The sequence below is a fragment of the Culex quinquefasciatus genome, chromosome 3 (assembly GCF_015732765.1).
Source record: "Culex quinquefasciatus strain JHB chromosome 3, VPISU_Cqui_1.0_pri_paternal, whole genome shotgun sequence".
In the NCBI taxonomy this organism is placed as follows: Eukaryota; Metazoa; Arthropoda; class Insecta; order Diptera; family Culicidae; genus Culex; species Culex quinquefasciatus.
Window position 1 is genome coordinate 63,850,108 of NC_051863.1, and position 144,179 is coordinate 63,994,286.

At 40.3% G+C, this 144,179-nt stretch overlaps 1 protein-coding gene across 2 annotated transcripts; it reads right to left on the reverse strand.

Annotated features, from left to right (window-relative positions):
• Positions 1-1,219: 1,219 nt before the first annotated feature.
• LOC6047147 (nuclear receptor subfamily 2 group F member 1-B) lies at positions 1,220-78,838 on the reverse strand. Of its 2 annotated transcripts, none has more exons than XM_038261596.1 (5): positions 77,427-78,838; positions 60,542-60,691; positions 40,352-40,894; positions 1,446-1,615; positions 1,220-1,362 (listed from the first exon to the last, which is right to left on the reverse strand). In XM_038261596.1, exons 1-5 carry the CDS (start codon positions 77,953-77,955, stop codon positions 1,246-1,248), a joined length of 1,509 nt encoding a protein of 502 aa, XP_038117524.1. In that variant the 5' UTR covers positions 77,956-78,838; the 3' UTR covers positions 1,220-1,245. The 2 variants fall into 2 exon arrangements, with proteins under 2 accessions (XP_038117524.1, XP_038117525.1); XM_038261597.1 differs by having other exon boundaries at positions 1,458-1,615; positions 77,427-78,835.
• Between the last annotated feature and the right edge of the window lie 65,341 nt (positions 78,839-144,179).

The window sequence follows — 144,179 nt, forward strand, 5'->3', positions numbered from 1 at the left end:
GTCTCAAGGAGTCCCGGTTGCGACTCTGCAACGGAAAGCACAGATAAACAGATATTAATTATTCGTAAAAGAGCCCTCAAGACGCGACCACGTGCATCGCACTAAATTTTTGATAGTGTTCGTGCATACAGTTGCAGGCAACTGTCAAACGTATGTAAATGAGCTGTGGTGAATACTAATTTACCTTGGTGAGTTTCGGATTGTTCAATGTGATCGTAGATTGATGGATTTTGAATAGATTTAAATCTGCTTGTCTAAGCGCGCAAGATGTTTCAAATCGTCAAACGTACATCATGACTGCGGTTTGTTGTTGACAAGTCAGTGTTGCCAGCAAGTTCCAAAAGCGAGGGGTGGTTCAAAGGTGGCGGGAAAACAAAAGCATCGAAGAGAAAGTGTTTGAAACTTAACGAAATTGAGCATTTTTGGACGACATAGAAAAAGGGGTGAACTGTTGTAAACAAACAGAACAATAGACGTTCAGGGTATGTCGTCGTCGACGACCGAAACGTTCGCCTCGACATCGAGCCGATTGCTGTGGTTGTGGTGGTGGTTGTGTTGATGCTGGTGCCGCCGAGCGCCGTCGTGATTGCTGTCGGAGTCGTTATTTCTATCATTATCAATAAGGTTAATGTTTGTTATGTTACTATTCTCTAGAATATTAGCACCCATCAAAATAGCTGGTAGTTGTTCTTGTTGCTGCTGCTGCCGCTGCCGCTGCTCGGCGTCCAGCTCGTCCTGCGCCTGCTGCGACGTTGCCGTGTTGGACGAGCCCTCCAGTGTTGCCAGCGGGTCCAGGCTATTTACATTGTTGTTGTTGTTGTTATTGTTTGTGCTACTGCTGCAGTTGCTATTGCTGTTGTGGTTGTGGCTGCTGGCGGCGGCAAAGTTGAGCGAGCTCTGAAACTGTGTAAACTGGTTCGTGGACGCCATCAGGGAGGATAGGGCGGCTGCCGCAACGTCCGAGCAACAGCTGTTGTAGTACGAGCTCGGCGAAGGTGACAGCCCCGACGAGGAGGACGCGGCGGCGACCTGCGCCGCTTGCGTCTGTGACAGTTGCTGTTGTTGGTGAAGTGACAGCTGTTGCTGCTGCTGCGACTGCTGACTCTGCTGGTCAAGTTGCTGCTGCTGATTTTGCTGATGCTGATTCTGCTGCTGGAGAGCGGCCGCGGCCACCACCGTGGTCGACGTACCGCCCATCATCAGTGAAGATCATGTTGTTGTCAACTGACGCCACACGGCCGTGTGTCACATCGTAGGCAGGTACGGCCAGGAAAAACTACTTCCCGACAGCAGCATGTCCCGGATAAGCGTCTCGATCGGCGTCTTGCCCACTAACCGAACGAAGAACAGCTGTTCTATCACCTGGTAGAGTAGAACAAGAAAAAGAGAAAACCAAACGTTAGCTTGTCACAGTTCACCAGCGTCAAACAGACCAGCGTTGGCACCTTGGAACCCACCTGCGATGAGACCGTCCGCAGCGAGGGTAACCGGAGCAGCAGCTTGCCGAAGCGGGTCGGCTGGTTCGGGTACTGGGACCGGCAGTACTCCTCCAGCGCGCACTGGGACTTTTCCTGCAGCGACTCGATGTGGGCGACGTCCGACAGACCGCAGGCATCTGTGCGCGGAGAAGAGAACAATAGGGAAGCGTTAGTTGGCGTTAGCAATGCGCTAAAGTTGGCGGATTGAAGCGTTTCGGGAAACGGGACCGGAATTGGTGAGGGGGAATAGTGAGATAGAGTAAGTACCATTACCAATGATCGCCTTCTAGAGGGCTTTGCTCATTTCTGTTAGGAAGTGAAACAGCTGTTAGTGTGTTTGTGGTGCGAGCGTTTGTGATGTGCTGGAGAACTCAAGCGGGATGGATTTGATAAGAACAGAAAGTGATTAATAAAGAAAGGTTGAAAACATAACTGAACTGAGCGCTGTAAATAAAAAGAAAAGTGTGTTAGCAACAGAAGAAAAAAGAAATCATAAACAGGCGTCGTTTCGTAATCGTCTAGCATGCGACAAGAATTTTGTTACTCGTGCAATCAATGACTACTGGCAGCACTGCACTGGTGTTGTTTTGACAGCTCAAAGTATCCAAGGAACAAGGTAAGTAAACGTCAAGCTGCGAAGTCGTACGTCACCAACGGGGACGTGACGCGTCCAGAAAACGAAATGTCGCAGATTCCGAACGTCAATGCGCGCGTTATTCAATTACCGTCAATTCATCTGCCCAATAAAAATCAATTAAACCTGCGAAGGGGCAGTAAAACGAATTACCGGGGAAAAGTTAGCGCCATCTTGAATGTTGTTGGCTATGATTTGGTGCGCAGAGTTCAGACTCGAGCGCAATGCGATATATCGATAGAGGTGTGGTGCCTTCCGATGGAGAGATTCATCTAGTCTAAGCTAACGTTGTCTAACGTTGCCGGGTCTCCTTCGCGTTTATCGACCTACATATGGGTGTTTATAATCAGAGACAATTTTCTTTAATTGATCTGAATGAAACGAGGAATGTTTGTTTTTAACGTCGTTTGTTGCTCAACTCAACTCGGCAACTCCGCGTTGGGAGACGTAATTGTCAGCGCTGTTTCGATTAAAAGACGCGGCAACGATTAGACTTAAATTCTCGCTAGACTAGTGGACTCTAGGAAGATGCCGGGCTAAATTGGAAACAATTTAATTGAATTTTATCACCCCGATCATGGTTTGACATCGTTTAGGCGCCCGCATAGCCGGCAGTTCGTTGAGCAACAGTGAAAAAGTTACGTAATCCGTTCTGGAAATGGCTTTTAGAGGTTAGAAAATGCTCATGTTTTCCCGGCCTTGATTCATCGATGACGGCAGTAGGCGCTGTCATAACTTTCCCCCTTCCACGATCAATTCGAGCGCGTAGCAAGGCAATTAACGCAAACAGGTGACGACATTCCGTTTTTGGAGCACTTGACGTCCAACGACTGTCAGAACGCGCGCGCGTTCCGATTCTGGAACAGATGTTATCTCGCCTACTTTATGGGTTAACCCATCCAAAGTGCTCGCTCGGAGTCAAGTGTCTCTCCCCGAGCGCATTCCGGGATTTGGAGGAACTTTCCCCGGGCCAAAGATAGGCTTAAGTGGACCCCTCGACGCTGACAGCGTGCATACTTGGAATAAATTTTAATTACTTGAAAACGCGAAGCCTGCTTGATTATATTTTCGTTCGGGTTTCTTTCCGAAAATCATGACCATCTTGGGTCCGCTCAAGATGTTGCGGCACGCGACAATTTGTTGTGGCATTTTTTTTGTGGAATTTGCCTACCCCTCGTCGCGGATCTGTCAACCGATTAGTGCGCGCGCCCATCGCAGCGGCAGCAGTTGGCGTGCATTAATTATTATTTATATTTATTTTCGCGTTTATTTAGTCTTATCACCATCTCCTTCAATTGAGCGCAATTAAGTCGAAGTCTTGTTTTTTTGTGTGTTGCCGGGTTCTTGGAGTGACTTCTTTGTCCGACTGGGGCACCCCTCGAAGATGTGACAGTCGCGCACTAAAAAATGTAAACAATGCGCCGCAGGCACTAATGTTTATCTGATTGAAGTCGGTGAATTAGAAGCTGGGTTTGAATCTCCTTGTGCTAAAAATAAGTTTCTTGCCGCCAGAGACAAACAGACTCTCACAGTTGCCCACCTTTGGCGTTGCACGCCTTGCCAAGCGTCGCAACGCTAAAGGTAGCGAACTGTCAAATTGAAGTTTTTGGACCGTTTGTCTCTGTGCCCCGACCAAGGGTCCCCAAAAATTGCCGCTCATGATGACGCTCGTGTCGCACTGTTGTCGTGATTTATGGACTCTTTTGTGGTAGTGCCGGATTAAAAGATTCGGCAGCAGCCGTCGCGCGTTGTCTCAAGTGGAAGTCGTTTGTGTCGTACAAGCCGCCGAAATGCCGAATCTTCTCTAATGGAAAGTGAGTGATTTGTTGTCCGCGTGTATTGCGTCTGCGAGTTCGCCGCTGGGATATTATCGCCGTTGTTATCTGTTTTGAAGTTTACAATTTTAATGATTTGTTATGCAGGAGGGGCTTCCAGATTTGAATGGTGCGCTTTCCTGATCCGTTGTGACAGGCACGCGACGTTCCTCTTCGTTACAAAATTAGCACTTTGTAACGAGCGGTGGGGTCACCCTTTTCTTTCCGAAATGTTCGCACATAATGAGCTCATCAACACTATGTTACTAATTTACCCCTCGCGGTAAATTTATTGGTTCCGGTTGGGTTGCGATTTATGGTACTGCCAAAAGGTGCGTAAGTTGGTAGCCTTAACCCCTCCGTTCTAGAGGAGCGTATCGTTGATCCCCCCTGACCGCAACGCTAACGCTCCCCAAACTGACAGTTGAAGATCACAATCGCTTCGCGGCTCAGCTATCGTGCGAGCCTTGCGTGCATAGACTGGTTTACGTTGAATCACCCCCCTCGGTTTTGACAGATCAACATGTTTTTAAAAAATACTTAGTCTGCGTTGAACGTGCACGATTGATAGTTACTGAACTGCTTTATGTTTTCATTTGAGCGTGTACAAATGACAGTTATCGACCCAACCAACCAAACAACTGGCTTGCTGAGATTCCACCAGTCTACAACCCGAGTCCCGCGGTGGGACTCCTGAACGGATCAGTGACAACTTGTTCTCATCGCCCCACCAAGTCTTCATTCGAGGCGCTAAGAATGTTGAGAAAACATTCCCAAGCGATTATAAATAGATTAATGAGTTATTTAAGATAAAGACGTCTTGGTCGTCGCTCGGGTTGGTGCCGTTCTTCGCTGTGGAACGACGGCGTTCAAGCAGGCCATGACAAGTGAGTTCGAGCGGGCGATCTATAGTAGGCGACGACGACGACTCGGGGGTTTTATGAATGCGGCGTGTCGCTTAATTTATCTTCGGTAAGTAGTAGCTCCGGCAGCAGTTGGAAAAGAATGACGGGAATTAAAACAAGCTAAATTTGATCTATTAGTACGATGGTGTTGGGAGATAGCGCGCGCGAGATGAATGGGTTCGGAGCTGGAGCCGACGAGGGGCTAATAAAACTGTAATAAATACGGTCTGCGCGTCGGCAGCGTTTTGGTCAGCGCAGGGGGTCCATCAAAGCAACCCTTGAAATCGGGTGAAAACTCATCACCGGAAGATTACCCTGATAATCCTGCTGATGTACCTGCTTTGATGTGCGCTTTTTGTCACCAGATGCAAAATGACGAGCACAGTTTAGCACGGTGGGAGGAGAACTGTCAAATGGTTGGGGTTTTCGGAATATATCTGGCAGAGGGAAGGTAATTGAAATTTAATAAAGTCAGCATTTATTAAATTTAATACTTTTTGCAAGCACCAGGAGTTGGTCTTGCGGTCGATGATGACGCCGTTGTCGTCGTAGCCCCCTGAATGATGAAGAGTAATGAGACGGAACGTCTTGGGACGAAGAGGGTTGATGGTTGGGGACGGCCTTTGTAGTTTTCCTGAGGACTCGCAAGAAGATTCTGCAGCGCAAGCATGTGAGACCGGTACGGTGCACCGGGGGTCTTGTGTAAATCTTATAAAATATCAATTACATCATTATTAAGAAATGAAATATGACTTGTGCACGGTGCGCACGGAACGTGCCGAAGAAGCGAGAATAGTTTGGATCATCGCCATCGTTATAGCCGATGAATAACAAGATTTTGCGACGTTTGAAGACGCTGTCGAAAAGGAGTGGCATTGCACAGCCAGAGACAATAAAATTATTGATCAAATATCAGCTGTCAGCGGTGAAGCGCGTGCCAAAACAATTGGCAACACTGGCACTGTTTATCGCAGTCAAAACCGCTCGGCTCTAGGGGGTAGTCACTTATCGTTTTTGATCAAGCTAAAAAAACAGTGACGCACCCCTCGTTTTGACAGCTCAGTGCCAAGGGGTTTCAATCGCAAGGTGTTGCAAGAAAAACCCAATAAACATCTCGTTTTCAACGATTTGCCACCAAACGGCGCGCTCGCATGCTACTGGCGGCAATTCGTGATACTACAATAAATGTTTGTTTTTCAAAGAAGAAGAAAAAAAGAGGCGACGAAGAAAATCCAAATGTTGCTGAACATTGTGATTGTAAACCAACCGTCCCCTAACATGACAGTTTTCGTGAGTTGCGCGTATCCACCGACAGATGGCAAGTGGGCCTCGTCGGAGTACGCCCATCAAATACGCAACTCAAAATTTGCATTGGAAACTTTTTTTTCGTGACGGCTTTTGTGGCACGCTCACTTCAACAGTTCTAGACTAATCTTTGAACGTGGCGTATTTCTAAACTAGTTTTTAAAGAAAATGATTCCATAATGCTTATTTTGTCGTTTTAAACCAAAACAAGGCAAAAACTATATTTAATTAAACTATTCGCCATTTTCAAAAATTTGGCTAGATAATATCGAAGGCCGCCATCTTAGGCCCACTGGGCCCACAAAACGGGGTACGCTCAGTTTGTATGGGAGCTGTCAACATGCTCCCGGGCTGTTGTAAACGCCCTCTTTCTGTTTATTTCTCCGCTGTTAACCTCCCTGATCTTGAAGTAGAGGAGCGCGCGGGCGCTCGGAATCGTTTGCGGCACAACCCATCTGGCGGCCGGATTCCGGAAGAATACGGCTTGGACCGGCGATTGGTGATTTCGAGAGAGAGAGGTGATATATTGCCTGGGATTCGGGATACAACTTACGGTTGGGGATTTCTCCGCACATTCCCGGTACAGACGGTGACAGACTACGGGAGATAGCTTCGAGGTTAGGAACGGGACTTGTGTCACGAGGAAATAAAGGGGTTCGTCGGACAAGATTTGGGCGGGATCGCGCTGGCAATGGACCGTTTTGGGGAATGTGTAAATGACTGTCTACTTCTGGGATCAATATTTAGCGTGGTGCAATGAGAACCAGCGCTTCGCTGACAGCTAGCTGTCAGATGAAATATTTCAATAACAATCTTGCGAATAAGGTCATCATAGTGTTGCCACCGATCGGTACTGATATCACAGAGTAATCCAGAGGGAGCACTGGCATTTGATTTATGGTTGCGTTACGCGGTACATCGTGGTACATCCCCCCTTCAGCAAAACTTTCGGTTGTCGTAACGCACGAGGCAAACTGACATTTGAGCGTTACTTTTTTCAAGCGTTCATATCTAAGAGCTCTTAGGTTCTGATGACTTTTCTATAAGCTGTCAATTTTTTTCACAATTCCAAAATCAACAATGTGAATTTTCTAATGGCTCTAAAATGAATCAAAAAGAATGCATGCGGAAATTTCAGGGCGTTGGCAGTGTTTTAAGAAGATTTCTGGAGCTGTTGCGGTTCTCCAGTGCGTTGAAGTCGAAACATACAGTTTACCGTTGTGACCGAACTCTTTGTCGTGGTCAAAAAGAGCAGATTGTCGAATTTACCTATTGAATATTTCTAATTAATTTCTTTGAGGAGTAACGGGCCATACAAGAAATATAGGTGTCGATGGAAGCTTTTTGCTTTTAATATACTTTAGTTTATAATCCTCATACTGGGCTGAATTGAAGCATTGACCCAGTGCCTGCAGATTCCACCGTTGGCGTTCATGTTGATTCATTGTAAACTTCAGCGTAATGAGGAGGATTAAATGACCCCTTGGGCGTACGGCTCTGATTAAAAGCACGGGTATGAATCTTCAAGCAATTTCAATATGGCGACTTGTATCAGAATAGAATTATCTACGTGCGCATGTATTGCGTGTACGTACACGAAAAAGATTGAGGTTAAATTTTGTACCCGCTAGCAAAACAAATGGGGTGCTAGTGTGCGTGAGCTCGGGCTTAGATAACTCTATAATGTGAGGCATTTTCGCTAGTTCTCACTGTTCTTGTGTCGTCCGCAAACATCGACCACACACATACTAACACAACCAAGAGGCAAAAGGTGATTACGAATATGTTTGGCACTTTCATTAAAAATATGCAGTTTTGCAAAAACAAATAACAAAACCCACTTTTAACAATAGTTGGACTGTCTAACTTGTAATTCGTTTCTGTTTTGGTCAAAAATTTGTTAAAATAATAAGTTTTTTTGCAGCACCCCTTTTGGACGGACATTTCTGTTATCACCTTCTGGTTCCTTGGATTGACCATGGATAATTTCACAGCGTAATAAACAGGGCAGCTACCACCCCTTGGCGCCACTGTTTCGAATGAAAAAATGATACAGGTTTTTCAGACGAGTTTCAATCCCGTGTTAAAAGGTTCATCACGAAGATCCCAAAAACTTCACTTGAGGTGGTCGTCTTCTAACAGTTGCTAGAAGTTTACAGCTCTCCAAGTTCTTTTAAATGTTCTAAAGAAACATTGACATTTTTAAAATCCACGTCATTCCATGCTCAGCACTTGTCAAAACATATTCATCAGGAAACGCATAACGCAGCTACGATACCAAAGGGTAAGCTCGTAACGCCGCCACAAAATTCGATGACTTTTGTTCGGACTGCGTCCTCTGGATTACTCTGTGCTGATATCGCACAGTAAGTCCAGTGAGCTTTCAAATGGTTTTTAGAAAAATGTATCAGTGCGGCTGGCAACACTGATTCTAATTTGTTTGTAAACAAAAATCAGCTGATTCATTCATAAAAGACGAATTGTTTGCCAACAATGCTACAAGTAGTTTTATGAAAAACATTTTTATCGTCAAGGGGTGATTCAAAATAAGTAACTTGGGTGAATCGTAACAGGGGTCGGATACTTGTGAAGGCCTGAAGTCGCAGTTGAAGTCGGAAAATTCTGAGAAGCTGGAGTCAGAGTGGCTAAATCTTCTGAAGTCGGAGTCGGAGTCGGCTAATTTCCAACAACTTTGTATGGAAGTTTATGTGGAAGTCAGTGATGTCGGGCCAGGAATCGCAGTCGAAGTCAGACTTTCTAAATCTGACAAACTTCCCTAACAAGTCAAAAATGACTAAGGAGAAAAAAATCGAAATTTGTCCTACTCGAATTTCTTGGGGAGCCATGCAATTGCGGTGAAATGATACAGAAAAAAGCGATTGCCCCATAAAGTTTTCCGGAAGCTTGCTTTCTTATGCCCAAAATTTATACATCTTCCCTGTTGCTGTAGAGTTGTTCTCTCGAGGGGTGCCCTCGCCATGCATGGATTAAATATTTGACTTTTTTTCTCTCCCTTTGATATCTTTATTACGAGCGCCTTTTTAATAAACTCTTCCGATCCGCAACAAAACCAGACCAGATCCCGAGCAGTTTGGGAAAAGGGGTTAAAATAGAAGTTTGTTCGATGGCTAAATGGAAAAATCCTTTTTTCCACGATAAATTATGTATGTGGAACGTTTTCCGGGTGCCGCCAACGCGTCCGCCCTGGAAATTTTTTGACTTTTTAATCTTTTACCTCCAGCGGCGTCCGGACGCGGTTCATTTAACTTTTCCCCGATTTTACCCCTACCCCTTCCGGAAGGTAGCTTATCCGCTTTAATCTTCAGCCATTAGCGAAACAGCGCAGTAGGCCCTTTTGTGTTTTGACGGACGCTTTGATGTTATTGTTCTCCGTGCGCATCCAAGCACGGTTTGACAGTTGTACAACAAAGCTAACCTCAATTTCTCACATCAAAATGAAAAGAAACGGATCCACTTGCTGAAACAATAATAAATTGCGGTTTGTTTTTTATCACTCCCTCCCCTCGCTTCGGAAAATTCAATCAACTGTGATTACACTTGATGTGATAGCTTCCTTCCATTAGTTATTGTGTCGATTTACTGACACGTTCTCGATTCCTGAAGAGCGGCGCGCCGAAACATATCACACACTTAATTTAAAGGTTATGTTTACGGGCTAGATTTGCTGTCAGCCGCCCCAGCCCTGGTTCGGAAACCGCAAGCCCGCGATCGAAACTTCGTGCTCGCAGGGGTGCATTTTTTATGAGTCTTCCGAGCTCGTTTGACGTTTGGCATTTTCACCACCCTCACCACCCGCACCAGGCTGGTAATCTAACCTCAAATATTTATTAACATAATAAAACAGTTGCTTTCCCAAACGGATCCTTGCCAAAGAGGGGGCCAAGTGGGACTTCGGGATTCCGGACTTTGATTTCAAGTGTTCACCTTTTTATCATCCCGGAAGAAGAAAAACGCAGAAATCTGACAAATTGTCTTACGTTTAGAAGATTTATTGCGAAATGCTTTCCCGGGTATTATTCCGTCCCATGGGGGACGCCGGTGGATTGGCCGGGAGTTGCCATGAGAACTACTTCCGGAAAAAGACTGCGCGTAATGTAACTTTTATTGATTTACGATGTGGCGCGTCACTGAAGCGTTACTCACCACAAATGTGTGGTGAACGTGTGTCCAACTGGATGGCGAGCAGAAGTCGGGTAGACTTCGGTGTGTGACCATCAAATTAGTGTCAAGGTTGCGCTGGCAGATGAAACCTGCTAGTTTCAGCAAGTCCTTGAACGGAGGAGGAGGCTTCAAGTGATGAAGCTAGATGAAAATTTAATTATCGTAATAATCTATTATCCCATCTTGGGCAGACACACACATTCTCTCGAAAAGTCACGTTGCCACTTCTGTGTTGCTTCCGAGGGCGTTTTACGAGCGCTTGTACTACAACGTAGATATCGCCTGGTAGTTGTATGGGCAGACAAGAGGGCAATAATAGTAATTAAACATAATAATCATATCGCAGCATCATCATCGCCAGTGGTGAGTTGAGTGAGAGCAGAAGGCGCCCCTCGTCTTCTTCTATGCTGAGATATCACTCATCTTTTTTTTATGAGTCACTGTGCGATCCCACATGATGCAGATGCCATTTCGTGCAGGCACGTGTGGAGTACGGGTAATTGTGCCACCCGACGAAACTCGGTCATCAATCTCGATGGGACCCGGCCTGGGATGTGGCCACAATGAGTCGTTTCGGGCTTGGAGCGGTATCCAAGAGCACTTGTAAATATTAGCTTTGAGTTACCCCTCGTCAGGTTGATAATCTGTCAAAATGGCTAAACAAATCTCAGTGTGTACACTTTTGACGTTTACGACGTGTGTTTCGTCTTGAATAGTACTCTATGCTTTTCCTAAAACCCAGCTGAGCAAGAACTTCAGGGAAGGGAAAGTGGCCGAGCAAATTTGAACTACTGTTTTGGGACTAGATACTCGCACAAGCAGCACTCACTCATTACGTTGATGACACTTGAAAAACAGCTACTTCTGGCGTTTTTAAAACGGGCAAAAAAGGCATTGTAGTGTGGTGCGTTGAAGCACCCTTGAAAAACTATCCCTTCGTAGAGGAAAGTGTTGTAGGATGCCGTCATTGACGCGTTGATCGGGCTTGTTTTCGGGTGAAATTGACCCGGAATCGCTCTGAATAATGTTTAAGAGTTTAGTTGAATCACTCCTTGTACGTAAAATGGGAACACTGGTCTTGTTTTGAAAAAATAAAAAACGATTGACATAACGTCACCTTCATTGTTTTTCACATTGATTCAAACCAGAGCTGTGGAGTCCAAGTTGAAGTCGGATGTGATGGAGTCGGCTACTTTGTAGGACCTGAAGTCGAGGTCGAAGTCGGAATCGGAATATTCTGAGAAGCCGCAATCGCTAAATTTTTAAAACAGGAGTCGGAGTTGATTTTTTGAAAGCTTTAAATGGGAGTTGTTGTTGAACCATGAATTGTTAGAGTCGGGTATTTTAGTAAAGCTAACCCGATTCAGCAGCTCCGAATCAAACAATGTCAACACTGGCAGTGTTGCTATCATAACAGTTATTTTGAAGTCAACCTTGCGTCAAAATCATGTAAACAATGTAGCGTTCCTTAACTTGGATTATCGCGCTACTGTCAACGTGTACAACGGCTTATGTCAACAAATTAGCCTCCCAAGGAAAGGGGAAAGAAACTATTAAAACCTTTGCACCCTCCAAAGTCACACACGTTGCGTGCCTCATGCTGACATGTGCCCACCTCCTTTCAACCCACTCCTTGCGCCTTTTAACGACAGAGATCAACACGACCGAAGGAATGTGTCAAGAAGGGATATCATGAAGGAATGTTGGATCCAACCTCCACCTACCCCTTCAGAAACTTGAGGCCGGCAGTTAAACAATAATTTTAATGACGGTGAAATTGCTAATCATAATGAAGATGATCGTAATCGGGTGGGTAAAACATGTGTCAAGGCGGTTCGGGTCGGAAGGTGGAGGTGGAAACGTACAATGTATTTAGCATAAAAAGCAAGGAGACTCATAAAACGTGCCCAAGTCGGTGTTTTTCTAAAATGGCACGTCACATGCGAGGGGCTTGACACGTATCCTCCTTTTTTTGGGGAAAAGTTTGCCGATAGCTGGAGTGGAACCTCCTCGGAGATAAAGAAAGGGGTGCTGTGTGGTAACAATTAAAAGCACATTAAAATATTTAATTAGTTTCGTCTCGGTTCGAGGCTTCTTGTGTGTGTTAAGTGATGGTGTCGATTTTCCGCCAAATTGATTCCTTTTTTGAAGGGAGCACGTGCGCCAAACTTTAAGCGCTTTGAAACAAAAGTAAACATGTTTGGTTAGCGATTCGTGAGACGCGAGATGCAAAAGGAGGAAGGCTCTTTAAAAGAACAGGTGACGCGATTGAAAACGTCACATATACATTCTCTTAGGTGAGCACGTGCGCTGAACTTTAAACACTTTAAAGCAAAAGGAATCATGTTTTGTAAGCGATTCGTAACGAAAGTGAAAAAGGCGCATGGCTTTCTATCAAAGCAGGTGACGCAATTGAGAAACGTCACATCGCAGTGTTGCCAACATTTTTGGACAAATCGTGTCCGCACGGCGCTCTTGGATTCCCGAACATCGTCTCGCCGTGTTCGTCCACGAATCATTCGCCCCTTATCGCGCTCGCACTCCAATGTGTGTACACTTGAATTGGGAATAACAAATGAAACATGGTGGTGTAAATGTTCTTTTGTTGAAATGTGGCAAGAGGACCTCCAAAAAAAGCGCGAGATTTGAGATTCTCCGAAAAAAGTAAGTCGTCTAGCAACGAGAGGTCGCGCTTCCCTTTTTCGGTTTCGGTACGACACGACAAAAAAAAATTCGAGTGTATGTGTAGTATTTATACCGCGAATGCATAAATTATAATTGACATTATCTTCGCGAGCGAGCGAGCGCTCGCGAGAGCTGTTGATTTGTTTATTTTGACTGTACCGTCTCCATTGTGGTCGTGTCAAGGGGGTGAGGGAATCGTCGTCGTCGCGTCGAGAAGGTTCAAATGGCACTCGGCTACCTTCAAATATTCCGCGCTCACCTCACCACCACCTTGCGCTCGCGAGGTGAGGTGAGAGGTGAGTTGAAAAATGTGTTATTTTGTTAGCTGTCACTTGCGTGCGCGATTTTTTTGTTTTGTTTTTTTTCGGGACTTGTTTGCTGCCAAACCAAGGGGGTGTTCTTGGTCGTTACACGTCATTAATCGAGTGTCATGGCTTACTTGGTCGCGGGGATGCTGTCGCATCATGATAAGGACCGCGGTCAGCGGAAAGGTGAGCTGTTCAGCGCCTGCTACGCCGTTCTTACACATGTTTCGTGACGTTTGCTTTCTGTTGTTGCGCCCTAATGAAATTATTTTTTTTAATTCGTTCTAGCTACGGGTGCAGATTTCTGGTTTCCGGTTTGTGCGGTCGGGAACGACCCAGGGGTCGCTTTTATTGGGGTGATTATCGCCTTTTTTACGGTGTGCCAGAGTGCCGGGAACGTCTGCTCTGGCAGCTTCCGCAAAACGTTGTTGCCAGAAATCGAGGGGGAAAACAACTTAGGGGTGCGAGGGCGAGATTACCAGACCATCCCCGATAGAGTTGTTTCGGGGTGGTTTAGGCAGTGGTTTTGTACTTTTCATCCAGTTCTTTGCTGGTCTTCGCTGACACCGCAAATTTTGATGGATTAAAATGTGGCGAGTTTTCGCTTTTGGCTTCTGTCAAGTTCAAGGTTGACGTTTGGTAGGATGACAGTTCGTGCGACGACGACTGCTTCTGCCATTTAGCGCCGTTAATGGCGGAAATCCAATTGACCCGAGGGGTTGCCCACACTCTCGGTTAAGTAACTTCGGCAGCCGACGGTGGTTAATCCCCTGCAGATTAGAGCTAAATTATTGGCAAATTTGCGGTAAGTAGACGATGCAGTGCGCGCGGCCGTAATGGCGTGGTCATAACGATAAATCACCGATGTTTATACATGTCTCAGACGGCGTCTTCGTTTCTGCAACCAAGACGTTGGGGTGGTCCGGCAAAGGTCTCGAGCAGAGTGCAGTCGTCGCGATGTTAGAGACCTGTACAAAACGCACAATTTCACCGCAAAGTTATGGCGATCCGTTAAGAGCTCTGCCGTCGTCATCGTCGTTGGAAAGGACGGCACTGGGACACGATTCTGCCAGTAATGACGACAATAATTGATCAGGTCCTACGCGAGGGTCAGCCCCGATTGAGGTCAGGTCGCGGACAGAAGGGTTTTTCAGCGTTGACCAACGCTGTGATGAGCCATTTGAAGAAGAGTCTCAATTTGCGTCTTTTTATGACTGGGTTGAACTAGTGAATCACCCCTCGAAAACGAGTTGGCAGCATTGCGACAAGAGTTGTCAAACAGTGAAGCCAGCGCGTTGTGGAGATATCGGTGAGCATCTCTCAGACTTCTCCAAATCTGTATTACCCAATCATAGAATAATATTGTAACAACGATCTGTGTTACCTAGGATTGAACGATCTGGAGGAGGAATTGACAGATGAAAACAAGTGTCTGACCCCTAGGACTGGACGGAGTGTAAAAGTGCCTGGAATGAGTGGATCTCTACAGGCCCGAACGGGACTACTGGAACTGGACCATGGTCAGAGGGCGGTCCCTGCACGCGTAGCTCAATCGTTGAAAAACGCAATTTCGTCCAAAACAAGCCCATAACTGTAAAAATTTGCCGAAGGGTCCGCTGCACAATTTCGGTACCATTATTGGACCGTTTTATACGGTACAATGTATTGCGGCCCAAAAACGGTCCATGGCTAACAACTTTCCGAAAGGGAACATTAGCCGTATGCTCTGGGACTCGGCGATGGCCATTCCGGGCAATAAACATAATTTGAGGCACCCCGTGTGTCCCTTTTTTGCCAGTTCGGTTGAAATTTAGCGTTTCTTTTTTCGTCCCCGTAAGGTTTTGTTCTGCCTAGGGACGGCCGAATCTATTATGCAAAAACGCATCAACTCGAGAAGAAGTCGGATGGACCGTTGGAAAGGGAGATTTTGCATCATATTTCGGTGAACAGGAGGGTGGAAGCGATGAATTATGGCCAGGGTTATCGCAAATGATGAAGATATTGTGCGATTATGAGGATATTTCAGGATTTTGGCTAGGAAAATGTTGCAGTTTAGAAGCCAGAAAGTCAAGCAGCTTTGTTTGTCTGATTTTGTTACGAAAGTTTCAGCGAAACATTTTTTTTTTTGAACAGGCCAAAATGTTCAGGATGTTTCAGTTTTTTTACATTTTCAATGTTATTGTTCAAGGTGGCTAATGTGGGGTTCTTTAGTTCGATTGGTTTCCCCCTTGGCGAAATGTCCAACAATTCTATTGTTCTTGTTCAATTTATCAAAACAAACATTGTTTCTTAACTAATAATAAACATGAGGGGTGATTCAAAATGCTTGAGCTCCTTCAGTTTGACAGCTCTCGACCAGTGTTGCCAAACAAACAGCGCATCTCTGAATGTAATCAATGAGTTCATCAAAATGTATCCATTTCTCATAAAAAGCAACTGATCACAGTCCCATCTCGCATGATCTTCCCCTCTTGCGTTACAATACCCCAGTGAAAAGAACATCCGCGCCGTAGTAGAAGTGATCAATTTGTTTAGCGCAGCTTTTATAATTTGTAGTGATTTATGAACTCTTAAATTTACTTCTTTGTAGTTTGTTATGTTTTGTTGTTATAAACAACATTAACAACAATCTTTATACTGCTCGTTCCCCTCTTCCCATAGCTGCTTGCGAAGACCCGGTGGTGCTTCTCTCCTCGTCCTCCTCCACCGCCTACTGCGAAGACCCGCTGACCAGCCAGGCAACAGCAGCCGATCTGTCTACACGGCTTCCTTGGATCCCCGCAGCAGCAAACGATAGGGAATCTCAAGAGGAGGAGGCCAAAGAAAGGTGCTGGTGCTGTCAGTTTGACGGAGCAGGCGAAGGAGAAGAGGAGGAGAAATCACCAATGATTAAAGCTATAAAAACGCGTTACTTTTCAAAGAGAGCGAACAGCTCAACTACAACAAACCACGGCGAACTCGAGGGAAAAAAGGAAAGAAAAGATTTCTGAAGAGCAAAGCGACGAAGTGAAGGAGGAGGAAGAAGGAGCAACAACTGGCCAGTCAGCCGTGGAGATTCGACAACAGAACACAAGGTAAACACCTAATTTATTATCCACTTCAGCGGCTCGAGAGTGGGCCCCTCGGACTTTGGCAAGTGGAGAGCGTAGAAGGAGGAATATTTTGAATATTTTCGATTATCGCGTGCCGTCATACCTCACGAGTACCGCACTCATCTAGTGGGCTATGGAACTCGCGCAGATCTAGTGATCTGTTTTGCGGGGTTGTCACCCCCCTTGCGCGCCTAAATGACAGGAGTGCGATTTCGAAAGGTTGTTGACGCGACTACCGTAGAGGGGCACTTCAGAACACGAAAAACGACAAAACGTGCCAGATAAACCTATTTACAATAGTTTACATCACAACAAATGTCAAAACAGAACAAAGGCCGTAAAGCTGCGCTTTTCAAAAAGGTAAACAAACACCGCGTGGAGACAAAAGATTCTAAACATTTCGGGGCATTAGCTTCGGCGGCGCTCACTCTCTCAAAATAACAATGACGGTTATTAGTTCAGAACTGCGTCTGTGAAGGAGGCAATATTTATGTCCGCCAGTTGCTCTGTCACGCTTTGTTGTTTGGAAATATCGGGTTTGTTGTTGTCAACGGGAGATCCGACAAAAAAAAGGTGCATCATGTATTGGTCAGTAATGATGGTCTTTTTGGCTCGCGCACTAACAAAACGCACTCCTTGGAGATTTATGGCCAAATCCCGGACAACAAAAAAACGGGCAGGGTTCGCTTGTGCCAGCAGCAGCTCAAGGTGTTAAATTTATAAATTGCTCACAAAAACGCAATTTTCAAAAACGTGTGACCCCGAACGGAGGAGGAGGTTATCCGAAGGCCCGAAACTTATTATGTCCACTTGAGCCGGCCCAGCGGGAGATTTTGTCATTTCCATTTATTCAATAATAAATATTTGTGTTACTCTTGTAACCTCTTCCACCCAGAGCAGTGCTGGCAGCATCGCTGAATCACCCCCCGGTTTGACATTTGGACCGTGGGAAGCCATCGACGCAAAAAATGGCGGCATTTTCAAACGACCTCCTCCGAGTCGTAAAGCTTTGCATATTACGCTCGCGGTGAGAATGTTGTCCGGGGGCTTCCGTTCCGTGCAAGAATCTTCCTATTTACACGTTTATTGCACGTCAATAACGGGCCGCATTAGCTCTGTGTTGATGTTGGCCATATTGCTCGAGCGCTCGGGTTGCGACCTCGCGCGGGAGCTTGTAAAACCAAGAGTCGCAGCGAGAGCTGGCAGTTCGCTAAACATAAAACTAAATCGATTTATGATTTTGTGAGGTGAAATTTATGGCTTTAGCACCTTCGGCGCAGAGGGCGCGCTTTCGGCACGCTCGGCCGTGTGACCTCACCCGGCCGTGTCATGATTCTCGACGGGTCCCCATCAAACAGCAGGTGAGATATGATTGATCCTCGATGGGGAGCCGCGCGGGTGTGGTGACCCTGAAATTTACACGCCGAAAACGGTGGTCATAGGACGATAATGAAGAACCAACAGAGGTTGGACACTTCAAATTACTTTGAACTACCCCCCGTTTGGGAGACTGGCAACTTTGTCAACGTTTGCAAACTGAAAATTTTCAAGATTTTTAGTGACGCGCCCCTAGGGCCTTAACTTTGTAAACAATGTTTGACAGCCGAGGGGTACGACAATGCTCGTGAGCCATCTTCCCCAGCCGTCTATGCGTCTAATGTGTTAATCACATTAACGGATCGTATCATGGTGTCGCACTTTCAAAAATAACGTTGATAGATTTCTTCTTCTCCATCAACCCTAACCTCAATTTTCGCAAATCATCGCCGTACGGCGACGGCCAGCGCTGTGAAGCTTTGATTTGACAACCACCGCGTGTCCGCCATCTTGCGTGACCCATTGTGTACGTGTCAAAATATTGTTTTCTATTTCTTCACAGCTGACGGGAGGCCTGATTGGGACACCCCCTTGCTGGGGTTATCTCGTGCTGCTAATCAGCCGGTGGAGAGTCACAGCAGGCGCGTAAAGATCTCCCCGCACCGCCCAGCCGATGATGACGGCGCACAAGTTTCGCTCTTAAAGCCTACTACTGCCCGTTCCGTCTGGGGCTTTTGGAGGTTAGGGAGAGAATTAGGGTTATCGCCGGGTTGCCATCGCGCGCCCAAGGTGTGAACGACGAGCCGGGGCTCACCGCTCCGCGGGTGAATAAATCATTAATAATTAACTAATCGGACGCAGTATTTACTCTTCATTCTTGCGGGGGCCAGCTGATTAATGGCACTCCCGCGCCCTCTAGATCGTATCGGGGCCCGTGTACTCAACAAATCAGGCCGCTTCGGGCTGCTCGATCTCGAGAAACGACTACCTGATTAATCGACTTTGCACGAGGAAGATGATTCGATATCGGAATCAGCAGTTCTTCAGGGAGATCGAATCCCACCCCTGCAGAGTTTGCTCTTTGTTATTGTTGGGGCTTTCTTCGCGCTATTGATTGCTGATCAAGGAGCAACTTCAACCCTGTGTTTGGCATTACTACGCTTCTTTGAGGTTAGGTAGACTTGGAACAGCTATCTGTCAAACGCAGGGCTGGATAACTCTTGATTAAAGCTCGATATTGTGCGATCAGTTCCTAGCTGGACTCGGTCACAGGAAACGACCGGCGACTCAGTGACCGACGAAATAGGCGGCGGGCCAGATGCGGGCATAAAAATGTCAAAATCTCTTCCCCCCTCACTTCGTCTCACCATCCAGCTGCAGCTTTGTTGACAAACAAACGGAGCACGCGGTCGCATGATGGCGGCATCGAGCCAGAATTGGGGGTGATCATGTGATTAAAAATGAAAGTTTTTTCAAGAAAATAATATTTTTCCGACCGAATAAAAAATTGCAAGCATGTTCAAACAATTATTCCTTATGTCGGAGAAGTGATGAAAAAGCAAAATTTTAATCCATAATTTTTCTATAAATTGAATTTTTTCACTCTAACTAGGAACCCCTAGGTCTATCCACGACCGTTTCCAATGACCGTGAGAAGATGCCAGAAAATCCAGCTACGAGCTAAATCCACAATAATACTTTTCCAAGGGGGAAGTCACTTATTGAAAAGTGTCAAATTGACGGTTTGTCTAAGAAAAAGAAACTGTCAAATATTTGTTTTTTTTTACAAACTTATTTTTTTCTACTACAACTTGAAGTTATGATATTTTGAACACCCCTCGTTCCGCGAGGAATCCGTCCGAAAATCACCTCATTAACTGCCCAATTCACCCGCCGATTCGGCATTCGCCCGCCGCTTTCTCGCTCTTTTCAGGCCCAATGACAATCAATTGATCGTAAACGAAAAATATCTCGGATCACCATCTTCCTACCCCCCACCTTCCCCCAACCTGTCGTAAACCGGCTAAAAAATTGCACTTTTCTCGGTGTGTGGTCCCGCAGCCGCGATGGTCGGATATTAACACCTTTTTTCGAAGTTTTTTTTGGGGCCTTCCACCCGCCACCTGGCTTGTTGGCAACATTATAAGAGCCCCTCGCGCGCTTTTTCGCTTGGAAGCACTTTTACGACCCCTCGGTTCTTTTTTTACGCGCGTTCCACTGAGTTGATCACCGACGTATCGATCGTAACCCGGGCGCGCGCGCGCGTCAAAGAAAGATTTTACGAGCCTCATTTGTTTATCATTTCCATCGAGTGGCCCCTCGGAGCGGGTGACATTGATTGGTTGACGCGATTGTCCGGCGTGAGGGGGTGACATCGGCAAAATATGTGCATTTATTTTTTTCGGGGTTTGTTATGGTTTGAGACGGGATGGATTATTAAATGGCGATTTGATGTTTTGCCGGTAAATTCCGGAGTTGATGGCGTGAGTCAGCTATGTTTAGTCTTGGAGGAAGCTATGGAAATGGTCAATAAAAATAAAAGCTTTGAATTCATGGGGTTCGTCACTTGATTCCAAAAAGTCTCCTAATGACAGCTTCTACAGAAATTCATTATCCCCTTGATTTGACAGTAGGTGAATGAGACATTCTGTTCAACTACATTTAATACCAATCGAATGTGAACTGCAGGACACATGAACACCGACAAGTTGAACGCATATTGCACATCGTACAACAGTACGATGTACACAATCGATCGAAACCTTGGATGTAACTAAGCAGCTCATCCCGCTCAGATCCAATGTAAACATTCAATACCCTACACTTTGGCAAAACTGAACCTGCTTTGTTTACAAACAATAATCAGCTGATTCACATGTTGCCGAATTTGTTTTGTTTGCCAACAATGCTTAGCAGTGTGCCGAGGGGTGAGTCAGTTCAGTGACATTGAACTACTAATTCAATCACAATGTTTCAAAAAGACGAAACCTTGGATGCAAACAAGTAGTTGATTCTTATACTCGATGAAAACATTCACTTTATTGCGATTTGGCAACAATCAATCTGCATTGTTTACAAACAATAATCAGCTGATTCACATGTGGACAAATTCGTTTTGTTTACCAACATTACAGAGCAGAGTGTCGAGGGGTCAGTCACTTGTTGTTACTGGGATGTTTTATGCATCTGAATTTCTTTTCAAGTCCCGGTTGGAAAGCCGCCAAGTCGTTCAAAGCGATTAAGTTCTGCTTACAAGCACAATGTCGACTCGACATTATCCGACTTAATTTTTATTGCAGATTACAAATTCCTAGGGAGCTTTCCAAGTCAATCCCAGTCCATAAATCAAGGCTCCCACTATCAGCACCGGGCTAAACCTTCCCGATAGTGGCGACATCTACCCGGCAAAACTCCCACGGCGGAGGATCCCTTCCGGAACCGACCGCACAAAACGCAGGTGTGATTTATAGCACCAATAAAACGCCTAGAGCGATACCGGGTGCCAACCCGTTAAACATTCTATACATCTCGATTCTCCGCTGCTCAGCACTAATGTGATTAACTTTAAGTATTTAACAAAACGGATTACGGCGCAGCGGTTGGCCACCATCATCATTATCATCGTCGTCGGTCCCTGGCGGTAACCTGGCGCGGCGGTAGCCGTGTTTAGCCGCAGCAAAACAAGCTTAAGCTCTTCTTCCTTCTTTTGTAACGCAAAACTGCTGCTGCTACTTCTTCTGGACGGCTTAAGCCCAGGTAGAGTGGTCGTCATTTTTCATCACCCAAACGAGCTCGGCGCACCTGGGAGGACTGGGAGGATGCTCGGAGAAGGCAGAAGAGGACGACAACAAAAACTGTTTTGTCATCAAACGAGCTGATCCTGGGGATGTTGGTTTTTCCTTCCTTTCTGTGCGATAAGTTAATCCGGAGGATCTTGGCCGGCCGGTCGGCCCGCATGCAAACCGCACCGGACCGAAGAAGTGGCCCAAGCGATCGGAAGATGCGATAATTGAATGTGCTTTGTCGCCGCACGTTACGTCAAGATTTTCCGAGTACGGTTCTTTGACCTCCCGGACAGATGTGCCGAGCAGTTCTTTGCGCAAGATGATCGATAAACAGGATTAGGATTAAGCTCACAATGTCACCGGATCATCTGCGCTGCAGCTGCCTGCGCTGACAGCTGGACTCCAGAATTTGACATTCTGGACACGAAATCGCATCTCGATGCGACTTCGCGCAAGTCGCTTGACAATTTTCTCACGCATAACTCGCGTGAGACGTGATACATCAGCGATGTATGAGCAGCGTGGATGCACTCTCGCAAGACTCTTCCGAAGAAGTTCGGGAAGCTGTGTGCAGTGTACCTTCCCGCGACGACGACGACCACATTATTACATTATGCAAATTAATCATATTTGCAAGATTTATTTGCTTCTTGCGCGCGGTTCGCGACTTCTTCGAAAAACAGGAGGGGGAAAATCAGCAAGGAAAACGAACCGGGGTTCGTTCTGCGAAAGAAACAATGAAATTCACATTATCGATATCGTTCGAGAGAGAGAGAAAGAAAAAGAGATTTGAGCGCGTGGAGAAGGTGGGAAACGTTTGCGATTACAAGAAAGTTGTGGTGAAGGTGGAAACGCAGAGTTCGAAAACAGTCGAAGTTAGAAAACAAAACATGTTTTTGCTTGTTAGAATTATTAATCTTAAATGAACTAGCGAATATGCGGTTCAGGTTTAAGTTCGTTCAATTACTGGCATTGGCACACCCCTCGAAAGTCTGCCTATGTTAGTGTTGAGGCGCAAAAGAGTCGCACCTTTACCATAGCACTTTGCAATTTGTCAGATAGACGTTTGTCAAGAATTGGAAGAAGCGAGAAGTTAAAAACAAATTAGCACGTGAAGAAGTGAACCCGTAAGATCTGCTTGCAACACAATTAAATTGATCGTATCGCAATTTGTATCGTAAGTTAAACTATAAACCAATTATGAGCAATTAAAAAGATTTAGTATCAATCAGGAACGCTCGCAGAGGAACCACAGGACTTGAATCCGATTCATGTGTTGAGGAGGAGGTTAAGAATGAAACTAATGATGTGAGTAAGAATGATAAGCAAATATTCAATGAACTAATAAATCATTTCTTTTAGTTTTAAGCCGCAAGAAAAAGCGCCGCTGTAAAACTCAGTTTACCATTCTCGTCCGAACACTTAAAAATCATTACACCCGGACGTAACCTCAAAATGACTGAATCAGGCTTTCATTGCGCCCAGTGCAACCTATCAGAAGAGGACGAGGCAAAGTTGATATTTTGTGACGGATGTCAACAATACTTCCACTGTGTCTGTCAAGATGTGACGGTGTCAACAAAGGCAGACGACTCGTGGATGTGCAATACGTGTACAAAATCTGCGACCGAAGTTAATATGGAAGCTGTAGCTAAATTGATGTCCCAGCAACTAGATCTTCATCGGAAGAATCTGGAGAAGAGATCGCGCCTTGTCGACATGAAGCTCAAACTAGAACAGGACAAACGAGAGTTGGAGCTGATCTACGAGAAGGAACAGATCGAGAAGAAGATACTGGCTGAAAAGGAGTTCAATCAAAAGTATAAAGCAGAAAGAGAGAATTGGATGAAAGAGTTGAACGAGTTAACTGCAGATCGAAAGAAGTGTTGTGCTGAGTTTGAAGAGTACTTGGAAAAGATCACAGCAGATAAAGGTGAACCTACAAAGAACAAGCGAAAAAAAAGGAAACACCGAGCAACTTCCACAAAGGTTGGGGGCGCCGCGTCAACTCCCAATACAGAGTTCGAAGAGAGTTTCAGCGGAAGTGATTCAAGCATCGAATCAGAGGAGCAACGTAAACAAACCAGCAGTCGGTCGACGGATAAACCGACTAAGGCCCAACTAACAGCTCGCCAGTATTTGTCGTGGAAATTGCCAACCTTTACTGGAAATCCAAACGAATGGCCCATATTCATAAGCAGTTTCAATTCTTCAACTGAAGCATGTGGGTTTTCGGATTTGGAAAATTTATCACGATTACAAGAAGCCATAAAATTTCCGGCCAGAGAGTTGGTCGGCGGATTATTGGTTCTTCCAAAGGCAGTACCAAAAGTGATCGAATCTCTGCGGCAACTGTACGGCAGGCCTGAACAGATGCTTGGCACACTGTTGGCCAAGATCAGAAAAACCGAAGCACCAAAAATTGATAAATTAGGAACTTTTATCAGATTTGGAACCGTTGTCGCTCAGCTCTGCGACCACCTAGAAGCCACGCGACTTCAAGATCATCTTGTCAATCCCTTATTGATAAGCGAAATTGTCGAAAAGTTACCAGCTGTAACGCAAATCGAATGGGTTCGATATAAACGTAAACAAAGAAAGATCACTTTACGCACTCTTACGGATTTTCTCGCCGATTTGGTTTCGGTAGCTAGTGAGGTGGTCCACTACGACGAGTTTACTGCATCCAACAACATGGCCGGAAAAGTTGCTAAGCCGAGGGAGCAACAAAGATCCTTTGCCGGCGTGCATGACGCTGCGGAGATCGAATCCAGTCATTCTGAATCGAGATGGCCATGCGTGGTTTGCGGGGAAACAAATCACAGAATAAGAAACTGTGAGGTGTTTAAAGAAATGGAGTTAGACGAACGAATGGAGGTAGTGAGTGATAACAATTTGTGTCAGATTTGCCTAAATGCTCATGGAAATGCTAGATATAAAATGAACATACGTTGTAATGTGGGAAATTGTCAAGAAAGACATAATTCTTTACTGCATCCTGGTACCTTAAGGTGATGAGGTGGGGCGATTTGAATTCATTCGTAGATAGTTAAGAAATTGAAATAGCAAAGTTTAGTTTAGGTAAATCTAGAAGTTCTAAGAAATATCCAGAATTACGTGGGGGAGTGTTGAGGCGCAAAAGAGTCGCACCTTTACCATAGCACTTTGCAATTTGTCAGATAGACGTTTGTCAAGAATTGGAAGAAGCGAGAAGTTAAAAACAAATTAGCACGTGAAGAAGTGAACCCGTAAGATCTGCTTGCAACACAATTAAATTGATCGTATCGCAATTTGTATCGTAAGTTAAACTATAAACCAATTATGAGCAATTAAAAGATTTAGTATCAATCAGGAACGCTCGCAGAGGAACCACAGGACTTGAATCCGATTCATGTGTTGAGGAGGAGGTTAAGAATGAAACTAATGATGTGAGTAAGAATGATAAGCAAATATTCAATGAACTAATAAATCATTTCTTTTAGTTTTAAGCCGCAAGAAAAAGCGCCGCTGTAAAACTCAGTTTACCATTCTCGTCCGAACAGTTAGTAAACAAACAAATTCACTGTTGTTGTCATAAGCATGTTTGACATGTGTCCCTGCGAGGTCCTTCAAAAATTGTCTAAGTTGTTGAACTCGCATTGACGCACCCCTCGGAAAACTGCTTTTCCATTGTTTGTAAACAAACCGTTTCAGTGTTGCCAATTTCAACAACCTGTTTGACACATCACTGGAGTACCTTAGAGTGGTCCTTCAAAGTTGCAATTCCTCTGCGTTTTCACCTTTATCAACTTAGAGGAGAGAAAAAATCGGATTTATTCTCGATAAAGTCGGCGACAGACTGCAAACTGTCACGCGCGTGGAGTTTCCTCCTCATCTCCTGGCACGGTTCAGTTGATCTTGGAGCGCGCGCGGAATGCTAACGAGGCTTCAATTTGTGCCCACGCAGCAAATGATGTGTTTTTTGCATTTCAAGGAGGGATGAAAAGAAGTGTGAAGGGTCGTGGAAAGTGGAATATTTTGTAAGGGAATTCGTTTCGAATAAAAGTTGAAGAGTTGGAGCAAGTGCGTGATTGTAATTTGATTCGTCAGGTATTGTAGGTTAATTTTAACTGTCAACTGTCAAAAACAGTGTTGTCAGTGCTTGTAGATACTTGCTGGATCCAGCCTAAAAATCAAATTTGAGAGTGGCAATCCCCTTGGTCGACACCTTAATTTGACAGCTAATGTGTGAAACTTAACATTACCTGATGATTAAATGACCTTGAACATCGCAAAGCTGCTCAAAGAATGAGGTAACGCAATGTCGTGCCCGCAAACTGTCAGTGAAAATTGCAGCTGTTAACTTTACCGAAGAGTTCAAAGCGATCCTGCAGCTAAAAACTCCAATTTCAAAGGCTACCTGCTACAAGGCGCCTACTTGAACTCTGGCACCGCCGAGTTCGGCCCACCCACGACGAAGTCGACCAACTTAATTGGTCGATATTTGTTAATCGCACAACCGCACACACGATTGGCACGTATAAATAATCGCAATAAATTTCCTCGCTGCTCATTCCAAACCGTTTCGCGCTCGTGACGATGTTCCATCGTCGATGATGATTATTTTGATGGGGATGCAAATTTCCCCCAAAAAAGAGTAAGCTTTTGGGGTGCCATGTTTGGAGCGGGGCGGCGAATGCTAATGAGACCGCGGGTCCCCGGGGCCAAACGGTTATGTATTTTTATTTTCAATTTTCTCCCCACCGAAAAGAAGAGTCAACCGCCGAGGAATCGATTTAGCATAAATCACGGTGCTCATGGGGTGGAAATCGGCCGGGGGATTCGGTTTTGTTTTGGGGTCCCCCCCTCGTGATCTGCTCTTTTCGCCTATTAAAAGACTTTTAATCGATTTAATCAGTCGTCTGGCAGGCAATTTGTACGGTCGTAAAACGCGATCGTTAAATCGGGTGACACCGCGTGCCGCCGCGAGTCGTTGTCGCCACGGTGATCGTCTAGTGACCTCCGCGATCAAATAGACCATAGCGTTGGCCGATCTTAGACGCCGCCGCCGTCGTTAGGGTCGTTATCTAGCATATGTCGTTTGCACCTTATATTTCTTGTCCATCGGTTGACAGTTAGATATGATTTTAAATGTCCTTCTTGGAATCAACAACGTCAGACGGATATTGGGCGATTTCGTCGAAATGAGTCAAAATTACTCAGATTTGGTCAAAATCGAACCTACTCACGAATGAGTAGTCAAAGCAAGTGTCAAATTTGGGTGAAACAACTCTGATCTAAACAAAAAATGAGTAAAATTCAATCAAAATTTGACATCCGCCTTATTCAACTTATTCATTTCTGAGTACCTTTTGACATTGTTGACAATGTTTTGACAGATGAGCTTATTTTTTGACAAAAATTCAAAGGTAATGAAAGAAACTCTGTAAAAAATTTCACTTTGACTCAAATATGACCACATCAGCAATCGCTGAGCTGGGCACAGGTCGCGACCGATTCGGTTTAATGGTCACTGATCACTTTGTTGGGTTTCACGAGGTTCAGACACGGGGATCGAGGCCACGCACCCATATGGTATCGGTCGGTGCCAAAACAAAGCCAACCCGATCGCATGCGGGGCGTTTTATGGGGGTCGACCGTCGTAAAAAAAGCGAATCGTCGTCGCCCTGGAATCCGGATGAATTGGCCAAGTGGAATCTGGCGTTAGGGATGCTCATTTGAATCAAAAAATTTGGGATGGAGGCGAATTTTTGCGTTTTTCGTTGAGACTGAAAATCTCTCGAATAGACCTTAGGCTTAAGGGCATCTCCATCGTGGTTTGAAACGACTTTGGTTGACTTCTCAAAGTGGAGATGCTCTTACTTTTTATTATGATTTTCGGAAAACGAATCAATATCACAATTCGCGTATTTTAACAAAAAACAATATAAATCGAATATTAAGGGCATCTCCGCCGTAGTATGCACATTGAACAACTTTGGTTTGTATGCTTTTGAGTTGGAGATGCCCTTACTTTAAATTATAATTATTAAAAAAAGTTCAATTACGTTGCGTTTACTGCAGGAAGAGCAGCCACAATAAAAAACAATTATTGAGGGCATCTTCATGGTTTGCAAATAAAACATCATGATTTTTACTCTTGAGGTAGAGATGCCCTAACTTTTGATTGCAAATATTGTCTAAAATAAAAATATTAGTTGCTTGCGTTTGATTCACATTTTATGAAAATTTAACCACTTTTGTTTTTGTCTCTTTAGGTGATGATGCCCTAATTTCAAATTACAATTATCTTAAAAATAATAATTGATATCGCGTGGCGATTACTGCAGGATGATAATCACAACAATACAATTTTCAAGTTCAAATATTATGGCATCTCCACTGAAAATAAATCCAATTATGTATATTAAGTTCTTAAGGTGGTGATGTCCCAACTTTTAAAAAATAAATTATAAAAAAATCTTTAGCATTGCGTTTACTGCAAGAAATTAACCACAATAAGATCAAATATTGAGGGCATCTCCACCGTGATGTGCCAATTTCAAAAATGGGATTCTATCTCTCGTAGTGGAGATGCTCATGCTCTTAATTCTGATTGTTTAAAATTAAAAATTAAAGTTTTAAAGACTGTAGAGTGATTTATCACAGTGATTAATTGTATAGATTAAGGACATTTTCACCGGTATGCAAAATACACTATTTTAAAATTTACTTTTTAGGTGGAGATGCCTTAACTGTTTTTGCAATATTTTTTCAGGATGACGAATCACAAAAAAACTAATATTAAGGGCATTTCCACCGTGGTATGCAAGTTTTGGCTGTTATCTCTTGAGAAGGAGATGCCGTTACATAAAATTTTGATTATTTTGATTAAAACGAATTTTAATTGCTTTGTTTTATTGCAGTTTGAATAATTAAAAACAACAAAATTGAAATATTACGGGCATCCCCACCGTGGTAAACTGTTGGAGTGGAGATGCCCTAACCTGTTTTTTTTTTTCTGAAAATATGAGCTCAAATCAAGATTTGAATTGTGTTTTTAATATTCTTCCTTTTCCAAAATTGCAAACCTTAACTAAAACTCATAAATCATAGCAAAATGGGGTCCACTTTTCAAGCCGATTTCGCACAAATTCCTAAGCCCTAACGAGTTCCAGATTTCCACAGGCCCAAACGACCCACATCCGGTACCGTTTCGGACCGTCTCCTCGGTGACCAATATTGACCACCATGTCGCCTCCCCGGGTACGCACACTCCGGCGGGGGGCAATAATTGTCAAACATTTATACATCGTTTTATTGCACTTAGCATAAATTATAATCTCATTAAACGCGGCCTGATCCGACGGTCGTAATTCCGCGCGCCAAGAACTGGCGACCGCCACCGCGCGACAATGGCCATTTCCTTAAACAACAAAAATCTGAGGCACTACTCAGCGCGCGGTCGTAAAAGCGCCGAACACAGTCGGCGTGATTTTAACGACCCTAAACAACCGCGGCCAAGATGGTCGTCGGTGGTTCCGGGGAGTTGAGCATCTCTCCCCGCGTCATCCGTAATAAAACTCGAAATAAAAGCAAAATTTAAATAATTTTCCAATAACATAAAATCGATTAAACGCTGAACCTGTTTGTTTTAATTGAAAATTAATATCGCTGGACGCGAGATCGCGTCCAGAACGGATTTCGGGCAACGGAGAACCTCTCTCGAAATGAAATGGTAAAACGCATTTCACCTTAAGCCGATATCTGATTTCCTTGGAGGTTGTCAACCGTGGGGCCTTTAAGTATCCATTAGGCACTTAATTTACAGCTTTTTATTCGTTATTTTTATAGTTTTATGATTGCATTATTGGGTGGATTATCTGCGGCGCGGAACCGAACTCCGCGCGCGGGGGATGAGCCCCGGAGTTATTATTATGGTTATTGTGCTCGGTCTAAGTGAGGGCTGGATTTTGGTCCGGATTTCGGGCCTTGAATCCGCGTATCGGACAAGTTCCGACGGAAAGTCAGTGAGTTTCGAGTAGATTCATCGATAGCATCCATCACTGATACCGGGACACATTTGTTTGGGGTTCAGAAAGTTGGAAGCGGCTTCTGCACTTATTTCGGAACGATACGCCTTTGAAGGTTTACCGCGTCACCGTTTTGGGCAACTCCATGTCGAGAGAAATTTGGACTCAAAGTTGGTTGATTTGCCACCTGCGGTGGAAATGCACTTAGCAATTTCAATTGCACCCAGAATCATCGCTGCGTTAAGCGCGACAAAGTGGGGCTGGTCTGACTGATCCACTATCAGTAGCGTAACAATATAGAAGTGCATAACAAATGTATTCAAAATATACTTCAAATTTGATTCACTTTAAATGTAAAGAAATAATAAATCAGTCCCAAGAATGATGGATACGCACGTTCAGGATCACTCAGTTATTGAATTTCACAAAGAATTGTACGAAAACTGAGTGATATTCACCCAGATCTTTTTGAAATTTACTCGAATCTGACAGATGCCCCCTATACTCATTTCTAAGTATGTTCGGTTTAGACAAAAAATGAGTGATTTTGAACGTGCGTGTACTGTTTGTTTACGTTTTTGTTTTATCAGATTTGACGTTTCTGCACAAAACCGCGCAGTGCTGCCAGTAGCATCGTTTCTTTCCCAAAACCAAAAAAAAAATCTACAAACTTAGGTAGACCTGCCAAAGTTACACGCGGTAATCTCGCACCATTCGTCTTCCATGACAAACGACCGTTTACATGAAATATTGCCCTGACGGCGGCGGCCAATTCTTCCCGAAATGACCGTAGCCAAGAGCGCGGAAGCATCCCACCAATCCGTTTCACTGTATCTTCTTCGGACCGACGACGACGGTGCCATTGTTGTGTGGTTTATGCAAAAATTTAAGCGTGAAATATTGGAAACAATAACACACACACCCCGGATGGGGAGTTCTTCCGCAAGGCCGTGTCGGAACCGGCCAGGTCCTCCAGGTCGTCATCATCGTCGTCGTCCGTTCCGCTCCATAAATATAATCGATATATTTATTATTTTTTCATTTCCCGGGAGCAAAAATAACACCTCGGCGTGAGTTCACGCCGCTCATCGCTTGTGGCCTAGTGGCCCGGCCCTGGAAGTCGTCCAAAAGAGTACAATAACCAAGTCGGGTTCGCAAAAAACCGAGCAGTCCTAACAGGCGTTGAAGTCACAGGACACTGCTGACACGACAAGCGGTTTTTGGCCAGTGCCAACTTCGATGAGGTGGAAAGCCACAAAACCGAAAATTGATAATGCCTTCATGCGTGTGCCGGTCACCAGAGTAATGGCCGCAGCAGTAGGCCTTGGTAACAAAAAACCGAGTCCCCGGGCAGGAGAGAAATTAATAAAATGGCTTACCGGGGGATTAGGCTTTTCTAGGGCCTGAACTTCGCGCGGGTAGCCGCCGCAATGGCCACCTGGTGGCGCTCCTGCGGGTAGCCAAGTGGAAAAGGATTTTGTTTGTTGTTGTTTCTGGCCCGGCGCACGCTCAACGGTGGCGATTTGTGCCTGCCGGAATTTTGAATAGTTAGGGGAGTGTGACTTCTAGTTGTGGTTCAAAGAATTAAATTGGCAGCACAGCCTGCAACAAACTGTCAAAGTTTGTTTACGTTTAGCGCTACACGCTGAAAAGAACCCAACCAACTGTTGAGTTTAAGACACTTTTGCTGCATGGGCCAACCAAGCAAGTCCCACAATTGCCCACTGTCCCCTGTTCCGGGAAGGCCTGTTTGGAGGGCCAATAGGCTGAACGGCCGGGCCTCCGGGATCAGCGAAAACAAAAACCGCCCTGGAATAACATGCCACTATCGGCTGGTGGGCTCGCACGATGACTTTTCTGGTCATCCACGGCGAGGATTGTTCCCGCCCTCCCCCTCAGGACTTCCCGGATGACCGAGCGCTGGCCAGCGCTAGGGATTATTTTATTTTATTATATTTAAGGTGATTAAGGTTAGGTTCAGAGGGTGCCTCGATGGCGTATCTGGCAGTACTCCAACATTGGTGTAATTGCATGTTATGATGTATGGCCGGCGGTGAACCGTTTCGAGGGTTGGAGGTGGTGGCGCCGCCGTAGGCCGCGGCAGATCCGATTTGTGACAATATTTGTCATCGCCGGTGCCTGCTTATCCTCGGGCCGCTGATGTGTGGGACTTTTTGACAGTTTGTAATCACATTACGAGATTAAACCGATGAAACTTTGCCTCCACGGGACGTAACCCAAGGTTCTGACAAAGTGATGATGGACTTAGCGACTTTGTCGGGGGCTGACCTCGCGCGCGGTGTCAGTAGGCTTCGCAAAAGTAGGCCACTTTGAGCGGCCTACTGTCAAAATTTGACGCGATTTTAAACCCCGCTGCACTTGACGTGTTTCCCGAAATCCCCAATGAAATGAAAATATTTTCATTAGCATTATTGGACGCACTCGGCAAACATCCCGCCCGAAAAACCCGTGTATGCATGGCGAACGCAAACATAACCCAACTTTTTACGGCGCCAAACAAATGTTCAATTTCGTGAATCCGTTGAGCATACATCGCGCGATGACTTTTCGATGGCCCTGCTCGGCTGGCAACACTGCCGACCACTTTTTTCCACACCACAATTTAATGATAAAATTGTTTGTGCTCGGTCGCACTCAAACAGGCGGAAGGAAAATAATGATAACAATATCGGTTGAAATTAAATAAAAATATCAAACGCGCTTAACCCTCGGATGCCGCACCGCGGAAACAACCCTCATTTCCGACCCAAGCTGACACCCTTGCTGCACTGACAGCTACAGCTCGAGCGAACGTCACAAAGGAAAGGGGTTAAATTTTGGGCGCACCCACTCAAGCTGAATGTTATTGTTTTGTTTATCTTCTTAATTTGATTTGGTTTGCGGCGCTCGGTGAAAAACGAGTAAAATATGATCTCCCGCTTTTTATTTACGCGTGCTCATCCAAGTAGGCGATTCGGCCGGAAAGAACCGCGGCGAGAAGCTACGCTAATGCGATTTTTGGTTACTGCTGAGGAAGTTGGTGTGTTTTTTTTTTTTAAATTAAGATAAAATGAATGGTCTTGAAGGAGTTTGTGGATTTTCCACGTGACTGAATTGGCACGGTGAATTGAGTTTCTTCAATTTCAATGATTATGTTGGATGGCAACACTGCTGTCAATTTTGCTGAACACGATCATTCAAATGTAAACAAGTCAAAATGTACTCGAATTAAAAAAAATTCATATGGATCGATTCACTTAAATTAAATTGTACTTATCTTTGGGCAGGTCTCAATTTTGTGGGAATTTATTACTACTTTTTCGATTACCCGAAATTTTTAAATTGTTACCATCAAAAACTGTCAAACTTTAAAAACTGTCATACTATAAAAACTGCCGACTATAAATAAAAAGAGAAACTTAATCCCCCTATTATTGGCTTACTTTCTGGCAAATAAACTTCATTAAATTTTAATAAATATAAAGGATGGCATCACTGCTCTCAATTTCAGTAAGCACGATCAACCAAAATGAACTGAATTTGGTCACAATCGGACTCAAAAGAAAAAAATTAAGATGTGTATTTTGAACCGATTTTAGTTAAAGTTAAACGTTGCTTAAAGTGGCGTAGATCATCATTAATTTTGTATGAATCTCACTCATTTGAATTCCATTTTATAAACATACTGAAATTCGCTTTTATCAGCTGTTTTTTTCAAGATAGAATTTTTTTTTTAATTTTAAATTTTCCCAAGTAACATTTTTAGCTGGGGGAGGGGGGGGGGGGGAGGGAGTGATGACGCAAAATTGTCATATTATCACTCATAAAAAATTGCGAAAGTACCTTCAGTTATGCGTTACAGGAGGGTAAGGGTGATACGCTCATCTGTTACGATGTGTTACGAAGGGGGTGAGAGGAGGGGGTTCAAAAATCCAAAATTTTACATAACGTAACAAAAGAACGCTCACTTAGATTTTTTCCAAAATCAAAATTAAGCAGAACTGTTTTAAGAGCACTAAACTATGTCATATGACAATTTAGAAACATTACAAAATGCAAGATTTGAATTTTTCATCTTTCTTTGAAAACTTGAGCTGAAGTCCTGGTTTGTCGTTTCTGAATTCGAATATGAATAATAAGGTGATTTTTACTGATTTTTATCATTGTTTTATAATTTATATCAAATTTGACTCAACTTGCTCGAAAATTATAAGAAGGTTATTTCGTGCTTGCCATTTCATTAGGGCACATAACTTTTTTAGACAAGAGTCTGTCCCTTTCACACCTTATGTAAACTGTCATTCGAGTGAAAGGGATACACTATTGTTTACAAAAGTTATGTGCCCTTTTGAAATGTTAGGCTCAATTTTTCTAAAAAATGTTTTGTTATTTTTTTATTTAGACGTATGGAATTGTTGTGACAGCAGTGCTGCCAGTAAGTCAATTAACATGGTAATTGTTTTTAAAAGCTCTTTGGTAATTTTTATGATATATTGCTCTCTAAAACACTGTTTCTGGTCACCAAAAATGAATTATTCAAAACAAAAATAAAACATAAAAACTCAAATTGAGAAATTAGAAATCAAATTTCAAATAAAAAAAATACTAAAAATATCAAAAACTAAATGAAAAAATAAAATATAACAACTTTTAAAGTTAAAAAAATTAAAATATTTAAAAATCGAAATTCTAAAATCATGAAAAAAATATGTATTTCTCCTATTTTGACGCCATCTTCGATAACAGAATTGCAGGTAACTTTGTAGCATTTTTGGAGCAACATTTGAGTACGAACTATATTAAGATTTTTAAAATTTTATTTTTATTTTTATTTAATAATATTATTTTGCTTAATTTTGCGTTTTATGTTAGTTTTTATATAGAATTTTAGAATTTCTGAATCTTTGAATTTTATTTTTAATGGCAACATTGCTGTCAATTGTGATAACAACACTCACCTAAAATAATATAGTTTTGTCATTATCAAATCTGGGTAAATATTACTCAATGTAGAGTTTATTTTACAATTTGTTTTGCTTTGGTCGAAAATTGTGAGTTTATGTTTCCTCCGTTTTATCAGTTGCATTGTTGAACAAATTTGAGCAATTTTGATTTTTTGAAAGTTTTGGCAGTGTTGCCAACAAATCATTTAAAAACATTAAATCGTCTCAAAACCAAAAGTTTATCATATATTTTTTTGCTTTCTTTTCAAACAACAAGAAGATACTTCAATTTTCTTGTTAAGTCTTTTTTTTCAAATTATATTTTTATATAAACACAGTTTTGTAATTTTGAATAGCATACTCGTTCCATTATCAGTTTTGAGAAACTTTAAATGAAACTGAATTCCTTTTTGGCTTGGTGCTGACAAAATTTATGCTATTTGAATAAGTGTGTGAAATTGTTGTGACAGCAGTGTTGCCAATGGGGTAATTTAAAAATTTCAAGGGATAATTTTAAAATCACACAAAATTATAGAGTCAATTGCTGTCTTCCTTTCAAACATTGAATCTTAAAGTCCCTTTTCATCGAGAGTAAAACCCCCAAAATTAGAATGCATCCCAGCGTCATAACAATAAATTGAATCCAAGTCTTATCTCCCAGCCCAGGTACTAATTTGTTGCGCTTCCCCAAAATCCCCACACAAAAGGACCTGGCCTCGCAAGAAGAAACGTTGCAAACGTGAAAGTTTTAAAATGTTATCCTTTCCCTTTCCCAACTGCCTGATCACAGGGTGACATCCCGATAGTTAAAACTAATAAATTAAACTGTTTGTATGCAAGCCGGGTGCCGTGAACACAAACATTTGCACACACCTCTCTCTCTCTCGTGTCCTAATCTGGTTCAAAAAGGACGCAACGGCTTTGTTTACAGCTTATCGTAAACTAATCTTTGGTTATGACCTTTCCGGGGGTGCCCCATAAAGAGGTGGGTGAAAGTGCCAAATTTAATTTCTCCGGAATGTCAAGGCAAGCTGTGATTATTAACAAGGGGGTGAGGGTGAAATTTACATACTAATGCCTTCACCCCGATTTGGCAGGATAGATATCCGGAGCAATAACCGTATCCTTTCGATTTAATAATAATTTAAACGTTTAAGGTTATGGACACATCAGAGGTGATAGTTTCATCATAACCTTTTCCGAGGAGCAAATTTGCTTGCCTAACCTTTAACAATACCCTGGAAGCCTTCAAAACTTGGTTGGAAAAACTTCGACCTTAATTTCCCGGTGGCGTGTAGGACGGCATTACTTATGTAAATGTTGATCTGACATTTGAGCACGTCTTCGTCGGCGTTTGACATTTGACATCGCACTCGAGCGTGAGGAATGTGTTTGCTATGCCATACCGCGCGCGGTTTGAAACGAAAATTTCAATCGTAAAAGGAATGCCACGGGAAGGGTTGCTAGGGAAACGGAGGGCGAGGGTGAAAAGTCGAAAAACAATAACCAAGATTAGCTGCGTGTATAATCTAGTTAGCCTTGGTAAACCCTTTTTGTGGAGATTACAATTTGAACGAGGTTAGGGATGTGGGAGATGTTTTCGGTTTGTTTATGGATTGAAAATGTCAAATATTTATGTATTTTTTATATTCAAAAAAATGTTTGCAGCACTGGCCACTGAACTAATTATTGTCTTGTAAAATTATTAAGATTGTTTATTATAAAATATTTAATTTGGCAGCACTGCCTTTTTTTAAATAGTGCGATGTTGCTACACTGTAATTTGAAGTTCCGGAACTTTTGTCGTTTTCGTGTGTAGACTCTACACTGTAATTTATGATTACTCAACTTCATTTTTTTGTCAACAATCGAGTCTATTCTGGATGTTTATACGTCCAAAAAAGGTCATTTTACATTCTTTTCGGCAAATAACCATATCAGAAAGAACACTTGCTCATTTGCGTCCGTGTCGCAGCCTGCTTTACAACCCTTCCAGAGTTGAAAACAGGAAGCCTGGCTTTGTTTATCCACCACCATCACCACCTTCACCGCAAAACCAAAAGGGGTTGCGCAAACAAAAAAGTGTGAGGTTATGAATATTATTTGCGTAACCCCGCAAGTGTGCGGCGGCTGGCACGTGCCGACCTTTCAACGGGGCCACTCCGTAAAAGAGTGTCCCATCCGCACCTCCTTAATTACACCACACGCGACTCACCACTGCCATTGTCGGCGGTGGTGAGTACAAGTGTCGAGCAAATGAAGCTACAAATGGACGGCACACGACCACGACGTGACCATTTAGCCGGAAACTCCCGGAAAAACTGCGAGAGCCACCTAACCCCATCAGGCCGAACGGAGTACCACTAATGATAAGCGTTAATCTCATTAGCTCTCTGGGTTGGTGTGTTGGTTATCTGCTGGTGGAATTCCGTGGGAGGTGACGCGCTTCATGGGTTATTATTTATGGCGCTTGCCACTTACCCTTTTGACCGAACGGGGTTGGGAATTTGCGCCGGGTTAGCCCCTCCCTTTGCAGGGAAATATTTATCGGGTCATTTTATTGGTTTTTGATCGCATCGCAACGCGGTGATTTAGCGACGAGTCGAGTGATGATTTATTCACCAGAAACCCTTGCAGCAAAAGCAATACCAACTCAAAGTTGAGTAAGTGTTTTCAGCGTGTGAGTTTGACAGTCTTCAAGTCTAAAAATCACTTAGTTTTCGTTAAAACCGATCTTACTCAGAATTGATAAATTAGGCATCTGTCAGATTCGAGTGAATTTTACTCAGAAATTAAATTTATAAAATTAAAAAATTTACAGATGCCTCGTTTAATCATTTCTGAGTAGGTTTCAATTTCTAACTAATGCAATTTTAACTCAAAATTTAGTAAATGTTGTCAACGTATAAGTTTGACAGCTAATGATTTCAGAAAGGCCAGTGTTGTCATTCTTCAACGGGGGGTGATTCAACGTCAAGTTTGACCATTTTCAAAAGATTCTCTTTTTGGGGTAAATTAATTTAGTCATAATACCAATTAGCTTAATTTTTCGTGACTTCCTGGACCCACTTTCGCGACAAGTCTGCTCCAGTAATCCGCACCCGTCCAGCGCAAAAATGTAAACAGACGCAGACCACCACAGTGAAGGGTGGACATTTTAATTATAATTTAATTCATTTGCCCAATGAAAAGGTTAATCATCACTTATTTGCCCACTCGCGTCGTCCCGACCAGCGAAACGAGTTCACCCGCGATGGTGATACACAACACGCGGCTACGCAATCTGTCACATTGACAGCCGGAGGAGGTGATGACGGGGGGTCCACCGTGGTTGTTTGTTGATGGACAAATTTCGCATTGTTTTGCGCGATACTCGACTGGGAAGAGAAACGCGCACTCCAACGTAAATTACGTATGAAATTGCATGCCTATAAAATTACGAAAAATAGGTGCGAAAGGTCGCCGCGGCATTAGAGGAGGCCATGGCGGGGCCTGCAGGCAGAGCCTACTGCCGCCGACGCCGCATTGGCAAGGCATCCGAGCGACGTGTGAGTATTATCGCAATAAAACATAATAATCACAATAATCGTAAACGCTGGAATTATTAATACAGTAAATTTTTCGCAGAACTATAAAATTTGCAGTTTTATTGCTCGCAAAAGGGTAGATGGTGGGAGACTTGCGCAACTTGGCCGTTTTGTTTTGTTGACGCGATGGGCTTTACGGTACGATGGTAGTCGTGACTGTCATATAAGCTGTCAAATTCAATTAGGGGTTTGCAAAGAGGTTTGCGCGGATTTACGGATTCTTTTGGAGGGGAGCTTTGAGCTACCCCTCGTCAGATCGGAGTTCTTTTTCTAACTGCGTTGCCAATTTGGCAACGAGGGGTGATGCAACGAATTTCCGAACAATGTCGATAATTGATATCGGATTTGCCACTTCTTCGCAAATGGAACGTCTTCTTCCGGGTTTCCCCGGACATCTTCCACGAGAGCGCACCACCTCCAGATCTCGATTGATACATCGCAAGTACTGCTGCTCGGAGGCAGCTCAACCTGTGTGTGCGAGACGACTACTTCAGAAGAGGGCCTGATGAAGACGGAATATTCGCGCGGCGCGCGAGACATGAATTCATGTTTCATGTCGGTTGTTGTTTTCTACTTGTTTTGATTTTTTGCTGTTGCTTCCTCCTCCACGGTTCTGTGTCTTTCTACCCGCGGGTATCATCATCACATCTTGAGGAGGTGCTACTGCCGCGTGACGTGGCCACAGCATGTTCCTTGGAATGACGACGACGACTACGGGTAGCGCGAGGCAACGGGTGTTTATTTGGAATTTTTCTTTTTTCGCAAACATTCCTGTTCGTTCTTTTTAAACTCCGGTGCGATATTTCGCAAGAATTAGGTTCTCTCAACTTTGGGAAAGCCAAAGCAGCGAGGGAAAAGTACAAGAAATGTACGTTTATTCAGTGGGGAGTAATCCGATTGAGCAATTTGAAGATACCTACGTGTCTAGAGGGAGAAAAAAAGGGGGAAGACTGGCCTGCCCGGAATCTGTACGGCGGAATCAACGCGCGACGGTCTGTCTAACTTCTTCGCCTATCTACTACGCTCTCGTACTATTGCTGCTGCGGGAAGTCGGAGGAAACGATGATCTACTTCTACACTGTATCGTTTCTACCCCAATCTACCGGGTTGCGCGCTAGCGGGAAGAGGAAGCTTCTAGGGCTGCCGAAATCAGGACCGAATCCATAAATGCTCTATAGTGAAACGCTGGGTTGTTTTCTAATTGAAATTTCTCGAAGCGAATTTGGTTTATTATTTGTCTTTTGTCGTCGTACAACCTAAACTACACTACGCTAAGCACTATGGTAACGAATAAGTTAAATAAATTAAATAAATACACCAATAAATAATACTTTTTACATACTTTGCACAACCTAAGGCTAACTAAATACAGGTGGGATTATAACGATTCAAGTTTTTAACGTAACACTTTTCGAAATCGCTTTGATTCACCCCTCGGAAAATCGCGCTTTGTTTGTAAACAACAACTCAGCGTGACGTCGAGCTAGCAGTGTTGCCAAACTCGGTGAGGGGTTATTCAAAGTCGAAACGTCATAACGCCTCCCACAATCTACCGTCTACTCCAGGACCCGTACGGAGAAAACTTGTACCCGGCGGACGTGGCCGCCGCCGCCGCTGCCACCCCCGAGAGATCTCGGTTGGCGTACGGACTAAAGATCCCACCGGTGCCGAACCCGGCAGCCGCAGCAAACGGCGACGAACCGTACGGACTGCTGCTGCTCAGGTTGACAAAGTCGTCGAGCGTGCCGTGGTAGGAGCGGGTCGGGGTCGCCTGGAAGTTGAACAGCGAGGTGGGCAGCGGCGGCGTGCGGGACGTTTGCGCCGAACTGCCAAAGAGGGCGCCCACGCCGGCCGCCATTAGCGAGCTGTTACCTGCGGCGTCCGCGCTGGGCAGATTTTGGTTGACGGCTTTGAGATCATTGTTGTTGGCGGACAACGGGGTTACGGTCGCCGAGCTGGAGCTGACGGTGGTGGTCGTTTCCGAGGGCGGCGCTCCCGTTGTGGAGGTGCTGATGGAGGGGGAGCGAAGGGAGGAGTCGGAAACGGCCACCGTCAGAGAGCCAGACGAGGACGAGCCGGACACGTTGGCCAGCGAGGAGTTCCCGCTGCTACTGTTGGTAGTGTTTAGTGTACTGTTTGGTGATAGGCTTGCAGGGTTAGTAGCGGTAAGGTTAGTCGAGGAAAGATGGTACAGCTGCATCTGTACCAGATGGATCAGGTCGGACTCGGACTGCAGGGACTGGATGGAGGAGGCGCATTTGGCGAGCAAAGCGTGGACATCCCCGAAGAGATAGTCCAGCATTTTACCTGTTGTGAATAGGACTATTGCTTTCAGACAGGAGTACTCGGCCGAATCCACGTGCAGAGCCTTCAGCTTCTCCACCTGCTCCTGGAATATCCGGATGTGGTCCATGAAGGCCACTACCCGGTCGGCGGCCATGGGGGACGCGTGCAGACCTGCCGCCGCTAGCAGTGGGGCCACGTGCAGTGGCATCGAGCACTGGGACGCGTTCAGCACAAACAGTTCGGACCAGACTAACCGCAGCAGGGCGACCTGGTCGGTCACCTGGAGATCCGGGAAGAAGGGGATGTTGCGGGCCCACTCGACCGCTGAGAACAGTAACCGGGCGGCGAGCTCGCAGATGTTGTCGATGCCCATGATGTTGTTCGTCTGCATGCACTGGCCGTACCGGGACGTCGGGTACGGTTCCGCCCGGAGCAGCAGCGAGATGTAGGAACTAAGGTACGAGTGCCCGTTGAAGCCGGTGACGGCGTCCCCGTTTGGTATCGTGTACTGGCCGTACGGCAGGCCCGGCGGTTGCGACGGCGGAACTCGACCGCGTTGCACAGCTGAAAGAAACGAAGAAAAACGAGGTTAGGAATGATTGTCTTGGACGCACAAGCACAACAAAAAACGTCGGAATTGATAATCGTCTCATTACGGATTCCGTCACGGCCACGCTGGCAATCGATTAACGCATGCAAAGTGGTTTGCTTCTTCTACGCGACGCTGAAGTGTCGCACGGTGATATTGTAATTCAATTTCATTTGTTTAGCCGCTGGTCTTAAATATTCATATTCCAAGGGCTCTCGTTTTTGCCGTGGACCCAAGCCGTTTACGGAGCAAAGTTGTAGAACTGGCAACACGGATGTTGATTTGACGTTTGCCAACGTTTGTTCAAACCGAGGGGTGATGCAACGAATCAGCTCGAAAACAAGCAGAGCGCGCCTTCAACGCTGATAATTCTACAAAGTTGTTTTATTATTACATTCTCCGCCTATAAAAAATAACGATTAGAGGAGAGTCGTACTTTGATACGGGTTATCAGCTCGTGACTGCCGCTTTTCAAGAGTAGATTACACGCGTTGAGCAGCCGCCTGAGGCCGGCCACGTTGATCCGCGGTGAACCTCGGTCAGATCTACGTGGCCCCTCCGTAGAGGCCAAATGGCGTGAGAACCTGGCATGCAACCAAGGGTCACCAAACATCGCCGCCGCCGACACTTGGATGAGTAATGATGTCAATAAAAATAAAACAAGACTCATTACACTTTTCTCGCGCCGATCGGAAGAGAGAAGGAGCGAAAAAATGACAAGACTTTGTAGTTTTTTCGCTGCGCGAAGATCGCCGCGGTGGTCACTCCGCGTACTTCCCTTTCGCATAGTCGTCGGGAAATTATGTAAATTGCGGCGCGCGGAAGAGAACATGAAATTAACAGAAGTTAACCGATTACCGGGCGAAAGATCGAATCCAAGCGGTTACCGCGGTTGTGCCGCGTTCCTGCTTTCTTGTTTAAAAAGATGTAAAGTGGTGATGTAATGATGATGAATATATTTAGCACAAATTGGCCGGCGGCGATATTCGGGAACCGGAGACTCGGTAATTGAATAAAAATTGAAAAAACCGCAAACCGCGCGATCTGATTCTGGAACCCTGGCGGTAAAGGATCGGCTGGTTGAGGTGTGCAACCGCGAAGAAAACATAAATCAGATAATTAAGCTTATTGCTTTTGTCTTCACGCGGGATTCGCTCGACGACGGCGGCGGCGAAACAGAGCCGAGTTAGCCCTCTGGCGGCTAATTCGTTATCTTCACCTTTTGGCGGCGCGCGAAGCCGGTTGTAACTTTTGTTTTGTGGTGAAAACTGCTCATGCACACATGATGCTGTTAACACACTTAGGGGCATCGATTATTAATGCTATTTAAAATGAAATAAAACAGTCGATAAATCAACGATTGCCATCTGAGTCGAGCGTGAAGACGGGGGTGGCCCCGGGTTCAAAGACAAATTTCCTGAAGAATTCTCAGTTTAGAAAACTTCTCGAAACGCCAGCACGGCTCAATCTGTCAAAAACGTCGAACCGAGGGGTGATTCAAAGCGCAACCCACATCGCGTCTTTCGTGGTTATCTATGCGAAAACACGCCTTTTCCCACAAATCACGATGACGGAGCTGCTGCCGCGGCGGCAGTGTTGCCTGCCGGGCATCCTGGAAAAACGATCATTATCGTCGTTTAGAAGATTTTTCACTTTGCTCCGTGGGGGCGCGTTCGGCCGAGAAGATCGCTTCGGCCTGAATTAAGTAGGTGAAAACAACGCTCGAGGGGGGTGGCCCAACGTTTATTGATTCGCTACGGCTGGGTGTGTGATTTTGCAACGCTATTTAGTCAAAAATCGCGAAATTGAAATCGATCGTGAGGTATTTTGACGAGAAATATTAAAAAAGTTTTTCTGGCAACACTGCCGTAATCTTGTGGAGCTGTCATAAAACTTGTTTACATCACGTTACACGCTGACAAAAATGTATTCAAATTTGAGTTTAAACTGCAATTTTGCTGCAGGATTAAAGAGTAACACGCTTAATTGAAAACACCCCAAAACGGATTCGCCAAACCCCAAAATTTATTGAATTTTCGCCACCAAATTGATCAGGAAGTGTGGGATGCTGCAGCACGATAAGTGCAACAACTGGCTTGTCCCTTTGTAGTGTTGCAGGTGCGTCAACAACAAAAAAAAACGGAGTCCAAACTTTTTGTCAGCTCGTTTGCATCGGTTCCGCGATAACACGATAGCGCGTTACACGGCGGGAACCCCGTCCCACCTTATCTGTCAGCAGTTTTTTTTAGCGAACGGTGAAAATTGAAAAAAGCTGAAAAACGGAGACAGGAGCGTCCGATAAAAAATTTAAATTGGTGAAAAAGTGCCATTTTATTACGCGGAAAAGTTTTCCCCACAAAAGCGCCATCTGTAATGGCCGCCGACCGGAAATTTGCAAACAGTTTGTAATAACCGGACGTGAATGAAAAAAAACTTGCTCAATTGAAAATGAATAAATTACAATTTCGCGCGACACTATCGAATTGCCGCGCTGATTTAGATAAGGGCGCTTTATAAAATATATTTCAATTGCCTCCGCAGGTTGACCCCGGTTCCGGATTGTGGGTGACCTTTGCGCGCAACAGGTGTTCGCCACGAGATGGCGCAGTTTTGACAGCCCGCCCGCGTGAGCGCTTCCGAGGGGTCCACGCGGTGTTTGTTTTAACATCTTTTTCTCGCGCGCACGCTGACCCCGCAGGGACCCCTCTTGGCACGACCCCGAACCAACAAAAAAAAATCCGGAACGTCCCGGCCAAATAATTAATTATTTCTGAGCCGAGCCGGGATAAACTCGAACCTCACGAAATTAGCTTCGAGCGGGCCTGAAGTCTGCGCTGAAATCTTCATCTTTGTGCCTTCTCCTCCGGAGAAGAAGAAGCTACGGCAGAGACCTCTCGAGGGAGTCGGGGCGCGGGATCAAGATTCATGTGTTTTATTTACTTTATTTGGCCTTCTTTTTCGCGTTGCGAGGGACCCCACGAGCGAAGGGGGCGGAACCGATGCGCCTTTCTTTTAATTTGTTCAAACAAGGGTCTGGAAACTGATTTCCGAACGACACGAACTTTGGCAGGACTCATGTCGGAACAAATCGGATAACGACGCCGCGAGGAGACCCACTCTCACAGGTGGCGCCCCCCTTGCGGAATATTCATTAGGGCTGACAGCTCTCGCGGCTGTCAGAGCGAGGGGTCGCCGGATCGTGAATGATTGCGCATCAAGATGTCGTCACGAGCGTAAGGGATTCCGGTAAGTCACCTGGAGATATTTCGGGAGCACGGAATTTCCACGGAAGAACGTGACCGAGGTGGTCAAATTCGGAGGAGTGTATCACCCCTCGGCTAGGGCTGTTTGACAACTCTGCGAAAACAATAACAAATGTTTCACCAAAACAATTGGATTGAAAGTGCACAATTTGACAGGTCATTGAACGGTGATGATGAATCACCCCTCACTTAAAAGCATTTGGCAACTCTTTCAAAACAATAAAATTAGCTTTGACCAAAACATGCTTTTTTGACTAAACCAAGTTAACAGTGCACCTGTTGACGGCTCATTATACACTGATGGAAATGTGTACCCATTTTTGAGTTAAAGTCACGCACTTCACTGCATGGACTCCGAATCGAACCACCTGGTCAATTCTTCCGACAAATTGACGAGATTTGCAATTGTAATTTTCCAATCAGATCTCCGGAACTCTTTCGCCCTGCGACTTTCTTCAATCAACCGTGTGCAACAATGTGTTTCCCGTAATTTTCTACACAGCTCTCTCGGAACATCCGACACGGACATCACTTTGCACCTTTCCATCGGCTTAATTCCAATTTGCATCGGAACGCGATTACCGTCCGATCAGGGCTGCAAATCAGAACCTCATTACGCGCTCGCCCGGTAATAACCTGTTGGGGTAATTCAAATTTTCCCTCCATAAACAGTAACAACAACTTTTCCCAGAGTGGCGGAGGAGGTCGGAAAAGTGAGGGCCCTCAATCAGAAATTCACACTTGCGCGCCGCACTGATTGTAATCTTGAGCGGCCTCGTAATGGACCCCAAGCTGGGGCTCGCGCAATGATGATTATGAAATTGATTTTATTTATGGCAATTTGGCGAGTCCACGAAGACGGGCTCGAACTGCTAACCGGGCTTGTTTGGGGTCAGGGACGTGATTTCAATCAATTCGATGCGGCTGCAGCCGCAGATTGGTTGAGGTTTTCTCGTTTTCCGGATTACTTTCGAAACGGGGCGCTTTGCGCCCCCTCCAAAAACAGATGCACCTCTCCCCTTAACATTGTATTGCGCCTTTGTCACCGCGGTTTAAAGTAGCGCCACAGATAAGCACGGCTCATTATGCTAAAAATAGCAACTAAACTGAACATATTATACGGATCCAGAAGCTCGGGCAGAGAGTACATTAGCGTTTTTGTGTGTCGCAGACATTATCTTAAAACGCCCTCGAAATGGTCCACCTGCTGTCGTCGCCGGAGTGGCTTTTCCGCGTGTTCTTGGAGAAGGCTAAAGAGGACGAAGGGGAAGAAAACATTTTCAAACGCAAATAAAAGGGAAAAGTTTTCCCAACCCGAAAGGCACCACAGATTCGGCCCGTTATCAGAAAGTGCGCGCTCTTTCTTGGATGGTGTGTACCGACTACTTTTACGACCATGTTTCAAAGATTGTCGTCGTTTGTGGAAGCCGGAGGGAGGACTTGGACTGTAAGTTGATTCAACTGCGGTTGTTTTCCAGCGCACTTTGTGTGCTGCAAAATGGGTGAAATTTAATGTAGAAAGAAGACAAAGCTGCGATTTAACTTTCGTTGTAATCGGATTCTTTTTAAAGCTTAATAAAGAATCTCGTGAAATCATCGTAACGATTTGTTTCAGTGCAACGTTAAGTGTCAAACTTGTGTACACGGTCATTCGATATCACTCAGATTTAACTCCCTTTGTAATCGGATTTCTTTGAAAGAAGTAGGAAGATCTCGTGAAAACATTCTTTCGATTTGTTTCAGTGTATCGTTAACTGTCAAACTTTTACAGACGCTCATTTGATTGTACTCTGAATTTGTTCAAAATTCAATGCTTCTCAATGACGTATTTTAGGCCAAATGTAAGATTTGGGTAAAAAATAAACTTATTATCCGCGCACCACCAAACCGAAGTGCGCATCTCTTCTGTTGCGCGAAAAATCTGTTGCGCCGTACAAAAATTGAATGGTTTGTCGTAAGCGTGTACATCAGCCTGTGGCGCAACAGGCTTTGACAGGTTGCGCTCGTATTTTGATTTTTGTCTGCCTTCACAATATCAAATTACTCGATATTTTGTTGAGTAAAATGGAAGACTATCATAGTAATTTTTAAAACATTGGAGAGCGTTCTTTTATTGCGTTACGCAAAAAAAATCTTTTCTTCTTTCTCTGTTAATCAAACTCGAAAAAGCGTAAGAACAAACGAGACAACGCGTAAAAATTATTCTCTGCGAGTGCTTGAAGAAACGTCATTCTACACACTGAACTGAGAATATTCATTTGTGTTTAAATGTTAGTCCTGTGCCAGGCGTCAGAAGAATGCCTTTCCAGCTGTAAATTTTCAAAGTCTACGTCGCCAACGGAAATATCTGCACTTTCTCCACATTTCGACACCGTTAACTGACCTTCCGAGGCCAACCCCTAGACAGTGTCAAGATTTTAACCTTTTATCAAACCTTTTACCCGGGCGCGCGGACGCGCACATTCGTTTCCATACGCAACAGGAGAGGCGCAAAAAAACGCATCATTAATCACTCAATAAATCAACAAACCGGGGGTCTCTCCGTTAAAGGGACCTCTCGCAGTATCTTTGCAGCAAAAGGTTGATATTTGCCCATCCTAGGGCTCGATTTCTCACACTTTGACTTTCTTTTCAAGGCAGAGCTCGTCTTGAACCTCTGTCTGCTGATCATTAGAGACAAGATGTACACAGTTTTACTCTGTCTACAGAGTGACTGGGACGAAGTCGGGGGCATTTAATTGATTCAATTACACGTTATGATTAATTATCATTTCTCGACGTTACTCCGTAGAACGAGTAGCGCACACCCGTTGAACAACAACAAAGTTGCTTTCGCTGACAGTTCCAGGGCGCTTTCATGGTTCCTTCAATTCCTAACCTCTCTCACTCTTCACAAACTGCCAAGAATGCAAAATTTACCCAATTGCTTCTTCGTACTCGACGTTCCAGCAACATAAAAGCCCTTACTCCGAAGAGGAGGGTGGGGCACCACCGAAGGTGGGAGGGTACCGTGAGAAAATTCCTCCACTTTTATGATGTACAATCTTTCGTGATGTACGCGAAATATCTGCGCTTCGCTCTGTCGTTTTACTTAGGGCCCCCTCTTCGCTTCAGATCTCGCGGAAGAAGCGCGCGCGCAAAACGGAACGATCCTCGGGCAAACTCCAGGGCTTGGAAGTCGTAAATGATTTGTAAGAATCGAGGCTGCCGCTGCTCCGACCTCGGATCCTTGTCCAGCTGTCTAGCCAATATCTGGACCGTGATAGAAGCAGCGAAATTCAATTTACGACCAGATCTACACGAACTACACGCGAGAGCTGCGCTCCTCGTCCCACCCCTCTGGTTCCGCTATCGACCACCAGGTGTCGGGTGATAAGGCTGCTCTTCCACCGCAAATAACTGGAGTAGGGCGGAAGATTCGCGGCCACTGATAAGGTGGCCATAAGGAATAAGGAGAATTGCAACAATATGTTGGTTGGTCGTAACTCGATGCTGCCACGGTTGGCAGGGTTGTGAAAATCTTATGTTATGATTTGTTTACAAAATTTGACATTCCCTCAGTAGAATTTCAATTCCTTCTCACTCACCAAAGAGTGCTCAACGAGGAATCGCTTGAGTGTGATTTTTCCACCACTGACGGGGCTACAGATTTAACCATCCGTGTGTGTGTGGAGTTGAAGCGCGAGCGCAAGCTCTCCAGAAGAGTATCAAATATCGTGTTGAGTTTATAAGATTAACATTATTATGTATCAGATTAAAAATAAATTATAATATTCCTCACTCAGTGCGGCTTGGGGCTTAAGCAGAGTGAGCGCGACGAATGGGTGCAGCATGGTTTGCTGGGAAGCTAGGGTGACTGAAATGTTGTAGGTAATTTTCCCAAAAAACTCTTATGCTGGAAACAAAATCAATCCGAGTAAAGTTCACCAAAATCTAACATTTGCCCAGCTACTCGATTTTAGGTTGGTTAAAAGAAATTTTCGTTATTTTGGTTATAAGTGTTGGCTAAATTTTACAGTTCATTCTAATTTTTTTGGATGCCGTGAGCTACTCAATTTTGAGTAGTTCAAAAAAATCTGTGGGATTTTGGTTGTACGTGTAGGCTAAATTTTGACAGTTCTTTCTACACTCAAAATTGCAAATGACTTATTTACAAGTGAGTTATGAATGCAGAAGAAAAATTTGTAAAAACCAACAAGATTTCAAGGTTACCCTAACCTCAATCATCGTCCCTGCATAAGCCACCCAAAATGACTCCATTGTGAAACTCTGCGCTTTTGTTTCGCATTTCTTCGAAATGTTCGGCAAATGCGAAAAATGCGAAATTGTTCCTGAATTATTCCGCGTTAAAAAGTATAAATAATTCATGTTCGCACTGCTTCCACCACGAGCTGTCAAAAAGAGTAACAACGCCCAATCCGACACTAACACGACAAGCGACAATGTAAACAAAAACAAATCTATTAGATTGACCCCGAAACCTCCACGCGAGGCCAGGTCAAACGCCATCTGTCAAACCGCTCGCGCGTGCGGTAATCCGGAAAATAATAATTATGATTAAGCCATTTTTCAACACACGCGACCATCGATTATATCGACTGTCAAAGTGGTCGATATCGACGACGGCGACAAAACGCACTCTGGTGGCGATTTATTCGATTGGACGCGGGCGCGCTCGAGCGCGTAAAGCGGCATAATATTTACAACCCAACAATAAATAAAACGAGTCGTAATAAAGAAAAATAACAATATCGTTTGTTTTCTTCGGGGCTCCGCTCGGGGTTCTTCAAGGAAGCGCTCTCGGAAAAGCGCGCTCACTCGGGGAACCCGTTTTGAATGATTTTATGCAAATTAAATTTAAATTTATAATATTTTCAGACCAGCACACGCTTCTTCGGTGGTGCTTTTTCCGAGAAAACGTTGGCTTTTCTTGCTCACACACTTGTGGTTTTGCGCGTATTTGCGAAACAAATAGTTGCATATTTTTCTTATCCGACCGCCTCGCACTTCTGACAGTTTATTATTTGTACAAAAGCGCAAACGGTACATTCGGCAAGGAGCCGCGTGAGCAGCAGTTCCAGTGATGAACCGTTCTATTTAATCAAACGAGTTGAGGAAAAAGTGCGTTGCTCAATCACTTTTAGAAAGGAAAGAGTGAAATTTGCATTAAAAAGTTAGGTTAGATTTGAAAGAGAGCTAAAAAGAGTAGAAAAAATCGATCTAACTCAATTTTGAGTAGAGTTAAAACCTAGTGTTTGAGTAAACATTTTTAATCGTGTATTGACAGTTCCCGCAGTTACTCAGTTTTCAAAATCTTAAGTTTACTCAAAAATGATGAGAATGACAAAAGTACGCTTGGATTTGGTTAAATTTCACTCATGACTGAGTTGATCGATTTTAATGTTTTTTGATTTGTTGTTTTTTTTTCTCATAAAGAATTTGTAAATTGTGAAATTCTACAATTCCAACTTCCCAAACAAATCATCTTTCGAAAAATCCTCACAACAGCTGCTCTTTTTCGCCCAAGAACGACCTAATTTCGGTCCCGTTCTCTTCCTCCTTATGCTGATTGGAATCCTTTATTATTATCTCGCAAGAAAACAACAACAACATCGGGGCAGCCAATATGTTCTCCGTTCGAGAAGAAGAGACAGTGGGAATTTCGCGAGCGAATTTGATTTCCAGGTTGCCTTTTTTCAAGACGATTCGTATTTTGGACTTTTCAGGAGGGAAGAACTCGAAACAGGCAAGATTACGCCACCTGGAAGCGTTCAACGCGTTGTAAGAGGTGTGCACTGTCAAAAAATGTGAATTCTGTCACTTTGTGCAAGCATAGTTGAGCGTGTACAAGTGACAGTTCTGACTTGTTTACGTTCTACACGCTCACAAAATTTAACCCAAATTTCAGATTTTTTCACCGTGCCCAAAACTGCGTTCGCATTTACTACACGTTTCCGCAGGTTCCCCCCTTCTGTTTTCAGTTCTTCCCAGATTTCGAGCGTTTCTTTTATTTTGCGAAACTTTGTGTGTTGTGCAACCTTTTACACCCGTGCGTGCACACACACCGTGGGTGGGGACGAGGTCGGGAGAGTTGCTTAAAATTGAATTTACACCACCATATGGTTGGCCGGGACGCCGCGGTCAAATTTTGAGGTTGGAATTGCTGGAAGGCCGGAGGTAAACACCAGTGCGGGTGGGTTTCCTTGTTCGCCGTTTTTATCTCTTGTTTTGCAGGGAAGGGTTTTGGAATCCTGAGTGAATGACCTGAACGTGTGAGGGGGGGGAGCGCTATAAATGTCTGATTTGACATTTCTCAATTTTGAACTAAGATTGTTGATGCTCGTGTTGTTCTAGCGATGCACATCGATCCAAACGTGCGTGAATCCTACAAATGCTCGAACCCGAATTTGAAAGGAGGTTGCTTATTACAAAACGTCAACAAAGTTACAAGATCCACAGATGCGATCAACGCGATCGTCAAGTGCTGCAACAAGTTGTTCTAGCGACGCGCGTTAATCGAACGTGATCAGTCTCGAGAGACAATCAGCTAAACCACCTACTCAGGTCAAGGAAGTCCGGTTTGGAGAGGCTCGAGCAGCAGGTACAAAAACCTTTCACCCGGCGCGAGCTCGCTCGCGGTTGTTGTTGTTGTCATATCCAATAAATCTCCACGGGGCCCGTAACCAACAACAAAAAACATCAATCAAAACACGCTGCTCAAGTCGCGTGTGCCTCTAAGACCCAGTGCGGGGCCATTTCTAGACCAAGGTTCGCCCGTGGTCATAAAAAAACGAGACTTCTCCGGCAGCAGCACAGCCAGTGTGTCTCTGCTGGCACTCAGATCTTCGCGCGATCGCGTCTCCACTTTGGATAATCGATTTCGAAGTTACACACAAACGACTTACTCCACGCACACACACACTCTGACACGGGCTTGATCGTAAAAAAGGTCCCCACTTGAGGCGGGGGCCCCACCACTTGACTGGAGTACCCTCGCGGAATATGGTCGCGAGCGCGAGTAACTCTTGAGAGTGTTGATCCCGGAGACCTCTGTGCGGGTCGCTCCACTTGAGGAGACTGCGATGCGGAGAGATACTCCAGCGGACCGCACCGCAAGACCCGCTCCCCTCATATAGGTTAAGCGCAGGCTTACGGCAAGGTGAATACCGACTAATTTAACCATAATTATATATCTGTTATGTTATGCATTTTACAGCATCGCCCAGGCTGCCGTTGCGTTGCCCGGGAACAACTGGGAACCTCCGGCAGTTGTGCGCCTGTAGACATAACCTCCGAAAGTTTCGTGCGGAAGGAAAGTGAAGGAGTACATGCTCACTGGCACTGCACCGGCAAGAATCCCTCTCGGAAAAGAAGAATACAAGATCGGTAACAGCATGTAGATGACGCACGGATTCTGGGCAATCCAAACTGTTGTTGCGGTTGAGGTTGCTGTTGTTATCTGACGCCGCGGAACTCCCGGAGAAGGGTCCGTGTCCGTGCAATGCTGGGATAATATCGGTCGAACCCGCAGATACCGCGCGCACTCAGGAGTAATAAATAAAATAACATCCCGAAACAACAACTAAAATGTGCCGGTGGAGGAAGATCGCGCGCAAATCTTCGGTTACCACCGAGATGAGAAATGCACGCGCTTGCAAGCGCGAGGGCACGGTACGAAAAATTGGAGGGGGCGTAACGCCCCCCAACTGTCACTTTAAAATTTGGCGTGAACAGCCTAGTTGGCAAGGTGGCGCCTATCAATCGGCACTTCGCGGTTTAAATCCCACTCTCAATCATTTTTTTTCTCAGTGCATCCGACCCGAATCCAGCAGGAGAGGATCCGCCAAGAAAAAAACGGTTTTTATGTATCGATAACGCGAGTGGAACGATACTGTTTTTTTTTTCGGAGCACGGCAGCGGGTGTAATTGTGCTCCAAACTTTGCTTCTTCTTCTGCAGTTTTCTCAGAGATTCGGAGGCTGCTGTTATCTGCCAGTCAGCGCTGGGAACGAGAACACGGTATCGAGGGGTGCCCCCTCCATTGCTCCTCGCAGAGGAATGAAGTAAGATTTATATCTGGTAATCTGGAGTGGTGATAAGCGGTGAGAGCAGTAATTTAATATTATGGCGTGAACTATGTGGAGCAGTGCAACAGAGGGGAGCGTGAAAACATTCGGTTTTATGACCCTCCACGACCAGATGGACCAGATTCAATAACGGCGATTCGATTATGTGCGAAGTTGTACAAGAGGCACGGATTTGCGCGCGATAAGGTTAATGATTTATCGGGTCTAGAGAGGGAGAGGTCACTGGCAGCTGAAGTCGTGGTGAAATGTTGGTAAAAATTGAGTTTGTTGAGCTAGTGCAGGAAGAAACTGTGAATCGAACTCTATGTTGGGTAGAGGTTAGTTTGCCATGTGGTATGACAGTTGTTGCCACTCATCGTTAGTTGACAACATCAAGATATAAACAAAAACTTGGTGAAAGTTATCTAAACTGATACGAGTGTGTACATTTGACAGTTGACTCTACTCAAAACTGAGTAGAATGCAGCCGAAAAATTCAATTTAAAAAAAAAACAGACTTTAACCTGTCAAAATTGTTAAGAAACTGTAATTTCGATAGTTTATTCAACTTAAAATTGGGTTCAATCCAGTTGTACGTGTGGTTTGGCAACAGTAGCCTATTCATAAAACTTAAAATTTGATGAAATATTCTCAACGTTTGGTATGTTACGAATTGCTACGAAGATTTACTTTTTCAGTTTACACAAACCACAATTGGGTTGGGAGGATCGAAGTAGCCATAGGCGAGTTTGGACGTAAAATTTTTTCGCTGCCGTAAATTTGACGTTTTCTTCGTTTTTTTTTCAAGTTATTTCTCGTTGGCATCTTTTGGCCAATTGTTACAAAATTCCACGACGGTTTCGGATTTGTTCTTCGGTTGACTTTATTCTGTAAGAGAATCTTTCTGTGGCTGAAGACAACAGTGAAGCTCTCCGTGAACCTTTTCGTATGGCGGAACGGTGAAGATTTCCTGATGGTTCCAGCCTTTCCGGCAAAGCCAGAAGCTGTTTGCAACCTGCGGAGCCTGTTCCTTCACTTAAACAGCCCCTAAATGGAAGCAGATTCTATTTGATTCGGTTCGTCGACCGAAAACTATCAAGATCCCAGAGGAGGTGACGTCAGGCTGTGTCAAATTCCGGTTGCAGGAAAATGAAGATTGAAGCTGCTTATTGAAGATATCCAGGTTTTGGTGAGATCTTTCCATAATTTTTTGCAAAGTTTTTTTTTCATACCATACCAATACAAATTATATTCTATTGATTAAATGAAATATCTTTCCTACCCCTTCTCCATTTCCATTTTCCCAATCCCCATTTGTCCATTTCCACGAATCCCATTATTTGCCAAATTTACACTTACACACCCAACCCCAACTGATTCGGAGCGTTTGGTACGGTATGTCCACGCATCCTTCCTCCCCTGTAGATTCTGTGAAATGTGATCCGTTCACAGAATCCTCTCTGCGGTTAACACAACGCAGTAGGGCTGGCCGCTTTAATTTTTGCAATTCATTTTCGGGTGTTCTCGGATGTACTGCAATTATCAATATTGACAAGAAAAGTGCTTGGGGCGTAATCTAATCACAAGACTTTCCAGCATGCTTTCATCGGACTGGCTGCGTTTGTGTTAGATTAGATTAGATTAGATTAGATTACACAAACCACAATTGGGTTGAATTTATTTAAATGAGTTGTTTGACAGCTGTTGTCATTTATCATCAGGCAAAAACATCAATAACATAGACTTAACAGACTAAAAGCTGTAAAAATTGATAAGAAGATGTGCTTTTGACAGTTAACTCCACTCAAAATTGGGTAGAAGATTTTTTAAGCAAACGCTCATTTTGATTACCTCAATTTTATTTAATTTTAACTCAGATTTCAAAATTCGAAATCGAACTTACTAAACAATGAGTTTTGTCAGTTTCGTTTCTACCCTGTTGGCATTGGCGATTTGCCGCTGAAATTTCAATTTCAATGAGTATTAATCAAAATTATATTGGTTTTCCTGATGGTTTTGACAGTACACTGACATTTCGGTTGATACACTCACGTTCAAAGTTGACATTTTTTTTTCGATGAAGAATATTAAAAAAATATAACTTAAAATTAGACGTGTACTTTTGACAGCTGTCACATCAACAAAAAATCAATCATTTGACAGTACAAATCAAAACAAAAAGCGTCATTGATACTATTCCACTTATGCTTCCACAACATCTGACCTCGAATCGCCCCAGATCGATCGGGATGCGCCACTTTCGCAGGAATCTTCTCCGCGCCGTTGTCTGTGTGCGTGTGCAGGAATTTGCACCTATTGACCCTCCAAGGGCCAGGTTGCACAGCTGCTGCTCCTGAACAACGCGGCCACCACAACAGAACGCACCGCTTGGCGCGGAGGGAAAAATGCAATTTCCATAAACCGGCCAAATCACGATGAGTTTGCAGGTTATGTTCTCTCTCTCTATCGGGGTTTCCTCCAAGAGGAGGAACATAGATAAATGGACGTGGATGTTCAGAAATCAATGATTCTACGTGAAACAGAATGAACGAGTAGAAGTGACAGATGAATCAAGCTGTACACGGTAACAAACGTTTACTCAGTGTTGAGTTCAAGATCCAATTGTCGTTCCGGCTGTGCATCGGAATCTCTAATTAGGCTCGCTTCACACATTCCGATGTTCTGTGCGCTCCTGGTCAGCAGTCGTTTGCGAAAAACCCAAATCAGTCATGCGAAATATATTCCGTAGACCCTAGTTCGCAAATCGAGTCGGCCTTGAATGGCAGTTTTGCATAACCCTATTGTTTTCTACGCTGCGCGCGTAATGCGCTTACTGCGATCCCTGCCTCGAACTCGGTAATGATTTTCGTCTGAGGAAAAAAGGTCCAAGGCGCTCAGGTATCGTCTTCGTTCGTCCCGGGGTCCCGAAGATTTATTTCCGTAATAATGCGTCAAGGTTGAACGGCGGCGGTGACGAGGAGATCGGAACTTGCTGTCTACGGTCCGAAAGTTATCAAATATCCGTGGTGGCCGTGGTGTAGTGGTTCCCAGTCGGGCTAATAATGTTCCCGGGAAATTCGAGGGGACCCCGGACAGGAAAAAAGTATCCGTTTACAATTTATTTAGAAGCAACCGTGTCCAGTCGTGTCTCTTTTGTGTTCTGGAAAGACACGACGACAACGCGGGGTCATCCGATACTTTACTGTTTACGCGCGCGCGCGTCCAAAATCTGAGCCCGGGTAGATGGCGCACCGCGATAGCGGCGGCGGTAATCGCAACTAACCTGCCGCGTGGCGGCGCTGTCAAAACAGGGTCCGGTACCGTTACGGTGCATCAGCTGTGTTTGTACGGAAAGTGACGTCTCATGCCACCAACGCGCGCGCCATGACGTGGCGCTTTCCGCGTCACGTGAATGAGGTTAAACGGGCGAAAGTGAGTCAATAGCCAATCCCGAAGGGAGGGAGAGACGTTGACCACTTGCTGATCCATTGGAAGGTGATTCTACAGTTTTTTTCTCTCTCCTTCTTCAAATCGAAGAATCGACGAAATTAATCACTTATTGATACTCTCTCGTGCTCTAAGCATCGCCAAGAGTTGGGCGCGCGCCACACTACAAAACAAATTAAGGGTTTGGATTTCTGAAGGGGGGTCGTCCCAACAAAACGGTTAATCGTCTGCAGACGTCTGATACCTCATGTTTGGGGCGCTGTTGTTGCGGGTAGAATTCATTGAATTCCCAAAAGCCCCCGAGAGTGGTCTATGGAATGCGCGTGACGGGGCACCTTTGCCGCGGCGCAGCGCACATGTGGTACAGAGAATTCCTTTGACGCCTCTATTTTGACGGGTTCGATGAGATCATGCGTTCACCGTGGAACATTGAGTAGGGTTTTGGGGAAAGGCGGGGGGTACTCAAGTCCCTTAATATTTGGCTCGAGTCTGGTATTGATGGTTCTCGTGATTTGAATAGTGGTCATTAATCATATGTGCGCATTTTTGAGCGGGCTTGTTTCTGAAGGGAGCACGCGAAAACGGTCAGCGGGCTCCCGGGAATGCTCTCGAGAGCGATCTGGAATGCTGGATGACCGGGACCGGTTGGTAGATGCAGTTAGCTGGGGCTTGAGCGGAATTTTTTAGGGTTAAGTCGTTCAATTCTGTTTTGGAGGACGTAGATCTACGTCAAATTTCAATTTTGACAGCTGAACTAGGAGCTGACCACAGAATAGGGTAGATTTAACTCAAAATCCGTTACCGAAAATACTCAAAATTGAGTTCAAAACGTCAGAATCGAACTTACCCAAAGAAAGATTTTGAGAGTAGTGTCAAAAGTGGGTAGTTTTGATTCAAAATCAGAGGGATTTTACTCAAATTTTGTGTAAAAAAACAAGGAGTTTTGAGACAAACGTCAAAATTGGGTGATTTTCACTTAAATCTAAAGAAGTTTGGAGTAGCGTGCAGTGTTGTCATTCGTACAAGGGGATGGTCACTCTGCGTTTCAAATCCCAAACTTCAATTTGCAGCAAGCTGTCAAATTCCGACCGTTGCAATCACGCGAGCGGCTACTCCGGCGGATGGTTCCGGATCTGTGTGTGCGCTGCAGCGCACTCGGAAGGAGATTGATTACCGGCCATAACTCTCTGCGGGACTGCGGGCCGGCGTGGCCTTAATTGCACAAATTCCCATGTAAATCTGCGGCGCGCACTGATGAATTCCTTCTGCTGAAGCGATTAGGCCGGGAAACCTTACGCATCCCCGAAGGTCAAATTTATGATCACTTATTAGTTTCAGGTGTCGGCGCACAAAGGGCCTAATCTAACCGAGCTACACAACAGAACAGATCTTTCTGTTTTTGGCCCCGGGGAAGGGGTCACTTCGCTACCTGCTCGGGAAAGGTATCCCTTTCGGATCAACAGTTTTTTTTGCGACTCAACCCTTCTTTGAGCCTTGGGATGTGTGTACGGTATTTATAACGCTGTTTTGTCATTTTAAAAATGGACATTTTATTTTAATTAAGTTTTTTCTTGCTTCGGGACGAACCCCTTTCGCCGGGAGTCCCGACCCAAGACAGAGGTAATGATGACCAGTGGTCAAAACATTTAATGGGCTTCCTTCTGGGACATTCCCAGCGAGACGAAGGTCAGTTTTGACACCTTTTTTTTCTTCGTCGCCGAGACCTTAGAAATGTGGTCAAGAGTCTGAACAGGACGTCGGTTGTCTAACGGTCCACACGCACAAACCCCGATTGGGGTGATAAGTCATCCCCGTGCGAGATTGATAGATGCGAGATAGATTTCTTAGTTCCGGGCTGCGCAAAGATGCAGTCACCGTCCGCTGGATGGGAAGGGGAGCAGCGACGCGCGCAACTGTCAATCTGACGTAAGCGTGTACGTGCGTCCTGAGGACCCTTGAGGTCTCTTACAACAACGTCGGGGAACACATAACCAATACGCGTTGCCCGGGCTCTTATCTGGGGGCCCTACTACCCGGAGATTCCGAGGGAAAGGTTGAAGTTGACAGCGCGCAGCGCACACAGAAAAGAGCGATGAGCGCCCCATGATAATGATGTTATGGTCCCGAGAAAAAAAGAAATATTTTCACTACCCACCACCAGCGCCTTGGTTTCGTCCCCCTAGAGACGCAACGGGAGAGAGGGAGAGAGAAAAAGATCACTTATGATTGACATCGAGATAATGTTGGTTATTGAATGAAGCTTGCGTCGTCGAAGACGACGACGACGACGACAGCTCGAGAGAGTGGCGGCCCCCAACATCATAATCATCATCATTGATCACCCACACAATAATTGTTTTACAATGTTTCTCCCCTCGGTTTGCTGGTACACGAGAGAATGGTGTTCTTGTTAACAATATAATCATCAATTTCAGCGCTGCGAAGTGCCCTAACCTCAATTCTTGTCGGGAGTGAGAGGATCGGAGTGGATTGTCACGCTGCAGTTGGCAACACTGTGCGATTTTGTGCGGAAATCGCGCGTTTTGTAGTTGTAAACAAAGGTTGTTGTGAGCCCATGTAGGAAAACATTTATGAACTCAATTTTGAGTAGTTTCGTGAAATCGTGTACGACCAATTTTGACAGTTACTAAAGTAAACTGAGTTGCAAAACAAAGAAGTTGATTTCAAGGGGTAAGTACTCAATTTTGAGTAGTCTTAAGTAAAAATGCACGGTAATTTTGACAGTTGAGTTGGTCCCACCATTTAGAATTGTTACAAAAATTCCAAGATTTCTAAAACAACAATCTCGGATTCCAAGGGGGCAGCCACTCTCATCACACAACATTTGACAGATTGACCCTATTATGCAAGTCAGAGCGATGCATCCAGGTCATCTGCGTCCGCAGGACGCAGCAGCAGCTGTCCACCAAGAACAAAAACAGTAAAACCGTAATCCTCACACCACAAGGCCCATTGTGTCCGGTCCGCGGGGTCACACGCCCGGGATCTTCATGACGCGCTCATACTGTCCTTGAAGGGTCAGTCCGCGCGTCTTCGTGTCGTCCCTTTAATCATAACCATCTCTAATTTATTCCAACGGTCAGTTTTGCTTCTTGACCACTGCCGAAAACCGGTTCCCGAAGGGAAGATCCGGTTTCGATCGGGGTTTGTTTTCCTAAGATTCACCCTTTTTCTCGGCATTTTTGTGTGTCCAGGAGAAAGGGACCTGGACAGTGGTCAGTCCTTTTTCGTGTCTTTTAATTTTCACAGAGAGTTAGACTCGCCGGCGAGGTGAGGAAAAGGAGCCCGGCTACATCGAACCATAAATCTTTCTTCGAGGACAATAGCCAAAGCGTCTCGGCTTTGTTACTGGCCCCGAATCGGAACCCATTTCGGGATTAATTCCCTGGAAGACTGTGTGCATCAATTGTCTGTCTATATTTGCTTTACATATTAAAAATCACACAACCATCCCGGAGCAAGGGTTCTCTCTTCTGAAGGTTTCCACAGTATAGAAATTTGGCGATCCCGAGCGGCCGTGTATTTGTTTAAAATATTAAAAATCATAACCATTCCATAAATCACGGCTGGGAACGCTGTCATTCCGCGTTCGCGTTTGACATGCAACGCGCTCAACTCAAGAAGAACGCAACGGTGAATGTGTTTATCGTGTTCTTCACACGCCCGTTGTTCGGTCCGCTTATCGGTCCCGGAATCGCACTCAACTCCGTAGTAGTGGTAGCAGGCTGCGCTAAATATTTATTAAGCGATGAATACTTGATGTCTTCATCGAGTGGCGCGCCCCTCGCCCGTCAACGCGACTTTTGACATTTCCAGTGGCCCCCCACCCCACCCGATTGACAGTTGCACCAGGAGGGGTATTGTGTAATGCAACCTTTAAATAGTTATCCCGCGTGGCCTTTATTGTGCATGTATAGAGTTCTTTATTGATTTTTTTTCCTTTCTACGGCCTTCTGTTTACCTTTTCTTTTCACACCCGGGAGTCGTCGTGTTTCCTTACGGAAACAATCGGCAACAGAGTAAAAAACCCCGGTGTGTTGTTTCCCTTTTGTTGGACCCCTCGACGGGAGGGCCACTCTTCTGGGAACGCGAAGAAAGTGACCCCGCTGGGGGCTCCCGCAGGCGCAGGTTTCTGGAAAGGCCCTTAATAGTGCGATATTAGTGAGTGTAAGGAAAGTGTTGCCAAAAGGACAACAAAGGGGGTATCGACTAATGGACGGATTTCTCACACCCCTGGACGTCGGCGGTAATTGGGCATTTTGACAGTTGGGAAGCGGCGTCGCCAACTGTCAAATTTTGCATGCGCATATCTTACGTTTTCCCCACTTGCTCAATTTTGAGTAAGTTCAAAAATTTGAGTAATTTTTGATTAGTGTCAAGATTTTCTAGTAATTTGCCCGCCCGGCGGACCCGCAGGGGTCGGCGGCGGGGTCGACCTCGACGTCAAGTGCTAATGTCATTACACGCGCTTCTTTCGGTCGCCGATTGTCGCTTCCCCCGCAAGTTTACACACATTTTGTCAACATCATTTGACATCGTTTGTTACCTCCTTTTTCTCTTTCTCTCGAGTTCTGAACGTCCGTCGACGGAGGTATTGCATGTCTCGTTTGCGGTTTTTCGCAGTTTCCTCTCTGCTCGGTTGCGCCAAATTGGCTTTGGCGTTGGCGTGTCAAAAGTTGCAGAAACCTCCGCGTTTATAGCGCAACCTTTGACATACTCCCGGTAGAGGTCGCTTCTGTTTTATAACCTTCACACGATTGCATGCGTTTTTTGTTGTTTTGACAGGTGAGACGTTCCAGAAAGGATTATGACGTAATTGAACTTACCTTCGCGTCGCATTCCCATCTTGAGGCACTTTCGTAGTCGACAGTGTTGGCACTGGTTCCGGTGGTGCTGGTCGATCGGGCAATTCCGGTTGCCGCGGCACGAGTACGACAGGTTCCGCCGGACCGATCGCTTGAAGAACGATTTGCAACCTGGGGAAGGGAGAAGGAAAGGTCAAGTTAGTGCTACACGTTGACAAAAGTAAGTCTACACATGAGTTTAAGCTACATTTGCTGCAAGGGACTCTAAACTAAACGTCAGCTTGCAACCTCAGTACCGTTACACGCTAACGAAAACAAACCCAACCGCGAGTTCAATCAACTTTTGCTGCATAGGTCTACCCTCCGGAGCTGTCAAAACCGGCACCGCCAGGTGCCGTTTCGAACCAACGGACACCTCCGAATCCCGTAAACGGGGTTAAGTCGATTAGCCGAACGCTTCGCCCGCCGGTCATTCCGCAAAAGTCGGCCCCGAAAGATTAATTGTTTTAACCTTGTTCCCCGCCCTGGACCAGACTCTCGCGTCCAACGGGGGTAATTAGTTGGCGGATAGAAATTAGTGCGCGCCCGCTTCGCGGGCGTATCCGTGAAATTAGCCGCTCCGGAGGTCATCCGGAGCAGAGTGGCGGGGAAACAAGTCAATTACTCAAGACTCCAGAGTGTAAAGGAATCTCCCGCCGCTGGGAGCGGATCTCGTTAGGATTCGATTTCTTTATTTTGATCCGGATCGACCTAGGAGGGGGTCGTCTCGCAAGATGTCAACGCGCACGACTTTTGCCCGAGAGGAGTAGCCCACGGGGGTTGGCAAGTAATTGAATCAATTGCCGCGTGGTGCGCGCGAGTATGAGCAGAGAGGGGGCCGGTCCCGATAAAATGTCAAACAATCGGAAACATTGTGTCGAATGTTTGTCGGGTTCCTTTTTTTCGCAAGGTAAACCCGGTAGGGGGGTTGAGAGGTTTTCTAATAATTAGGAGAGTATTTTTTTTCTTGTTGCGGGCCAGGATTCGGAAGGGTCGTCGGTCGTTAGTCAATGGGACCCCCTGCCGGGTCCTTTTTCTTCCGTTGTGGACGGCGACTCTGTTGCACGAGAGGGGATCCGAAAAGGGACTTTTCATTCATTATCCCGCTTGAATGGAAAGGACATGCAGTTCAGCCTGAGAAACATTGTCGGAATTTTTGGGCGCACAATGGCGCCGGTGAATGCGATTATTCTTTTCACCGGGGTTTATTGTGAAAATACACACAACCATTAGGATACTTTTAGCAGTTTTTAATTTGCATAATGCTAGAGCGGTGTGAATGTCCGAGTTTGTCTGGAGAAGTTTGGCTTTTCAAAGAAATTGAGAGTTTTTTGACGTTTCAGTGCCGGCTCAATGAAATGTTCATGTATCGCTAGACAATCATGGTTAAACTCTTTTAACTTGGAATGTCTCGCTGGTTCTTAAAAAAATGTTTATACATCGCTATCGAAACAGGATTGGCTTAGCTACAAACAATGACTAACTTGGACAAAATTGAAAAACATGTGTAAGGTTTTTTAGTTTAAATCTCAATGATATACTCATATATCGCTTCCAAAACATATTTGAATTCTTTATGCTTGAAATATCTCTCAAGTGCTAAAAATGTGTCATGCATCGCTAGCGAAACAGAATTTGCTTAATAACGAAGTTGACTTTATAGCTGTCGCCCAGTATTGCTAGTATCACCCACTAGTGTCTTCCTTTTAACTACTAGGACTTCGCCGCCCTGGACTCCTAAGTGTTTGAATACGGCACGGAGCGACGACGCTGGATACCCATATTTACAATTATAATTTTTAGAGCGCTCGCCGCGGGATTCGAACCAGCAACCTCTAGACTGTGAGTCCAGTGCGCGGTCCGATTGATCCACACGGGCGGGATCGGAAATTTGCTAAATATCCAACTAGAATCAATATCACTAGCTTGGGAAGATTGAAGAGCATTGGTAAAAAAATATCTCTCTAGTACTCGCAATTTAATTTATCCATTGCTAACGAAACAGGATTGTCTTAAGCTAATCTTTTGGATTGGAGAACATTTGTAAGGATTTTAGCGTCAAGCATATCTCCTCAATGCTTAACATTTATTCATGCATCGCTAACGAAACAGGATCAACTAAATACTTGACTAAAAACAATTACTTACTAGGAGAAGATTGAAGAACACTTGTTAGGTTTTCAGCGTTAAGTTCATTGAGGTGTTCATGTATGTGTGTGTGTGTGTGCAACAGGGATGCCAGATACACAGATTTGTCTGTGTTTCACAGACATTTGAGCTCGTGTCAGACATTTTTTGAGGTACACAGACTTATTAAAAACTTCATTAAATTGTTATTTTGTTAAAATATCAATCGAAACTTATTTCGTTAGTCTTCAAATGCTTAAAAACACAATTTTTGATAGATTTCTATGACTGTAAATTGATTTATTTGAATTTTAGACAAAGACACAGACATACACAGACTTTTTCACAGACATTTTTAAAAATCATGTGGCATCCCTGGTGTGCAACCAACCAAACGGAACCACGCGGTCGCTTCTTACAAATTGAGTTGTTTCCATGTATTTTTTTTTTAGATCTACATTCTATACATGCAAATAACTCGCATAGGCATTTGGAAGGTGTTAGCTCTGCCGAGCTTCGGTGACCCATTTCTACGCTGGCTAGCCGAGCGCGAGGTACTTCAGCTTTATCGACAAGCCCCGCCCTGAAGAACGTTTGGACCAATCGGATTCAAACGTTATTTAGAACTTCCGAACCCTTGTCAAATGGACAAGGACCCAGCGCGTATATAGTTAATAGTAACAGTATTCCTAATTCCAGTTATAGCTCACCTAGTCGCGATGGCATATTGGTTAGCATTTTTGCTTACCAATCCAAAGGACGAGGGATCGAACCCCGACTCGAGCGACTTTGATTTTTCGTTCATGTTCAGAGTTTCAAGATTTATATTTCCTATACTTTCTCGTTGGGAGCAGATGGGAATCGAACCCAGGACCATTCGCATACAAAGCGAACACCGTAACCAGTCAGCCACGGCCGCTCCTATTGAGGTGTTCATGTATCGCTCGAAAATCATGTTTGTACGAATTTGAAATATCAAAAGTGATCAAATATTTGTTTACTTACACATTGCTAGCGAAACACCCAACTCCAAGCAATAACTGACCGAACAAGATATAAGACATTCATAGAGTATTTTCATCGAGATCATTACAAATCGCAAGGTACATTTTTTAACAGAAATGGATTGCATGTACGGAAAAAATTGTTTACGCATCGCTAACGAAACAAGATTGCTAATTTTCACAGAGAAGAATAGATTTATACTGGTTCAACAAAGTGCAATAGAAATGGTCAATAAAATTTCCTTATGCATCGCTAGTGCAACATGTTCGCTAAATTTCTCGCAACAAATTCGCGGTGGTCCATAACTGCAACTTTGAAATCCCGCTCCCAAATCCAGTAGCCCTTCCGGACGTGCCCCCCCACGATAATTGGACCACCCCGGCCGGGGCCACACCACCGTTTGCGGTGGGTGATAAATTGAGTTATAATCGAGCGCGCCACCGCGCGGCGAATGCGCAAAATAAATAAATCACAGCCCACCCAAAATCTTCTACCTGAGAAGCTGCGCCGCCACTCGCCAAACCTAATAATTTAGAAGGATCCCCTCGTGGAGACGTGGACGAAGGTCGGTGGAACGAACACGAATCTACATAATCGCCCGGTGACCACCGGCGATCCCCGGTAATCGCGTGCGCTCATCCCGGCCGCACATAACCTCAATCAGTGCCGGGGTCAGAATCGGCGGGAGCTACGGACGAGGACGCCCTCCGGGGTCACTTCATTATCCGAGGGCGGCCCGAGTTTCAATCAGCGGTAGCTGCAACACGTGATGACGCAGCTGGGTTGATCCGCAAAAAAAAGGTAAACAAACGTACGCAGCCAGATTGAGTTCAGTGGCAGGGTTGCCAATTATTGCGCCGCGCGAGATATTGGGGTGAAAGGATTGTGATTGCGCATTTGTAGTGCAATTTAGGCGTGTTGTGATTCAGTGAAGCGGCGCTGCGGAAACATAATTTCTCATTATTTATCTCATTACAGAGTTGTGAGCAAGTGTTGTTGCTCGTCGGGAAGAGAGGAACTGTACCGGGGAAGGAACTGCGGCGGCGGTCGGAGGCAATTAAGAAGCTTCATGAAGCGTTTGATGCACGGTGTTCTACGCGGTGTTCAACACCGGTAATGATGATTAAAACTATCGTACGAGTAGCAATAACAGCTCTTCACCAAGAGACGTCAGATGATTGCATAATTTGACGTGCTCGCCGGTATTGTCTGCAGACACGGAGAACGGTGCTCGACGGGTAATTGAAACCGTTCAGAGTCCGACAGGAGCGCGCGTTCAGATAACTGGCCCCGGAGCGGTTAGCCGCTCCGAAATATCTGGGCCATCCATCATGCGGAACTTTTCAGTCGTCCTGGCCGCCGACAACTGCCCTCGGGGGCCTCGCAAAATCGGATAATTAAATTAAAAAATATATGATACACCTATTTATCTAGATCCGGCCGCATTGTTCTCGCCGCCGGAACGAATAGTGCTGCTGCTGCTGGTCCGGAGGGAGTCCTGCCCCCATCCCACCATCCGTGCCACAGGATTAGTCCGGCACAAAGTTCAGGCCGGGCTCGCAAAAGCCCGGAAGGAACGGGAAGATGTATCACATTCGGTCGACTTCCCCAACCTTGTCTTCCCTGCTAGTGTGATTCTCGTAGGTGACGACCAAGTTGGACCAACTTGTGTTGGTGGAGGAAGTGCCTTGCAGGCAACTGGGGAGATAATTTTGAGGTTCGTTGGGAGATAATTGATTATGAAACCCCTTTTTCCTCCTCCGCCCGCTCTGCTCTGTGCTGGAGAGCGGGAGTCGTGATAGATCGGGAAAAGTGATCCCTGTGAAATTATGCATTATTCATAAACAGAGTCGTCGTCGTCGTCCGGGAGGAGCAGGACCGGAATCGGTCACATATGCACAATATTGTAACCTAGCGAGAGAAGGGTGTTGAGGGGGTGTCACATGGTGCGGATTTTTGTTCTGGTTGCGGGGATTGGTGAGGTTAGAGTAGAGAGTGGTGAGGTTGGATTTTTGTATTGTTCTATGGTTATACATCGCTAATCAAATAGGAATTTGAAAAAAGTTGATTTAGTTGACTTTAGAAATGTCCTTTAGACCATCAAAATCTTGTACCGAAATGAAATTGAATTAGAAGAAGACAAAATATGAAAAACACTTTGAAAAAAATTTGTAAGGTTCCACTACTTCTTAAAAGTGTTTGCATTGCCAAAGATCTCTCTCAAACTTTTAATCGCTTTTGAAATGTTTTTTTATTTGTTATAAATTGCTTATAAAAAAAACTTTGCACAGAAAACACAAATTTAACAATTTCTGAAACATCGCTTGTCCAATAGTTTTGTAGATATTAATGGAAATTTGTTTTTTTCATAATTTTTAAAAAGTTTCATGAAAAGCTTTTGGAAAACTACTGTTCAACGTAGTCGAAATAACATCTTTCTTTCAGAATATATCAAATGCTATGTGCATTTTTGACTTGTATTATGTCCGAAAAACATTCAGAAATTTTATATAGGCTTACAAATTGCTTGCACAATATGTTTATTGTTTTTTTTTTAAATAATTTGTATAGTTTGAACGAATCTTTGTTTTAATTTCATTTATTTGGTTGTTTTTGCAATTACATCAGTGGAGTACTTAACTTATGCTAACATTTGTAAAGCTTACTAAACATTAAACTCATAAACAAACTACTAAGGCGTCATCCATAAAGTATGTTACGCTCTAGGGGGGGAGGGGGGGGGGGGTCTGAGCAAGTGTGACATTGCATGTTATAAGTATAGGAAAAGCGTGACAAGGGGGGGGGGGAGTAGAGATCCTAAATAGGGAGACTGGTCGAAGTGAATTTGACGTATCCAAACAGACACGAGTTTGACGTATCCAAACAAGCATTTGCCTTTACGCCCAGCAAAACTTGGCAGTGTTGCAGGGTTGTTACGGACGGCGCGGATCGCGCGGATGGCGCGTTTCGCGCGGATAGCGCGGATCTGGCGCGGATTTGCTGGCTAATTTTGCTCAGGTGCGGATTTCGCGCGGATGGCAATTTTGATAAATAAATTAATTGAGAGAGATAGAATTTCTTTCAAGTTATTAAGAAAAATATTGTCAGGAATTACGATAATTTGTTTTTTCCTTTGAGTGCAAGAATTTCATATTTTTTATTAATTGAATTTTCTTCTGAAAATGTTTGTTTGTATTTTCTTAGTACGAAACGTGGAAAAATGAAGATGAAGATTATGTAGAAATTATTTTTTATATGTTTCTTGTCATTTCTTAACATCTCCGGCTCTGAATATTTCATTTCTTTGAGTTTTGAGTTTTTCAAGTTTTGAGTAATGATTTTGAACCTTATTTATTTTTAATTTTATACTGAATTTATTAAATTTTTAACGTTGTAAATCAAATATTACAAACTTTTCCCGAAGATATAGAAATTAGAATGTGTAACAAAAACTATTTTTGGGGCTTGTTCTGGTGGGCGCCAAATATGAGCTTGATTGAACGTAACAGAAGCTGACCTCCACTTTAAAATTTTAGATGGAATTTAATCGTAGAAATATTTTTTTCAAGATTTTAACATTCTTGGCGAAAATAAAAAGATCAGAACATTCAAAGCTTCTGAAATTCAAACAATCGAAACTTTTTTTTGTTTTAATACTTTTTAGGCCGTTGCAATTATTTTTTGAAGTTTATGTCCCTCAACTAACTCTGACCAAAGTCGAGGGGGGAGGCAAAAAAAAATGGGAAATTAAAATTGAATTTACGAGCCACGATTTGAACATTTAAATGAAAAAAGTGTTTAAAAATGCATTATACACCTGTCCAGTTGTTTTGCAATCATTAGTTTCCAAAATACCTAAGTATTGACAAACATGCAGAAAATGCGTTTTAGATTGTTTTTAGTTGCTTTGACTTTTATTTTCATTAAAATTTTGAAGTTCTTTCGATTTTAACAAAAAAAAATCAAAATACATATTAATTTTTGTTCGAAATTTCTAAAATTTTAATTTAAAAAATCTGAAATTTCTAAATTCAAAATTTTAGAAATCTGAAACTCAAAATACCAAAAATTTGAAGATTAAAAAACTAAAAAATAACAAATTCAAAACAATATAGAAAACAACAAAAAAAAATCTAATTTTAGTATTCTTAAGCTTTTAATTAAATTCTTAAATTCTTGAATGCCACAATTTTTGAAGTCATTTTTTCTGTTTGAGATTTTGAAATGATGAGAAGACAATATTTTAAATACCGTCAGTGGGGGTGACTATGGGTCAAAAAACGATACACCTCTCGAAATTTTTTAATAACAAAAACAATTTAAATAACATCGAAAATCTTTCAACGTAGATTTGTTCTTAGATAGTTTACTAACATTTTCCCAAAATATGGTGGATTTTGATGAACACTACCTTAAATGCCAATAGTTTGAAAATTGACCCAATCTCACCCCTTAGAGGGGGTGACATTGGGTCAAATGAAACTAAAATGATGCTCAAATACAAGGATATGGTAAAAACAAGTCATCCAACAGCGTTTCTTGTTCGAGGGAATCGTATTGACACGCTACAATGTTTGAAGTGGAGATTTTCAAACATTTGGGTAGTTTTCGAGCAATTCTAACAAAAATATTAGAAAAATGATTTTTCGAGAGGTCATTTTTGGCCAAAAACGTACCCCAACTTTAGACATCTGCCAAAATAACAGGATTTGTTCTAGGAACGAGATTTTTTCAGCGAAGTCATCTTAAGATGTCCCCTACATAACCCCTTTAACAGAATTCAGTTTCATTGAGAATAACCTGAAAAATGGTAAAATCCGTAAAAAATCACTTTGACCCAATCTCACCCCCCAGACCCAATGTCACCCCCACTGACGGTATCGGAAATTAAATTTCTTTCGTAGTGAAATTTTAGCGAGGATTCTGGATTGAAAACTGTATAAAAGTTCGTAGATTTTGAATTTTTAGACTATCGAAATTTAAAATTTTATCTACTTATAATTTTAGATTTGGATTTATTTTTGAGCTTATATTTTTGAAGTTAAATTTTTAAGTTTTTAAATATTGTATTTTCTATTTTGAAGATTTTTTCATGACCTTTGCTTCTACCGTCTCTTTAGGTATTTTTAAAAATGGATTTATTGTTTTCATTCTTTTGGAGCTTTTAAACATAAACCGAGTTTTTTTTTATCAAATACTTTCTGTATTAGTTTTTCCTCATTAAAAAATAAAATTTCTTTAATGTTGATCGCGATATTTTTTTATATGGCGCGGATTTCGCGCGGTTTCGGAATTTAGGTCGGCGCGGATTTGGCGCGGATTTTTTTTCGACTCTCCCGTAACAACCCTGGTGTTGGCAAGCTCAAAACATACGTTGCCAGATCGATTTAGCAAGTTTAGACCAGTCTCCCTATTTAGGGTCTCTAGGGGGGAGGAGGGGTAAATTTTGGCTGATTTTAGCGTGACGTACTTTATGGATGAAGCCTAAGCTTATACTCGCTAACACAACATGCTTGCAGAAATTAGTCAATTTGAAGTTTATATTTATCGGATTATGCATCGCTAGGATAACAACTTTGTAGAGCTTTTTCTTCGATGAATATGAATAGCTAGCGGAACTGTTCGTCTAAACTATGATAATTTTGAAATAAATGCTTCTTAATCGCTAGAGCTACACGTCGCTAGTGGGACATTTCGTCCAAACTAGAAAAAAACTCTATAGAGCCTTACAAATCGTAAATTTTCATAGTTTTTAAGGTCAAATGAAGATTTGTAAAGCTTATTTTGCATTAGAATCCTTGACAAACTACAAAACTTATGCATCGCTAACGCAACATATTTGCTGAAATTAGTCCATTTGAGGTTTATTGAAGTTTAAAAATGGCTATCAAAACTTTTATCATGATTTTCGTTACAGGTAAAGAAAATATCAACTGTCAATGATTTATGAATCGCTAGAGATATAAGTGAGTTAATTTTCTTTAAATTATAATAATTTTTTTGTTAGGAACTGAGACAATTTGTTAGTGGCTTACAATTCGCTCGCACAACATGTTTGTTGAAACTTGTAAAATCAATAAAGGTCCAGAGAACATTTGTAAAGCTTATGCATCGCTAACGCAACAAGCTTGTTGAAATAAGTCAATTTGAAGTTCATATTTAACTGTCAAAGGATTTTGCATGGTGATTTCTATTGAAGTTTATGAATCGCTATCGAAACTTTTCATCTAAACTAATACTAAGAAAGATTTTAAGTAAATGTTTATGCATCGCTTGCACAACATGTTTGTGAAAATTCATCATTATTTTGAAAATTTCCTGTTAAGCTTAAGTCAGAAAAGCCCGCCTCTACCCTAGCCGTCCCGGCGGGCATGTTTCGGACCAGTGTGTGTGTGGTGAAGATACAGAACACACGTGGCCGAGGAGGGGGTTGAACTAGAGCAGCGCGCTCACACACCGGAGGCGCAATTTTTATGCTGTTTGATAGAATGTTAACAGGAAATAATTTTGCATAAATTTGCATAGAGCGCAGCCCGGGTTTGTTTCCGAATTTTTTTGGGACACACTTTTTCTTTTCGAGTGAAATGATATTCCGAAAAACTGACCGGTTGGTGACGAACGCGCGCATATATCACAATATTTAATTCAATTACGTTTGATTAAAAATCAACCCGGGATTGGACGCGCATCAACTCGGGGTGTCAAATTTTAATAAATTTAGCCATAAATTAAGGCCAATGCAGGCCCCTTCGGGGCTTGTCATCGGCTGTTACCTTACAAGCAAACGAGTGTCGACAGCTTGAGTGGTTCCCGGGACGGGTTCTGGAGGAGGGGAAAAAGGTCTATAATTTTCCTCTCAGCGTGGGTGTGTATTTTTCCCTCCTCGTTGGGGCCCCGGACACGATGATCACGGTTTCCACCATCAACGGCAATCGATCATACGAGCACGTTTCACATAAAAAAGAGCACGGAACATTCGGCAAAGAAGAACTCTCCAGCTCCAGCGTTGCAACTCGAGATTAAAAGTTTCCCGCGCGCGCTCTCGCATACCTCTTAGGACCATATAAATATTGTTGCTGGGGTTTTTTTTCGGGCAAAAAAGTGTATATAAAATAATAAATTATTTTCTGATCGACGATGATAGCGATTTGCTGCGCGCACGGACGATCATCTCTTGCGTCGTCCCTTCCTAAACTGGGACGAGAAAATCGTTACCATCACATTAAATCTTGGGCCCATCAATAGCGCGCGGCGTGACCGCGCTGGCAACACTGCCCGCTTTTTGACAGATGCGCGGGCAGTCAGAGAGTGTGTTGTTGCCCGCCGCCCCCTAATGAACCTCCGGGCCCAATTCCAAACATACCTATCATTTCATTAACCTTATTATTATTGTTTAAATATAATTAAACCGTTAACGGGAAGAGAGGACGATCCCCGGGAACTTCCCAGGCCGGGGCGGGGAAAGGCGGGCGCGCGGGAAGACCCATTGCATAAAGAATAAGATCACGACTTTTCGGGAGATTCGCGCGCGCGTCCCCTCTCTCGGAGTACTTATGAGTTTATTTCTTTCGATTTTCTGTTCATTTCCCGGACCGACCGATCCAGGTCGCCTCTGGCGCCTGCGGGTTGGCCCTTTCGTGAGATCATTGCTTGCTGATCGGTCCACGGCAGCAGCGCATCGTCGGCTGGTGACTTACTGGCCATTATCTGGTCGCGGGACCGCGCACTTCTATTCCCTGCAGCGAACGGAGTTCGCCAGAGTCCAGAGACTTGAGACTCGGTGCAACAAAATAATATTGAATTAAAAGTTCGATCTGAAAGTGGGGCGGGCGGGACGCGCGGGAATCGTTTCGAGAAATTAAATGGAATCAGCGCGGTTCCCACCGCGCTGGGATCCGATCCCACCGATATCTGTCAAATTAGTTGCGACAGAGCGGCCGGTAGGGGCGCTGCTGCTGCGCAGCAAACGCACTCAAGTACACGCTGCTTATTTATGCAACACATCCATCTATTACGCCGGAAATTTATTCCACCCCTTGTTTTCGAGAGGGGGCGCGTCCACGATTTATGACCCACACTTGAGCTGAAGAGTTTCTCCTCCTTTTTTGATAACACGCACACTATTAGGGGGACCCACTAGTGGGCCAGCTTATTGTTCATAAATCACACATTCTCGCAAAACCCTGGGCCAGGATGTCCCAGCGAGGTTGACCCTGGGCCTAAGCAAATAACTCACCCGGAAGATTCGCAGAGTGAGGTTATGTGTGTTGTTTTTATGCAAAAAGCGCAACGCTAGAAGACGTTTTTTCATTAACTTTTACGACGCTTCGGACGGTAAATCAAGACGCGCGTCGGTTCAAGCCCTTCGCTGGCGTGACAGGTTCGCATGACCACAAAGTTCAGCAAAAAGTTCAACGCATCGGCAGGTGCACGGAAGCCCGCCGCCACGTCACCCCAAAAGTTAATCCTTTTGCTGCGTCACAGTAGGCGGCGATGTCTTCATTTGGCAGACCCACGAGCTTTCGCAGGGGTGGACCAACACAAACAGGGACGGTCAAATGTCAACGGCGGCAGGGGTGTGTTCAGGGTTAGGAAACTGCAAAAAAGGTTTCCACCGCCCTCTTTGCTGGCCATTTATATGTTAAAAGGATTAGCAGCACTTTGGTGTTGTTTACAGAAAGGTGGTCAGAGGAGCGTCTGGGGTCCGTTCACAGCTTTGACCTGGATTGGCAAGTGGGAATTGATACTTTAAACCGAGTACTCGGAATTGGACTTGCTGAGATTGGTTTGACGTTTGCTGATAGAACCGAAAAGTTTGGATATGCCACTGTTTGTAAAAAAATCCTGGCCGACGGCATTCACCAATGACAACAAGCAATTTTGACAGATGTCTGGCTCTGAGTCGACTTCTCGCGGGGTCCGTTCACCGACGACGCGATAATAACGATCATTAGGCCGCGGCCACCATCCCGTGATGATGATTACAGCGCGATCGTTTTCATCATCATCATCGAGTTATTATTAATAAGTGAGTGAGACAGCCTTCGTCGACTCAATGGAGGAAAGAGAGCTCGATCAAGCGCGATCGTGTGCAGCGCGGGACGACGAGAATTTGACGTTTCCCGAAAAAAAGAGTTTCCGAGAGGATCGAGGATGGAGAGGAAGAGTAGGTCACGATTTCTTGCATTCCGCTCTTCACGGCCTGCTGTGTCGACGATCGGATCGGAACTGGGAAGAAGCAGAGCAGCAATCGATCGATTGGAGAAGGCGCGCGCGATTGAGGTTAATAGTTACGGACCCGGACCGTGGTCACTTCCGTAAAAGGTTACGACATGGAAGGTAATTTCGGCCCTCTCCTCCTCGTTTTATTCAAATCGAATTACGCTCATTAGTGCGTGCTTCCTGAGGAAGCGTGCGGCCAGATCTCCTGAGAACGAGTTGAGAAAACCCATTTGCTCGATAGCGATCTAGGTTGATAAGTCCCGACGGGGAACCCGTAATTGGACGAGAGTTCTTCGCACCGTTCCGTGACCGCGTGTGCGCTATGGTCAGTGATTAAATTACTTAATTATAACTAATATCGGTTCTTACTCATCAGTGCAACGACGCGAACTCCGGTGAAGAGTTTCTCACCGGTCTTGTTCGCTTGCTACGTCGGTGTCTATAATTTCAAACCGATAAGATAGAGGAGCCTACTCGGCCCTGTTCTCTTCCCGTTTCTTCCCGACCACGATCAAGATCGTGTGCAGCGCAGCTTACTGCGCGCGGATCAAACGTCAGACGAGGAAGATTCGCAAAATCCGTATCTCGCACCTCTCGCCAGCGCGCAAATGTTGCATGTTTTGAATAAATTTAATGCTGCAAGAAGAAGTTCACCGCGGCCAGTCTGTCGGCGGTGTGACTGACGGGCTCAGTCAGCTGTTGTGCTACCTTGCGCCGTGCAAGAACCGGAACCGAGAGCGATGCACACTGCAATCTCTGCTGGAATGGAATGGGAGAGATGCAGGAGGTGGTGATCACTTGCCAAGCCGGTTCCGGTTAATAAATTCTAACAGCAGTGTTTACTTTAGGGTATCTCATAACTGGCACATTTTTGCACCGGTAGACGATCCCGAGGACCGGTACTAGACGTGGTCTAGTAAAGATTATCTCGCACGATGCACCCGGGTTGGCAATTATGCCCCGTGATATATGGGCCTGGCGATTATGTAAAGAGGAAGGTGCATAATTGCAGCCGTAACGCGATCGATCCGAATCGTTGAACCCGGTAACGGGAGAGGCACCGTTACCAGCTGTCATAAAGAACGCTGTTCTTATCGACGGGCAGCTGTCGAATCGAAAACAAGGGGCGATAAGTGACAGCCCCCCGAAAAAAAGCTTTTGGCCGCCATTTTGGGGCCGTCTTATCTGCCCGTCGTAACGCGCTGCCAAGTTTTCAAACTCCGGGGCTTAATTGCCCGCGGCTTATCGAAACAGTTAAACAATCATCGCGTTAAAAATTGACTCTTGTTTTCGTCGTAGTAGGCCACGGCAGTGGCGCGTGAACGCGCCAAAATTTGGCAACTGTTTGACGTAACGTCGTGACGGGCAGAATTGCACTACGAAATGTCAAACTGGACTGCACTTGTCACTGAATTTCGTACTGAGCTGCATACTGAACTTCTCACTGAACTGATTTCACACTCAACTCTTTAGATTTCACTCCCGCGTGTCAAACCAAACAAACACGCCAAACCTCGCGCTGTTGACCCCGGCGACCCGAGGGGCCTGCCAATACGCGGTTCGGTCACGCAACCGGTAATGCAGGAGTATCACGGTAGCCATGTTGATATTTTAATCAAACTCAAAAGAGCAGGCCTACTTGGTCACCAGCGACGCCACCACCGCGCCGGTAATAACGACTGTAATAATGATGATGGTCATTTATATTAAAATTGAAGAGGTTAGAACATGCACTTTTTGTGCGGGTAACAAAAAAAACTCGTTACTTTTAGCTGGTTGGAAACCCGTTTTTGAGATTAATTGACGCACGGTGACATTTGACCAAGTAGGCTCAATCCTTTCCGTAGAAAATTTATGCAAAAGATGCGACTTGTAGCACAGTTTTAGTTTCCCGGAACCGGTTCGCCGGAGTTCGGAGCTGCAGCATCCCCTCGTTTTCGGGTTGCAGCTTCTGTCAAACTCATTCTAACCCCATTTTTTTCGGTAATTTTTTAAAAGAGTTCAAGATCAGGTAGCTGGTCGACCTCAAATTGTAGGAAATTTCCAAAGAAATAGGGTTCTACGAAGACATCGTCGTCGGGATGCTGCGTGATAAATTGGGAGTCCCGAAAAAAAGGGTGCCGAATTTTGTTTTTTTTTCTTTGCAATTCGGGCGAGATCGGGTGTCAAATGTCGGGGAATTGTTTGTTTTTGTCTTCATTGTCGGGTCAGAGAGAAACAGAGAGGGAGATTGTTATTATTATTTTGTTATTTCAGTGCGGTGCTTATCGCTTAATTGAATGATTTTGTTGCCTTTTTTTATTATAGCATTGCTGAACTTTGGAGCTGGTCCGGGGTGGGTTGAGCCGGGTTTCGGGAACAATGAGGTCTGGTTTTGTTGTGATTAGATTATAATTATCTGAGCAGGTCGTTTAAGTGAATAATTGGAAAGTGATAACTTCAGCTCAAACTATTCAGGTGAGTGAGTGCAGTGAATAAAAGACTTAAAAGCCTTATAAGTTTTAATTTGAATAATTGAAAAATGTTACACGTTAAAAATATTTAAATTTGCAAATTTTGTTTTCTTACACACAATCTAGAGTTTTTTTTAAAGGCCCTATAAACATATGAACCACAATAGTTTATAGGACCTTTAAAAAAACTCTAGAATAAAAGTTTCCCTGTTTGATGTAGATAATTAAAACAAAATGTTTGAAAGCTATTTTCAAAAATATCGTGATTTCAAAATAATGTTTGAATATTTATTATAAATTCTTGAAAAAAAGTTCTTTTCATGTAAAAAGGATTTAAATCAAAAAGTATAAGCTTTTCATGCAATATTTTCCTGTCAAACGACTTTTTTTTCTTGAAAATTATCACTTTCTTATTATTTTTTATTGCCACCTTTGCCACCAGATATTTTATGACGAATTATCCGATTTCAGTTGAAGTTTGGTTAAAGTCACCTTAATGTAACAAACGACAAAAATATAAGCAGATAAGACCCTTTGAAAAATACTCTAGAATTTATCAATCTTGAAACAACGAAATGATTTTGATGCAGGCTAAAAACTTTACATAAAATAACCTTAACTGAAAAAAAATCTAAAAAATACATGAAAAATATTGCTACGAAAACAAATGAAATTTTTTAAATTTTTTATTTTTATTTCTGATGAAGAAAAATGAAATAGAGTTGCCTTGATTTCTTTGATGATCTTATTTAAATTTAAAATTTAACAGATGGACAAGAAAACTTTTTATTAAGGATGAATTTGATACCATTTTTAAGGTAAGATTCTTTGTGTTTCGAAACTTTAATTAAATTGTTAAAAAAAACAAATTTGGTTTCATTCTATTTTGAGCATATTAATTTGATTTTCAGACAAAAACTGATTTCTATAAGGCCATTACAAATATTTTGTCCGCAGTGAAAACAAGTTTAGTTTGAATTCCAAACGATTTAAATAACAGATTCAAAATGGAAAAAATGGCAATGATTTTTTTTTTTAAATAGTTCATTGTTTAGTTTGCATGTTATCCATCCCTTGACTTTTTGAACTAATATTTTTATAAAAGAAATCCAGGAAAATCTTTTGCAATTTTTTCAATGCCCTAAAATAATAACACAATATTTTTCTAATCACAATATATAAATTTGTAGAGCAATTAAAAAAAATGCAACCTATTTGTAAAATTTCTTCACTTTCATATCATAACTAATATCAGCCAAGTTCTGTTCCACTATCTCCCAAAATAACTCCGATTTTTCCGCCAAATCGATGTAAGAAATGCTTTCCCATAAATCTCACCCAACGAACAAAAAAAGAAACCAAAAACTTCATCGCAAAAATCTTATCCTCCAAATCTGCAGCACAGCCCAAATAAAATCATAACAATTACGCACATGCTTTTCCGTTTCAATTCGTGTGCATTGTTCGCTTCATAAAAAAGGAAGAACCCGAAAAAACGCACATAAAAAAATAAAAAAAAAACAAGTAAAGAACGAAACGAATCTTCAGGGCGTCGTGCCCAAAGGGCCGAACGAGCGCGCGCCTTTTGGCCCCCTTTCTCTCTGTGCGACCCGATAAGACGAGACGTTCAAGCATCACTAGAGGACCACGTCGACCAAAAAGTCAACCTCGACGGAACGAGGGGAACCGAAGAAAAATTACTTTTTTATGCTTATTTGTTTTGATTAATTGTGTCCCGATCTTGGAGAGGACGAGGGGCCGGGGAGCACACGACCTGGCGGGGACAATAAAGTCGCGCGCGAACCAGCCGGACAAAAGGGAGTCCCTTTAAAAGTGTCTCGCCCCTCGGCGAGGGGGAGGACAGTTCGGAGGGGGGAAACGATTCCACAATAATCATAATTTTATTAAGTCCACGTTCTGCGGTGGGAATCTCCGGGCAAACGGTTTGGCGAAGAAAGTCCCACGGTCGTTCGAGGGGATGAGCGCATGTAGAACATGTGTAAGTCTGGAACCGTGGCGGATTCCGGTGAATTTATGGCCGGGGATTTTATGGGGCTTACCTTCGCATGTGAACTGGCCGTAGTGCTTGCCGGAGCTCTTGTCGCCGCAGACGACACATTCGATGTTCTGGTTTTTGAGGTCCTGCTGGCTTCCGTTCTGGGAGTTCATGCTCTGGGGGGTGGTGCTCTGCTGGAGCGACAGGAACTCCTTCTTCTCGATGGACGAGCCGTGCTGGGACACGGCCAGGCCGAGCGCGTTGTGCTGGGATCCGCCGGTTCCGGAACCGGTCGAGGATATGAAATCTTTCTTGTCCACCGAGGAGGACGTGTTGGACTGCATCGAGGAGATCGAGGTGGGCGGAGCGGATCCTCCGCCCAGGGTCGTGATGTCCTCGCTGGTGCTGGACACGGGCAGGTGCGACCCGAGCGAGGTCGGATCCCGCCAGGCACCGTGCGGTGGCGGCGGAACCAGAGCCATCCCCCGGGGGAAGCCCAGCTCCAGCGCGCCAATCTCGGAACCCTGTCCGCGCGGGTTGTAGAACCCGGTCGCCGTCGAGGGCGACGGGCACAGGACACCGCCTCCGTACATGCTGAGCGAGTTGTGGGTAATAATATTGCTACCGGTTTTGGCCCCACAATCGGGGCCTACGCTATCGAGGAAAATTTTTCCTGATTAAATCACCGCGATTCGCAGAAATCCGTTCCCGTTTTGCCGCAGAAAAACCGGGATTTCACTCTCACTCACAGCAAAAAACAGAAACAGAAAAATCGTCTTCTTATCACAAACCCTCAACAATCATAGCTCTCACGGCTGCGCTTCCAAGTTTCCTTTTTTTTTTTGCCCCAGCAATCATAAACACAAAAACACTCAATCCGGATTCACCGCCGCGCGATCAGTCAATCACTCGCGAATCACTGCCGAATCACGTGGATCACACCGAAATGTTTCCGTCGCTCGCGCGCTTGAAATGTTTCACCGTTGACAGTTTGCGATCGTGTCACGATCGCGCGTAATCCAATCGAAAAAAAAGTCAGGACACAAACAAGAGCAGGCTGATAACGCAGTGTTTTGCAACTCGTGCTGATAAGATGATGATGCACGTCACGGTCACCGTCGCTGGCCACAGAAATCTCGAAATCTCGACTCGCGACCGACGATTAAAGCAACTACAACAACAACGACACAAAGCTCAGACGCACTCTCTCTGCCGGGCGCACACAACACACATCAGCGCTACTATTCAAAAGGCCTTCTTGTGCCTGACTGCCTAGAACAGTCAGTGCAAAAGGTACGCGACCCGACCCGACCGACTCGACTCGACCTGTTTGCCCCACTCTCACTCATACCCTTGCGACGACGACGACGAGATTACAGACACACAAAAAGCCGACACGGAGAGTGGAGGAAGAGAGCAAAGAAGTCGGAAAGCGCTCGCAGTCAGAGCAGCCGTCTCACTTCGACTGTGTGTATTGGCATGCTAGCGATGGCTAAATCCCAGCCGGCCCGGTTACGACGAGGAGAAACGGAGTCAACAGAGTGAGCGGAACAACGGCACGAAAGAGGAACAGAGAGAGAGCGCGCGTACGCCTGCAGGCGACGTGAGCTGTTACTTTGAATTACACGCAAACGGAAGGATGAGGAGAGGGCGACCAGTCAAACAGCCAGCGGTCGAGGTTGTGCTCTCGCACACACATCGACAACACAACACGGTGTGCCCCAACCCCTTTTCCCTTTCCATCGTGCCCGGCGGCGGCACCAATACCACCACGCGGGCCGCACGCCACGCCTTCATCTGCCCGATACCGGCTCGATATTGGCCTTTCCACACGCAACTGTTATACGAAACTGTTCGAAACGGTACCAACGCACCGGTCGTCTCGCTCTTTGGATCTCTCGCTCTCGCTTCCTCCCCAGTCTCGCGAGAGAGGAGAAAACTTCTCCTCTTCCCATTCCACACAGCTCTCGCTCGCGTTCCACGCGGTGGGAAAAAAGGACCTCGCACAGTAGCAGCCCGTTGGCCGACGGAACCGGGGTGGCGCGGGAGCCGCATTCCGTCAAATCGAATTATAATCGAGTCGTCACTCGGGACGAGCCTTTGCCCCCCCCCCCACCAGTAGCCGTTGGTGACCAAGCGGTCAACGTTCCAGAACCGGATTACGACCCCCTCCAACCTCCGCGTTCTCCTTCTCGGCGTAGAACGAAAAAAGCGAATCCTTTCAAACCGGGAATCGCAGTTGGCGGCGGTCAAGCGAATTTTCGGCCTACTTCGCCATCGCTGCGGCGAGGCCCAAGTTTAGAAGATTATCTGTTGACCGCGGGGTGAATGGGGCGAACGACGAACCGTTTTGTGAAGCGCCCCGGCGGCGGGGTTGATCCGGGAGTTTTTTCTACTCTGCCCTTGTGTCATTCGGATTCTTTGCGGTGGCGGCGTCGGCGGCGGTTGTTATGATTATTTCTGGTGCTGGCTGTCCGTTTTGCTATTGTGTTCCGGGTTTAATTGTCCGGGTTCTGTTGTTGTTGTTGTTTTGCGAGACGAGTCTCGTTGCGGCATTGTAGGGAGTAGAAAAAAAGTATGGATTTTCACAAACTTGAAAACTGTTACGCGTTCCGGGGTTGGAAATCGATATTTCGTCTCGGTTAAAGCTGAATTGGAACTTTCGTTAGCTGCTTTTCGTTAGTTCTTATCCTGGATAATTCAACAAAACTCACAAATTTGAGACTGTATCTACGTATCTTACACCCTAACCAAAAATCATGATTTTCTGAGTTCAATTTTTTTAAACTAATTTTTCAGTTCAACAATAATATCATTTTTTGTTGTAGTACCTGATTGAACTCAGAAAATCATGATTTTTTGATAAGGGTGTACATCTCAAATACGAATGTCATTCCATGGTTGCTTTTAGTCAGTAACTGAATGTGTGTTGTCAACGAATAGAAAAGGATAACTACTATCGTTGTTTTTTTTTTTAATTAAATTTCGTATTGCTGAGAGTTCAGCAACTATTTTCAAAGAAGTGTTTCACATATTGGTCAACAGATCTAATCCTTAGTCATTGTGACTGAAATGGGTCGAATCGGAAACGGATAACAAGCAACTGGTATCTATAATGTAGACTCTGTTTTTATGTTTGGTTTCCACTCGAAAGCAGAACTAGCTCATGTTATGAAGATAACTATGATACCGATAGTTTCCAAAGAGTCTGAAGGAAGAGATTCAATTAACAGTCTATTTCTTGGTTGACTATCAATTTTTAAAATGTCCACGCTAAACTCAAAACAATGCATTATTGAAAGAAGCCAAGCAAACTAAAATAAAATTATTCCCCAGTGCACTAATAGACTAAGAATGTAGGCCTTAAACCCTATGGCTTATTTAAACACCTTCTTCTTAGAGTTTATTAGAAATGACGTCCGTATTTGAGAAGTCAATCACGATTTATATACTCCTTATTTTAAATTTCATTAGAGTGGATCAAACCCTAACGGGTGGTTCCAATAGCTGTAATTTTCTAGAAAAAAGCATTTTTAAAATCATAACTCCTTGTTATTTTAATGGATTTCAGTTTTTTGTTGCACAAACAACTTTTGAAAAAAATTAAACTTTATAACACTAATTTGGAAGAGCAAATTATGCTTACTGAGACGTGCAATTAATGTAAATCTGGAGTTTTTTTGAAAGGTCTAATGAACCATTTTTTCGGGTTTTTGCTTTTTGGGTGTTTTTGAAACAGCCTTGAGTCAGTGGTATTATTAAACACCCAAAATGCAAATAATGAAAATTTGGTTTATTGGACCTTTTCAAATAAAACTCCAGAAATGTTAATGTAAATGTAATACAACAAATTCCAATTTATCCGAAAACAGAAAAGTCTATCAAAATAATCAAAAAGGCTGTTTCTTGAGAACGAAAAAATATAATAATAATTTTTATACAAATTTTTGAAATTACAAGCCACACAGTATTAAAACATGGCAATATTACATCTGGGATGGGGTACATCTTTTATGTCAGAAAAATTGTACTTCTACCTCTGAAAATGTGTAATTTTTACACTTTCCTGGTGTAATGTCACATTTTCAGTCTGAATTGAGGTAGAATTACTTCATAAAAAACGTAATTTTCAACCTTCCAAAAAAACACCTTCGAAATATACACTTATTTTTCTGTGCATGGCAAAATCTTTAAATAAAATAAAATGTTCCAGCCTTATGCAGAAAAAAATGGGTAATTTTAACTCTGAAAATGTGTAATTTTACATCTTTTCTGGTGTAATGTCTAAATTGAGGTAAAATTACATCATAAAAGAGATAATTCCTTCCAAAATAACACCTTCCAAATTTACCCAATTTTTTATTGTGAACACAGCTAAAAATTGTATAATTTTTTAAGGCGTAAAATTGGAAGGTTAAATCTTAACTCTCTAATGACTTAATATTACCTCGATTTAGACTAAAAAAGTGACATTACAACGAAAAGTGGTAAATTTATACATTTTAGCTGGGTGCTGAACAGCAGTGGTTCGCAAAACGGCCTCAGTAGAGAGTATTGTTATCGATCATTAAAAATTGTGTGTGTTTTATTTTATTTTGTCCGAATGGAAAATGCTTGGCTTTTGAGGTCCTGGAGATGAAGTCAAGAAACCTTAAGAAAATTTAAGGCGAGATCGTAATTTTTTATAATTATGAATTGAAGTTGTTTATGGAGTCGATGCGGTTTTATCCATCCAGAAGCTGCCTTTATTGTTTGATTCCATTTGAAAATTGACTGGTTTAATGAAAATCTTCACTGTTTTGCCTTCCTCACGTTACTGAGGAAAGGCTATAAAATCACTCAAAAAATGCACTTCAGAATTAGACCTCCTAGACCCACCTTCATGTATACCTATCGACTCAGAATCAAATTCTGAGCAAATGTCTGTGTGTGTGGTGGGATGTTGATCAAAAAATTGTCACTCGATTATCTCGACATTGGCAGAACCGATTTTGTCCGTTTTGACGTCGATCGATCCGTCTTGGGGTCCCATAAGTCGCTATTAAAAATTGTGCAGTTTAATTGAGTACTTCAAAAGTTACACTAAAAAACCATTTTAGCAAAAGTCCGGAAGATTGTAAAAAGGGTGGTTTTTGTAAGAAGCCCCGTCATGCTATACATTTCCAGAAAGGTATTTAAAAGACCTTTCCAACGCGTCCAAAACATTGAAGATCTGACAACCCTATCAAAAGTTATTAGCACTTAAGTGTTATTTATACACTTTTTGGAGGCCAGATCTCAGATATTTCCATGAAAATGATGTCCGGGTCCATCATGCGACCTGTCGTTAGTTAGATAATCGAAAGACCTTTCAAATGAGCCTAAAACATCGAGGATCTGACCCTTTCAACAGTTATATGCACTTAAGTGTTATTCACGCACTTTTTGAATAGCACCCTTTAAATGTGAGGAAGGCGCCAACCACCTGAGGGTGGATTAAGTAACGTTTTTTAATTAGCTTCACTAAAATTAGCGAAGTTTTTTCGCTGGACCATGAAGAGCTGCAGGATTCCAAAATCAGCCAGGAAATTTATTCGCAGCAGTTTTTCGTCACCCGTAAAAAAGAAAAACATCTTCAAACCGATCGAAACATGAAAACACACACAATTTTCCAGCAAAAAATGACAAAAAATTGATAAAATAAAACACATACTACTGATGATAAAACAGCTCATTTACCAGTAAGAAAATGTCATGCTTGTGCTTGAACAGCCTCCTACTTTGTAGATGTAAACAAAGTGAGATCATTCAAAAATCGCATTCGCATTGTTTCTATTCATCACCTAGATTTTTAGAGGCGATATTAAACATTTCTTTTGACTTAAAATGTAATATTTATTACCACTCAGTAAAAAAATATGCAAGTTTGGAAGGTGTAATTTTGGGAGGTTCAATAGTACCTTGTATGATGAAATTTTACCTCAATTTAGACTGAAAAAGCGACATTACAACAGAATATTAGTTTTCAAGGGTAAAATAACACATAAAAGATGTACCCCTTCCGGGATGTAATATAACAAAGATTATTTTTTCTGTGCATGATATGTTTTACTGTGAATCCTGACAAATCGATTGATGCTGGTTTGCTGGGTCACTCACCACGGTTGGTCTGCGTTCGATCCTAGTCGGCCTTAAGTGCCGTTTTTCGAGACAAGATTTGTCTGATCACGCCTTCCGTCGGAGGGGGAAGTAAATGTAAGTCCCGATCTAATGTAGAAATTAGTTCCTCAGGTCAGTCCAGATGTAGGAGTTCTTAGAAAACCTGCTTTGCTGGAGTCTCTGGTCGGCACAAAGTAAAAAAAATCATGGTAATATTACATCCGTTAAGGGGTGTACATCTTTTATGTCAGAAAAATAAGTAATTTTTACCTCTGAAAATGTGTAATTATACCACTTTTCTGGTGTAATGTAACCTTTCCCGTCTAAATTGAGGTAAATAACATCATAAAGAGGTATTATTTAACCTTCCAAAATTACACCATTCAAATTTACACATTTTTTACTGTGCAGTTGGACTCACAATCCAAAGGTCGTCAGTTCGAATCCCGGGTGGGATGGGAGCTTAGGTGTAGGCACAGGTTTGATTGCCTCATCGTGTCTAAGTGTTCGAACAACTAATTTCAAGTAGAAATCTTGAAATAAAAAGAAAAAAAAATCATGATAATATTACATCTGGGAAGGGGTACATCTTTTATGTCAGAAAAAGGTGTAATTTTACCTCTGGAAATGTGTAGTTTTACCACTTTTCTGGTGTAATGTCAATTTTTCAGGTAAAGGGTAAAATTACATCATAAAAGAGGTAATATTCAACCTTCCCAAATTACAGCTTCCAAATTTACATTATTTTTTTCTGTGCAGAGATTGCCAAGGCCTTGCTGAAGAGCGAAAAGTGCAACGGATTCAAAAAAAGTGAAGTTTGGAGCTGTGGAATCAGAATCAGTGGCTTAAAGAATCCTTGGTCAAATTAGTCATCGTTCGCGATTTGGTGCGGGTCGCAAATCGTACGTTCATTCCCCGATGTAATGTGAACCCTCTGCGTGGGTCTCCGCACCATTTTAACCCCGACTACCGGTCGGCACCAGTGCCACGAAATCGAACCAGTAAACCCCCACCCCCTGAGAATGGGGAGAGGACCATTAGAGCTTGGACATTCGAGCTCTCCTGTGTCAACTCTTCAAGTAAGACAGGGTTTCGGTTTTGCTTAAAGTGCAAACGATATTTAACCATCGCTAGCACAGCGGCCTATTTCGTCGGGTGAATTGAGACTGCTGACCGAGGAAGACGTACGACTGTCACGAGTTCGTCTCAGACAGTCGTGTGGTGGTTCAACGAATTGTAAACGAAATTTTTAAGCCTATCGGCGCACTCATTTTGGATGAAAACAATAACACAAACAAAGTTTCAAAGGTTGAAGAACTGTCTATTTTCACTGTTATCACAAAACATAAAAATTTGAATCGAACTCAATCGAAATGAACAACGAAGCTGAACGAAGAAAATTCCTCCGCCCAAGACAGCTGATACAATTGAGGCTGGAACAAGAACCGGAGGGAGACAAAAGCAAACGACGACGAATGAATCTAATGAATTAACAAACAGATGACGATTAAATTGAAATGACCTAGAAAGTGGGAGATAAAAATATGTGTTAGGGCGACGCCGCGGCTTATTGGTGGTGATTATGATGCTGGGTGTGTGCGATTGTGAGTGTGTAAGTAAGTTAATGCATGGTTTGAGCCGGGGGTATGTCTGGGAATGTGTTTTCAATCGACTTGAGTTTTAAAATTATTTTCAGAAAAGCAAAACAAACAAAACAAACAAAACAAACAAAACAAACAAAACAAACAAAACAAACAAAACAAACAAAACAAACAAAACAAACAAAACAAACAAAACAAACAAAACAAACAAAACAAACAAAACAAACAAAACAAACAAAACAAACAAAACAAACAAAACAAACAAAACAAACAAAACAAACAAAACAAACAAAACAAACAAAACAAACAAAACAAACAAAACAAACAAAACAAACAAAACAAACAAAACAAACAAAACAAACAAAACAAACAAAACAAACAAAACAAACAAAACAAACAAAACAAACAAAACAAACAAAACAAACAAAACAAACAAAACAAACAAAACAAACAAAACAAACAAAACAAACAAAACAAAACAAACAAAACAAACAAAACAAACAAAACAAACAAAACAAACAAAACAAACAAAACAAACAAAACAAACAAAACAAACAAAACAAACAAAACAAACAAAACAAACAAAACAAACAAAACAAACAAAACAAACAAAACAAACAAAACAAACAAAACAAACAAAACAAACAAAACAAACAAAACAAACAAAACAAACAAAACAAACAAAACAAACAAAACAAACAAAACAAACAAAACAAACAAAACAAACAAAACAAACAAAACAAACAAAACAAACAAAACAAACAAACAAACAAAACAAACAAAACAAACAAAACAAACAAAACAAACAAACAAACAAAACAAACAAAACAAACAAAACAAACAAAACAAACAAAACAAACAAAACAAACAAAACAAACAAAACAAACAAAACAAACAAAACAAACAAAACAAACAAAACAAACAAAACAAACAAAACAAACAAAACAAACAAAACAAACAAACAAACAAAACAAACAAAACAAACAAAACAAACAAAACAAACAAAACAAACAAAACAAACAAAACAAACAAAACAAACAAAACAAACAAAACAAACAAAACAAACAAAACAAACAAAAACAAACAAAACAAACAAAACAAACAAAACAAACAAAACAAACAAAACAAACAAAACAAACAAAACAAACAAAACAAACAAAACAAACAAAACAAACAAAACAAACAAAACAAACAAAACAAACAAAACAAACAAAACAAACAAACAAACAAAACAAACAAAACAAACAAAACAAACAAAACAAACAAAACAAACAAAACAAACAAAACAAACAAAACAAACAAAACAAACAAAACAAACAAAACAAACAAACAAACAAAACAAACAAAACAAACAAAACAAACAAAACAAACAAAACAAACAAAACAAACAAAACAAACAAAACAAACAAAACAAACAAAACAAACAAAACAAACAAAACAAACAAAACAAACAAAACAAACAAAACAAACAAAACAAACAAAACAAACAAAACAAACAAAAACAAACAAAACAAACAAAACAAACAAACAAACAAAACAAACAAAACAAACAAAAAACAAACAAACAAACAAAACAAACAAAACAAACAAAACAAACAAAACAAACAAAACAAACAAAACAAACAAAACAAACAAAACAAACAAAACAAACAAAACAAACAAAACAAACAAAACAAACAAAACAAACAAAACAAACAAAACAAACAAAACAAACAAAACAAACAAAACAAACAAAACAAACAAAACAAACAAAACAAACAAAACAAACAAAACAAACAAAACAAACAAAACAAACAAAACAAACAAAACAAACATTTGTTTTTTATTTTTTTTGTATTTTTGTATTTTTGTATTTTTGTATTTTTGTATTTTTGTATTTTTGTATTTTTGTATTTTTGTATTTTTGTATTTTTGTATTTTTGTATTGAGTGCATAATTGGCAAAGGGAGCGCGTGGTCGTAAAAAAATATTCGGAGTGAAAAGTGATTTTTTTTTGTGTGTGCCTTTTGTTTCGCATTTTTGTCGTGAATTGTGATATAGTTTTCGATAAAAACGATCCGAGTTCGTTAGGTTTATCGCGTAACAAAATTATTTTGATTCATCGAGAACGTCGTGTGGTGCGCTAGTCTTTTTTGTGTTGAAAAGACCTTCCCATAGCTCCGTAGCTCGGAGGGCTCGACGTCGGTTGTTTGAGTGTGCCCTCTCCATAGCATCGTAGCTCGAGAGGCAACGAAAATCAATACCTTATCTAGCTAATAGAAAGAAGATAGGAAGGCACTTGATGATTGAGTTCGTCGCGTCTATTCCGTAACAAATTCATGAACTAAATGATTATATAATCAAAAATCAGACTACGCTATCATTGCAGCTATCCTACTAACCAATTTTCAGGTTCCTGGCGCTTGTGGGGTGTAAGCACAGAGTAAATCAGCTGCCCTAGTAGCAACCTGCGCTAACTAACATTCCCGTCCCTTAAAATCGAGATCTACAAACTGACATGGCGGGCGCCGTTGGTGGCCAATGACTGTTACCTATTCGCAACTGATCTTGCTTTAGCAATCATGGTGTTTTATCTTTTCAGCGCATTCATACATGCTGTTGATAAGGGAAACACCACTAGATCGTCGAAGCCTATGATCAGTAGTGCTGAAAGGATATTACGGTTCTGTTCAGCAACGGAGGGGCAACCATGGGTGATCTCTCATGCTCATGCTCATGCTCATGTATTTTTGTATTTTTGTATTTTTGTATTTTTGTATTTTTGTATTTTTGTATTTTTGTATTTTTGTATTTTTGTATTTTTGTATTTTTGTATTTTTGTATTTTTGTATTTTTGTATTTTTGTATTTTTGTATTTTTGTATTTTTGTATTTTTGTATTTTTGTATTTTTGTATTTTTGTATTTTTGTATTTTTGTATTTTTGTATTTTTGTATTTTGTATTTTTGTATTTTTGTATTTTGTATTTTTGTATTTTTGTATTTTTGTATTTTGTATTTTTGTATTTTTTTTTGTATTTTTGTATTTTTGTATTTTTGTATTTTTGTATTTTTGTATTTTTGTATTTTTGTATTTTTGTATTTTTGTATTTTTGCATTTTTGTATTTTTGTATTTTTGTATTTTTGTATTTTTGTATTTTTGAATTATCGTATTGTATTCTCATAGTTTTCCACGGCACAGATCCAACTCTGGCGCCACATTCCTTCTTAAATCGCAATCATTCCTAACGCAATATTATCGCTAATTTATTGCCATCCCATCAGGGTGACAATCACGCGCTGTGCCCTTCGGCTGTCATCGCCGTCGTTTGAACGCTCCATTGATGGTCATATTGAGGCAATAGGCAGAACTCCCCCAGAACCAGCAGAAGGTAGTGATGAAAGGAGGCAATCAAATGACAAGATGAATTGACGCAGAGACAGCAGAAAAAAGGTTTATGAATTAACGCGAACAGAATAGTGCATATCAATGGCGTGATGACATTTGCATACACTTGTAACACAGACAATAAACATTTAGATTAGCGAGAAAATGGCTAGCAAATTGAGTGGGCTGGGTTAAATTTGATGTTTGATTGTAATTTATTAGACCCTTTGTCGATTTGATAATAAATTCTTCAGTTATGAAGGTTTCAAGCATTAGGGAGGTATTACACTGCATCAAACGTGCTTCTAATTCTAGTTTGATATAAGTTTGACAGTAACACAACCTTAACTGACGCAACCTTGAACTATTCTTGGTTTGAGTCTCCGCAACGTTACACTAAGCTGTTGAATGGTGTCTTAGCTAAATCAAATGTTGGAAACATATCGCTCTTAAATTTGATAGATAAAACTGGTATTCACTGAAAAATCTCAACAAAAACCGTTTTCCACAGTCCATTCAAATATAAACGTACTCAAAGAGGCACGTTCCCGTCTCGATTGGAAACCACTTCGGCAATCACTTGAGCAGCATCTAATAGCACAGTCCACACGGTGATGATACCTTGCGCCCATTGCATCGATTCAGCAAAAGAGGCTAATTTTAGTCACTTTCAGTCACTCTCTCAACCCGCCTGCCTGCCAGCCAGAGTACTTGACGCATTCCATCGAAACACACTCTCAAAGTGCCAAAAATAGGGATCTAATTACAGTTTGATTTTGGCCATAAAAAGAGCCCTTAGAGTTTTGGTACCCAACAAAAAAAAATTTAAAGAAAGGCACAAGTACCATCTCAGTCAAGATGTTGCCGTTTTTGAGGGGGCACCCAACAAGAAAAAAAGTGAAAAGAAATGCCAGCAATGTCGAGTTTGTACTTGATAGCGGCATTTTTCGGAGTCTTGAGGCGGGCCCGTTAATGACCAAACGGTTGGCAATTTATATCCACTTGTTTGGTGGAGTGTTTTTGTCGGACTTTTGTTTTAGTGTGAAGGATAATTTATTAAAATATTTTTACGCTGACGCTGGCCTGGTTCGAGTCTTTGTAATGCAATGCTGACAGAATGGTGGGTGTCCTTACTAAAACCTGGGTTAAAAGGAACCAAACTCATCGTATTCACTGAAATTGAGAAGAAATCTCTTTATATGTTTGCCATTATGTTGCAAATTTATTCATATCACACATCACACAGCTTAATTGAAGTTTTCCGCAAAAGTTCAAAACAATGGAATGCCATCATGAATCTGCTACACGTAACGATCTACACGGCGTGGAATGTTGACTCTCCATCAAGATATCCCGCTCATAATTATGCGATTATGAATACGCGTATTATACCCACAGCATACACATTATTCACGCGGAAAACTGCGGAGGAAGTTTCCGCCAAGCCGTTTCAATGAGGCCGGAAGCAAAACGTGAAAGATTGGAAACGACTCTCGTATGAGTGTTGATGTTGAACAAAATTAGTCCGTTAATTCACACCACACTACCTCTTTCCCTTAGAAAAGTGAGGTGAAATTCTTGGTTTTTGACGGTGAGCAATTGCTGCTTAATTGAGACAAGTACAAACCATGTGGCCTCACCATGACACAATACCCCGGTACCTACCCCGCCCGGTGAGGGACGATTAAAATCTCGTGGCGGGGAAACTTGGTTATGAAACCGATCCTCTGTTTGTCGCGCCGCGCCAAGTGTCTTGCACGTGAAAAAGTGGTACCCGCAGGTGTGGGGTAGGTTAAGGGTAATGGGAGGGTGTTGACGGTAGACACATCTACGTGATATCTTCATCTTAATGCGGCCCTTCAAATTGTCGTGGATGTGGAGAAAAGTCTTTGGATAACATTAAATAGCGTACAATGTTGGTAAACTGTTAAAAAATAGGTATTTCTATGGGTGCCCTAGTAACATTCTAGGTTTTAAGTAGGCCATAAAAGCCTATTTAGGCCGTATGAGTGTTTTCAGAACTATGATAAAAACTGTATGTTTAAAAATTGGTTGGTGGAGAATCACCCTAGTAACGGAATTCTCCACCAACTCACACGAAATCGGAAAAAGTTGCCCCGACCCATGCAAATTCAATGCTGCATCAAACATGATTTTTAATATTTTTTTTGTTGAAATGTTCGATATTAAAAAAATACTTTTTTTTTAACAATAATATCTCTTAAACCAGGTTTTGCACCATCACGCACTTTGGCTCAAAAGGTGTATTTTGTGTTCGCTTGTTGCGAATGCAGGTAGACCACTCAAATCCCATTTTCAACAAATACTCGACTTTTTCCCGTCTTTTCCATAAACTCAAAAAACAGGCGTTTCTTATCTAAAGAATGATTTCAAACGGGACTGTGGTGTAGGGGTAAGCGTGGTTGCCCAGTCGGCTTGGGTTCGATCCCAGACGGTCCCGGTGGCATTTTTCGAGACGAGATTTGTCTGACCACGCCTTCCGTCGGATGGGGAAGTCAATGTTGGCCCCGGTCTAACCTAAAGGGTTACGTCGATAGCTCAGTCCAGGTGTTGGGGTCGTCCCCCTGGGTCCTGTCTCGGTAGAGTCGCTTGTAGGCAATTGGACTCACAATCCAAAGGTCGTCAGTTTGAATCCCGGGGTGGATGGAAGCTAAGGTGTAAAAAGAGGTTTGCAATTGCCTCAACAATTAAGCCTTCGGACACCTAGTTTCGAGTAGGAATCTCGCAATCGAGAACGCCAAGGCAATGCAATATCAATCATCGAACAAAACTTCTAAACAAATTAAAAAATAATCAAACTATTGTCAATTTTCGTAGAAACAGAAATAACAAACAAATTCCTAAAAAATACTTCAAAAATAGATGCAATCATTAGTCTTTGAAAAATAACCGAAAGCTTAATAATACATCTAATTTTAATGTTTTTTTTAAATGGCAAACGTAAAGTTTTTGATTCTTGATTTTAATTAGAAGTAAAAAAGAGATGGCAAAAAGTAAAAAATAACTGAATTTAAAATTTTATGCTAATTGCTTATCAAACTTCTAAACTTGATTACAGTTATTATTCTATAAAAAAAAACAAAATATCTAGAAATTCGTTTAAAAAAAGATTCCACCAAGTTTCCTTTGTATTTTAGTAAAGACAAGATCTTAAATCATATTTTTTTTTCAGCAATTTCTATATTTTTTCATGATTTCATAAAGAGCAATTCTCTATGAAATGGGTCGTTTTTCCTCAATTTTAATTTTTGTATATTTTAATCCGGCTGAAACTTTTTTGGTGCCTTCGGTATGCCTAAAGAATCCATTTTGCACCATTAGTTTGTCCATATAATTTTTCATACAAATTTGGCAGCTGTCCATACAAAAATGATGTATGAAAATTCATAAATCTGTATCTTTTGAAGGAATTTTTTGATCGATTTGGTGTCTTCGGCAATGTTGTAGGTATGGATTTTAAAAGGGCGACTATTTTCGAAAAAGTCACCTGGATTTAACTTGAAAACGGTGCAATTTATCAAAATTTGACTAAAGTACATTTTGATTGCAAATTTGATTTTACATCGAAAAACCCGATTTAATCCCACCAGGGGTGAGATAGAGCCTTTCTTACTAGAGAATATAACTTCTCTCAATTCACAACATCGACTTGATACAAAAAATCTTATGATGAAAGCAAGGTATTATTAATTATGTTAATATTAATCTAAAAGAAATTGAAAACGCAATTTTCACCAATCGAATATTTTTAATCGTACAAATTCTTAGCTTCCAATGCGCAAGTGACGACACACACCGCGGTTTTGGTTTTCTAGTTTTGGTACGAGCCCAAAAACCGAACAAAGCAGGCGCAAAGCAAAACCGAGTTAACCGCACAGTGGGAAGCTTGCCATTCAGCGTCTACGAAAGTGAGAGAGTCAGAGATAGATATTTTTACAACCGCACCACTACACACTCAATCGCAATACCTTAGGAAGATAGCCATTGGCGTCGCGAGCATTGAAAACTTTCAAAAAGATATAAAGCTTAGAAGCTTCGAAAGCTCCTATTGGAATCCAATGAACTCCGTTAAATAAAACGACACGACAAATGAAGCCTACTTATAGGCGATTTTAGGAGCACACGGGAAACAAATTGATTGTACCCGGATGAATGTCCTATGTCAAAAAAGTTTCTGCATAAACATTGGACAGTTATGCAAAAACGGACAGAGCAAAAGAAACCGAAAAGCTACGATATCTTACATGTTGAAGGAAATATCGGTAGAAAAGCTTCTACAAACGAGTATATCTCGAGCCACAAAATATATGCGCCAGCATTCTCGCGCCAGTATTCGAAGCTCAACTTGACAACTTGTCGACTTGGCGACGAAGCGTCGAAAATCGATGCAGTGTGATTTTTTAGCGATTTTTCGGATTACAATTCATGCTGAATCGACATATTTACGAAGCTGGAAATGACGTCCTGGCTTAAAGTAAAACCTATACCTTTCTTTAGTAAGAAAGGCAAAAAGTAAATCGTTCTAAAAATTGATCCGGATTGCCGATCGATGTCGAATTTGTTTCAGATGCTCACTCATGGTCTGTACTATGAATGTAGCAAGAAATTTCGAATAAAATCAGAAATGAAAAATGTTGGCGAAGGTCACCAGGTGGGCTTTTACCTTTTTTTAGGGATTTTGTTTCTTATGGTAGGTCAATCAAACGGCTCTAACTCCAGAACCATATTATGAATCTGGATGAAAATTTGGGAGGTTGTAGGGCTCGAAAAATGTAATTTTTGAGATAAATAAAAGGTATGAAAATGAAAAATTTTGACCATATTTTCATTTGAAAACTGTGTATTTTCTGGAAAAGTCTGGCCGCATCCGAAAACAGATGGATAATTCGAAATTTGCGCGGCAACTCGCCCAGGTTCAGCACACTAGCTTTCATCTGCATTTAAGAGAATCGAAATCGGATTTATGGGAGCTGAGAACGGCGCGACACAAAATTTTGCAAAATTTTACCACATACGAACATCACTCGACCTCCACGGAATTTATTTTCTCAAAATTCGAGGGTTCGAGATAGACGAGTTCTGTCAAGGTGAATCGATAGAGCGTCGAAAATCGATGCAGTGTGATTTTTTAGCGATTTTTCGGATTACAATTCATGCTGAATCGACATATTTACGAAGCTGGAAATGACGTCCTGGCTTAAAGTAAAACCTATACCTTTCTTTAGTAAGAAAGGCAAAAAGTAAATCGTTCTAAAAATTGATCCGGATTGCCGATCGATGTCGAATTTGTTTCAGATGCTCACTCATGGTCTGTACTATGAATGTAGCAAGAAATTTCGAATAAAATCAGAAATGAAAAATGTTGGCGAAGGTCACCAGGTGGGCTTTTACCTTTTTTTAGGGATTTTGTTTCTTATGGTAGGTCAATCAAACGGCTCTAACTCCAGAACCATATTATGAATCTGGATGAAAATTTGGGAGGTTGTAGGGCTCGAAAAATGCAATTTTGAGATAAATAAAAGGTATGAAAATGAAAAATTTTGACCATATTTTCATTTGAAAACTGTGTATTTTCTGGAAAAGTCTGGCCGCATCCGAAAACAGATGGATAATTCGAAATTTGCGCGGCAACTCGCCCAGGTTCAGCACACTAGCTTTCATCTGCATTTAAGAGAATCGAAATCGGATTTATGGGAGCTGAGAACGGCGCGACACAAAATTTTGCAAAATTTTACCACATACGAACATCACTCGACCTCCACGGAATTTATTTTCTCAAAATTCGAGGGTTCGAGATAGACGAGTTCTGTCAAGGTGAATCGATAGAGCGTCGAAAATCGATGCAGTGTGATTTTTTAGCGATTTTTCGGATTACAATTCATGCTGAATCGACATATTTACGAAGCTGGAAATGACGTCCTGGCTTAAAGTAAAACCTATACCTTTCTTTAGTAAGAAAGGCAAAACGATGTTGAAAAAATCAGTATTGATTCAAAAAATCATAACTCGGTCAAAGATTTTTTGCACAAACTGGACATTTCTGAAAAGTTGGCATTTGATGTCCTCTAAAACATATCACAACATAAAAAAAAATATTGTTTTTTTGCAAATCAAGTTTTAGTGACAAAAAGTTAAATAAAAAATCAACAAAAAAATTTTTACCGAGTATTATTTTTTCCAGTGTAGTCCGTATCCATACCTACAACTTTGCCCAAGACACCAAATTGATGAAAAAATTCCTTCAAAAGATACAGATTTTTTAATTTTCGTGTTTCATTTTTGTACGGACAGCTGCCAAATTTGTATGGAAAATTATATGGATAAACTAATGATACAAAATGGCTTCTTTGGGCATACCGAAGGCACTAAAAAAGTTTCAGTCGGATTAAAAAATACAAAAAAAAACGAATATCTGAAATCTGAAAGAACTCCTCTACAGTATGTAAAAAAAGTATTTACACCCCTTGGGCACTATGCACATTTTGTGATGAAACATGTAAAAAATTTAAAGTTTGACAGGAACCTAGTACTACGTTTTGTTCAGAAACTCATGCCAAACATTTTGCTACAAAAAGCTCATGAAAAGATGATTTCTATAAAAAGTTATATAACAAATACTATTACGAAAATAAAAAAGGTGCAAAAAAAGTATGTACACCTTTCGAAAAATTAACATAAATAATGTTATTTGTTGACAAATCACCATAAATCCAGTCTCCCAACTCCAAATAGGCATCCTTGACTGATTAAAAGAATTTGGATTGAATATAAAGTTTACTAACTACTTAGTATAAAAGTTTATATAACTCTGGAAATTCTATATAAAACTTATCTAAACTTAATTTTGCAAACTTTTAATTCAACTAAATGTCAATATATTACCATATAATTGCTAAATAAACATTTTGGAGTGGGTATAACACCGTTTTGGGGTATTTGTATCGATAGAATAGATTTTTCGTTGGAATTTCGTACCAACCCGGAATTACGTCGTAGGAAAATCCGCCTGCATCCGAACCGGTCCACGATTCACAAGTCAACCTATGTGGAATCGGAAAGGGCATAAAATTTCCGATCTTTTGATACCCATACATCTAGGTTTTCTTTAAAACCTACGTTTTTAAATACCTGGGCAAAAAGTAAGTTTGATCAACGAGAACAAAAATTACGAAATTCCATACATTTTTGGCAGGTTGCTCAAACGAAACCATAACAACGTTTTTGCTTAGGTATTTAAAAACGTAGGTTTTAAAGAAAACCTAGATGTATGGGCATCAAAAGATCGGAAATTTTATGACCTTTCCGATTCCACATAGGTTGACTTGTGAATCGTGAACCGTTTCGGATGCCGGCGGATTTTCCTACGACGTAATTCCGGGTTGGTACGAAATTCCAACGAAAAATCTATTCTATCGATACAAATACCCCCAAAACGGTGTTATACCCACTCCAAAATGTTTATTTAGCAATTATATGGTAATATATTGACATTTAGTTGAATTAAAAGTTTGCAAAATTAAGTTTAGATAAGTTTTATATAGAATTTCAGAGTTATATAAACTTTTATACTAAGTAGTTAGTAAACTTTATATTCAATCCAAATTCTTCTTTAATCAGTCAAGGATGCCTATTTGGAGTTGGGAGACTGGATTTATGGTGATTTGTCAACAAATAACATTATTTATGTTAATTTTTCGAAAGGTGTACAAACTTTTTGCACCTTTATTTTCGTTATAGTATTTGTTATATAACTTTTATAGAAATCATCTTTTCATGAGCTTTTTGTAGTAAAATGTTTGGCATGAGTTTCTGAACAAAACGTAGTACTAGGTTCCTGTCAAACTTTAATTTTTTTACATGTTTCATCACAAAATGTGCATAGTGCCCAAGGGGTGTAAATACTTTTTTTACATACTGTAAATTAAAAAGTATTTCATTTCCATTTGACCGAAAAACGATAAGACTTTTTTGATATTTAAGTTTTTCGGTAATTTACCCATCCTTGTTCATGGGAAAAATTTGGAAAGAAATGTTTGAAATAACTTTATGAATTCAGTTTATAAAGCCATGTGATCATTATGTGACCAAATTTTTTGATTCATAATAAAATATTATGAAAATTTGTGTCAAATGCATCCAAAATTTATTAGAATTTCTTATGCTTGAAAAAGACTATCCATTCTCAAATAAATTGAAATACTTAAATACTAAAGACGAATTGAATGAAATTAAATTAAAAGTTGTACTAAATATAATAAAATTATTCTAAGGTCACACATAATTTTCAAACAGATATGCTTGGAATTCCCGACTTTTCCCGACGTTTTGACAAAAAAGCACAAATTCCCGACTTTTTGCCGATTTTTGACGGATTATCGCGAATTCCCGACTTTTTCCCGTCTTTCCCGATTTCCCGACTTGAGTGGCCACCCTAGATTTTGATTCTGATTTTGATTTTGATTTTGATTTTGATTTTGCTTTTGCTTTTGATTTTGATTTTGATTTTGATTTTGATTTTGATTTTGATTTTGATTTTGATTTTGCTTTTGCTTTTGCTTTTGCTTTTGCTTTTGCTTTTGCTTTTGCTTTTGCTTTTGCTTTTGCTTTTGCTTTTGCTTTTGCTTTTGCTTTTGCTTTTGCTTTTGCTTTTGCTTTTGCTTTTGCTTTTGCTTTTGCTTTTGCTTTTGCTTTTGCTTTTGCTTTTGCTTTTGCTTTTGCTTTTGCTTTTGCTTTTGCTTTTGCTTTTGCTTTGCTTTTGCTTTTTTTTGCTTTTGCTTTTGCTTTTGCTTTGCTTTTGCTTTTGCTTTTGCTTTTGCTTTTGCTTTTGCTTTTGCTTTTGCTTTTGCTTTTGCTTTTGCTTTTGCTTTGCTTTTGCTTTTGCTTTTGCTTTGCTTTTGCTTTTGCTTTTGCTTTTGCTTTTGCTTTGCTTTTGCTTTTGCTTTTGCTTTTTTGCTTTTGCTTTTGCTTTCTTTTTTTTGCTTTTGCTTTTGCTTTTGCTTTGCTTTTGCTTTTGCTTTGCTTTTGCTTTGCTTTTGCTTTTGCTTTTGCTTTTGCTTTTGCTTTTGCTTTTGCTTTTGCTTTTGCTTTTGCTTTTGCTTTGCTTTTGCTTTTGCTTTTGCTTTTGCTTTGCTTTTGCTTTTGCTTTTGCTTTGCTTTTGCTTTTGCTTTTGCTTTTGCTTTTTTTTTTTTGCTTTTGCTTTTGCTTTTGCTTTTGCTTTTGCTTTTGCTTTTGCTTTTGCTTTGCTTTTGCTTTTGCTTTTGCTTTTGCTTTTGCTTTTGCTTTTGCTTTTGCTTTTGCTTTTGCTTTTGCTTTTGCTTTTGCTTTTTTTGCTTTTGCTTTGCTTTTGCTTTTGCTTTTGCTTTTGCTTTGCTTTTGCTTTTGCTTTTGCTTTTGCTTTTGCTTTTGCTTTTTTTTTTGCTTTTGCTTTTGCTTTTGCTTTTGCTTTTGCTTTTGCTTTGCTTTTGCTTTTGCTTTTGCTTTTGCTTTTGCTTTGCTTTTGCTTTTGCTTTTGCTTTTGCTTTTGCTTTGCTTGCTTTTGCTTTTGCTTTTGCTTTTGCTTTTGCTTTTGCTTTTGCTTTTGCTTTTGCTTTTGCTTTTGCTTTTGCTTTTGCTTTTGCTTTTGCTTTTGCTTTTGCTTTTGCTTTTGCTTTTGCTTTTGCTTTTGCTTTTGCTTTTGCTTTTGCTTTTGCTTTTGCTTTTGCTTTTGCTTTTGCTTTTGCTTTTGCTTTTGCTTTTGCTTTTGCTTTTGCTTTTGCTTTTGCTTTTGCTTTTGCTTTTGCTTTTGCTTTTGCTTTTGCTTTTGCTTTTGCTTTTGCTTTTGCTTTTGCTTTGATTTTGATTTTGATTTTGATTTTGATTTTGATTTTGATTTTGATTTTGATTTTGATTTTGATTTTGATTTTGATTTTGATTTTGATTTTGATTTTGATTTTGATTTTGATTTTGATTTTGATTTTGATTTTGATTTTGATTTTGATTTTGATTTTGATTTTGATTTTGATTTTGATTTTGATTTTGATTTTGATTTTGATTTTGATTTTGATTTTGATTTTGATTTTGATTTTGATTTTGATTTTGATTTTGATTTTGATTTTGATTTTGATTTTGATTTTGATTTTGATTTTGATTTTGATTTTGATTTTGATTTTGATTTTGATTTTGATTTTGATTTTGATTTTGATTTTGATTTTGATTTTGATTTTGATTTTGATTTTGATTTTGATTTTGATTTTGATTTTGATTTTGATTTTGATTTTGATTTTGATTACATTTTCAACTTACACTTTTTTTGCTTAGACTTATTAATTTCGATAATTTTTTATTAAGGCTTTGGTCTATTCGACCTTAAAGAATTCCCTCGATTTGAGTAAGCGAATGATTCACGACACAATTCGTTTCACAATAGAAAATGAATTACACATTATTCTTCCCAAAGGTATATTTTCTACAGAGTAATTGAGTAAAACCTTTATGTAGTTGAGTTGTGTAATGGAGAAAGAAGTTTAAAAATAATATTTTTTTCATTGCCAAACTATTCTTAGACAGTGAACCACTTTTCTACAGAAGATGCATTTTTTCATTATTACAGGTGTGCCCAGGTGAGGTATGCAGTATAACCCCACTGTTTACCTTAACCTTAGGCAAGCAAGAAAAGAAGATCCTTATCTCTCCGGCGGCATTTCTTCAGACATCATCAAATGAATCGCGCGCTGTCGCCTCGAAAGCTGAGAACTGTGACAATCGTCAACATGATGACAGATGGGCAAGTGAGTGCAAAAAAAAAGTCCCACTTTCCCATCAATTGCCATGTGACTGATGATGGCACAGAAGACTGCTGCACCTGAAGTCGGATGTGTGTGGGAAAAGTTCTAGTTTCTGGCGCCAATTAGCGTCTGGCTGTGAATCGATGCTAACTCGCTAGATAGTGGCCACCTCTTCTCTTGCATGACATGTTATGAAAAGAATGCTTGAAAAATGAAAGGTGGCTTTTTGCAAGGAAAATGAAAAAAGATATGAAACTGGGCATGGTCGCAAATGGTGTCACCAGGTGACAAGGTTTGCGAGTCACATGGGTGGTTTTTGTGACAATGAAGAATTATACATACATAGACTAGATCAACTGAAGGTATAATGTTTCGAAATTACCTTCGAAACTAAAGTGTTGTAAATATTGCGAATAGCTTAAAGTTACATTTTCAAACACTTTTTCCACTGGTTTTCCCACAACGATCTTCCCAACCGTTATCGGCACTTCCATAAATCATTTTCCGCTTATCTCGCCGGGTATAACAGCTACATCAACAGTCAAGAGGCAAAAAAAAATCCGCAAAACTGTCGGAAAAGCACTCAACACCACCACAACCACATCCAAGCTCAAAAAGAAAGGCCATAAAAGCTTTACCCCACACTTGGGAGAAAAAACCTCCTACCCCCTCTCAAAAAGAGCCCATTTCTCGGCAAAGTTGCAAAGTCACACCCCGAGACTCCCCACCTTTCAACTTTACCACCAACCCACCACCCACCCAACTTGATGGATGATTTTCACCACACTTTCCGCCAATCGTGGTCGCAGTGGGCGAGGAAAAACGACTTTTTTTCAGTCTGCTGAGACCTGCCGGGGGGTTGATCCTTGATGGCTCTTCAGCGGGGCTTGCTACGGGTTTTTCTGTGATCAACCCCTCCCACCCCCTTTGGGAGACTGTGACGGAACGGCTGTCAGAAAGAGAAAGAAAGAGTGAGCTCCCAGGGTTTAATTGTGGCGGACCAGGCCACTCCTGGAGAAAAAATGTCTCTTTCCTGGAACGGGGCTTAAGGGGGTTGTAACCTAGCCAACCCTGGCGACAAGGGCAACCCAAGGGCGAAAGTGGATGACCGGCCACAACGGCTGGGGGGTTGCTGGAAAAGCCGTGGCCCTGTTAGCTGGGTTGTGGTCGTTCGGTCCGCTTGGTGAACTCGTTTGAAATGGAGAAAGATTGTTAAGAGATCTTAAAGATTTCTATGCAAAAAATCGTTGCTCTCGTTTTTTGCACTATTTTAGTAAAACATACATTTAATCTCATTTTATTGACGCCAAATCGACCAGCCAAATTTCGCAACACCTCCAATTCATATGAATCTTTCAGAAAAGATTTTGTGCCACTAAACAGTTGTTTCTGTAAAAAAATTATAATAAAGGTATTGTTTGTAAAATAAAACTGTTCATCTCTTAGTCGTCTTAGATGTTTTGTTTATATTTGTTTTTAGAAATTAATGCAAATAAAACTAAACAGTCCATCCCTTTAAAATTTTAGTTCCTCCTAATAATGTTGGAAAACTTTAAAAAAAACTTTCTCATCCGTCCGATCCATGGTAGATATCGTTGGATTGAAAGTGTGAAAAAAATAAAAAAATACATGCCGGCAAATTTAATGCTTCCAAGAGTAAAATTGTTAGAAGGATGGCACGATTTGTCATGTTTAATTTTCTAACTTGAAGATGGACTGTTTTTGTTTTTGCAGATTTATTTAATTTAGAGATAATACTGCAAATATTTCCATTAAATAATTCAGTGATGTTTCAATAACTTAAATAAAACCCCGCAAAAACGAAGGCATCAGACAAGTAAACATGAGAAATCTTCCAAAAAAAAAAATAAATTTAATATGAAAATTGAAATTACAAGCCATGGTGAAATCATCTAAATGTTGAGGATGTTTTTTTGCGGTACTGTACATTGAAATTCACAAAACTATTTTTTAAACCTTTTTTTGCCCTCTGATTTTTTGGCACGATTTTGAATAGGAAGGCGACATAAACTATTAATAATATTTGCAACGGCCTGACATAGAAAAACCAAATATGATCAAACATCGATTATTTGACACTTCGGCTAAATTTTAAGGGCAGTTTCAGATTAAGCAGGCAAGGATACATGGAAAACTAATAGTTGGAATTTTTTGAATTTTGCTAGGGTGGTCTCACACACTTTTCCCTTGAAAATAAGACATTTTCAAACTCAGACAGTTTAAGTTTAAAGAGGAATACCCCTGTTTTAAGAAAAATACCACTGAGATATTCTCAGCTTTTGAAGTCGTAGATCTCCCTTTTTTAAACATAAAGTTAGGCCAGCACTTTTTTGAGATATTTAAATTTCAAATTTGCATTTTTACCTTTAAATTGCTTTAAGTTATGACGCTTAAGTTACATCTTTTCAAAAACAACTGAATGTTTATCAGAGCTCTAAAAGTGCTCAGAACAGTTTCTTTCTCTGAAACGTTCAAGAATAGATTTTTGAGGGTTTGTTTTCGATGAAGGCGTAAATTGCGATATAAAATTTTGGTGTCTTAAACAAAAATGCTTGTGTTGGCATGCCCATCAAGTTTTTAGAAGAGAAAAAAAATCGGTCTGGTATACCAGTGGATTTCATGGCGAAATAGATGTTGTGATTGAACTCTGTATAGTAACTCTGTAAGACTTTTGAAACCAACTTTTACAAACATTTAAAGATTTATTACCACGACTTATGATGCAAGTGAAGTATAAACTGCAATAAACCGAAATTTTATGTTTTCAGGTACCTCAATTAGCAAAAAACACCTCAAAACCACCTTCGAATTCCTGGAATATATCCCCGGTGGTAAGGAACCATTTTTCCAAAAAATAGGATAAATTTCCGTCGAATGCAACAGGGTGGATCAAAATTGGTATATCGTCAAACCGTCACACTCTTCACACCAAAGCTCCGAAACTTCACCATTTTTAGGAAAATCTATTTTCCACTCAAATATTCGATTTGGAGTCCCCTCCTTAGATGTATTTATCTTTTTACTGTATGCAGGGATGGAATAATCTCAAAAAAATCAATTTCGCTTGCGAATTTTCTTCACCCTCCAAAGAGAGAGGAGGCAAATCACGCAAAAGAAATTCGCTCCCGAAATTCTCCAAGAAAATCAATCTGCTGATGATTTTTTGTGAATTTCCTTGTCAGCACCACTTAATAATATTTATTTCACTTTGTTTACACACATTGCCCTTCTACAAAATGTGACAGGTAATTTTCACGGGGATGCTTCGGCTGTCATCTGCATACAATGTCACTGAAGCCTAAAAAGTACCAAAGTTTTGATGTCTGGTGTCAAAATTATGGGGAGTAACATGACGAAAAGGGCGCAAAATCGAAAGGACGAAAATATTTTTTTCTTTATTTTTGTTTAGTTAGTTAAAATGAAATTAAATGTGTACCATTATCCCGTGCAAATCGAGACACATGGGGTGAATTGAGAAGTGATTTTAGCAATGTTTTTGAACAATATTTGAATATTTTTTAATTTGTTTCAGTAGGAATAGACACAAAACAACAAAATTAGTTTCTAAATTTGAACTTTTATGTCTAAAAACAGTTATTCTGGCTTTCTTGTCGAAAATTTACCAACATATTCAAACCACGGGGTACCATAGAAGTTGGTTTGTTTGACTCAAAAACATGCTTTTTTGTAAAGCCCCACAACGTGAGCCCCACAACGTCCCTAACAATGGGCTATGCCCTGTTCGTGGACTCGCTCTTATGGTTTCCCAACAACATGGTTGAGCTCAACCGCCTCAAATTGTAGATTTAAATTAACATTATGATGATCTGTAAGTTCATTGGCCAAATAAGAATTTGCGGAAGACATTTCAGAGGATTTGAAAAAGACACCTGCTGGGAAGCTTTGCTTGAGACCTGATGCTTAACATATATGGTTGTTGTCGGCATTTATGGTTTATTTTAATGAAAAGAATCAATGTGAGCCGCTACAGGATTATTTTCCAAAAAATTAAATAAGACTTATTATATTCTGATTTGTGACCCTCTGAAATGTTATTCCCGAAACAGCGCCACCAAACATTTGGTGGCGGCTTCAGCAAGCTACGTCAGTATCACGGGCCTGGTAATTTTTCGACGTGTGACTTTACACTTGCTAGTGTAGTTGTGAAAAAGATATTCCACCGAATAATCAAGATGATGATTTTTTTAGATTCCTTTTACCGATCATTCGTGCGCGAGAGAGACGAGCCATACTCCTTTCGGATTTTTCTCTTGATGAACGTCCAATGAATTTGTTTTGATGATGATTATTCCATCGCTGACTGTATGATTTATTTCAGTTTCCATATCATTCCTTATGGCCCTATTCTTCAATTCATATTCCTTTTCTATATACAGTCGACTCTCTGGCTGTCGATCTTCTCGATATCAATAATTCTCCATCTGCATACTTCAATTATCTTCATTCCTCGATATTTTCCCTTGCTTGGAGGATCTCTTCCTAGACGGTCCCTTGGATTCTGTTTGCTTTAAAAATCTTTTCCTAATTTCACTTTCTCATGGCTTGCATAGACATTTTTCTTGCCGAAACGAGGCTTTGATGGGTGTTTGACATTAGTTTGTTTTTGTTTGATGGACGTTGCCATGATTCTCTCCCATAGCTGGGTATCAAGAAAAAAAATATTTTCAATCGAGTCTTCATTTTGCATCGTTCTGTAAACTGATGATTCTCTTCCTCGACGGTCCCTTGGATATTGACAACCAGAGAGTTGACTGTATTATCAAATTGCATAAATTCATGACAATAGCACATTACTCAAAAAACACAACACATCATAACTGATCCGGAGCATGTGATACGGTACATGTCCACGCATCTTTCCTTCCCTATAGATTCCCTATGGGACCATCCATAAACCACGTGGACAATTTTTTTTGTAAATCTATACCCCCCCCCCCCTCGTGGACAATTGCTTATACAAAAAAAATCTTTGTATGGACCGTGGACAATCGCAATCCCCCCCTCCAAGTGTTGACGTGGTTTATGGATGGTCCCTATGTTTCGATCACATAATCCTCTCTGCTGTTAATGTAATGCAGTAGACCTGGCCACTCTTTCATGAGGGAATGTACTGCACAGTAAAACAATATTATGGTAATATTATATCCGGGAAAGGTTACAACTACATCATAAAAGAGGATTCAACCTAACAAAATTTTACCTTTTGTTGTTTGTTTTGTTTCAATTTATATCTGTGTGTGTCCAATCTGTGTGGCTGTGTGTTACCAAAATTGTCACTCAGTTTTCTAAGCACTGGCTGAACCGATTTAGGCCTAACCGGTCGCATTTGATTCGCTTCAGGGTCCCATAGATTGAGTTCCAACAAAATTTTTGTTTCGATAAGTAGTACACAAGTTATGTATAAAATGTGTTTTCGTAATATCCGGATGTTATATAAATGACCATAAATCGTACCAAACATCATCATGTTATGTATCGTTGGATAGGTAATCAACAGTTATATCCACTTAAGTGATATTTATGTACTTTTCTGAAGCCGGATCTCACTTATCTGTACGAAAACTATATCTGAATCAGTCATCCGACCTATTCTTGTTTCTCGAGAATTATTGTTAGTTATTTTGGCATGGAAACATCAAATAAAATAACCTCAAAAAAGGGTTTCAGACAGATTAACATACCAACAATTTCTGTTAAAACAGTCCAATGTCTAAAATTATATCTCTTCTCGAACTTAGTCCTCTTTTTTTAAATTTTTCATAAATCCAGATCATGTCACCCACCACCTCCCCCCCTCCAAAACATAAAATTTGGGTGGCCCTCTTTTCAACCATTCTTCGACGGAGGTAAACTACGCTTCAACCGTCAGCCTTTCGAACCCATTTGCTTTCACCGCCAAAAAACTACCAACTCTTCACTGGCGGGGTTCACTTTGGGCCGCTGCCGTGTTGATGGTCGTTCCGATTGCCATTGGCCCCACAACCCTGCGCCCCGGATGGTGGTGGCTGTGGGTGGCAATGTCTGACCTTTTGACATGCGCGCGTGAATTTTATATCTTTCTCTGTTTTTCCCACTCTCTTCACTGTCTCACTCTGCCTTCTTGGGCCTTCACGAGCTCTCTCCCTCTTTCTTTCGCCATGACGACGAGCACTTTTAGTGCTTTTATTTTTATGTTCCACTTTACGCGCGAAAAACGAAAGAAAATTTCCTCCAACTTTTCCAGCGACTTTCTTCTTCTCTTTGTGTTGGTGTGTGTGTGTTGGAGCATTTCAAGGTGTAAATTTGTGTGGGTGCTGCTGGTTTACTATCGAGTTACTCCGGGGTCCTTTTTGCGTCCTATTTTCGTCATGGTGAAAGAAAAAAACGAAGTGACAGCGAGCCATCGTGGTAGTAGTAATTCCCGTTGAACGAGAAGGTGGAGCTCGGTCGACCGTAGAGTGAACTCCCCCTTGGCCTGGCCTTAGAGAGCTCACCCCCACCTGCCTCAACCCACGCCAACCGTCACGTCGGTAAATGGTGTGGGAGTGAAAATGGCATCATCCGCGCTGGAAAACGACGGGACGGCTAAACGATTCGCCCAGCGATAGGTGCCCAGGTCCAGGTGATGGAACCAGGTGAGCGCGGTTACCAACTTTGGCTTGGGACTGTTTAAAGTTCTTGATGATGGTGCTTTTAAAGGCGTTTCGCGCTTTGGGGCAGTGAAATGTTGGAAAATTGCTTCAACATGACTTGATTGCATGCACTTTTTAAAATCCAGACTGTTGAGAATTCTATTCAAGTCTCAATTAATTTCACTAAATTTTCATTTAAATATTAAACTTATCTTATTTATTCGTTCCTGTTACAGTTGGAGCAGGATTATTTAAATCTATGACAAGATTAAACAATTACAGTCAATCCAAATGTAGCTAAACCTTCAAAATTGGTTTCAAGCAAAACAGTACAACCCAATCGGACGTGACGTCAAAAACTATTTTTGTTATTAATTTTTAACTTTCAAAAATTAATATAGTTTTCTTTTTGCGCAATATCATAATGAAGCAAAACGAAAGATTTTAACCGCACACAAAATTGTAAGGGAATCAAAAAATGTTTCATAATAAGGGGTTAAAAAGGCAAGCAAGACAATGTTGATGGGTCAATGTGAATTTATCAATAAACAGTCTATACAGTTTACTTCAGTTAATGAGTTTGAGCATGTTTACAAATCAACATTGCACAGTGGTTCAGCTCGCAAAAGTAAGTGGTAAAATGATTTTCCGAAAAAATGTTTGGGAGCTTTGGTGTCTTGAGAAAAATTGTTACAAACGGAAAAGGTCAACTTTTGGTTTGGCTGAAAATTAGGGTGGTTCACGATGCGGGTGATTTTTAACTTTTCAGGAATATTCATGGGATTTTTTTTTTGTCTTCTAAAAAGTTAAATTATCTCGCAATTTACGACCAAATTTGGAGAAAGCAGCTGTGTAAATCTTCAAAAATCAGTTTTTTGAACGTAACAATTCAAGGATAAGTATAAGAGAAAAGTGATGTCCGATGCTGTAAGAAACAAATATTTTTATGTTTTGACAAGTCAATTTGGACATAAGGATCAAAAGTTACTGCAAACTGCAAATTTAAAACTTAAATATAGCATAGCATAGCATTGGTGTCTACCCGTAGCTGCTACTTCGTTATTGACCAGGACCTCCGAACATTGCTCCGTGGACCACAGATGAAAAGTAGGAACCAATCATCACCCCTTCGCAATTTTCAAAGGTCCCTATCGTGCTGATCAATACCGACGCCGGCCACGACCAGTGGTAAGACACGGGGAAGTGGATGGGAATGTTAGCCGATACTTGAGTGATGGGACCGCCAAATCGACTGCGTCTCCGACAAAGTATCACATGAGTTTTGAGGGGTTAGTAAGATGGGTATGAGGTCAGGATTCACTGTGGTAGGTGATGCGACCATGAGCAATTTGTTTATGGGTTGAAATTTTAAAAATCTTAGGCAGCCGGCTGCGGAAAGATAGCTATCTAGGGATTTAAATATAGTATTAATTCGACCGCGATTCTCCAGAAATTCTCCGTCGGCGTGCCTTCCGATCAACGGTGATGTAGGAAGGGCTTCATTCATTAAAATTATTTTATATCATAAGCCTTAAAACATATCCGTCGACGTGCCTTCCGATCCTCGATGATATGGAAAGGACTTAATCCAGCAATACGACTTGCTTGTCTCAAAAAACAAAAATCGGATCGTTTCTATCGAAAACTATATAAAGAGAACAAAAATGAAATTCATCGGCCAACGAACGCGCGAAATGAAAAAAGAAGAAGAAAAAAATCCAATCACCCCATGTACACAAATAGCGACACAAAAGAGACGGAAAAAAACACAAAAAAAACAGGACTGCACGTCCACACAGGCACCGCACTACTGATGCCATTGTTTAATTATAATGACCAATCACCCCATGCACTCGAACAGCGACACAAAAGAGACGGAAAATAGCACGAAAAAAACAGGACTGAGCGTCCACACAGGCACCGCACTACTGATGCCATTATTTAATTATAATGACCAATCACCCCATGCACTCGAACAGCGACACAAAAGAGACGGAAAATAGCACGAAAAAACAGGACTGAGCGTCCACACAGGCATCGCACTACTGATGCCATTATTTAATTTTAATGACCAATCACCCCATGCACTCGAACAGCGACACAAAAGAGACGGAAAATAGCACGAAAAAACAGGACTGAGCGTCCACACAGGCATCGCACTACTGATCACAAATTTAAAACTTAAATATCTCGAAAAACGCACGCCAAATTTGGAGGGTCTGATAACATAAAAAAAAGTTCTTAAAAGTTAGATTTTTAAAATCACCTTAATCGTAAAACGCCCTGAATTTTAACCAAACCAAAAGTTTCCCCTTTTCCATTTGCAACAAATCTTCTGCAGACACCAAAGCTCCAAACCTCACTATTTGGAAAGTCCATTTCCACTTAATTTTGCTATCTGGAATCTCGATATAGGATGAAAATAATGGTTCTTATTAAAAAACGTTACTTAATCCAACTTTAGGTGGTTGGTGCCTTCCTTACATTCATAAATATTCACATTCAGTAAAAATAGCAACATTACCCCTTCAAATCAACTTTATTACTCATTTCTTTTGATAGGGTTCCCAGACCTTCAATATTTCTGGCTCATCGGCAAGGTCTGATAAAAAACCTATCCAACGATAGTTCGCATGGAAGATTCAGACAATATTTCTATCACAATATCTGAAATCCGGCCTCCAGAAAGTGTACAAATAACACTTAAGTGCTGTTAGCTTCTGAAAGGATTGTCTCGATGTTTTAGGCTCATTTGGAAGGCCTTTCGATTACCTAACTAACGACATGTCGCATGATAACCCGGACATCATTTTTATTGAAATATCTGGGATCCGGCCTCCAAAAAGTGTATAAATAACACTTGAGTGCTAATAACTTTTGATAGTGTTGTTAGATCTTCAATGTTTTGGGCTCATTGGAAAGGTCTTTTTGATAACTTTCTGAAAATGTATAACATGATAGGTTTTCTTGCAAAAAACGCCCTTTTTACAATCTTCCGGACATACGCCAAAATCGTTTTTTTTTGCATAACTTTTAAAGCACTTAACTAAACTTAAAACGAAACTATTGGCACTACGCCCCCCGGGGCATGGCCTTCCTCTAACGTGGGATTTCTGCTCCAGCGCCTCTGACGAGACAGGAGAAACCGGGACCGACGTTTTACTTCACCATCCGATAGAAGCTCAGTGGATAAGGCGGGAACTAAACTTGCTGATTTTAAATAGAGACCCCCCAAGACGGTTCGAATGGTACTAATACGGTCAAAATCCGTTCATCCAGTCTGGAGATAATCGAGTGATAATTTTTTTGTCCACCCACCTACACACATCCACACAGACATTTGCTCAGAACATGATTCTGAGTCGATATGTATACGTGAAGGTGGGTCTACCAGGTCAAATTAATAAGTTCATTTTTCGAGTGATTTTAAAGCCTTTCCTTAGTGAGGTGAAGAAGCCAATATACTTTCGCTAATTATTTTTCAGGATCGAGTCATATAGCTTTGGACAGTTGAACAATGTTGTAGAATACTCAATAACATATGAGAATTTCACTTTTGAGAATATTTTAATGATATCAGCACCATCTGCTGATAAAATCTTAAATTTCTTCTATGTTTTCTTCATAAACTTCTCTCTTGAGTTAGTGGGTATATAAGTTGGTCAATATCGTCATACTTGGCCCAGAGGATTGAAATAGAAGCAATGTTTTTTACCTAATTATCATTTTGGATCAGCTTGTGAAGCAATATTTTTACCTAATTATCATTTTGGATAACAGAAAAAAAATCATGGTAATATTGAGCAATTCCAGCTCAAATCAGGAATTTTTCTGATACTTTTGTACCCGAACCTCTCCGATTTCAATGAAACTTTGTAGACATGTTATCCTAGGCCTATATAAGCCATTTTTGTGCATATGAAGCAAATAGTACTCGAGAATAACATTTGAGAAGGACGTAAGGTATTTAAATACTTTTGTATTCTGTAATTTAAAAATTACTGTATCTCGAAGCCGTTGCGTCGTATCAAAAAGTGGCCAAAGACAAACTTGTAGGAAATTGGACGGGCTTTCTGAAAAAATACACTGAAACAAAAATACACGCCACATCTATAAGATTTTTTGATTTTTAAGTCTAAAACTTAAATTTGAAGGTGATGTCACGATTTTTTTTCGTTCTAAATTTTTGAGCATTTTACTCACAGCATTTTGATTACGTAAATATAAAAACGATATAAATCAAAAAGCTGTCAAAGGCAAACTTATGGGAAATTGGACGAGCTTTCCGGTAAAAATATTTACGAGACTGAAAAACCAAGTCTGTCTTATAGAAAATGCCAAAAACCACCAAAAATCCCGTTTTTCAACATTTTTATTTTTAAAACCGCTGTATCTTCCCAAGGATTGGACATAGGACAATGGTCAATATGGAGACTTTTATGTAAAATTATCTGGGGAATCGATTCCCACTACCGGTTTTTAAAAATTTTGACGTTTAGACCACTTTTCAAAAAAACAGTTTTAGTAAATGATTTTTGTATTTTTTTAGGAGAGACATACCATCCTGCATTTTTCGTCAGTCTTTTGGTAACATCTTAGGGTATTTCCTAAAAAAATTTTGATCGAAAAAAAAATCGTGACATCACCTTCAAATTTTACTTTTAAACTTAAAAATTGAAAAATGACATAAAAGTGGCGTGTATTTTTGTTTCAGTGTATTTTTATCAGAAAGCCCGTCCAATTTCCTACAAGTTTGTCTTTGACCACTTTTTGATACGATGCAACGGCTTCGAGATACAGTAATTTTTAAATTGCAAAATACTAAAATATTTAAATACCTTACGCCCTTCTCAAATGTTATTCTCGAGTACTATTGGCTCCATATACACAAAAATGACTTAAATAGGCCTAGGATAACATGTCTACAAAGTTTCATTGAAATTGGAGAGGGTCGGGTACAAAATTACAGAAAAAATCCTGATTTGAGCTGGAATTGCTCTATTACATCCGGAAAGGGTGTACATCTTTAATGTCAGAAAAAATGTGTAATTTTACCGGTGAAAATGTGTAATTTTACCACTATTCTGGAATAATGTTGCACTTTCAGTCTAAATTGAGGTAAAATTACATGTACAGTACATGTAAGATTTCATTTCTTATTCTGATTTAATAATTGCAACGTGCTTTAAATACGTTTTATTACCTCAAACGCCAAAAATATTGACCAAATAAGGTCGCCAAGCCTTTCAATGGGAGATTTTCCATAAATCTGCTCCTTTCATTGTTTCGTCACCAGGGCTGATCTGTACACTGAAAAAAAAAATAAAAGTACTAAATTCCTAAATTCTAGAAAATTTGGCTCCTTTCCTTATTAAGTAATCCAAAAAAACCCGATTTCTAAATAAGGAAAAGAGGCAAAATGCCTAGAATAAAGGAATTTGGTACTTTTTTTTTATTATTTCAGTGTAGGATAGTCGAGGTTAGTCGTAAACTAACAAGTTTTTAAACAAAAATGTCGCCCTTCTTAAATAATTTGGTGCCCTCAGCATGGCCCAAGAGAATCTGTGCATTTTGCAGATTTGCAATTTGCCTATTTGTGCTGCGCCTTTATGACAAAGATATAGCGCCCTCAGGAGGCCCCAGGGCGCCCAAAATGCCATTTTTGCAAATAAAAAAAAATGCCAGAGGGAGATTACCGTCACGCAAAGAAATGGCTGTCAAAAATTCAAATTTCATCCAATTCGTTCAGTTCAAGGAGGAAATGATTCGTTTTTCAATTTGTAATAATGAGTAGTGAACATGTTGATTAGGACACATCACTTTCAAGTTAAGGCTCAATAATTGATTTAACTGAAATCACACATCTGTAGCGGAATTGATACATTACGTCTAATTCTAATTATAACCTCAAATTCTGCTACACGACATCAGCCATCGACATCCATCTTGGGCATGAGAAAACAGAAGCAGCGCTCAGTTTCAAAACCCGGCCCCAGCATCCGTCAATAGTCATGTGTGTAAATAAGGCCCATCAGCGCATCACCACCACATTCACTTGTGTGTACACATCAAATCAGACAGAAAATCGATAGCAATAAATAATAATGAAGCAGAGTCTCAAAGTCGTCATTCAACATAAAAAAGAAACAAAATCAACCATCCAAATGTGGAAAAATTTCTTGCGCAATTTGATGCGACGAAGCGCGCACAAATCGAGAAACTCTAAACTAAACAAACTGATTGACTGACGGAATGACTAGCAGCACACATACAGCGAGCAAACGGCACACATACACACGTGAAAAGTAAAAACGAATCAAATCACACACGAAAGGGCGTTTCTCTCGTTATCGCCAAGACTCACAACGACTATCAAGACGACGACGGCGACGACGAGGTATCAATCAAAGTCCGATCAGTACTAAAGTAGACAGAACGACGTTTTTTTTCATTTCACAAAGTTCTGCTGCCATACAAATAAACACAGACAGTCGCAAATGGTAGAACGAGAATTTGAATAATATCGCAGTCTCATACCCTTGGATTCGCATTGGTCGTCGATGATTAGATGGCTATTAATGGCCGCGAGTTTGGCGACAGAATGGTGAATGGCAAACACACACACACACACACAATTGAGAATGTCACTATAGTTGGGTAAACAATCCCGATCTCGCACAATTGAAGCCTTTTGTGAAGGTGATGAGAGAATGGTGCTTCAACAGGCAGGTGATGTCATTTCAAACAAAACAGACATTATTTGCACTGAATGCTAATTGGATAAAGGGAATAATAAACAATCGCATTATTTTTGAAATCATGGAATCTTATTAAAGCTTTAATCATCTAGCTCAACACTTGAAAGGCTGATATGACTGTACATGTATAAATAATAATATAATGTGGAGAATAGATCCCGAATAAGCCATCAAATTGCCATTTCTCCCAGAATGATGATGCTATTCCCAGAAATAATGATTTTTTTTATAAGTCGGTATTTTGTCAAAGTTTAAGTCACCCCTTTCCTTCAATATTAGTTTGAAAAATCATGTGCAATAGTTTAATTTAAAAAAAAAATATCTGGACATAGTTTGCCTACAAATAAGTGAGATCCGGCTTCAAAAAGGTACATAAATATCACTCAAGGTCATAACTTGAGACAGCCCGGGCAGACGGTAATAACACAATTAATAATATTTCAATAACAAATCCTGTTAAAATAACAAAAAGTGTTATTATTTTATCCTGAAGTTCAACTTCAAGAAGAAAAAATAACAATAGTTTCTGATAAAATAACAAAATTTGGTATTGAAGTGATATTATATTGAAAATGTTTAATAACACGCTAATAAGAGGAAATGTTATACATTTCAAAAACTCTCCTAATAACAAAATTTGGTATTCGTTCGTTAGAAATAAAATTACCCTAAATCGCACAAATGGAAAAGTTTCTTAGTGTCCATAACACAATCTGTTATTATTTTTTCTTTTGTTAAATATGTTTAGATCTTTGGGATAATTTTGTCTAATTTCGTCGGGGTCCTTATTTTGGCCATGAAATAGGGTCCTTAAGCTAAAATTATTCTAAAAAGTTGAAATTTTGGAAGTTGATTTTTTTAATTATTTGATATACCCCCTAAGGGACATTGCTAAAATTGACTAGAACTCTGGGATATTTTGACCAATTTCGTCGGGGTCATTATTTTGGCCATGAAATGGGGTCCTTAAGCTAAAATTATTCTAAAAAGTTGAAATTTTGGAAGTTGATTTTTTTAATTATTTGATATACCCCCTAAAGGACTTTGTTTAAAATGGTTAGAACTATGGGATAATTCTGACCATTTTCGTCATGGTCATTATGTTGGCTATGAAATGGGGTCCTTAAGCTAAAGTTATTCTGAAAAGTTGAAATTTTGAAAGTTGATTTTTTTAATTATGTGATATACCCCCTAAGGGACTTTGCTAAAATTGGCTAGAACTATGAAATAATTTTGACCAATTTCATCGGGGTCATTTATTTCACCATGAAATGGGGTTTCAAGCTAAAATTAATCCGATAAAATTAAATTTTGAGAGTTATTTTTTTTTAAATTTTGTTATATTCCCTAACGGAATTGATTTATTTATTGAAAATTTTTGAAGTGTGAATAACAAAAACTGTTATTATTTTCACAGAGCCAGGAAGTTGGAGCTGACGTTGATGTTCGAGCTGGAGTGAGACCTCGGAGACTGCATCGGATTCAGCAACTTTTACTTGGAGTCGGAATCTGTGAAGTCGGGTATTTTTGGAGAGCTGAAGTCGTCGTTGACGTCATATCCTGCATCCAGAGTCGGAGTTGTCTTCAAAGTATGGATTCAAAGTCGCTTGGAGGTACCCGACTCTGCAGCCCTGACTAGTACAGAGGAGTTATGGCAACTGCAGGTTTATTTGCAAATTGCAAATAAACCAAAACAAAAACTTTTTTTGTTATGGAGACATACCAGTTCAATAACATTTCTTGTTATTATGCTGCTCCACCTCTCCGCACAAAATAACAAATCTTGTTATTCCTTCATGATTCCTTCTGTATTATTGGTTTGTTATTGCAATAACAACATAATAATAGTTTAAGTTATTCTTCAAACAAATCTTTGTTATTGATTTTTGTTATTTTAACAACTAATCCGATCATGATTTACAATAAAATATTTCGATCTTCTCACAATATCAAAAGCTGACCTTCCCAAGTTATTTCCGTTTGCTCGGGTACCCCTTTCCTTCAATATTAGTTTGAAAAATCATGTGCAATAGTTTAATTTTAAAAAAAAAATCTGGACATAGTTTGCCTACAAATAAGTGAGATCCGGCTTCAAAAAGGTACATAAATATCACTCAAGTGGTCATAACTCGAGACAGGTTCGTCAGATTTTCAATGTTTTAGACCTATTGAAAAGGTCTTTTAATGACCTAACCAACGACATATAACCGGGTGATATTTGGTACGATTTCAGGTATTTTATCTAATATTCGGATATATGCAAAAAAAAAACATAGGTAAACATAACTTTTGAACTATATTACGGGCTTTTATCGGTAGTTTTCGGAGAAATTAAACTCACAAATTAGAAGAAAGTAATGAAACTGATAGGTGGATAGATGACTAGTGTCTTAGAAGAAGATGGAAAAGGACGGAAACTAAGTCAGCGAAAGGGCCATATGAGAAAGCGTACGTGTGTGATCAAGTCTTTTAACCTTCTAATTTGGCTGTGTACAAGTACTGAGTCGCAACCTCAGTAAGTGTACACAGACAAATCATCCCTGTGTGTCATCCAAATGACTCCAGGACGGTCAAAAGAAATGATCACACACCACCTAGATACGCTTTCGGCACGTGATTTTGAACTACTTAACGAAAGACTGGCTGCGCTACCCGAGCAGACGGAAATAACATGGGAAGGTCAGTTTTTGTGAGAAGATCGAAATATGTTATTGGGATGATCGGATTAGTTGTTAATAACAAAAATCAATAACAAAGATTTCTTCGAAGAATAACTTAAACTGTTATTATGTTGTTATTGCAATAACAAACCATTTGTAAAATTTGTATTTTTTTATCTAATCAACAATTTTTTTATTTAGACTCTTAATTGTTTGTATTGTAGCAAAGGAATGCAAAAAAAAAAAAAAAATCAGAGCGCACATTTAAGAAACCCCACTCCTACCATTTTGAAGAAGCAAACATTTTTAAATTAATGATTTACAAATCGTTGTGATTGTGCTTTTCACTTGTTTTTTTTCTGAGTAAACGATGCCATTTTGTGCAGCTTTCAATGCCTCACCTTTTGACAAATCCTGAAACTCGAATTTTATACTGGAATTTCCTTAAACGTCAAAAACGACAAAGGTAGCAAACGATAGCAAGAAAATAACGATGATTTTGAAATCATGAAAACTTCATTAACTGAAAACAATTTAAAAGGCAAATTCCTGGGTTAACAATTCAATTTTGCGTGTTTGAGTTCGTCAAAAAATATTTAGAATTTTCTTAAAAGTTGCAAAGCCTTAATGATTGAAATTGTTTTTTTTAAGTGTTTCCAATTAACCCTGAAAAGTCCTGATCTAACCTACAACTCTGCCGAAAACACCGAATTGATAATACAAAGTTCTACTACATAACAGATTTTCGATTTTTTTTTCAAAAACCACTTTTATATGGACTATGAACATAGAGCTAACTAAGCATTTAAGCAAAGATCAGAGGGAGACTATTCATAAGCAACGTGATTTTTCGTAAACGCAAATAAATAAATAAACAACGTGATTTTTTTATGTTAAAAAATTGTTAAAATATACATGGTTATATTACACCATCAAATTGCACACAAAGGCTCTACTGTGTAGAGTTACTTATTGCATGGTCACAAGCTTCAAAAACCCATGATGACATTCAAAGGACACGGCGCTCAAAATGTCAATCTGCGACTACTCATTGAATGGCTTTGCACGCAAATATTTACGACCTGCAGCACGCCCCGCTCACCTTACTAAATTTAAATCCACTCTAAATAGGTCCAAAAATAGAGTCGCCCCACATCAACTGGCTGGGCTAGGCTAGGAGACGGTGCATTACGTTACGACAACGCCTTAGACTTCTATACGACGGAACTAAGCAACAAACTGTGCTATTCATTGCGTGTGCAAGGTGTACATGTGACTTTTTCAAAATCTTTCAAGTGAAGACAGACAGTTTTGGTTTCCCACCATTGCTGAGCGGGCAAATATCTTCGCAGGTGTCACCGCAAGGTTCCTGCGGACGCTACCTGTACTCTCGGCGGTGCCTTCTAAGGGCTTACCGTAGGGTAGTGCGCCTGGTGGTGGACCACTGACAACGGCGTTCAGATCAAAGTGTTAATAATAGTCCTTCCGTCAACTAAACGCAAGTGGACCCTTCCCAGCGCCGATTTGCTGCCCCGGATTGCGCGGTTAGCTGTGGATAATTCAGCAACGCGCCGCGAACCCGAACGTATCGCGTTCGCATAAACTATACCGAGTTATTAGCGGGTTACGACCCGGTGGAATCTCTTCATCATTGCGTTAAGTACGATTACCGACTCTCTCTCGCTCGCTCATCCGCCAAGCCGATTTACGTCGTCACAGCGATCCGACCAACTGGCAACACTGGCCCGGTGAAGAGTGCTGAAAAAAAAGGCGGCTAATGGGCTAAATGCTTTCGCAGAGCTGGCCCGTGATAAATTGGAATGGATTGCTTTGACCGCGGTGTGAGATGCTGGCGCGCAGATGATGATGACCCATCGCCTGTAACGCGCTTAGCCCAAGCCTACTGTGACGGACGAAGGATATTCGCGTGCGCGCTCGCGTGGAGATTGACGAACCTGGCGGGGTTAAATATGCGGCGAGTTACGGTTATGATGGTCACTTGGAGGTGACCTGTGGGCGTGCGTAAAAAATTAGCTGAAAAGTGGCTATTACGCACAATTCGGAGAAATAGACGGAAACATTAGATAAACCTCTTAAGTTTAATGATGATTGAAAAAGTATTTGGAATATTATTCAGCACCATCACTTATCGTCACATAAAGTTGACAATATTTTATAATCACCGAAGAAAAAAAAAACAAGGTGTTGGGTTTTAGATATGGGAACCAGAGTTCCCAAATGAACCTGTTAGGCTAGGTTCACCTATAATCATGGTTCGGCTTAAACCTCCCTTTGTGGTTCAATCCTGGTTCAGTGAATCATGAACCAAGGCTTAAGGGGTTACGTACATGAAAAAAATCATAAAATATCAAATTACAGATTTTTTTAAAATCCTCTAAAAAGATGAGTTTCAAGCACTCGTGAATGTTTCAGGAAGGTATTTCATGATTTAACTGAGAAAGAGACGATTTAAACTGGAAATTTTGCCATGTGAGCAGTTCTCAGCGAAATTGATCTTTTTTTTTGAATTTTAATTTTTGTATTTTTTAATCAGACTGAAACTTTTTTGGTGCCTTTGGTATGCCCAAAGAAGCCATTTTGCATCATTGATTTGTCTATATAAATTTCCATACAAGTTTGGCAGCTGTCCATACAAAAATTTCAAACCAAGACTAACATTTCAAAAGGGTTAAACATTCAATATTACACCTTTTCGAAATGTTAGTCTTCATTTAAAAAAATTGAAAAAAAAAATTTACGAATGTTTCATATTTAACATTGAAAATATGACCATTAGTTGCTGAGATATCGACGTTAGAAAATGGTAGGTTGTTTGGGTGAGACTTAGAATACATCAATTCTACTGAGCAATTCTCAACCAAAATCGGAAATGGATTTTATTTGTATTTTTTTATTTGGCTCAAACTTTGTGGGGGCCTTCCCTATGGCCAAAAATGCTATTTTGTGTCATTGGTTCACCCATACAAGTCTCCATACAATTTTGGCAGCTGTCCATACAAAAATGGTAAGTAAATATTCAAACAACTGTAACTTTTGAGTGAATTTTCTGATCAATTTGGTATCTTCGGCAAAGTTGTAGGTATTGTTGAGGACTTTTGAGAAAAAATAGGTACACAGAAAAAAATTGCAGATTTTTTATCAACTTTTTTTTCACTTAAACTCAATTTCCCAAAATACGTATTTTTTGAGCTTCGAGATTTTTTATATGTTTTAGGGGACAAAAATCCGCAACTTTTGAGCCATAGAAAAACATGGTCAAAAAATCTGCCGGCGAGTTATGATTTTTTGAAAAAATAGAGATTTTTGGAAAAAAACGAAGTTTCATGCAAAAACAAGTTAGACATTATTTTTAAATACAAAATTGAATTTGCAATTGAAAAGTAATTTACAGATTTTTTTAAGGGCTCCGTTTTCAAGATATAGCCACAGAAAGTTTGATTCTAGCGAAATATTTGCAGTTTTTCAATTTTTAAAAATAGTGACCATGAGTGACCATTTCTAAAAATATTTTTTTTTGAAAAGTTCAGAAAATTTGCTATAAAATTGTCCAAGAGACATTGAAGATTGGACCTCTGGTTGCTGAGATACAGCGGCTTAAAGTACAATAAACACGAAAATTGAAGTTTGGCAGATTTTTTGACCATGTTTCTCTATGGCTCAAAAGTTGCGGTTTTTTGTCCCCTAAAACATATCAAAAAATCTCAAAAATCAAAAAAATACGTATTTTGGCAAATTGAGTATTAGTGAAAAAAAGTTGATAAAAAATCTGCAATTTTTTTTCCGTGTTCCTATTTTTTCTCAAAAGTCCTCAACAATACCTACAACTTTGCTCAGATCAGAAAATTCACTCAAAAGTTACAGCTGTTTGAATATTTACATACCATTTTTGTATGGACAGCTGCCAAAATTGTATGGAGACTTGTATGGGTGAACCAATGACGCCAAATAGCTTATTTGGTCATAGGGAAGGCCCCCACAAAGTTTGAGTTAAATCAAAAAATACAAAAAATAAAAATGGTCGAAATCGGCTGATTTCGTAGCGAGTTGCTCTACTGCTTTTTAAACCTTTGCATGGCAATATCTCAGCAACTAAGGGTCGTATCAACAAAGTTCAAAAAAGCAAAATATAGAGAATTTTCTCAGTGGGGTTGTGCACTAATTTAAAAATGGAAAAGTGCGACTGTTTAAAAAAAATTACCTGAAAATGGCTATAACATGAAAACGGTGCACTTTATGAAAATTTCACTACAGTACTTTTTGATTGCAAATTTGATTTTACATCGAAAAATGAAGTTGAAATTTTGTTGCGACCAATATTTCGATTTTTTGAAAAAATCAGTATTGATTCGAAAATTCATAACTCGGTCAAAGATTTTTGCACATCCTGTAAATTTCTGAAAAGTTGGTATTTTAAGTCCCCTAAAACATATCAAAAAATAAATAAAAATTAAAAACAGTGTTTTTTTTGCAAATCAAGTTTTAGTGACAAAAAGTTAAATTAAAAAAATCAACAAATTATTTTTTACCGTGTATCATTTTTTTTTTCAGTGTAGTCCTTATCCATACCTACAACTTTGCCGAAGACACCAAATCTATAGAAAAATTCCTTCAAAAGATACAGATTTTTGAATTTTCATATATCATTTTTGTATGGACAGCTGCCAAATTTGTATGGAAATTTATATGGACAAACTAATGATGGAAAATGCAAAAAAAATCGAATGACCGAAATCTCAGAGAATTGCTCATCTGTAAAGCGAACTGTCAAAGTTTCTGAGCGTTTTTCTTGAAGCACTGAGTTGATTTACGGGTGTCCCGTGAGCATGACGAAGCTCGATTTTTAAATTTTACTTATTTAAAAAATACAGGATTGGTTTAACAAGTCTTCATCAAAATTTTGAGCCGATTTGGTCAAGGCAGTGTTGAGATCAGGGATGCCACACGATTTTTTAAAATGTCTGTGAAAAAGTTTGTGTATGTCTGTGTCTTTGTCTAAAATTCAAATAAATCAATTTACAGTCATAGAAATCCATCAAAAATTGTGTTTTTAAGCATTTGAAGACTAACGAAATAAGTTTCGATTGATATTTTAACAAAATAACAATTTGATGAAGTTTTTAAAAAGTCTGTGTACCTAAAAAAATGTCTGACACGAGCTCAAATGTCTGTGAAACACAGACAAATCTGTGTATCTGGCATCCCTGGTTGAGATATCGTGGCACCCGTTTTTTGAAACTGCTATCTTCAAGTAGCTATATCTCGGCAATGATGCATCCACATGTCTTCAAATTTGTTTTGTTAATAGATAAAAATGTATATTTTAATGCCCTGAAAACAGATTTAAAAAGTAAGTATAAGTATGTGCTCATACCAACCTCTTACATTTTTGCCGATTTACATGTGTGTAACCCCTTAAGCCAGGCTAACCAGGCTAATGAAAACCGTAGCTGTAATACTACTGTGTAACAAATATTATGATGCAGCATTGATACAATGTAACATTCTTTACACCGTAACATTCGTTACACCCGGGTTCGCAACGACTGATTATTTTGAATCTTTCTGGTTTTGGCGAGCAGTCTTGTCGAAAAAGAAAAACAGATTTTTTCTCTACTTCACCGACGTTTCGGCCTTTATTCAGGGGTTTATAGTTTTCTGTTTCTTGTCAAAAATGTTTTAGTCCTATTGTCCCTGAAGAAGGCCTCAAAATAAAGGACGAAACGTCGGTGAAGTAGAGAAAAAATCTGTTTTTCTTTTTCGACAAGACTGCTCGCCAAAACCAGAAAGATTCGTTACAACGCAACATTGTTACACCGTCGTATAGCCACAGCGTAACATTATTGCACCGCATCATTCGTTACACCGCAGTATGGTTACACCGTAACATTGTTACACCGCAACGTTCATTGCACCGTAGCATTCAGTACACCGTGGCATTCGTTACACCGTAATAATGTTACGGTGTGAGACTGTTACGGTGTAACAATGTTACGGTGTAACAATGTTACGGTGTAATGAATGCTACGGAGTAGTAGATTTAGGGTTGAACATTGTCACGGTGTAATAAAGCTTGCCGTTTAGCCTAACATTCTTTGATCAGGTTCAAACCAGGTTCAAGCCTGGTTCAGGCCAATGGTTCATTTTGGCTAACCTCGCCTGGTTTGAACCAAATGAACCATGGCAAAATCTTCCATTTTTCTTGTCACCCTACTAATCACTCATTTGTTTAACTTGATTAGCCGGAAAGTGGGACACACTTCACCATCACCAGCCCAAGATGATGAATTGGGCCAAGTGCAGCACCCGAAGTGGCCCAGCGTGTCGATGGTGTGAATGCACGTACCTACCTACAAAATACAAATCGGAACCTGTTGAGCGAGCGAGCCCTCTCGACCGAGCCATGGCACGTGATTTCAATTAGAGTGCGCGCCACTCGTTCGCGTTGATGAGCAAGTATCGTTAGTAATGAGCTCGAGGAAGGGGTTTTGGCGTTGGTGAAGAGTTTGCCCAATGCCTTTTCAAGTGTTTTTCTCGGCGCAAAGGCTCACAAAAGGCGAACGATTTGTCTTGTGGTGGGCACTTTTTGATTGAGATGCAACCATGGCATCGTTTTTTTTCTTTTTTGGGAGGATTGACGTGAGACGTGAGCAGCATCTCATCGGAAGAGATGATCGATGATCGGATGCGCTGCCCCCTTCTCCTCGCTGCTCGTCCTGCTTTGAGTCCATTGTGAGTGAGTGATTATTTTTCACCGTGTGTTTGGTATTCGTGCGCTCGCGATTCGTAACGGTGTGGTGTGTGCTAATTGAGATTTTTAATTGGATGCTGTAATTGAATCTCACTTCTCAATATCTACATGCTGTTTGTATGCTAGTTGTGAGAGAGGTGCAGGTAAATATCATTTGAAAACCAATTTTCCACCGAAACGCCCCTTTTAGTCACGTTGGCAGGTTGGTATGTTTGTGTCAAGCGAGAACAATGGAGCTTGTTAGCCGTGTGAAGAATGATTATATGAGTGTGCGGTGGAATCCAAGGGTATCGTTAAGGCGCAGAACTATGATTGATACTTGGCAGTCCAGTTGTTTGATGAATAAATTAGATTTGAGGAGTCAATGATGTGCTGTTTATGCAGTCTTATGCATCTTGGAATATAATTTTGGCCTTTTCGAATAATACCGTTGAAAATAGTTTTCAAAGTTTATGAGGGGGTAAAAAAATATTTTTCCAAAAAATAAGGTTTTTAATGAAAATAGAAGTCTAATTAACTGAATACTATTTAAAATGCTTTTTTTCTGAATTAATAATCATATTTAGCGTGTTTGGTCTAGTTAAAAAATATTTATATTTTTTTGAAAATTGCTGTGTACAGCACCGCATAATTATTTTTTTTGCTGAATAAACATTTCGTCAATACCAAGATATTTTGGAAACTTAAAAAAAATCATTAAAATGTTAAATCTGTGGCTTATAATTTCAATTACTTACATACTATTTTTTATTTTGTCTCCCCCATCGCCTTTAGTCAGAGTCGAGGGACAGAAACTTCAAAACATATTTGCAATGGCCTAATGAGGCTACAATAGCTTGTACAATTTCATGAAAAAAAGTCCGAAAAGATGTTTTAAAGCGTTTTCTATACATATTTGCTGTTTCATTCTTAAGTTTTCCTCGGTGTATTTTTGAGAAATAGCAATTAGAAAACTTTGTATTGGACGTTTGGAACACCTCTTTCATTTGAGGGGTGAAAATCTTTCATCGGGTGATACAAAAGTAATTATGAAGGCTAACCGTTTAATAGATTCCAAATAATTTAAATTTCGAAGATTTTTTTTGTGATACAAAAAACTCTAAAAACATTAAATTAATAAGCGCAAACAAAGCAACAAAATGGTCCTGTTTTTAAATTAATTTCTTATTGGCTGAACTCAAATCTGTTTTTACATTTTTTATGTGTCTGGATTTTTGAGGTAAGAGGAAAGTAACATAAATTTTGATTAAAAAAATGCGACAACCGTTCAAACATTCTTTTGAGGTTTCTTTTTGTAGTATCTATCATTTTTAATGCCAACTTTTTTTGTTAATTGTAGTGTTTTTATGCAGCGATAAAAATGTAAACAGAAAATTTAAATAGACTTATTGATTTTTAAATTAAAACATAAATGAAAAAAAAAAAAAACAAAAAAACAACAACTTATGTTAAGTAATAATTAGTTAAGAAATAAACTCTGATAAAAAGAGGTCCGGTTCATATTACGCTCAAACGAGAAAAATATAGCTTCTGCAGATTTCGAAACTCAAAATGCCTATAACTCTAGAAAATGTTGGGATTGAAAATTTAATAGAAAACTTTGTTCATATATATAACCACTTTTGATATAACAATTTTTACTGCATAAAAATGTTACTTAAAAGAAGACTGCTTTTGAATAAATGCTTCACGTTGTATAATGTAATCTTAATATTTGAGAACCAATGAAACATTTCGAGCAGAAAATATTTTGATTTTTCCTACTTGTTTGGGGAAGTTTTAATACTGGCATGGCGAGCACATTTTTATGCCTATTCGCGTGCACATATTATCAGCTGGCGGGCCATCCTTGAAATAGCAGCTCTTATACGCTCCAATGTTTGAAAACATTTGAAAAAATTAATCCATACTACACAATCATAAAAATTATTTTCTGGCCTCTATGGCCAGTTTGAGAGAGTGTGGTTTGACACATACAGTTAAAAAAAAAGTAGAATTATGTTTTTTATAAAAAAAAAACTTTTCTAAATCATGTCATACTGGTTTCAGCATTTGAACAAACTGGCAAAGCTTTTTAGTATTTCCTTAAAAATCTAACTTCTCTTGTTAAGTTTACTTCATGCAACTCAATGTTTACTAATATTTGGAGCAAGTTTTAAATATATTTTAGCATTTTTAACATCATTCCATAATCAGTCTTACATTTTTTGATACTTAACCTTATATCTTGAATACTAGGTATTAAACTAATTTAAGTAATTCTTCTTGAACAAAACTATTAAATAAAATTAAGATACCAAACAAAAACGTAAAAAACCTCAATTTCACTTTAAGGTCGTAGAAGGTGTCCTTCACTTATTCAGGAGCGGCCGTGGCCGACTGGTTACGGTGTTCGCTTTGTAAGCGAATGGTTCTGGGTTCGAATCCCATCTGCTCCCAACGAGAAAGTTAAGAACACATAAATTTGAAATGTTGAATATGAACGAAAAATCTAAGTCGCTCGAGGTGGGGTTCGATCCTCCGTCCTTTGGATTGGTAAGCAAAAATGCTAACCACTAGGCCATAACGACTTGGTGAGCGTGGACTGGAATTAGGAATACTGTTACAGAGAGCGAGTTGTGGCGCTATAACCACGGCAAATAGTGTCCAGGGCATAGAGTTATCTACGTGCGCATGTATTGCGTGTACGTATACGAAAAAGATTGAGGTTAAATTTTGTACCCGCCAGCAAAACAAATGGTGTGCTAGTGTGCGTGAGAGCAGGCTTAGATAACTCTATTCGTGGAAATACAATGTCCCATCCCAGAGGGTCCCGGAGTACCAAACCTTCTTAGCATGGTGCTCCCAACGAATACAACCAAATCTCGGAGCGTATGGTGGTGTGTCCCCACGCTTCTTCCTCCCCTGTCGATTCAGAATTGTGTTGTTGTTCGAACACTCTGTGCTCAAACACAACCCAATTACGAGTCTTCTCTGCGATACGGCTTTACGCAGTAGGCCTGGCCGCTTTAACGCTTGTGATGTTTCAATGCATTCCGATGCAATGGCGCACTACAAATCGACGTCGTCGTGCTATCTTGTCGCACCCGCCATTTCGACGTTCCGAGAAAAACGCGTTTTATTGTTTGACCTTGAATATACAAAAACGAGAGCACGCAATGTAAACAATAACAAACACGTTTTGTTTGGCTAACCATTCTGTGCATTGTCCCAAAGTTTGGTTGAAGTTGGTTGCTGGAGTCCCGAGTTATACTTACAAATGTTTACGGTAGTCTAGCTTGTACGTGCGACAAACGCATCCTGACTTTCCTGGCCTGAAATCCCTTTGGCCTTTTGTCACACTTACATCAATTTTCATGGAGTGACAAGATAGCACGACAAGATTGAAACTACTTTCATATATAAAGTGACAAAAATGCACGGAGTTTTTTCGGTTTTTGTTGAATATCTCAGGATTGAAATCGAATTTTGGGGATCTGTGAAGGTCAAAAGGTGAGGCATTGTGAGCTGCACAAAATGGCGTTCTTAACTCAATTTGGCCCAAAATGCACGTACGACAAGTTAGCACGATGGCGACGAAATGTTAATAAATGACAAGAAGAGTGCTAGGCGTCATCTAACCTAAGGCACTCTCCAGGATCCCTTCGAAAGATTGGCTGCGCTAGGGTCTGATTAGATTAGATTAGATTAGATTAGAAGGTGTCCTTCACTTATGGGGCAATGACTGACAATGATGGTTCTGAATTCAGGGTCCAGAATTAGAAAATTGAAATGAAAACATAATCACGATATCTTTAATGCTTCTTCAAACAGCACAAAGAAAACCATTGTTTGATTGATACATTCTGAATCAAGATTTGAATGTTTTTTACTAAAACAAACATGGCCGCCAAATGGCCGATCTGAAATGATACCTTCCAGAGCCTTAATATATGGGTAATTCTCTACCAACTCATACTACATCGGGAAAAGTTGCCCCGACCCTTCTTCGATTTGCGTGAAACATTGTTCTAAGGGGTAACTTTTGTCCCTGATCACGAATCCTAGGTCCGTTGCTTGATATCTCGTGACGGAGGGACGGTACGACCTCTTTCATTTTTGAACATGCGAAAAAAGAGGTGTTTTTTTAAATAATTTGCTGCCTGAAACGGTGATGAGATAGAAATTTGGTGTCGATGGGACTTTTATGTAAAATTAGACGCCCGATTTAATGTCGTATTCAGAATTCCGATAAAAACGTATTTTTCATCGAAAAAAACACAATTTTTTTTTAAAAAATTCTCCAATTTTCCGTTACTTGACTGTAAAAAAATTTGGAACATGTCATTTTAAGGGAAATTTAATTTACTTTTCGATTCTACATTGACCCAGAATGTTCATTTTTTCATTTAGAACAAAATTTTATTTTTATTACATCTTAAAATATCGTGTTTTTCTAACTTTGCAGGATTATTTTTTAGAGTGTAACAATGTTCTACAAAGTTGTAGAGCAGACAATTACAAAAAAATGATATATAGACATAAGGGGTTTGCTTATAAATATCACGAGTTATCGCGATTTTACGAAAAAAAGTTTTGAAAAAGTTACTTTTTACGTTTCTCTTTGTTTCGTCGTCCGTGTCTGTCGCGGGTGACCATGAACGGCCATGATCGATGACGACCAACTTTTTCAAAACTTTTTTTCGTAAAATCGCGATAACTCGTGATGTTTATAAGCAAACCCCTTATGTCTACATATCAAATTTTATGTAATTGTTTGCTCTACAACTTTGTAGAACATTGTTACACTCTAAAAAATAACCCTGCAAAGTTAGAAAAAACACGAAATTTTAAAATTAAAAATTTTGTTCTAAATGAAAAAATGACCCTTCTGGGTCAATGTAGATTTGAAAAGTACATTAAATTTCCCATAAAATGACATGTTCCAAATTTTTTTACAGTCGAGTAACGGAAAATGGGAGAATTGTTAAAACTTTTTGAGTGTTTTTTCGATGAAAAATACGTTTTTTTCGGAATGCTGAGTACGCCATCAAATCGGGCGTCTAAGTTTACATAAAAGTCTCTTTGACACCAAATTTCTATCTCATCACCGTTTCAGGCTGCAAATTATGGAAAAACATCTCTTTTTTCGCATGTTCAAAAATTGAAGGGGTCGTACCGCCCCTCCGTCACGAGATATCAAAAAATGGACCTCGGAATCGTGATCAGAGACAAAAGTTTACGCAAATCGAAAAGGGGTCGGGGCAACTTTTCCCGATTTTGTGTGAGTTGGTAGAGAATTACCCATTTGTGTCTTTTAAAACTTTGTAGAAAATTGTTATACATTATAATAACACCCTGCAAAGTTAGAAAGAAAACGAAATTTTAAAATGAAAAATTTTGTTCTAAATGAAAAAAATACCCTTATAGGTCAATGTCGATTCGAAAAGTACATTAAATTTCCCTTAAAATGACATGTTCCAAAATTTTATACATTAGAGTAACGGAAAATGGCAGCGTTTTTAAAACAGTTTTAAGTGGGGTTTTCGATGAAAAAAAATTCAGTATTACGCCTTTTTGAAATGTTAGTCTTGATTTAAAATTTAGGAAAATATTTTTTTCGAAAAGATCGGAAAATTTCACAAATATTTTTATATATTAACATTCAAAATCGGACCATTAGCTGCTGAGATATCGACATTAGAAAATGGTGGGTTGCAGGGTTGTTAAAATATCAAAATATCAGCTCTCAGCATCTACAATTATCCCGCCTGAATAATCATGGCTCAAATACAACTGCTCTTCTCTCCTCATTGAAACTCTCAGCGCCGAACATAGCCGAACACGTTTTCGTGTTCACCCACTCACGCTTGACATTTTCCTTTTCTCTCTCATTCCCGCTTCCACGATCATCCTACCGCAACAGCGTTTAACCACAAAAGCCGCCACAAAACCAATTTTGCAAACGCAGTTTAACGGGACGTCATGCGTGGTCGGCTCCTAATTGCCATCTCGCGTTCTCTCATTGCAGTTTTCGGAGAGATTGAGAGACTCAGTGGTGAGAGCGCATAGTCGAGGAAAAGGGGAGGAGAGATAGAGAGAGAATTACATCGCTGGGAATCACAAGACACAAGAAGAGATCTGACAAGCTATAGTGACGGCCGCTATACTCTCGGATATTTTTGGTGCAGAGATAATCTATTGATAGGTTTTCTCTCACTCATTTGCAACACTGGTGGGTTGTTTGGGTGAGACTTAGAAAACATCAATTTTCTTGTTTTTAACCCTTTGCATGGCAATATCTCAGCAACTAAGGGTCGTATCAATAAAGTCCGAATAAGCAAAATATAGGGAATTTTCTAAGCTTTTCAAAAATATTATTTTATAAAAAGTGGGAAAACACGGACAGTTGTTTAAAAAAATAAATAACTGCGACTATTTTTAAAAAAGTTACCTAAAAAATAGCTATAGCTTGAAAACGGTGCACTTCATCAAAATTTCGCTACACTGAAATAAAAAAAAATACCAAATTTCTTTATTTTAGGAATTTTGGCTCCTTTCCTCATTTAGCAATTGGGTTTTTTGGATTACTTAATAAGAAAAGGAGGCAAAATTTCTAGAATTTAGGAATTTGTACTTTTTTTATTTCAGCGTAGGGTACTTTTTGATTGCAAATTCGATTTTACATCGAAAAATGAAGATGAAAAATTGTTGCGACCAATATTTTTTTTAAAATCTGTATTGATTCAAAAAATCATAACTCGGTCAAAGATTTTTTGCCCATTCTGGAAATATCTGAAAAGTTGAAATTTGATGTCCTCTAAAACATATCAGATAAATAAAATAAAATTAGTATTTTTTTTTTGCAAATCAAGTTTTTGTGACAAAAAGTTAAATTAAAAATCACAATTTGTTTTACCTTGCATCATATTTTTTCAGTGTAGTCCGTATCCATACCTACAACTTTGTCGAAGACACCAAATCGATCAAAAAATTCCTTCAAAAGATACAGATTGGACAGCTGCCAAATTTGTATGGTATATAATTTTATGAACGAACTAATGATGCAAAATGGCTTCTTTGGGCATACCGAAGGCACCAAAAAGGTTTCAGCCGGATTAAAAAATACAAAAAAAACGAATGACCGAAATCTGAGAGAATTACTCTATTGTAAATATCGTAATTATTTTTCAGTAGTATACCTACATGAATTTTAAAATTGAAATGTTTGTGACTCTCCAAAAAAAAAAAAAAAATAAAACAAATTTCGATCATTCCAGCATCCAGTGCACCACTTTCATGCTCATGATACTGTCATCAGGAGTTAAAGGAGCATGTCGTCCTCGTTACACGATACACCCAGCCTCATCCATTGTGATGTTGGGATCGAATTGTGGGGGGGAGGGGGGGCTGTAGAAGCATCAGGAGAAGAACGAGAGGCAGAAGAGTGTAACAACACGATGATGAATTAGTGATGCGTGGATGCCTTTGATGAATCGCTCGCTTTCGGTTCTATCTTCGCTCGCTCGTTCACTCTTTTTTCTTCCCCGGTTCACGCTGTATTGTGAAAAAGGATTTTCCCTACTTTATGCTCGTGGTTTTTGCTTTCGTTGTTGGTGTAATGTTGACAAGAGTGAAACTTTTCGTTCTGTACCAGATTGTACGTGGTTTTTGGGTGGTGGAGATGCAAAAAAAAGTGGTTGAAAGGGAAATTAAAGGATTTTGTTCTCGATTTTTTTTTTCTGCTTCGCTTTCCTGCCCTCTTGAGTTTAGCAAAGATGAGGATGATGGCGACACTGAAGTGTAGGCAAGTGTGTGTTCTGTGATCTGGTACAGATGAGATGAGCACGTGGAATAAAAAACATGTGCAAGGCAAGTACTCGAACACGCCTGATTACATCGTCAAGTGAGCGAAATGGCAAATCAAAACAGAATTTTCCTCCTCTTGAGATACATCGTTTTTTTTGTTATGTTGAGACGAGATGAAGTAAAAATCGATGAAGTGGATGATTATTGATTGCGGTTTTTGTTGGATTTTTCTCAAGGGATAGATGAAAAAAGTTGTTTTTAATATATTTATTTTCATTTAAAACATTATGTAAACAAAAAATAAACAGAACTAGGCACTTTTCAACGACCCTCCGTTGAATTCGTTCCACCTGATGATCTTCGCAACTTCTCTTTTAGCTTCCTAAAGTATTAAAGGAAATGCCTAGCTCTGTTACAGTTTCCTCGCAAATCTCTTTTATTGCGTAAAATTGGCTCATGTTTCATTCAGCGAGCGCGTCCAACCTCGCGAGAACTTCATCACAGACCCATCAATAACGCGCTCAAATCGCGCGACTTCACCGTTTTTTTTCACGGCGGCGAGTCCTCTCTAACGCGCGCACACCTTCTCAAAAGGGCGTAACAAGCGGATTACACTCTCGTTATTTCTAATCGCTTTTCGCTCCCGGGAAGCAGCCACTTCAATTAAAACGCTCGAGTTGTGCCAAAAGGAGCGAAACAAGTGAGTAATGGCCGGGGCCCTTTGACGGCGACGACGAGTGAGTGAGTGAGGAGACACAATGGAGAGCGTTAAAAAAGATCTTCTCGAGTGAGGATGATGCGACGGCGAGAGGAGAGAAAATCACTTCCAGTTGAACGCACTTTTGTCATGGTTTTGTGCCCTTTTGGGCTGTTTGCGGCGTGACAAAAGTTATCATCAGATTCAGATGTAATAAAATACCTTACTAATCCTTTCGATATGACAATCACTTTTTCCAAAGCCAATTTAGAAATGTATCTCGTAAAGTCACAGTTAGTTTCATTAGTTCCAGTGACGGATGTAGGAGGACCGGATGTAGACGGTAACAATTGAAACTGAAATCAATTTCTTTTTTTGCACTCGAAAAACACTACACATATTTTTTTAATTGACTCATCCATTTTGATTGAATGTTTTTGGAAGTTTTATTCAAAATCGGCTTAAAATTAATAATTTGGCAAGAAATGCTAATCTCTAACACCCTAACGCCCAATTTGTATTTTTGAAAATTTTCATCTTTCCGGTGTTTATTAGGTCATTTTGAGCAACTTTTGTTCTACGAAAAATAATTCTTCTCTTGTTTGATGTGTTTCTTATTTCTTTTTTTTTTGTATTTTAATGTGTATTTGGGCAATTCACCGCCAACTGCACAGCAGTTGCCCCGAACCCTCTTTGATTTGCATGAAACTTTGTCCTAAAGGATAATTTTTGTCCTTGATTAAGAATCAAAGCTTCATTTTACAATATCTTGTTACGGAGCTTCCTTTAACGATTTTTTTTTATAATTTGCCGCCTGAAATGGTGATAATATGGCAATTTGATTTGATAGCGTACTCAGAATTCCGAAAAACATATTTTTCTTTAAAAAATTACAAAAAAATGTTGCAAAAATACTTTTTTATTTGTAAAATCGCGAAAACGGCCTCAATTTTGAACTGCCAAAGTGGAACCAATTTACTGTTCGCCAAAAATAAAGAAAAAGATTTTTTTCAAGAATGAAAATATGTGGTTTTTGAGGATCTGGAGTTGAAGTCATGAAATCTTTTGTTTGTTGGATCTGCTTCGCTAGAATTAGCGATGTTTTTTCGCTGGACCAGGAAGAGCTGTAGGATTCCAAAATCAGTCATTGAATTTATCTGGGACATCGCAGAATGACACTCTCGCCGCAGTTTTTCGTCATTCGTAAAAAAGAAAAACCCCTTCTAACCGACCCAAACTTGAAAGCATTCACTATTTTCCAGCAAATATATCAAAAACTAGTCAAAATGAAACACAAACAACTGATTATAAAACAGCTCATTTATCAGTAAGAAAAAAGTCATGCTTGTGCTTGAACAGCTTCCTACTGTGTACAGTCATGCCTCGGTTTTGCACGCCTCGTTTTTGCACTGCCCCGGTTTTGCACCGTTCAGCTGCCTCGGTTAAGCACGGCCCAGTGCTTTAAAGTTTTCACAAAAATAGGTATTTTTCCTGTATTTCGAAAATGCATATTTTTTTCTCTAAAGAAACCAACAATATATTGTTATTGCAATATGGGTATCAAATGATCAGGTTTTTTTCATACATTTTTGGTGTAATAATAACATTTTTAGAAAATACTCAAAATTTTCACAAAACTACGTATTTTTCGAAAAAATACTTAAAATTTCAATTTTTACAATATGGGTATCAAACGATCGGGATTTTGTCATACATTTCGATTGTAATAACAACATTTTTTGAAAATACTCAAAATTTTCACAAAACTACGTATTTTCGAAAAAAATACTCCAAATTTCCGGTTTTACAATGTGGTTATCAAACGATCGGGATTTTTTCATACATTTCGAATGTAATAACAACATTTTTTGAAAATATTTAAAATTTGCACAAAACTACGTATTTTCGAAAAAAAATTCTCAAGATTTCCGTTTTTACAATGTGAGTATCAAACGATCGGGATTTTGTCATACATTTCGAATGTAATAACAATATTTTTTGAAAATACTCCAAATTTTCACAAAACTACGTATTTTCGAAAAAATACTCAAAATTTCGAATATAATAGCAACATTTTTTGAAAATACTCAAAATTTTCACAAAACTACTTTTTTTTCGAAAAAATAATCAAAATTTCAATTTTTACAATATGGGTATCAAACGATCGGGATTTTTTCAAACATTTCGAATGTTATAACAACATTTTTTGAAAATACTCAAAATTTTCACAAAACTACGTATTTTTGAAAAAAATACTCAAAATTTCAATTTTTACAATATGGGTATCAAACGATCAGGATTTTTTCATACATTTCGTATGTAATAACAACATTTTTAGAAAATAATCCAAATTTGCACAAAACTACGTATTTCCGAAAAAAATACTTTGAATTTCCGTTTTTACAATGTGGGTATCAAACGATCGGGATTTTTTCATACATTTCGAATGTAATTACAATATTTTTTGAAAATACTCCAAATTTTCACAAAACTACGTATTTTCGAAAAAAATACTCAAAATTTCAATTTTTACAATATAAATATCAAAAGATCGGGATTTTTTCATACATTTCGAATATAATAACAACATTTTTTGAAAATACTCAAAAATTTTACAAAACTACGTATTTTTGAAAAAAATACTCAAAATTTCCGTTTTTACAATGTGGGTATCAAACGATTGGGATTTTTACATACATTTCGAATGTAATAACAACTTTTTTTGAAAATACTAAAAAAATTCACAAAACTACGTATTTTCGAAAAAAATACTCTAAATTTCCGTGTTTACAATGTGGGTTTCAAACGATCGGGATTTTTTCATACATTTCGAATGTTATAACAATATTTTTTGAAAATACTCCAAATTTTCACAAAACTACGTATTTTCGAATAAAATACTCAAAATATCAATTTTTACAATATGGGTATCAAAAGATCAGGATTTTTTCATACGAATGTAATAACAACAATTTTTGAAAATCTTCCAAATTTTCACAAAACTACGTATTTTTGAAAAAAAAATACCCAAAATACTCCCGATCGTTTGATACGCACAATGTCAAAACGGAAATTTTGAGGATTTTTTCGAAAATACGTAGTTTTGTGACAATTTTGAGTATTTTCAAAAAATGTTGTTATTACATTCGAAATGCATGAAAAAATCCCAATTGTTTGATACCCATATTGTAAAAACGGAAATTTTCAGTATTTTTTTCGATAATACGTAGTTTTGTGAAAACTTGGAGTATTTTCAAAAAATATTGTTATTACATTCGAAATGTATGAAAAAATCCCGATCGTTTGATACCCATATTGTAAAAACGGAAATTTTGAGTATTTTTTCGAAAATACGTAGTTTTGTGCAAATTTTGAGTATTTCCAAAAAATGTTGTTATTACAATCGAAATGTATGAAAAATCCCGATCGTTTGATACCCATATTGTAAAAACTGAAATTTTGAGTATTTTTTTTTTGAAAATACGTAGTTTTGTGAAAATTTGGATTATTTTCTAAAAATATTGTTATTACATACGAAATGTATGAAAAAATCCTGATCGTTTGATACCCATATTGTAAAAATTGAAATTTTGAGTATTTTTTCGAAAAATACGTAGTTTTGTGAAAATTTTGAGTATTTTCTAAAAATGTTATTATTACATCCAAAATGCATGAAAAGAACCTGAACATTTGATACCCATATTGCAATAACAATATATTTTTGGTTTCTTTAGAGAAAAAAATATGCATTTTCGAAATACAGGAAAAATACGTATTTTTGTGAAAACTTTCATGAAATAATAATTTTAATGGATAGCTGACATCATCCCGATTCCAAAACACTATAATTTTTTGATGTTTGCATGATTATTCGTACGATTAAAGCCTATGTCTCCCATATAGCCAAAATCCCATAAGCTCTGTGCCTCGGTTATGCACGCCTCGGTTTTGCATCCCCCATATGCGGTGCTAAACCGAGGCACGACTGTAGATGTAAACAAAGTGGGATCATTCGGAAATCACGTTACGCATTCGCTCTATTCATCACCCATGTTACAAGCAGACCCTTTATGCTTATATCACTGGTGGGTCCATGCCCCCCTTGACAGATATTTGTACTAGATTTGTCCGGGGGTCATTCACAAAGACCGTACTCGAAAAATGTCCCATGCGTGTGCCTCCTCCCCCCCTTCTGCCCAAAATATGGGACATTTTTTCAAAACCTCGCTCCACAAGCTGAATATTGTTCCTTAACCTATTTTAGGACTCTGAGACAAAAATAAGCAAAACCCATTGATACAAGAAGGTGAAGATTACAAAAAACACAATTTTTTTACGGTTTGGTCTGCACGGCCTGCTACTTCTATCCCAATGAGCTCAAAAGTGAGCTTCTCATTGGAAACTTAATGCTCTACAACTTTGTAGAATTTTTTTTGTCTGCTTCGACTAAAAAATATCCCTGCAATGTTATAAAAAACACGACTTTTTTAAATGACAAATTCTGTTTCAAATAAAAAATACCCTTCTGGGTTATTGCAGATTCGAAAAGTTCATTAAATTTCCCTTAAAATGACATGTGCCAATAAAATGTACAGGTAAGTAACGAAAAATTGCAGATTTTTTAATCATTTGTTTTCGATGAAATTTACGTTTTTTCCGAATTTTGAGCACGCCCAACAAATGTTGCAAAATATATTTGAATCTTTGATGGATTCCTTGTTAGTCAACTTGCCAAATTTGGCATCGTACGAATCTTTCATGGCTTCAGGGACGCCCTAAATTCAATGAAATCTACACAACAGTTATAAGAACTACTAAACAATTCGAAAACTTATTTGAGGTTGAATGTTTGTTGTTTGAATTTTGTTGAAAATAATTTTAAAGACGGTATTTCTGAGTTTGAATCACAAACGTGTTCTAGCTTTTCATAATCGTTACATTCTCATACCAAAATCCCTAATTTAACGACTGCTCAATAAATTTGCCGAAATTGCGGTTAAATTTCTAACGATCCCTAAATACGATCTAAACGACCGCACAGAAAACCGTTATAGGGTCCCTTTTCCCCTTTACAGTGTGGGTCGTATCCCTTCTGATGCAATCAATCACGGCACTGATTGTGAAACTGTAAAATGCAACAGTTGTACCACAATCACTGGGAGCAGCACCATCTACCCAAGAATAAGCCCTTTTCTTTCGCAACTCTCCCACCACACACCGGTCGATGCCGGGCCAGCAACACAAATGGCCCCGAGATTGTCCGACCGAAGAACGAAGACGGAAAAGGGTCCGACTTCTTTTATTCTTTTCCAGAGTCAGCGGAGCCCGGTAGTAGTCAAAGTAAAGGGAAATGTTTATACAATCAAATTTACCATCCGATACAAGGTGGGCGATAAAGAGCACATCCCGGGGAAAGTATCTTCCGAAAGTGGAAGGGTCAGCTGAGCTTTTATGGGCTTTTGAGGGATTCCTTCATCATTATTTTGAATGTAAGATATGTTTTAACAATTCTTAACGTTCTTATAGACAATTATCTGCCAACACTTGAAAACTATCTTGGATTGTATTTTGTAACGCTTATCTTTTGTAGCAAAACCAGCGAAAAAATATGTTTATTTTTTCGCACCATTGTGGAACAGGATGATGACAATCCGTTTCAAACTCTCAAAATAATATCCATGAGTTAACGATATTTTCATGAAAGTCTGTGTTACAAGCTTTGGCATTGGTTATTTTACCTATTGTTTACCAAAATTAGTGTTAAAAGTGACAACTCATAAACTGGCATGTGACGTTTTGGCTGCCAATTCTTGAAATTGATTTTTAGAGTGCAAGACAGAAAGGAGTACAACATTGGTCACCTAACCCTAGTGCGGTCCCAGGACAACGGGAAAAAGGACCTCTCGATGTGATCGATCAGCGCTCCCGCATAGTCATGAACTATATAACTACTTTATGACAAATAGTTACTCAACTATTTATCAAATGGTCTCTACTATTCATTAAATTGTAACCCAACTATATATGTACGATATATCAAACCATTAATTCCATTCCCAAAATAGTTTTGGTCGATTTTACTATATGAGAAATTAGTTGTTAGGCAGAAAACTATATGAGGTTTTCATACATATGTAAATATTTTTATAAACTTGGATTTTACGTCAAATAGTCATTGCCCAAAAATTGACTATTCCCTATATAGTTTCTGAAAAACTACTTTACCGACACTACTTTGCCGACACTTTAAAAAGACCGCAAAAATGAACCCTACAATTGTTGTGATAACTACTTCGGATATAATCAAATTTGATTTTTAAGTTCTATCGATAGTTGGTGAATGTTTACCGCCATTATATGTGATGTTATTTACGTTGCTGCCGAACTGCTGCCGCCTTATCCGATTGATCTATATCTGTTGGTGGTTTTTCAGTGGTTTTGGTGACATGTTGTGTTAGAAGGGAGCAAGCTCGGGGGCAAGTATTTTTCGATAAGTCCAAGTAGTCCAAACAATTGACTCATTTTATAGTGAACAGTAATAGTCCAACATGCATGTAGTACACATATTTTTGGTGTATGGTAAGAACAGCATGCCTACTTTTTCTGGAATAGTGAAAGTCAATTTCATGAGCCCTCGTAACATTTTTCTTCTTTTGGGGAGTTTTCTGATAATCTGAGGAGAAGTGGGGGTGTTGAAGGTTCTCTATCATCCAGAGGAATCGACTGTGATCAATTTACTTGATAAAAGTTGAAATTTTTGTACCAATCGTTTAACATATAGTTGGATTATATAACAAACTGTAATTGTACTCCATACTGTTGAAATATTTTTTGAACTATTTGGACTTATAGAAATTTTTAATTCAAAATAGTATGGTGTATAGTAATTTTACTTCATGTAAGTTGACAAATTATTTGGATTATACAAACTTATCGAAAAAAAATGTGGCCGCCATCAATTGTGTTCTACTATAGCATTTATAGTAGGTTTTTAGTTCTTACAGGTTCTGACTATAAAAATCTAAAATCTGTGGAATTTTGCTATATTGTTCTCAATAAAGTTGATAAATTGTTTGAACTATTTGGACTTGTACATTTTTTCGCACGTCACGTTGTCTAAACAATCCGAACTGTTTAGTGTAAGGTTATTGTACCCCAAATAGTTCAAAAATAGTTAGAATCATTAGATTTACTTCAATAAAAACGTCATCATTTGACGATCAGTTTCGTTATGGTTTTGTATAGTGCCTTAACTATATGATAATGGTTAAGTATGTGGTAACTACATCTCTTTTAGTAGTAATATAGTTTGGACTATTCCCCCGATGGTTTTTGATTATGCGGGCTGCTCCTTTCGCACGCAAGACGACTCCTTGGCAGCTCTCCATCGCCGCAGCAGGCCATGAGACCAAGGACCAACCAGATCAAACAAAGGAACCCACCAGCACTGTTGGCTGGGGCGCTTCTGTCTGTTCGGTGTTGCAGTCTTTTGTCAAGATGATAGGCTATCGATAACGAGGTTAGGCAGCGTTCGATACAAAGAAAACGCAAAGGACTTCTCGTTTGGGTGACGGCGGGCGGCGGTGGAACAATGACAGGACTAACTAGAGGAGTACCGTCAGAGTAGGCGAGTCTCGAGGAGAGGACATGATAGGAATCGAATAAATTTTAAAATGACACGTTCTTGGTTATTGTTACACCGCAGGAAAAAGCCACAAAACTCGTAAATATTGTTCGAGTATTGGCGTGTGTGGGTACGCGGAGAGTAACAGAAACGAGATATGTTTGTGGCTGAGTGACGTTTCCGGGAACCGAAAGCGGGAGGGGCTTTGAAGGGGAAACCTCAAAATGACAATCGAATGCGGGAAAAGGTCTATCGGAATCTGGTGTTGTGGTCATTAGGAACTGATTTCAAAGTAAGTAGATTTTTTTTAATTGACTTGGAAGTCAAATTTTTTTTTATTGAAAACGAGATTAACAGTTTTAGCAATTTATATTTATGGAATCTTTTGTTTCCAGAAAATTAAAAATGAATCCCAAGGTAGAAAGGATCAAGGTGCAACAGAGGTACGTGAGTGCTTCCATGATTGGGTTTCCAATACAAGTCTTCAAACAAATTAGGGAGCTGTCAATACAAAAGTGCTATGAAAACGTTCAAAAAACAACCCGTATCTTAAAATGTATGTTAAAATGATCGATTTGGTTTTTTCGGCAAAGTTGAAGGTTATGATTAGGAATGAGTACACGGAAAATAAATTGCGAAGCTGGCAAAAAAAAAACATAATTTATTTTCCGACTTTTCAAATTTTGAAGCAAAAAGTATGACAAAATGTTTCATAGGGGAGCTGGGGGCGGGGATGCCACATGATTTTTTAAAATGTCTGTGAAAAAGTCTGTGTATGTCTGTGTCTTTGTCTAAAATTCAAATAAATCAATTTACAGTCATAGAAATCTATCAAAAATTGTGTTTTTAAGCATTTGAAGACTAACGAAATAAGTTTCAATTAATATTTTAACAAAATAACAATTTAATGAAGTTTTTAAAAAGTCTGTGTACCTCAAAAAATGTCTGACACGAGCTCAAATGTCTGTGAAACACAGACAAATCTGTGTATCTGGCATCCCTGGCTGGGGGTAAGACGGCCAGGCGGGGCAAGACGGCCACCCCACTGTTTTACTAAGTATACTAATGAATATTACTAAAATGTTTAGCAATACTAAATTAAGCATATGGAGTGCCCTTTGCCAAACATATTGTTTGAAATAGTATAAAAATAGCTCAAAATAAACAAATATTTTTTCAACTTGAAAGTGGATGTAATTTTTATGATTACAACTTAAGCATTTTGGTTAGGTAACAATACAGCAATTCCCCACGAAAACAGCATGGAAAAAAACAAAAGTGCTCGAATCGGGCTCAAAATTTTTCTGGGGGTTCCCTGGCCGAAATAATTAGACCCGTATTTTTTTTCTTTGGCCATTAGGGTGACCTACGCCGTGTTAGGGTGGTCTGAAAAATGGCCATTTTCGTCGATTTTCGCAAAAACCACTTTTTTCGAAAAATCATAACTCGCCATTTAACCGATTTCAATTGTCTTATACGCAAATGGTGATAAGTTGGCCTTTCAAAAAAATAATAAGAAGTTTCAAAATCTAGCCTAACATATGAAAAGGGCGTATGAAACTTTAAAATGTCGTTTGACAGTGTCTGGACCAAAGAGCCTATGTCTGGAAATATTTTATCGGATTCTCCGGACATTTTACATAACATACTATTAACAGGATTCGAGATATGATTTTTGAAAATAAAATCCGTGTTTTTGACGCGCCGCGCGCAAAGGAGAATGACGAAATTGGCAAAAATCAACTTTTTTCACAAAAACTGCGATAACTTAAAAATTTCAGCGATGACCTATACATGTCTGGGTACCAAAAGTTGCGCCTTTTAATTACGAAAATTTTGGTACCCAGACATCTATAGGTCATCGCTGAAATTTTAAAGTTATCGCAGTTTTAGTGAAAAAAGTTGATTTTTTGCCAATTTCGTCATTCTCCGGTTTTTGCGCGCGGCGCGTCAAAAAACACGGATTTTATTTTCAAAAAATCATATCTCGGAATCCTGTTAATGAACTCCTCCCATTTTTTAGTATGTTATGTAAAAATGTCCGGAGAATCCGATAAAAATATTTCCAGACATAGGCTCTTTGGTCCAGACACTGTCAAAACGACATTTTAAAGTTTCATACGCCCTTTTCATATGTTAGGCTAGATTTTTGAAACTTCTTATTATTTTTTTTGAAAGGCCAACTTATCACCTTTCATTTGCGTATAGCCAATTGAAATCGGTTGAAATGGCGAGGAGTTATGATTTTTCGAAAAAAGTGGTTTTTGCGAAAATCGACGAAAATGGCCATTTTTCAGACCACCCTAACACGGCGTAGGTCACCCTAATGGCCAAACAAAAAAATACGGGTCTAATTATTTCGGCCAGGGAACTCCCACAAAAATTTTGAGCCCGATCCGAGCACTTTTGTTTTTTTCCATGCTGTTTTCGTGGGGAATTGCTGAATATGTAATACTTTCTTTAAATATTTTTTCATGTTAAATTGAAGTTTTCCCAAGATTATGTCCCTCGAAAAAGTTTAAGAAATACGTTGAGCTATTTGCAAAAAATGTTTTATACAATAAGTAATTTGGGGGCAAGACGGCCAACTCCACGGGGGGAAGACGGCCAACCGAAATTTGTAAATGTTTTTAAATGTCTATTAGGTTTTTTAGTTGTTTAAAGCCAAATTTGTTAACAAAACATATTTGTTTATGATGAAAAGTGAGCAAAATCTTTCTTTTATTTATTATATCTATCATCAGACCTACACCATGCATCAAAACATCAAATATCGCTTAAATTTGGTATAAAAATAACAGTTTGCCTATAGTGGACCCGGGTCCACAATCGTATTATGGACCCGGTCCACTATAGGAAAAAGGGGGTCCATAACATGCAAAAACAAACTTTTTTTTTCAAATGGCTATTTTTCCGCTTAAAAACAAATAGACTGATGAAACAAACAGTCAAAATTGTTCAAAAGACTTCAGTTTTCATTGTTTTGTACAAAGGGTTATGAAAAAGGTCTTAGAATATTGAAAATTTGTGAAAAATGTGCATCGGCTCTACTAGGGGGTCCTTTAATGGTTTTAACCTATTGTCCCACAATTTTAAATTTACAAAATGTAAAGTGCTCTTTTTGATTAAACATATTGTTATGAACGTTGAATTATGTTTTTAAATAGCTTAAAATTATTTTTATAAGATAACCAGGGGCTGTATGATTGAATTGTTTTTTCCCCTGTTTTTTGAGACATTTTTGAAGAAGGGGGACGGCGACGGGAGCAAAAAATGGAATAAATTTTGCATTAATCTAACCAAGCTGAAATTAAACCGTCCATCATGCACTATAGGTCAAAAGCTGGTACTTTTAGTTCATAAAAACATATATAAAAAATAAAAGAAAAAAAAATACGGGAGTAAACTTCGCCAAAATGGAGGATTTGTGATTTATAGTTAATAAAAATAAATACGGATTTATTTCCAAGTTAGCACTTTTCTCAAGGTCCTGATTTTTTTCGAAGATACAAAATCAATCAACCCTTAGGGGTTCGAAAGTTTTATAGCCCTTTGATATGGACAGTAGGGTGGCTCGACATGATCGATTTTACAGAACAGGCATTTTCCGGTTCCATTTGGGCCCCAAAATTTGGGAGCGATTGGATTTGACCCGGCTTTCCACAAAGCGATTCAAATTTGTATGGAAATTTGTATGGGAAAACCCTCTTTTTTACATTTTGATTTTTATAATTTTCATTTTTCACTCAATTTAAAAACTAACATCGTAAAGTATAGTCCTGAATGGCCTCTAAAACTTTCTCAAAGAAAGTTTGGTCCTATCTTGCTTCTGGAAAATGATACAGAGTTTTTAAAAGAGGCATTTTAAAATAAGTGCTGAAAATAATATTTCTTGCCAACACTGCCAGTACTTCAGTAGATATTTCGATATCTTAATTTTTAACGTAAAAATGAAGCAACCCAGCAAAATGGTGTCTTAGGAAAAGTTGTTCCATGTGAAGGTGGCTTTATTTAGAATTATTGACATGCAGGGTGACACATCTACAGGGTGTCAACCAAGCCCTATTTTCTACTGGTGACCTTTTAAAACATTGCACAGTGGGCGAAATGGAACCCAAAATCGGACTTAATTGAACGCGGCTGGTTCCCTGGTATGAAAAATAGTGTTTCTTATGTAAAAAAATCCGGGGAATCGATTGGTGATGGTTTCATCCACCGCATGAAACGACAAAGGGTCCATTTTTGCTTCATGCGGCCATCCAAAATGCACTTAACTTATGTGAAAATGTCCCAGGAATCCAGTAAAAATAATCACTTGCTCCGCAAAAATCATATAGGGTCCAATTAACCCCAATTTCGCTATAAAACATTTTTGGCCGTTTTCAAATGTTTGGTCAGATTTAAAAAATCTGAAAATATTTTTATCGTAAAGATTAGACAATTTTACATAAGAGTGACGATTTGCACTTGATTGTTTGACACATTTATGTTGATAAAAATAAAAATTATGAAAAAGGCAGTTTATTCTGTGTTTGGGAAAATTGGCCCAAAACTGATTCTTTAATCTTTTTATTTAGTTTAATTTCTATATCAACATAAATATGTCAAACAATCAAGTGCAAATCGTCACTCTTATGTAAAATTGTCTGATCGCGTTTAATTAAGTCCCATTTTGGGCCCACTGTGCGTTGGTGTCTTAGGAAAAGTTGTTGAGCTACTTATTTCAAGATATTTTGACATGGTTGGAAGACAGGGTGGCACATCTACAGGGTATCAACCCATTTATAGCTTCTATTTAAGACCTTTTGATCACTGTAAAGTGGCAATTCCGTCGTGAAACTACTTACTTTTCCTGTCTTTCTTGAACGACGAAATAGCCTACTTTTCTGTACCAAAAATAACAGAATCGAATAGCAACACTTTTCAAAATAAATGCAAAAAAGTTCTACTTTTCAGCACTCAAATGGGTGCTGAAAAGTTGAACTTTTCAGCACTTGTTTCGAAAAGTAACACTTTTCAACATTTTTTTGATTTAAACGATTTATTGACAAAATACATGAAAATTTGACATAAAATTTCACTCAGTGTGTGTTTTTTGGAATTGTAAAAAATGTTGTATGAAACTCGTTGCAAAACTTGATTTTTTCAGCACTCTTCGTATTTATCTAACTCGGTGAACCTCGTTGGATAAATGTACGACTCGTGCTGAAAAAATCATCTTTTTGCAACTTGTTGCATAATAGTAGTTTATGCAACAAGTTGCAAAAAGAGATTTTTTTCAGCACGAGTCGTACATTTATCCAACGAGGTTCACCGAGTTGGATAAATACGAAGAGTGCTGAAAAAATCAAGTTTTGCAACGAGTTCCATACAACATTTTTTGCAATTCCAAAAAACACACACTGAGTGAAATTTTATGTCAAATTTTCATTTTTTTTGTCAATAAATCGTTTAAATCAAAAAAATGTTGAAAAATGTTACTTTTCAAAACAAGTGCTGAAAAGTTCAACTTTTCAGCACCCATTTGAGTGCTGAAAAGTAGAACTTTTCAGCATTTATTTTGAAAAGTGTTGCTATTCGATTCTGTTATTTTTGGTACAGAAAAGTAGGCTATTTCGTCGTTCAAGAATGACAAAATAAATAAGTAGTTTCACGACGGAATTGCAAAAACTACTATTTCAGCACTTATTTTAAAATGCCTCTTTTAAAAACTCTGTATCATTTTCCAGAAGCAAGATAGGACCATACTTTCTTCGAGAAAGTTTTAGAGGACTATACTTTTACGGTGTTAGTTTTTATATTGAGTGAAAAATGAAAATTATAAAAATCAAAATGTAAAAGATAGGGTTTTCCCATACAAATTTCCATACAAATTTGAATCGCTTTCGGGAAAACCGGGTCAAATCCAATCGCTCCAAAATTTTGGTGGGTTGTTTGGGGTCCCAAATGGTACCAGAAAATGCCTGTTCTGATGGAAT

Excerpts from the sequence above, each read along its gene's own strand:
- LOC6047147 (XM_038261596.1), bottom strand. The coding sequence starts at position 77,955 with ATGTACGGAGGCGGTGTCCTGTGCCCGTCGCCCTCGACGGCGACCGGG. Across the intron at positions 1,616-40,351 it reads AATAGTCCTATTCACAACAG|ATGCCTGCGGTCTGTCGGAC; the intron begins GTAAAATGCTGG and ends CTCCGCGCACAG. Across the intron at positions 1,363-1,445 it reads CATCGCAGGTGGGTTCCAAG|GTGATAGAACAGCTGTTCTT; the intron begins GTGCCAACGCTG and ends CTACTCTACCAG.